Source organism: Nerophis lumbriciformis, linkage group LG01, assembly GCF_033978685.3.
Source record: "Nerophis lumbriciformis linkage group LG01, RoL_Nlum_v2.1, whole genome shotgun sequence".
Lineage (NCBI taxonomy): Eukaryota > Metazoa > Chordata > Actinopteri > Syngnathiformes > Syngnathidae > Nerophis > Nerophis lumbriciformis.
Genome location: NC_084548.2, coordinates 43209134 through 43353312, shown reverse-complemented (window position 1 = coordinate 43353312; position 144179 = coordinate 43209134). Strand labels below are relative to the sequence as shown.

The window sequence follows — 144179 nt, the reverse complement described above, 5'->3', positions numbered from 1 at the left end:
TCGGATTTCAGCGGCTTAAGCGATTCAACAGATTACGCATGTTTTGAAACGGATGGTTGTAGTGTGGAGGCAGGTAGAGAAAACGAAATTGAAGAAGAAACTGAAGCTATTGAGCCATATCGGTTTGAACCGTATGAAAGCGAAACCGACGAAAACGACACGACAGCCAGCGACACGGGAGAAAGCGAAGACGAATTCGGCGATCGCCTTCTAACCAACGATTGGTATGTGTTTGTTTGGCATTAAAGGAAACTAACAACTATGAACTAGGTTTACAGCATATGAAATACATTTGGCAACAACATGCACTTTGAGAGTGCACACAGCCCAATTTTCATCAATTAATATATTCTGTAGACATACCCTCATCCGCTCTCTTTTCCTGAAAGCTGATCTGTCCAGTTTTGGAGTTGATGTCAGCAGGCCAGGGAAGCTAGGGTCGATATTCTTCTCTTGATCATCTTTGGTGGCATAATGGACGGTGTGAGCCAAGACATCCAGGGGGTTTAGCTCGCTTGTCTGCGGGAACAAACTGCCGCCATTGCTTGCCGTGTTACCGAGGTCCTTTGTCCCTGAATTGCTCAAACACTCCGGCAGATTCAATGGAGGTCTGGCGGCAGATTTCTTTGACTTTATCGTTGGAAATGCATCTGCTTTGAGTGTCGCAGGATATCCACACATTCTTGCCATCTCTGTCGTAGCATAGCATTCGTCGGTAAAGTGTGCGGAACAAACGTCCAATTTCTTGCCACTTTCGCATCTTTGGGCCACTGGTGCAACTTGAATCCGTCCCTGTTCGTGTTGTTACACCCTCCGACAACACACCGACGAGGCATGATGTCTCCAAGGTACGAAAAACAGTCGAAAAAACGGAAAATAACAGAGCTGATTTGACTCGGTGTTTGAGAAAATGGCGGATTGCTTCCTGATGTGACGTCACAACGCTCTGAGAACGAATATTAGAAAGGCGTTTAATTCGCCAAAATTCACCCATTTAGAGTTCGGAAATCGGTTAAAAAAATATATGGTCTTTTTTCTGCAACATCAAGGTATATATTGACGCTTACATAGGTCTGGTGATAATGTTCCCCTTTAATATATGCTTACTTTGTTTTAACATGTTCTGTCTACACTTCTGTTAATATGTAATAAGCACTTATTTTTATTCTGTTTGGATACTTTACGTTAGTTTTAGATTATACTACTCATTTTGGTATCATTCCAATACCAAGTAGTTACAGGGTCATAAATTAGTCATAATTAAAGTTCTACTCTGTCCATGGACGTATTTCCTAAGTTTATAAACAATATTGCCCCAGGTGTGCAGGTTGACCGGGCTTGGGAGAACATCGTACACCGATTGAAATAGGAACTTTGTGCGCAGAGGTTCAGCTTTCCAGAAGTTCTGCATGCTTCGACCTTGTCCACGCCCCTTGCTTGGACATGCTGACCATGTTGCTGCGACGTTCTTCTTCCAACTCTGCTCGGAGCCTGTCTGGGACCAGTTGGCGCTTCTCCTTGCAGCAGGCCCGGTCGTATCGTGGCTTAGGAAAGCTACCAAGGCCTGCCCTACCTATTCCCACAGTACCCACCAAAGTCTTGTGCATTAGCCGTGCCCCCGCTCTACTTACGGCTTCTTGTGCCTGCCAATTCTTACCAGTCTTAACAACAATTCCTGCTGAGGTAACCTTGACATCTGCGCAGTCCGTGTACATTAACACCTTGCTGGCGTGGGTGATTTTGAATTGCTCCGAGAGGCCACTGAGAGGGTGATGCAGCTTGGTGGATTGGCCATATAGGGAAATGCTGCTCAAGGACCTGACTGAGGAACTGGCTGATGGTCCTCTCTAGTGCCTCTACCATTTTCAATGGTACCTAATAGATTACCACAGGCTACAGTATTCTGGGCAGGATTCCATACTGGTAGATCCAGGCCTTGGAACTTTCCAGGGAGTTCAGATTTGTCGACGACTGTAAGCCAAGACGAAAGGTTGCTCTTGGTCTGCTACAAAGCCGCTGCATCCTTCAGGGAGCGGTCAAACATTTTGCCCAGGCTCTTAACGGGCCTTTCGGTTACCGTTGGAATCTTAGTCCCTCCAATTGTAAAGCAAAAGTGATCGGCCACTTTACCTTTTTTCAAGACTAAAGACCTGGACTTAGCTGGCTTGAAGCTCATCCTTGCCCATGTGACGAGCCGTTCAAGCCCCTGAAGGACCCACCTGCACCCAGGCACGGATGTGGTCATCACTGTCAAGTCATCCATAAAGGCTCTTATGGGGGGCTGTCAGGTCCCAGATCTTGATTTTGGCCTTCTGCATTCAACCTCTGCCGAGTTGACTATCATGTTCATGGCCAAAGAGAATTGTGACACCGAGATTGTACAGCCGGTGATTATGCCCCTCTCCAGGCGATGCCAGGCAGATGTTACTTGGCTTGAGGAGACTCTTGCGCTAAAATCATTGTAATAGTCCATGCTGAGGTTGTAGATCTTCATAAGAACGTGGTGTCTTGTCAGTGCTGTTTTTACAAGTTTGTGCGGAATCAAACCATAAGCGTTGGTTAGGTCAAGCCAGAGAGTTGCCAAATCTCCTTTGCTTTCCCTTGCCTCCTAGATCAATTACGTCACCACTCCTGTATGCTTCAGGCACCCAGGCACTCCAGGAATTCCCCCCTTCTGGGCAGAGGTGTCTATGTAAGCGTTCTTCAAGAGGAACTCAGTTAGCCTTTAGGACACAATCTTAAAGAAAATCTTGCCCTCAACGCTAAACAGGGAAATTATGCGGAACTGCTCGCTACTGGTGTTCTCTTTCTTTGGGATCCAAACGCCTTCAGCATGTCTACACTGACTTGCGACTCTTCCTCTCCGCTATACCGCCTCCAGAATCTTCCACAGACGTTTGAGGAGCCGTGGACACTGCTTTTAGACCTCGAAGGGTACACCACTGTGGCCGGTAACCAAACAAGATCTTGCAGCTTTTACACCTTCCTTTACTTCTGCCAGGGTGGGCTCATCACTGTTGAATTGGGAGACCGGTCCTGGAGGTGTCACCAGTGCCTTGCAAGGGCCAAGCTTCTGGTCTCTTGCAGTGTCACTGAAGGTGGCATTGAGATGATGGTCGATCTCTTCAAGCAAGCAAGGCGGCCACTTCGCTTTTGGTCCAGTAGCCTCTTAGTGAAGGTGAAGGAGTTGCCAATGAAGGGGCATTGCTTCAAGCCCTTACCTTTAGTGGTGTTCAAAGTGTTGTCAAACGACAAAAGAGTATCGCTTAGCTGTGTTTTCTCAGCGCTTAAAGAAGTGATCAAGTTTGGGTTGCACGCTTCTGGTGGTTTTCTGCACGCTGTAGTAATGCACACTCCCTGGTTTTTTCACTTTTATTATGTACCTCTACTTGCTAAATATAGCGTCAAAGTCTCTAAAGTGCCACATAGATCATTTCTGCTACATCTTAGTGTCTGGCAAACCAGGCATGTGTAATGTGTGTTGTGAAGCAAAATTACTGTACGCCGCACCTACCGTTATGCTACTTTGTCACAGTTCCCTAGTAAATTGTTATTGAGTGAAGGAGAACCAGAAGCGCACAAATCAGCATTTGTTACAGGCTTCGACAAATAAGTCAATATATGGAAACACTGCTTAATTTATTTAAGACAGCAGGCGTTCGTATGCTCATTCACTCAAAATTGACTTGGCTCGCCGGGGGGAAAAGTATTATTTCAGTATTAGGTAGGGGTGTAACGGTACACACAAATTTCGGTTCGGTACGTACCTCGGTTTAGAGGTCACGGTTCGGTTCATTTTCGGTACAGTAAGAAAACAACAAAATATACATTTTTTGGTTATTTATTTACCAAATTTGTAAACAATGGCTTTATCCTTTTAACATTGGGAACACTATAATAATTCTGCCCACGTTAATCAACATTAAACTGTCTCTAGTTGTTGCTCAGATTAAATAAAATGACAAAACTTTTCTTCTACATATATAAAGTGCAACATTAAACAGTTTCAACTCAACTCATCATGCTTAATTTATTACAGCATTTGGGAAGCCTGTAGTTGATTTTTATTATGTAAATGTTATTTTTATCAACATGTGATAGCAGGGACCCTGCCATTCAGAACTAGGCTGCTCCATTGCTAATAAAATGACAAAACTTTTCTTGTACATATAAAAAGTGCAACATTAAACACTTTTAAGTCAACTCATCATGCTTAATTTATTACAGCATTTGGGAAGCCTGTAGTTGATTTTTATTATGTAAATGTTATTTTTATCAACATGTGATAGCAGGGACCCTGCCATTCAAAACTAGGCTGCTCCATTGCTAATGATTAATGTAACTATAGCTGAAAAAAATAGTACAATAGCAATAGGAGAGACTATTCATCCCTAAACACCATGGAGTTCATGTAGGCTTTTTGATGCAGTTACATTATTATATCAACTATCAGAGACAGAAACTCTTCATTTAACATAATGTCCTTTTTTGCTGCTTCAACACAGCTCAATCAACACAGAAAAAGGTAAAGTGAAATAACAGACAGACAGGGCTTTGCTGTCCATAACACACACACACATACACCGCAAAGTGAGCTAAGGTTACGCTAAAAGCGAATTAGCCTTCACCTCAAGCCAGGACTGCGAGCGAGCTGAGCTGCAGTTTATATTTCCAGAACGTCAACGGGCTCATAGTGATGTTACTAGTAGTTGACTGGGAGGTGTTTATTATAATTTGGGGAGAGTCCGCTGCCTGATGCTTACCTGCTAAACGCTAAGCACTGACTACATGCGCTCTGAATACGCACTGCTGATTGGCTGTTACCACTCTGAATAAGCACTGCTGATTGGCTGTACCGCTCTGTATGTAACCGATCAGATGGTTGTGTGGGTGGGACAATGCTGGGTGCTGTGTAGAGTACTGACAGAGACAGGCAGAAGGAAGCGGAGCAGCTTGTTAAGACTTTCGCTTAGCTTAATATGTTTGTGTGGAAACTCGTTTGGTACACCTCCGAAACCCCATACCGAAACGGTTCAATACAAATACACGTACCGTTACACCCCTAGTATTAGGTACTGACGATACTGAAAACAATTGGTACAAAGTATCAATACTTTTGACAACCCTAGTTCCCATGCAGGAACAAAATAAACAAGTAAAATCATGTTTTTGTGTTGAAGACATAACCCCTTGTTTATGATCAGCTTGTTTTAATCCTTTGGAGTTTGAACACATTTTTGCATGGCTAATTGGAAGAAATAGGCCTGACTTGTTGGAGTGTGTTGCCAGCAGTTACACAACCCACACACAACTGGGCAGGAGAGGTATAATGGCAGTTCTGTTCATTTTTTTCACCTACTGTGAATGAAGTCATAATGTGTGTAGCTTCTAGGTTCTTGTATTAGTCTTTACACTTTAGGGGCAGTTGTTTGGCGTTCGTTATATTGACCTGTATTAACTGCATCAGTTTTTTCTTGTCACAGACTATAGCCACCTTAACGGCACAGAGATTTTCCTGGAGATTGCGTAACAACATTTAAGTTTCTTTTAATATTTGTATTTCAATAAAGGGTGAAATGGGAAGGTTTGAAAATGTCATAAAAACGCAAACGCTATTTATTACATTTAATTGTCAGGATGCTTACAACAAAGGATGAGAGGTCATCCTGAAGTTTAGGATGTAAACTTCCCCAAAATGACCACTAAGGTTGTATAACTTTGTTTCCACCCCTCCTAGCACATAGTGAAGTGTCACGGTAGCACCCTGCTGCCACAGTTCTTGGGAATGTACCGGGTCAGCGTGGAGAGTGAGGAGACCTACCTGATTGTCATGAGGAACATGTTCAGCCACAGACTGGTGGTACACAGGAAATATGACCTGAAGGTGAGGGAAACTCTGCTGCTGCTGACATATCTTTTTTAGTCTAAAACAATGTGGAAATAAATTGTGGTCTTTTTTTGTTTTCTCTGCAGGGTTCTATGGTGGATCGTGAAGCAAGCGACAAAGAACGGGTAAAATATGCTACTCATCTTTTGAACTTTTTATTTTACAGTTACTGTGTTGCACGTGTTGTTTTGTAAATCGTTACACACATTACTTTTCCCCACTGTGTCTCTTATTGAACATTTCAAAGCAGTTTTAACTAAACCAGTGGCAAACAGCCTACCATTTCAATTATAGATGCAGTGATTTGTGAACAAATATAAACAACAAAAGTTGTCGTCAAAGAGGTTATCACTCGTGTTTTTCCAGACAGAAACATGTCAGCATAGCTACATACTTGCAACAACATCGCAGGTGAAAACTTGTTAAGTGTGGCAACAGTTTCTAACATTCATGATACTTATTCTTGGTAAAGAAATGCCTTTGGGGATGATAATTAACAAGTAATGGGTAAAATAAGTACAAATATACCGTATTTTTCCGATTATAAATCGCAGTTTTTTTCATAGTTTGGGGTGCGACGTATACTCCGGAGCGACTTATGTGTGAAATTATTAACACATTACCGTAAAATATCAAATAATATTATTTATCTAATTCACGGAAGAGACGAAGCAAATGTCAGCAATCGTCACACACACGTCAGCAATCGTCACACACAACTCAACCAATAAGATTTTGGCGGGGGAGGATCATGGCAGAAGTGCATTGTGGGTCATGGGATGCTAACTGCTTTATGCTACTACCGTAGCTATTAAAATGGATCATTTCAACATTAGCGGTAACTTATAAAAACTGAGAAGGGCTGAACAAAAATGGCACCGAAAAGGAAATCATATACTGCAGATTACAAGCTGGACGTAGTGAAATATGCAGCAGAAAACGGCGATCGAGCAGCAGAAAGAAAGGACGCTAGCGGCGCATACCAGGAGCGACAACGAGGAAGAAGAGTTCATCGGATTTAGCGATCAGGAGTGACAGATTGTTTGGTAAACGTATAGCATGTTATATACTGTATGTCAGTGGTTCTCAACCTTTTTTCAGTGATGTACCCCCTGTGAACATTTTTTTAATTCAAGTACCCCCTAATCAGAGCAAAGCATTTTTGGTTGAAAAAAAGAGATAAGGAAGTAAAATACAACACTATGTCATCAGTTTCTGATTTATTAAATTGTATAACAGTGCAAAATATTGCTCATTTGTAGTGGTCTTTCTTGAACTATTTGGAAAAAAAGATATAAAAATAACTAAAAAGTTGTTGAAAAATAAACAAGTGATTCAATTATAAATAAAGATTTCTACACATAGAAGTAATCATCAACTTAAAGTGCCCTCTTTGGGGATTGTAATAGAGATCCATCTGGATTGATGAACTTAATTCTAAACATTTATTCACAAAAAAAGAAATCTTTAACATCAATATTTATGGAACATGTCCACAAAAAATCTAGCTGTCAACACTGAATATTGCATTGTTGCATTGTAATGAATGGAATAGCCTACTTGATTTGATGTTCAGTTTATGAACTTACATTCATATTTTGTTGAAGTATTATTCAATAAATATAATTATAAAGGATTTTTGAATTGTTGCTATTTTTAGAATATTTAAAAAAAAATCTCACGTACCCCTTGGCATACCTTCAAGTACCCCAAGGGGTACGCGTACCCCCATTTGAGAACCACTGCTGTATGTTATAGTTATTTGAATGACTCTTACCATAATATGTTTCGTTAACATACCAGGCACGTTCTCAGTTGGTTTTTTATGCGTCATATAACGTACACTTATTTAGCCTGTTGTTCACTATTCTTTATTTATTTTAAATTGCCTTTCAAACGTCTATTCTTGGTGTTGGATTTTATCAAATAAATTTCCCCCAAAAATGCGATTTATACTCGAGTGCGACGTATATGTTTTTTTCCTTCTTTATTATGCATTTTCGGCCGGTGCGACGTATACTCCGGAACGACTTATAATCCGAAAAATACGGTGAGTAAAATATGTATGTTCCCACAAGCATGTTTTGTCATGTTTATTAATCATTATTTTTGTTATATTTTTTTATTATTATTTTTGTATTGTTTATTCATTTATAGATGGGGTGTAGTTATTCCACTTTTTTTCTTTTTTTGAGTTTGGATACCTGTATTTTTGTTTTTGGTCAAGTCTATGTATATTTGTGTGTGCGCGAGCGTGCGTATAATGTCGCAAACCTGTCTTTCTTTGCGTGTTAGCTTGAAAAATTACTAATCTAATCTATGGGCGGCATGGCGTAGTGGGTAGAGCGGCCCTGCCAGAAACCTGAGGGTTGCAGGTTCGCTCTCCGCCTCTTGACATCCAAATCGCTGTCGTTGTGTCCTTGGGCAGGACACTTCACCCTTGCCCCCGGTGCTGCTCACACTGGTGAATGAATGATGAATAAACGATAGATGGTGGTCGGAGCGGCCGTAGGCGCAAACTGGCAGCCTCGCTTCCGTCAGTCTACCCCAGGGCAGCTGTGGCTACAAATGTAGCTTACCACCACCAGGTGTGAATGAATGATGGGTTTCCACTTCTCTGTGAGCGCTTTGAGTATCTAACAATAGAAAAGCGCGATATAAAATCTAATCTATTATTATTATTATTTTAATCTGGTCTTTTGGGTTGTCAAGTGGTGCAATTACTGAACAGCGTGCCGAGGACATTGAATTCGCACTGTATGGGTATTTTAGTTTATTTACAGGCAATGTCGCCCATGGGGTACAACAACAATTGTAGTAGAGTAAGTGGCCTTGCTTCTGCTATACTGTCTTTAAAAGTAACAACAATTCAGTAAAGTGATTTCGAGATATTAGCTTTAGCCTACTTACTGTTGCGTAGATGTCTGGATGGTTAGCCTGCAGACTGCGCTTAAAAGAGAACTGCACTTTTTTGGAATTTTGCCTATCGTTCACAATTGTTTTTTTGCATTCTAAATATTAAATTAATGCGATCAAAAGTTTGCTTACCGGTACATTGGAGCCTATTGGAGCTGCGCAAATCCACCTACTTAGCCCTTGAAAAAACATTCCAACACCTCCATCAAGGTTTTATATACATGATGTACGGTAAGTATATATGTAATGTTGTATCGGGCACATTTTTAATATTTACGATTTTTTTATTATTTTAGGCATACGTGGCGCATTATTTAAAAAAAAAACCAAAAAAACACCAAGAGTGTTTTCGTGTTGTTCTGGCCATTTCCGAGTCCTAAATGGCTGTCAAAATGTACCAACTTGTCGTAATACCTAATCAGACTTCTTCTGTCCAGGTGAGATGCATGATTTATGATTTAGAACACAGATGTCAAACTCAAGGCCCGGGGCCCAGATCTGGCCCGCCACATAATTTTATGTGGCCCGCGAAAGCCTGGAAGTAATATGCTTAAGTAAAGTACTTTTATCTTTTTTATTAGATGTAATTATTCTTTCCGCTGTGACATAAAAAAATACATGTACTGCATGCAAATGCATACATTTATATCTAATATTAGATAATAATGTAACAAATATTATATTATCATAAATTATTTTTTTTCTTTGAATGAAAATGAACACTCAAATCTGATGAATCTGTAATAATGTTGTTCATGTTAATATTGTAATAGTAGTTGCATTTGTATGAATTTAGGTTGTAAAGTAGTTATAATCTGTTGCAATAATGAACTATTAGTTTCGGGTTTCCTAATAAACCTTCTATCTATTTTATACCTAGCGGGGTTGCGGGGGGGCTGAAGCCTATCACAGCTGCACAGAAGGCAGGGTAGACCCTAGACATGTAGCCACCTCATCGCAGGCCAACACAGTTGTAACAAATATAATATACATTACAACCTTCTTTTATTAAAATAAACAAAAAAATATCTGATTGACTTTTTTATAATTTCAGAGCAAGTTATCCATTAAATTGTACTTTGTAAAAATTACAATACATTTTACGGGGGGAAAAACTGCTCAGTCGCCAGAATTTTACAGTTAAAAAAACATGGTTCTGTTCTTCCATTTATAATACACCATCAAAACAACAAGCGTATGTTTTACGTAAAAAAAAAACTGGCCGCATATTGCCAGAATTTTGCCATAAAAAACAGTGGTACCATTTTGCCATTTACAGTAATATGCTGTAAAAACACAGTCAATTTAATGATGAAACTCTGGCGACTGAGCTGCCAGTGTAAAGATTTTTTTATTTTTTTTTATACAGAGTACAGGTATGTAAAAATATATAATGATCAACTGCATATGCAATTGTATAATAATATCATGAGGCGAATCCTGATACATCTATATTCATTTATTACTCACTGTTGCAAGCAACCCTCAATAGACAGCCATAACTGCGATGTGGCCCTCAGTGAAAATGAGTTTGACACTCCTGATCTAGAATAAACTTCCAGGGAGCAAGGAAGCAGCAGACCACTCTATGTAAACATAGGAACATACGGTAGTGATCACGGCGCCACTAATATAGTTTATCTGCATTTTCGCTTATAATAAAAATATCATTAATACTTGGTTAATATTGAAATCATGAAATGTAAATTGAGTATTGTTGCCAGTTTTTGAATGGTTATTAATTGGATTTTATGGGTGAAATAGAGGAGCTCCCATTGGCTGCGCTGTAAGGTGACTTTTATTTACGTTTATTTGCTATTTCGAATGCATTTTAAAAAAATCCATCCGTCATCATGTCTTTCATAATGATTGTGAACGGTACGCAAAATTCCCCCAAAAATGCAGTTCCCCTTTAAAGTTGGTTGTATTTTACCGGAGAAAATTTAACCACAAGGTTTATGTATCTTGATGTCTATTGCGGCAAAAATAAACTATTATTGTTGTAAATATTAGTTTCTACTGAAGCACTTTAAAGATTTACTTAAATGAGAAGTGTGTAACAAATAAAATCTATGATTAATATGCATTACTTCTGGCGCGCGCTATGTCCTACTCTGTTCTGCAGAGGTGGGACCAAGTCATTGCTTTGCAAGTCACAAGTAAGTCTCAAGTCTTTACCCTCAAGTCTCGAGTCAAGTCCCGAGTCAAGACAGGGCAAGTCCGAGTCAAGTCCAAAGTCAAGACTGGAAAGTCTCAAGTCAAGTCCCAAGTCCTGCATTTTGAGTTTCGAGTCCTTTCAAGTCATTTAACCACAGACTAATATATTTACACAGATTGTGTATGCTTTTAAAACGCTGTATTTATTTATTAAAACAAGTGCATTTGAAATTGCAGGGAAAAAGATAGTGCTGACATTGCACTTCAAAATAGCACTATTAACCAGTCATTTTAAACATGTAACTCATTCCTTTACAGAATAAACACATTTGAAAAAAAAAACAAGTGCAACTGTACTTATTTGCACAAAAGTGTTAACATTGTATTTCCATGGCATATTGCATTGTAACTAGTTCCACAGCAGTTTCTATCCTGTTCTTACCTTATCTCATTGATCTCATCTCATACTGTATGTGTGTTTATGTGTGCGTACACATGAAAAACATAACAAATATATGAACATAACAATGAACAGAGTTGTACTTTTTAGATGTCAGGACCCTATGCAATATGTACACATATTCTTAATATAGTATACATTTTAACTGACCTTTATTTGACTATGTTTGTCTTTTTGTAGGTGGCTAAAATATGCGGTGCTGCTGACTGCCGTCTAACGTTACGTTACTGTGTGTGATACATTGACTAACGTAATGTTACTGTGTGTGATACATTGACTAACGTTACGTTACTGTGTGTGCTACATTGACTAACGTAACGTTATGTATAGGTACCTCATGAAACCCTGCTTAAAAAAAAATCACTTGACAAAAAGTATGAATAAGGTAGCAAACTGCAGTGGATGCAACAGATTGCCGTGTTTGCAATGACGTTATAACCATAGACATCTTATAAGTAGACGCACCATTGGTTGCTGTGACGTGAGCAATTTGGCCGCCATCTTGAAGTGGTGATGAGGAGCCGGCGAGCAGCCGAAACTGACAGATGACAGGTAGAAAACAAAGATGGTGGTGTTCACCGTTTTCCTGCTCAAATGAGCGGACTGTTGAAAATAGGAATCGGGGGATTACTTTTCACAAGTGAGATTTAACATTAACGTACTATTGGTTGTATTTTATGAAAATAATATTACCACAGAGTTGAGAAGGATCAAAGATCTTCAATATTTGTATGTGAAAATCACAAAGAAATCTTCTGGGGGAGGATGACGCCCCTACAGGGGTTTGGTTTACAAACTTTCAGCCCCACCTAAAACAAAATTCACCAGCCGCCACTGATTATGATGCATTCTCATTTTAGGCAAAGTATAAGACAATACTTTCTTAACAGTATAATTGTAACCAGGAATCAGTCTTCAAGTAACAATATTCAAATACTAACATTGTTGGGTTGAACAGAATTTGGTTTTATTCTGAATCCAGTGAAACAGATTGGTGGTTTTAGCTGATATGAAGACTTTCAGGTGTTTATATATGTTTAAGTATTTGGCAGACGCTTTTATCCAAAGCGACTTACCGGTACATAAAATAATACATATAAAACAATCACTGCAAACATTATCATTTAAGGGAAGAATGTAATAGAAAATATCAATACAAAGTGTCAAGACAGAATAAACTCTCTGCTGCTGAAGCAACAGAGATACAGTCTATAGGTCCCTAAGATATATAGATATCTAATGTATTCATACATTGTTTATGTAGGATACACACATATGTATATATAACCTAATCATATTGTTTCTTCAATTTAAAAATAGATTACCGTTTTTTTCCCCCTTCTCTGGGATTATATTCCCAGTTTTGATCTCGGACGTCTGGTCATTTATAGTGTATAAGAATATTATATTACTGTTAAGCAAACTATGAATAATAAAACACGCCAAAACATGTGTCTGTTATCATGGCTACACGTATGACAAAAAAGGGGGTGAAAATCAGTCGTATTCAGTGAGGTAAAATGAATTAAATGCGCTGACAGTTCATTGCTTCTGCCAAATTAATTGCACTGAGTGGAGCGGATCACCACTCCAAGATGGCGGCCACGCGCCTCGTCTGCGCCAGTAGGCAGTAGCGCTCGATGCTGCGTCTACTTATAAGATGTCTATGGTTATAACGTTAGCAGTGAGTTTGCAGCCTCACTGATTTAACTACACAGCAAATAAAAGTCACGTTACTTAGCCAATAAACGTTATCTTACATTCAAAACTTACCCTTCTTTGTGCAACTTCAAATGTCGAACGAAGTTGGAAGTTGTTGCGTCTCCGTCTGTAATATTCGAACTGCGTGATTTGCATACCGCAATTCGTTTTTTGTTGACCAAGTCGTAGTTTTTATACCCGAACGAAACCAACTTTAACATAATTGTTTATCACTGGCACGTTGTTGGACAACTCTTCCTCATTGGTTGTCCTGCAATTTGATTGGATGAATGTTGTGTGATGAAAACAACGTATATCTAATTTGATTGGCTGTTGTACTGACAGCACACCAGCTGACAGGAATAACACGCTGATAGACAGACGAAGAAAATGAAAAATACGGAGCGCTCCCAAATAACTTTTTAAGCTTTGGATTTTGGGGAAAGTGGCAAGTCATGTCAAGTCATGTCAAGTCAAAAGGCTCAAGTCCAAGTGAAGTCACAAGTCATTGATGTTAAAGTCTAAGTCGAGTTGCAAGTCTCTTCACATTTTGTCAAGTCGAGTCTAAAGTCATCAAATTCATGACTCGAGTCTGACTCGAGTCCAAGTCATGTGACTCGAGTCCACACCTCTGCTGTTCTGCGATACTTGAGCGCTCCATAAAAACTAGGCATGTAATAGTTTTGTTGGTATTGCGGTTTAAAAGTCTTCACAATAATGCTGTGACTTGTGATAGTATCAAACAAAAACTTGATGTGTAGTTTTTTTCTGGCACTTTAGCGTCGGCCGGGTCTGAAAATAAACTACATCTTCCGAAATCCTCTGCGCACCGCGGGGCCATCAAGGTGGCAGGCGTGGAATGCCTTAAGCAAGAAGTGAAGTGTGGTCGTAGTAAATGAGAAGAATAGTTTTTCTCTATAACCGTTTCAGTTATGTTGCTAACAAACAAATCCTGGCGAAAACGTATCCTCTGTGGTGGAGGTAAAAAAGTCTGCGTTCTGCAAAGCAAGGCGCACTACTTTCATCTCAAGCATTTCCAAGGCGACAGAGTGGATGGATTCCATCCAGCTACACTCAGGCAAAAGGCAGTGTACACCCTGGACAAATTGCCACCTCTTAAATCATCACCAAGAAAATATATTTGAAGCCAAACCTCAGTTTTTGAGGTATTTACATTATTAAAAGTTAAATTGTTTATGAACTTTTCTGAGAAACAGCATTTTTCCAACTGATATAAACATGTCCACAGTGGAGGGCACTGCTTCTCAGAAAGTAAAAGTTGAAAGACACTAAACTGAACATTATTGTTTTACACAATGTTATACACATTGTCATTTTAAAAACATCAACTGTAAGTTTTTTTTCAATATTTCCTTGAAACAGTGGATGTCCCTGCACAATTCTTTGCACTTAGAAATACATGTTTTGAAGTATGATTAGAGCATTTTAACATTATGTTTGTGTTCGATTACAGTAAGTGTGTTTATCCTAAACATTCCTGGCACTTCATTTTACACACTAACATTTTCAAATCTTTTTTTTTTGACATATTCCATAATAACATCGTACCGTGGTCTTTATACCATGAGATTTTGATACCATTACTCTATTTTTCTCTGAGGAAGGATCCATCATCTTTAGATTCAATGTGCAAATTTGAATGTCATAGTTGCTCAGATTGTAATGTGTTTATATAAGTTTAGATTGGGGTATGTTGTTTTTTAACTGGGAAAGACATTTGTCTCCTGTTTTCATGTTAGCATTTAAAGTACCAATAGAGTGGAAAAACAAGTTGACTTTATATGCTTATTTGTGTCTCATACATTCATATCCAATTGTATTTGCAATCCACAAAGTATGTGAAAACACTGTTTAAACATCACAAAATGTCAGCCATTTTGAATATTTTGCTCCGATTACCTTCGTTAAGTTCCGTAGATTGTTTAGATCAGTCATACTGGAAATATGCAAACATTTGAAAGAGATGTACTGTTTATCATTCACAATCCTTATGTAAGACAACAACACATATGCTTGGCTTTTTTTATACTTTTGAAATCGTAAATAAGTAGCTAGCAATTGAGTCAACAGATCGAGGGTCTTCTGTTGCGCTCATTATACTCACTAAAAACATCCAGAAAGCGCTAACAATACTCCATTTACATGTCATGACCTGAATTTGCTAAAAGTAAATTCTAGATCATAATTCATGCATCTCTCACCTGGTAGTAGACAAATGTGGCCATGGATGTACTGGCTGGTCGACTTTCAAGTATGGCGATATAGACCCCAAAAAACACTCCCTGCAAAAACTTTTTTTGTAACCCTTCATGAGGACTGTGATTGATTATTCATCTAAACGGAATTATGTAAGTGTCCTGTCTGTCTGTGAAATATTAGTGTTTGTTTTATTTTGGATTGTTATGGTTAGTTTGTATATTTAGCACCTGGCAATGCTGCGGATGCGAGAGTGCCACAATGAAACTGCATCCATCACTCGGCTTCTAAAACCTATTGCTCATCCTCTTTGTGTTTGTGCTCAGAAATATATAAGGTCCTGGATCATAATTTTTCCATACGTTATCGTTTATGGCTCAAACAAAGTCTACTTTATTAGCTTTGTTGTTGATGGGGAAGGGCTATGTGGTTCCTCACTTTCTTGTTGAGGTAGTTAAATAGCTTTGGTGTTTGTTTTTAATTGCTGCTATTTTAGCTGTCCTTTGTTTTTATAAAAAATAAAAAAAAATAGACTTTGTTTTGTTAGCACTGGGCATGTCCTTACTTTTAAATGGACACAAGTTTAATAGTAATAAAAATAAAAATAAAAGTTTTTGTAATAGCCTAATGAGCAGCACAGTTACAGTTTAAGCAAATACTGTATGTCTGAATGAATTGCTCATGCCTAAGAATATCTTAAACTAAATTTAAAAGCAGATTGCTAAATTAAAGGTCCATGTGTCATAGTGTGAATGTGAGTGTGAATGTTGTCTGTCTATCTGTGTTGGCCCTGCGATGAGGTGGCGACTTGTCCAGGGTGTACCCCGCCTTCCGCCCGAATGCAGCTGAGATAGGCTACAGCACCCCCCACGACCCCGAAAGGGACAAGCGGTAGAAGATGGATGGATGGGCTTCATAATCCGATTAGTCAACCTCGTTAAAGATAATCTATGACTAGTCAAATATCAATATCCGTTAGTTGCAACCCTAATTTCAATATTGCACTTCAATTTTGGCAGATCTCATCACTGACAAATTCCTTGGGGTGTCCTGATCAGATATTGGTATCAGATATCGGTCCAATACCAGCAAAAATAACAAGGATTGGATAGTTGCATTTAAAATGACTGGTGCAAGCAGTCCTGCAGCGTGTTTACTAGCTAGTCATTTACATTAGATAAACATGGTAGGCTATATGTTACGGAGGCCAGCCAGTGTGGCTGGGCCTTGTATATGTTTGTAAATCTTACTCCTTGACGACTTCAAGAGTGTGCTGGCTACCGAGTTAGCCAACCGGGCTTTTGGCTCGGTGATCAGCACACCCGCTTCTCATGCGGACGACCAGGGATAGCATCCCCGTGTGGAATGGGGTAAAGGCATTAGGCCGGATTACATATTGGGTATTACAGGGCTACAATATACGCTTAGCTTTTTCACAAGTATCACAGAAAAAAATTAGGAGCAACACGGAATGCCCTAAATAACACAATTTTACTATTATCACTTAAACAACATACACAATAACACACGTGCACTCCTGCATATAAACACAGTGCTATCATAAGTTCTAATGCAACCCTCAATTAAACATCCCTGTCCCACAGCTTTTTGTAGCCAAGTCATACTATGTCATGCCCTATACAATCGTACTAAGCTACAAATACAGTCACATGGCATGACTGACATCACATCACATGCAATTACATTACTGATTGTATCGTAATGGTACTTACAGACATGCCAGAATGGCCAGTGATGTTAATAGGTTTTCAATGTAGTGAGTCCTTAGAACCCACAAATAATGATTGTGGGCGCTAACTTTCCAAAGTATTTTAAGCATTATATCCCGACCACTTACGACTCTTAGCATGTAATGATGTAATTGCGTATGTACGTAACGCATTTGCTTTGTGTTTTTACTCGTTAATGATAGCAATCTGGATAGCTAACTTTAGCTATCATTGAATATATACTGTATTTTATAACAAAAACATGGCTGCAAATTGTTAGTTGATTCTCTTGGAATGTATTTTATAGGGGACGGTGTGGCGAAGTTGGGAGAGTGACCGTGCCAGCAATCTGAGGGTTGCTGGTTCAATCCCCACCTTCTACCATCCTAGTCACGCTCGTTGTGTCCTTGAGCAAGACACTTCACCCTTGCTCCTGATGGGCCCGGTTAGCGCCGTGCATGGCAGCTCCCGCCATCAGTGTGTGAATGTGTGTGTGTGAATGGGTGAATGTGGAAAATAGTGTCAAAGCGCTTTGAGTTCCTTAAAAAGGTAGAAAAGCGCTATACAAGTACGACCCATTTACCATTTACCGTACCATTGTATGTGCATGCGCTTTCTGTTTGTACGTGTGTACAAGACAGGGGTAAGTGACGAGCATAAATGCCCAAAAAATTCCTCAGACCAATGAGCAATTTTTATTCAAATAATTAGTACCGGGTAATTGTAAAAGAATATAGACACTTAAAATATATGTTCTGTTAAAGCATTAATGGTAACATAAGCTAGTTGGTGGTGTTCTTGTGATATGTTTGTTTGAAAAATTTAACTAAGAGCAAGTTGCAAACAACAGAGAACCTTTAAAATGTATATTTATTTCTGGTTATTATATTATTTTCTATTCATTTAGAGTTGATATGGTATGGTTATAATAAACAGATGAATTAATTTGTTGAAAATGGATCTGAAATAAAACAAAATTGTCACAAGGTCATGACACGCACAATTCTGATAATATAGCATTTTGTAACAACATAAATAACACCTAAATAAATGAGTAAAATTCAAATGAAAACAAGTAGTACCAAAAACATCAATAGAAGTGCTGATTTTAACAAAAACAAAACATTGTTAACCGCAAATGTTATGCCTGGTTTGTTCAGAGTAGTGTAAATGTTAAAGTACACCATATTGTCATGGGAAAAGTGCAAACATTTGTTTGTGGTGATAATGAGCCACACCTCGAGAAAAGAAGAGACAGAGACTGAAGTTTGTACAGGCGATGTTGAAATGCTCTGATCACATAAACTGCAATAGTCTGCTGACCAGCAATAATATCATTTATCTTTTTCTTTCGTGGCATGTTTACGTTCTCTTTTCTTGCTTCCCATCTCGTCAGAAGCAGTATGTATGCGCAGACCCCGTTTAGCAAAACAAAAAAGTGACCACCATTCAAAATATTTTTCATCACCCCCAACGGGCTGTTTATTTCATTACAGCATGTCCCCTGAATGTTAGAACACCATCAATATGAATGAGCACAACATCGAACAGTGGAAATGTGAATTTATTTTACGATCAAGTTTATATCTTTAGTTGTTAAATGAAATCTCCGGTGGTTGGCTAGTTCAGGGGTCTGCAACCCGCGGCTCTGGAGCCGCATGCGGCTCTTTCATGCCTCCGCCGTGGCTCCCTTTGGCTTTGAAACCGAATGTCAACAAATAATGGTTACTTGATCTATTATATTTCATTTTATTTAGTTAGTTTATTTTAATTTAACAGTTGTTATTTTAAAGAGTTCTGGGATCTTATATGAAAATAAAACACATTTTAATATATTGTCGATGGAAATGTATGTCACAGCCCTTATGCGACACCTCTTGCTGCCATGCAATTGTATTGTTTTTAGCGGTCAACTCCTAGCAATGGACAGATCAAAAAAGAGAAAGATTTTATTTATTTACATTTTTATTAATTTGCTGTTTTTATTGATGACCAGGTTGTTGTTTTAAATTGTTTGTCAAATCAATATACCACAGTCGAATGCCTTCAGAATATTGTAATGAGTGGATTTTTATTTTTTTATTCATTAATAAGGGAATGAACAGTGTATTTTGTTTCTAATGTTCAAAATAATTTGATGGTTTGCTTTGTTATACCCAGAAATAAATCAAATAAGTGTTTGATGTCATAAGTCCTATAGCACAGGTGTAACAAAACTATAAGTGGTGTTATCGTCATTTTAGGAATCTAACAGTGTTTTATTTGGGGGGAAATGGGCTCCAATGGCTCTTTGTATGCTGAAGGTTGCCGACCCCTGGGCTAGTTGATTTGGTAGCAGCTAAGTAAGCATGTTGCGATAGCGGCGATGCTGTGTACATGTGATCACGTCTGTGGTGATCAGATGCGCAGAAGGTTGAAATGGTGTCTATGGTCTGTTGACAACAATGTTTATTTTCCCCAAATATTACTCTTATTTGATCCACTTATTATGAAATTATTTCAGGAACTAAATGAGAATGAAAGGGTTGAAATCCATAATTGCACGAGTGCTACGGTTTTATTTTTTCTAGTCGCATGTAGGGTTGGGAGATATGGACCCGGTATTTTTAGGTCGAATCGCAATATACAATAAACGTACACTGAACAAAAATATAAACGCAATACTTTTGTTTTTGCTCCCATTTTTCATGAGTTGAACTCAAAGATGTAAAACTTTTACTATATACATATATATATATATAATATATATATATATATATATATATATATATATATAAAAAAGACATTCCTCTCAAATATTGTTCACAAATCTGTCTAAATCTGTGTTAGTGAGCATTTATTCTCGGCCAAGATAATCCATCCCACCTTACAGGCATATTAAGATGCTGATTAAACAGCATGATTATTGCACAGATGTGCCTTAGGCGGCCCACAATAAAAGGCCACTCTGAAATGTACAGTTTTATCACACAGCACAATGCCACAGATGTCGCAAGTTTTGAGGGAACGTGCAGTTGGCATTCTGACTGCAGGAATGTCCACCAGAGCTATTGCCCGTGAACTGAATGTGCAATGTTCTCTACCATAAACTGTCTCCAAAGGCGTTTCAGAGAATTTGGCAGTACATCCAACCGGTCCTTACAACCGCAGATCATGTGTAACCACACCAGCCCAGAACCTCCACATCCAGTAGGTGCACCTCCATGATCGTCTGAAACCAGCCATCTTGACCGCTGTTGCAACGTTTGATTTGCATAACCAAATAATTTCTGCACAAACCGTGAGACATCGTCTCTGGGAAGCTCATCTGCATGCTCGTTGTCCTCAACGGGGTCTTGACCAGAATGCAGTTCGTCGTCGCAACCAACTTGTGTAGGCTAATGTTCACATTCGATGGCATCTGGTACGTTGGACAGGTGTTCTCTTCACGAATGAATCTCGGTTTTCACTGTTCAGGGCGTGTGTGGCGCCGGTGGGAGAGCGTTTTTCTGATGTCAACGTTGTGAATCGAGTGGCCCATGGTGGGGATGGGGTTATGGTATGGCAGGCATATGTTATATGGACAACGAACGCAAGTGCATTTTATTGATGGTATTTTGAATGCACAGAGATACCGTGACGAGATCGTGAGGCCCATTGTTGTGCCATTCACCCATGACCATCACCTCATGTTGCAACATGACAATGCATGCCCCTATGTTGCAAGGATCTGTACACATATCCTGGAAGCTGAAAACATCCCAGTTCTTGCATGGCCAGCATGCTCACCGCACATGTCAGCCATTGAGCATTTTTGGGATGCTGTGGATCGGCGTATACAACAGCGTGTTCCAATTCTTGCCAATATCCAGCAACTTCGCACAGCCATTGAAGAGTAGTACACCAATATTCCACAGGCCACAATCAACAACCTGATCAACTCTATGCAAAGAAGACGTGTTGCACTGCATGTGGCAAATGGTGTTCACACCAGACACTGACTGCTTTTCTGACCCCCCCAGACCCCTAATAGAGCAAAACTGCATATTTCAGATTGTCCTTTTATTGTGGGCAGCCTAAGGCACACCTGTGCAATAATAATGCTGTTTAATCAGCATCTTGATATGCCACACCTGTGAGGTGGGATGGATTATCTTGGCAAAGAAGAAGTGCTCACTAACACAGATTTGTGAACAATATTTGAGAGGAAAAGGTCCTATGTATATAGTCAAAGTTTTAGATTTTTGAGTTCAACTCATGAAAAATGGGAGCAAAGTTGCATTTATATTTTTGTTCAGTATGTATCGGTATTTTAACAAAGTGTGCATAGTGTTTAGTTTAAACTCAACACCACATTACTGTTAATACCAATGTTCTGAAAACTACTTTTAAAAAGTAATAATTATATATACCTGTTACTTAACCAATAAAGTAATGTAATTACTAATTTAATTACTCATTAATAAATGTAATTAATAACTAGGGAAAGTAATTTAATGCATTATTTATTTTTTTTAACTGTCATATGTATATGGGAGAAGTATGGCAGCAGTGTGCGTGTGAATGTGTGTGCCTTTTAAAAGGCGGTGTCTGTTAAAGTTAAAAGTCCCAATGATTGTCACACACACACACTGGGTGTGGTGAAATGTGTCCTCTGCACTTGACCCATCCCCATGTTCACCCCCTGGGAGGTGAGCGGAGCAGTGAGCAGCAGCGTGCGCTGCGCTTGGGAATCATTTGGTGATTTAACCCGCAATTCCAACCCTTGATGCTGAGTGCCAAGCAGGGAGGCAATGGATCCCATTTTTTGTAGTCTTTGGTATGACTCGGCCAGGGTTTGAACTCACGACCTCCCAGTCTCAGGGCGGACACTCTAACCGTTGCCAAGCGACGTGGGATTTCACCGAGGGTTTCAGCTGAACTGTATAGATGGATGTATTTGTTAGCAGCTGCAGTTTGTCGGCTTTGACGACTGTTCTGTTGAATCTTTTCACCGGCTTGTGTTAATAAAGAGGAGCCGCCCTCGCCTGCCGCCAAAGCTACGGTGCGGGCACGTCGGCTGTGCGCGAAGGCGAATGTGGTAAGGGGTCAGTGTCGGCAACGCGCGGTAGTGACTCCGGACACGCGCCGGATCCTTCCTCCGCTAAGGTGCCTGCCGGGCCCCCCGGCAGCGGCGCATACGTCTCTAATAATAAAGGCACATCAAAAGATACAGGTATGGCGGTATTTTCTCACATGTATATCTCTTTCTAAAATATACCGGTATTAACTGTAATACCAGTAAATCGCCCAGCCCTATTTGCACAACCTATTTTTAGTCGCAAATGCGAGTGAATTGGTCGCCCTGTACAGCCCTGTAACAGGAGCTAGTAGCTATAAAACAGCTAAGTACACGATAGCAGACAAGTTAAACATACGTAATAACTTGACATGACAGGTTTGGACTTTGTTTTTTTTTGTTTATGTTCTTGTGTTTTGTAGTTTACAGTGCTCTTATTTGACTTCCAATTTGTCTCCGTTTGTTACCAATTGTCCAGTCCGGGAGCTGGCATTCTCACCTGTCCCATATTGGCAGTCAGGACATACCTGTTCCTTGTTGCCAATCAAGATGCTTTATATGCCAGCTTTGTCCACTAAATGGGGCAGGATTCTTGGTTACAATTCTGCTTTACTTCATGTTGTGGCTATGCTGTCTAGAAGTATTAGCTTTTTGTACACTCCCTAGCTGCGCTAGCGTTTGTATTCTCTGCACTCCCTAACTGCACCAGTTTTTGTTTCATGCTAATACACGTCACCTCCTATCCCTGCACCTCAGGGTTCCAGACTAACAAAGATTTTACAATAACTGTCAATAATTGAACACTGTTGCAGTCTAAAACAGGACATTTTTAATATAAACAAGTATAGAATACATATAGTTGTATATTGATTGGACATACAAAGTCTCGAAGTCAGAAGCAAATTACAAAATATCCACTAAGAAACGGTCTGGATAATTTACTGTAACTGGGTCATGAACAGTTATGCATTAAACCTAATAAATTATTGTGACCACTAGGTGTCTCTAAAAAAAATTGCCACTTAACTTCAATTTAGTTAAAGAAAGCATAAATCCATACTAGTTAATGCATTGGTTAGTGGTTTTTCATACGTCTTCACTGAGATTGTTCTCTGCTTGTGTTATTTCATTTGAAAGAGTATATATGTCAAGTATGTATGAAATCGTGCAGTCCTGTTGGCTCCCATATCGGTATCATATCATATAAGTGAAAAAGTTGTATTGGGATATACCTCATTTTTACTGATGTATTTGAACTGTTCTAACAGGGTAAAGAACTTCCCACCTTTAAGGACATGGACTTCAGGAACAACATGCAGAAAGTGTACGTCACTGAGGAGCAGAAAGAAAAGTTAATGGAGAAACTAAACCGGGATGTGGAGGTGCTTACCGTGCTCTTTCTTACCTCTACCAGGAGCCTCTTGTGACGCTATAAGAGGAATGATTTTTGTGGTTTAATTTAATCACATTTACAAATATATGTTCGTATTAAAGAGAATGACATTTAGAATTTTTGTCACAAAAAGCACTAGAGATTATTTAAAGATGAATGGATATTATCATATCAGTTAGTTTAAGCAGTGTTCTTTGCATTCCTGCAAATTCCAATGTTCCTTTCTTATTGTCCCTTTTTAGTTCCTGGTAAAGCTGAAGATCATGGACTACAGCTTGCTGCTCGGTATCCATGATATCGGCCGAGCTGAGAGGGAGGAGGAGGAAGGAGAGGAGGTTTCCAATGAGGAAGACCAGGAGGCAGAGAATGGCTTGACGTCAGGCCCTGCTGTGGGATCTTTTGGCACCTCTCCAGAGGGAATAGCTGGTTACATGTCTTCCTGCAAACCTCTTGGACCCGGAGAGTTTGACCCGTATGTGGATGTATACGCTCTCAGCAGCTGCACAGGTAATCATGTTTGGAGAAACTGTAGCAAAATAGTAAGGTATCGCCGGCACATAAGCATATTGATTGCAGGTGAAGTTGCAGTTCTTTGCTTGGATTTAATGACTCTACCCTCATGTTTGTGCTGCTCACTCACATTAGCCACGTATACATGGGAAAAATGTATTTAATCTGATCATAATTCAGATTAGAATGTTATTATGTACATGTACCCTGAAAAAATGTATGCGATTATGACATGCATTTTAATTCCATCACACTTTAAAGCACCACTAAGTAACTTTTCAACCTTTTATACAATATTTTTATAATTTTTGGGATGATACATCGAATTACAACTATTTGAATGACACCTCTGTCATGGCCTGAGCGGGTCTGTATCGCTTTCACTGGCATTAAGCAATTTTGAGGAGGGTGGCAGGAACCCTGCCACACAGAAAACTACAAATATGCTGACTTGCTTAACGGCATACGTCACTTACCTTTTTTCCCCAGTTGCTAAAAAGACGGAAGTCGTTGCGAACACCTACGTGTAATTACTGCTATGATGTCAGAAGCTGCAAAACAACAACAAAAACCTAAACGTTTTGTCTGAAGAGACAAAAAGTACATAAAGGGAGCTTACCCGGATAAAAGGACAGTCATCATTGGCCAGGCTTTCACTCTCTGGCATGAGCTCAAAAACGAGGAGGTATTTTAGACCGATGCTGCCTTGGCCCTGTTCCTGCTTTACTAGTAAGTAATTTTCAATGCTCAAAATCAAAATGATAATGTTAATGTTAGCTGTCAGAAATTAGCGTGGTAGCAATAAATAGCCACTAACTTTTTAGCCACCAAATATGTAGGTTCCTACTGTGGAAAGATCAGTAGTACTGAATCATTTGGGGGAAAGGTCAGCGTTTATATGATCGTGATCGATGATCGCGATTAATTGGAGTTCGATCACGGTGTTTGTGAATGTGTGTTTGTGTACGGTTTCGTGTCTTTTTGTGAAAGTGTTTGTGTCCGTGTGTGCGCGACCTCCTGTTCCACTATCGTAAAAGTCAGGCTCCTCACGTCGTAATTAATGTCCAATCAGCGTTGTGCCTCTTTCCCCACACACAACTAGAAGTGCAGCCTATCCGAACAAAAAAAAGAAATATGGCTAACACTAGCATAAAAGTTGAAACATAGCACTTAGAAGGAACAGCGACTTTAGTGACAGACTTTAGTTCACTATATGCTGCAGCTCGCCATTAATCTTACCCTGAATGCGGACTTTTAGGCACTCACAAAATGTCTTTGTGAATTAATTATTGTATTGGTCCCAATTGGGAGAATAAACACACCCAGTAATTTAATCAGAAAAATTAATTTTTATATCTAAATATTTAATTTCAAACTTTTTGTTTGTGTGTTTGCAGATATTCAACTCCTCTAAAATAACATGTACTACTAAACTCTGCAGACAGACACTTTTGCGTTTCCTACCCACGCCTTCAGTGATGTATGACTTCAATGATTACCTCTCAAAATACCATAATTTATGTCACCACATGACCATTGCTGGAGAAATACTATACAGAAACATACTTGCGCACTACTGGGCATATAATCCACCTCAACAGTGTACAAAACCAGTTACTTTCTAGCACATTTAAAAATCAATAAACCCACATCAGAAATTAAAACATATCTTATGTAGTACTGTCAAAATAAAAATTGTGAAAAACATATGAAATGTGAAAAAAAATAAAAATAAAAAATTCCCTATTTCATGCTGAGCTAGCTTCCGGGGTTGGCCGACATCGTCTCACAAGATGTAGTTTCTCTTTAAATATTCATCTTGAAAATGGCCTTGCAAATATATATCTGCCACCTAATCAACGTTTTGTTCTCCTTCTTTGTGGGTTAAAAATGTGATTTCTCTGCTGGCCCGGTATGGCTACGGCGCAACACTTCCTGCTTTTAGTAAATTGCAACTTGTGATTGAATACTCACTTTGGAATGACAGGTGAGTATCCAATCACAGTGTCGTTAACATCAGGCTGCCTAGATTGGCTATTGTTAACAACGTGTGATCTGATTGGCTATTGCAACTGCCTATCAACTGTATGTGTTCTCAAATTCATCCGCTAACGGTTGCAGATCAGCAGATAGTAATATAGAAATTTGTTATTAAAAATTATGGAATTTGAAATAAGAATCAATTTTGAATTGAATCATTACCCTCAAGAAACTAAACGAATCGTGCGGTGCCCAAAGTTTCACAGCCCTAATAAATAATACATAATAAAGTGTACCATAAATAGTTAAAAAAGTAGAGGTGGAGGATTGAAAAGCTAACGTGTAAATGGCATGCAGTAGTTGTGTCTATTAAATAGAAACTATATGAAAAATTAAGTGCTGATTGTGTGCCTTGCCATTCCAGGAGCCCCTCAGAGAGAGGTCTATTTTATGGGCCTGATTGATGTATTGACTCAGTACGACACGAAGAAGAAAGCAGCTCACGCAGCCAAATTTGTCAAACATGGGGTGAGTACGGAGACCGCTTTGGATGGCTTATTTGCACTTATTGCTTGGTGCTGACATTGTCTCTTTCTGTGTCACAGGCGGGTGCTGAAATCTCCACTGTACACCCCGAGCAATATGCCAAACGATTCCGCGACTTCATCGCTAAAATATTTGCATAAAATTCAGCTGCAAACACGCAGAGCTTCTGACCATTGACCAAAAATAGTGTGTGCACAGGACATATTTTTAACTTGTTAATTTGAGGAAAGACTACTTCCAATGTGTGGATATGTAGTAAACTTCATATTCATATATTTATTTTCAAAATTTCTTCTAGATATTAAGCACTGTTCAAAAAGTATATCATCAGCTATAATGATGTTGAATAATGTTCAATGTATTAGAACAGATCAGAACATACTTTTTCTTTTGCTGTTCTTGGAATCACCTTACTCCCTTACTGACACTAGGAAGAAAATATAATAATTTTACAATTTAAAGTAGCCACTTGGCAAATGTCTTCATTGAGAATGCTCAGAAGGCAGTCCTTCCTCACATATCCATTTGCAACACTAGAGGACAGTATTGCTTAGTTTAGTTAAAATTAACTTTGCATTTAACACATGAATGGGGCAACTGCCCCCTTCTAATTATATCATACACATTCACAACTCTTACATCTCAATCATGAAGGCAAATCTTAGCTTGAACAAAAGTCAGCATTTGTAAACCAACCTACTGCAGATTTAACATTATTATTTTTAGATCTTTCTTTTGTAGTACACAGAGTAGACATGAAGGCATTAATTTTCTTATTTAATTCTCAGTGAGAAAGCTAATTAAATTACTTTGTAGTCTTAAATGGAGATTAGATATTGTTGAAAAAAGTTTGGCCCAACTATCAGTGAGTGCAAACTACGAGCAAAATTTCCACTTGATGTACAACAATCGTGAGCAAATGCGAAAGAAAAATATTATTTGGGAGGACTACATGGCAAATTATTTAAAGGCACAGAAGAGCATGATTGAATTGAATATTTATTGAATGAATGAAAAACATATCAGTAGATATCGTTTCTATCTCTTGGCTGCTATAAGCCTGGACAGTAGAGCAAACCTTCACCATTCATTTAATCATAGCGTAATGCAAGTAGTCATATGAGAAGACAGCCTGGATATTATTAACTTGGACTAATTCAAGATGCTATAATGTTTTTGTGCATTGTAGGTATAAAATCTAGTTATAGAACTGTTGTTTGTGAATTGTAACTTTTTCCGATGTAGTGACAAATGTTTCTACAGTGCAGTAGTGTAAAGAAGTGAGCCTTAACACAATGCAGCATTCCAAAAACTGGCATGGCAGTGTTCATTACACTCTATGTGAGGCCTCATTCTCAATGATTGATTGCACATGTTGTATTTTTGCAAATCAGCATTTTGACCAAAATATATTTTACAAAAAAAATGCCTGGAAAGTGTTTATTTTATTCTAGTTTTTAATCGAAATTGTCTTTTGAAATAAAAGGTAATCGGGTCAGGTGTGCTGTAGGTATTATGTGAAGTTTGAGATCATACTTTGGAGGTCAGGGACTGTTATTTTTTTGACTTGTGTCAGAAGATACAATTGTGCTGACTGGTTCCTTCCTGTCAAAGGAGAGAAGACAGAACATGCTGACTGCTAGATCTCTCTCATCACTGGCCCACACATTAGGTTGGAGGCAGGATGAGTGGGCTGGTTGAAGGGTCAACAAGTCAAAAAATGCTGACAATTTCGGAGACGCACTAGGAACACTGTCCATTAATCAGTGCAAGTTCTAGCCAACATAAATGTTCCTGTGTTTTTGCTTTATGACTCATGACCTTTACTGACTACAGTGGGTATAGAAAGTCAACAGGTGACAAAATGGAAACTTTTCCTAAAAATCATCCAAAATTCAACGGCAAAAAGGTTCAAAATAAAAAAATGACAATCTTGTGTGCAATAGGTACCGTATTTTTCGGACTATAAGTCGTTCCGGAGTATACGCCGCACCGGCCGAAAATGCACAATAAAGAAGGAAAAAAACATACGTCGCACTGGATTATAAGTCGCATTTTTGGGGGAAATTCATTTGATAAAATCCAACGCCAAGAATAGACATTTGAAAGGCAATTTAAAATAGATAAAGAATAGGCTGAAAAAATGTACGTTATATGACGCACAAATAACCAACTGAGAACGTGCCTGGTATGTTAACGCAACACATCATGGCAAGAGTCATTCAAATAACTATAACATAGAATTACAGACAACCTATATATATATATATATATATATATATATATATATATATATATATATATATACATACATACAGTACAGGCCAAACGTTTGGCACACCTCATTCAATGTGTTTTCTTTATTTTCATGACTATTTGCATTGTAGATTGTCACTGAAGGCATCAAATCTGTGAATGAACACGTGGAGTTATGTACTAAACAAAAAAAGGTTAAATAACTGAAAATATGTTTTATATTCTAATTTCCTCAAAATAGCCACCCTTTGCTCTGATTACTGCTTTGCACACTCTTGGCATTCTCTCGATGAGCTTCAAGAGGTAGTCACCTGAAATGGTTTTCACTTCACAGGTGTGTCTTATCAGGGTTGATTAGTCGAATTTCTTGCTTTATCAATGGGGTTGGGACCATCAGTTGTGTTGTGCAGAAGTCAGGTTATTACACAGCCAAAGCCCTATTGGACAACTGTTAACATTCATATTATGGCAAAAAAACAATCAGCTAACTAAAGAAAAACGAGTGGCCATCATTACTTTAAGAAATGAAGGTGAGTCATCCCGGAAAATTGCAAAAACTTCGAATGTGTCCCAAAGGGGAGTCGCAAAAACCATCAAGCTCTACAACCCAACTGGCACACATGAGGACCGACCCAGGAAAGGAAGACCAAGAGTCACCCCTGCTTCTGAGGACAAGTTCATCCGAGTCACTAGCCTCAGAAATCACAGGTTAACAGCAGCTCAGATCAGAGGCCAGATGAATGCCACAAAGAGTTGTAGCAGCAGACCCATCTCTAGAACAGCTGTTAAGAGGAGACTGCGCGAATCAGGCCTTCATGGTCCAATATCTGCTAAGAAACCACTGCTATGGAGAGGCAACAAGCAGAAGAGATTTTTTTGGGCCAAGAAACACAAGGAATGGACGTTAGACCAGTGGAAAGCTTTGGTCTGATGAGTTCAAATTTGAGATCTTTGGTTCCAACCGCCGTGTCTTTGTGAGAGGCGTTTAGTTGGACAAGCATTTATTTTTCCACAGGACAATGACCCCAAACACACCTCCAGGCTGTGTAAGGGAATTGACTAAGAAGGAGAGTGATGGAGCGCTGCGGCAGATGACCTGGCCTCCACAGTCACCGAACATGAACCCAATCGAGATGGTTTAGGGTGAGCTGGACTGCAGAGTGAAGGCAAAGGAGCCAACAAGTGCTAAACACCTCTGGGAAGTCCTTCAAAACTGTTGGAAATTTATTTCAGATGACTACCTCTTGAAGCTCATTGAGAGAATGCCAAGAGTGCAAAGCAGTAATCAAAGCAAAGGGTGGCTATTTTGATGAAACTAGATTATAAAATATGTTTTCAGTTATTTCACCTTTTTTTGTTACGTACATAACTCCACAATGTAAATAGTCATGAAAATAAAGAAAACATATTGAATGTTTTGAATTTATGTATATATGTGTGAATATATATATATGTGTGTTTGTACGGTGGAAGAGGGGTTAGTGCTGAGTTCAATCCCGGGCTCGGGATCTTTCTGTGTGGAGTTTGCATGTTCTCCCTGTGACTGCGTGGGTTCCCTCCGGGTACTCCGGCTTCCTCCCACCTCCAAAGACATGCACCTGGGGATAGGTTGATTGGCAACACTAAATTGGCCCCAGTGTGTGAATGTGAGTGTGAATGTTGTCTGTCTATCTGTGTTGGCTCTGTGATGAGGTGGCGACTTGTCCAGGGTGTATCCCGCCTTCCGCCCGATTGTAGCTGAGATAGGCTCCAGCAACCCCGAAGGGAATAAGCGATTGAAAATGGATGGATGGATGTATCTACATATACATATATGTGTGTGTCTATGTATATACTGTATACGTATGCATGTATGCTGTATATGTACAGTATGTGTATATAAGTACATATGTACAGTCGTGGTCAAAAGTTTACATACACTTGTAGGAGTGGTCAAAAATTCAACCAGAAGCTTGTGGATGGCTACCAAAAGTGCCTTATTGCAGTGAAACTTGCCAAGGGACATGTAACCAAATATTAACATTGCTGTATGTATACTTTTGACCCAACAGATTTGGGCACATTTTCAGTAGACCCATAATAAATTCATAAAAGAACCAAACATCATGAATGTTTTTTGTGACAAACAAGTATGTGCTCCAATCACTCTATCACAAAAAAATAAGAGTGGTAGAAATTATTGGAAACTCAAGACAGCCATGACATTATGTTCTTTACAAGTGTATGTCAACTTTTGACCACGACTGTATATATACATATTTATATGAATATATATGTATATATACATATATGTGTGTTAATATATATATATATATATATATATTTCTATATATATATATATATATATATATGTATATATGTGTGTGTGTGTATATATGTATATACATATGTGTGTGTGTGTGTGTTAAATTAGTTTTTCTTTTTTAAAAGACAAAACTTTGTGTCTTTGTTATTGACTGATGTCAAAATTTTGGCTTTTTCTCATTGTGTTTCTTGCTGTTTTCATATTTTTTGTATTTTTTTTGTAATGTGCATAGGGTCAATGACAATCAAATCACAGGCCACAGATGGCCCCTATGCAGTACTTTGGGCACCCTGTGGTGGAAGTTAACTGTTCATGGCCACTACAGTCTTAGTGCCATAGCATATTTGTTCTGGTCACATATGGGACGCGAGTCACATGGTTTTTACGTCAGCACCGAAATTAGTCAAATCAGTTGTTCAACTGGCGGGTTTTTCCTGTGTGATAAAAGAGGGGATTGATGGGGAAGTCCTTTAGCTGCCGCCTTGTTTTATCATATGTTACTCCCTTTGCGCATGTCAATGTTTAGTTTTGTATGCACTATAAATCAACACAAAATCCGTACTTGGACGCAATGTTTACGGAGTCTCGTATGCGTCCCGTCTCAGGTGAGCAATAATGGTCATGTACTTGTGGCTGAGGGAAAAGTTGAAAATACCCAAATTTCCCAGAATTCCCATTGTTCCGGTAAATTTTTCCCATTCAAAATTAATGGGCCATTTTCAGCACTCCCACAATTCCCACATTTTTGAACCGATTCAAACCATTCCACAATCCTGCAAATTTAAACTACCAATCTTCCAGGTTTCAAAAAATTCCTGAAATTCACGGTTTTCCAAAGCAACTATTTCCACTCTTTAATATTTTGGCTTATCCTTCCACATTTTTCAAACCATTCAAAACATTCCACCATCAAATCACTTAGTCGGGACATCAAAGTTCCTCTTTTTTTCCTATAAAACGTCCCGATTTTGACAAAATTCTAGGAATTCCGGAATACCAATTATCAATTACAACAGGTTAGTTACTATGTCAATATTTCTTGACTGAAAAATTCCAAACATCAACCCATTCATCTCATTTAGGGCAATTGTGATATTTTCTGTTAAAAAATTCCCAGTTTTCCCGAAATTCAGGAAATTCCTATTCAAATGAATTGACAATCCTACATTCCATAATTCCCACATTTCTAAATTGATTCAAAAAATTCCAAAACCAAAATGCTCAGCTCATGATTATGTTACATGGCGCCATCTTGGAAGTATGCAAACATTAACACGCTAACGTTTTATACTGGCATAGCTACATTTGTACGTTTTAACTTAATAATCATGGATTTTGTTACTTGGCACTATCTTAAAAGTGTGCTAGTTTCCCGTTAGCATTCTAACATTAACATGCTAATATTAGCATGTTAACTTTTTTATGCTAGCATTTTAGCTAATGTTGTACTCATTGATTTGTTATTTGGCGCATAGGAGTATGTTAGCTATTCCCCTGTTAGCATGTTAACGTTTTATGCTAGCATTTTAGCTAATTGTGTATATTTAGCGCATTTAATTCATTTAAGGTAAAACAAAAAACAATCAACATAACATTTAAAATAAATAATGAACAAAAAGGAGCAGAAAGAAGTAAAACGTATATCTTCCTCCTATTGATACAGTTACATTTGTTGTTCAATTCAGAAGACTATATATATATATATATATATATATATATATATATATATATATATATATATATATATATATATATATATATATATATATTCATAACATACATATTTCATAACATGTAACAAAATAACTAAACGTGAAAACAATTTACTCCAAGTCATATATTTTCATCATGATTTCTAATTGTTTTTTAAATACAGTAGGAGACTTAGATTGTTTTATTTCACTGTCATGATAGTTCAATAAACTAACACCTTTAATTGAAATACTTATTTCTTTTATCCTGTTCTAAATCTCAATTTAGTAAAGATCTCAGTTCCTTTTAGATTATAATCACTTTCTCTTTTAACAAATCTGTTTTGAATGTTGTTTGGAATAATTTGTGTATGTGCTTTGTACATGATTTTCAAGATATTGTACGCTACCAATTCATGAAATTTCAATAACTTTAACTGTTTGAATATTGAATTTGTGGATTCCCTGTATGCAATTCCAGTAATGACTCTTATGGCTCTTTTCTGCAGAAGGAAGATTGGATTTAAATATGTTTTGCAGGCACTACCCCACACTTCAATACAGTATGTTAGCTATGGAACGATCAGTGAATTATACTAAATATACATTGCTTTTTGATTTAGAAAATCCTTCACTTTGTGTAAAATAGAAATACGTTTAGATACTTTAGCCTTTGTATCATTAATATGTGATTTTCTTGACAAATGTTCATCAATCTTAACACCCAAAAACCTGATCTCCTTTGTTCTTTGAATCTCAACTCCTTCGACATATGAGGCATCCACGCTTTTCTTACTACTACTAAAAGTCATACATTTAGTTTTACAAGTATTCAAGGATAATCTATTTACTTCAAACCATCTTTTAATTTTGATTAATTCGTTTTCAGCCACCTCTAACACATCCTTTATATTTTGTCCTGAATAAAAAAGGGTTGTAGCGTCCGTAAATAAAACACATTTAAACAGTTTGGAAACTATGATAATATCATCGACGTGCATGAGAAATAGTATTGGTCCAAGGACCAATCTTTGTGGTACTCTACAGCTGACGTAATGTAAGGCAGATTTCCAATTGTTAACTTCCACAAACTGTTTTCTGTCCTTCAGGTAACTTTTGACCCTCCCATGAGCCACTCCTCGTATTCCAAATTTGTACAATTTGTCCAATAATATTTCATGATAAAGTGTGTTACTTTGCACCCTCTTGAAAGTATGCCAACTCTTGACTATACCAATATTTAGCATTTCAAGATTCATACTACATTTCAGTACATCATCCACTCTTGAAATTTCAAACCCTTTTAACGTTTAAACTGTTTTAACCTTTAAACCATGTCTACATTCCACTTGCATTTCAGTTTGTTGACAGCTCTTCAACATTCAAATCATTTCAACTTTCAAACCATTCCTGCAATCAAAGTATTTCTACATTCAAACCATGTCTACATTCATTGTACCTTCCATCAGCATTTCAATTTAGCTTCAGCATTGGATCATTTACCGGTACACACATTTTCTTCAGAAATTCCTTTATCTAGTTATCTGTGTTGGCCCTGTGATGAGGTGGCGACTTGTCCAGGGTGTATGCAGCTGGGATAGGCCCCAGCCACACCCCGCGACCCTGAGAGGGACAAGCAGTAGAAAATGGATGGATAGTCTATAAGACACTCCCACATAGTGACAACCAACCCTATCACAGGAATGGCTGTCACACATTATGGGGGTTGGTTGGCACTGTTATTTAATGGGAACAATCTTTTAAAGAAGACAGGACTAAAATAGAAAGTCAAGAGACAAGTTCATAAATACATAACCTAAAAGGCAGAAAAGTTACACATAAAATTACATTCACATTACACATTAAAATGACAGGATGGACATCAAGTAAAACCGTTACAGATAACTTAGGCTCCTTCAAATGTTCTGATTTAAAAGCATTTCAGGATAAGAATTCAGTCAGCCTCCAATCTCTTTGTAACATGTTCCAAGCACAAGGAGCTGTAAAGACAAAAGTTTTTTTCCCCAGCTCAGAGCTGGCAAAACGGAGAGAGAGAGCAACAGCTGATCATTGGATCTCAGTGCACAAGAGTCCGTACATCTGTGTGTAATCAGTGTACAAATGTAATCGGGAAATGGTCCCAGAAGAGCCTTGTAAATAAAAATGTACGAATGACACCGTCTCCTAGTGGAGAGAGAAGGCCATCCCACCCGAGAGTACAAGTCACACTCGTGTGTCATGGTTCTACAGTTTGTGATGAACCTCGAAGAAGCATGGTAAACAAAGTCCACTATCTGAAAACAGGAATGAGTAGCATTCATATAAAAAGATCACCATAATCTAGCACAGCTCAATTTAAGTTTTAGTTTCTGCCCCAGTTTATCAATAAAAGGTTTAAAAGTGAGGGAGTCATCAATTAAAACACCAAGATATTTATATTCATGCACCACTTCTATGATATTCTATTCAAGAGTGGACACTATTGGGGGAGTCTGGGTTAACTTTTTATGTTTGGAAAACAGCATAAGTTTTGTCTTGTCAGCATTGAGAACCATCCATTTTCTACCGCTTGTCCTTTTTGGGGTCACGGGGGGTGCTGGAGCCTATCTCAGCTGCATTCGGGCGGAAGGCGGTGTACACCCTGGACAAGTCGCCACCTCATCACAGGCATTGAGAACCAGTTTTAAGTAAATAAGTGAATTCTGCACAGCAACAGAAGCTTTATGCAGGGAATTAACAGCCTGTTCAAGAGACGATCCAAAGCAAAAAACAATTGTATCATCAGCATATAAATTTCGCAAATTCTCAGCATCAGAGAAATGTTGTTCGAGATCATTGATGTACAAGACAATTAAGAGGGGCCCCAAAACAGATTTTTGAGGCACTCCTTTATGAACAGTGACAAATTCAGAGCAAAGGCCCTCGTATTTAATACACTGGGTCCTGTTTTCTAAATAATTTGAAAACCAAGCGACCGTATGTTCTGACAGTCCAATGAGAAACAGCCTGTGTTTTAAAATAGTGTGGTCTACTGTGTCAAACGCTTTGGAGAGATCAATAAAAAGTGAAGCACATTACTGTTTTTATCAATGATGTCATTTACCACCTTCATTTAGGCAGTGATAGTGATGTGCTTTTTTCTGAAGCCTGATTGAAATTTAGAAATAATTGTATTTGAATAGAGGAACTCTTTCAACTGATCACAAACAAGAGATTTCTGAATGTTTGATAAGACACATACATTTGATATTGGCCTATAATTACAAAGAACTGCTGCATCTCCTCCCTTTAATAAAGGGAGGACAAAACCAGATTTCCAAACTGATGGAATGTCTTTGTTTTTAATTGACGGATTAAAAATAATTGAAATTGGCATCTGCTATAAAATCAACTGCCAGCTTTAAAAAAAATAAAGCTTGATCAAGTCAGGTCAAACTTTCTTTCTGTGGTCTAATGTTTTTAGAGCTTTATGCACTTTAAGACAAGTAAACGAAGCAAAATTAAAACGATCTCCAGAAAACGTGGGACATTCTACAAGGAGTCCCTATAGTTGTCCCTATTGAGTCAAATAGAGATCCCGACAATAAAAAATATTTGTTAAAACAATTCAAGACTTCAGTTCGATCATAAACTGGCACTGATTCTTTGAGTACAAATGTGGGAAGAGTAGCTGTGTTTTTAGTCACACAGAGATTTGTTCACTTTCCAAAATTTCTGTGGGTTGTTGAGGTTCTCAGTGGTGACGGACCAAAAATATCCCAATTTGGACTTTTTGATAAGCAAAGTGCATTGATTCCGGAGCTGTCTAAAAAAGGACCAATCAATGGCAGAATTTCTTTGTCTTGCCTTTCCATATAGTTGCACAAAAGAGTGAACAACAAGCTCAAAATAAAAGTTACTGAAATCATTATTGAAATCTTCAATGCCAGTTGTAGATTGATGGAAAGATGCAGAGTTGGGTTTATTTTACACCTCAGTTGTGTTATTTCAACATGTGATGTGATCTCACTGATCTTTAGGAAGTGTTTGTGATCTGTGTGACCTCGCCACATACTTTTCTTTCCACTTCGTTCCGTTTCCATTTCCTGGCATTGTTCCACTAGATAACTGTTTGTATCCATTCATCATTCTCATTCCTTGTGTAATTCACGAAAAAATACTAACCAAGTAAACACATGCAAGTTGTTGATAACAGTATTGATAGTACTAAACACATTTAGTGTCCAACTGAGTCAAGGTCTCTGTCCTTTGCTGCAGAACCAACAGAGGATGTCCTGTTAGATCGGCGTGTGTGTGTGTGTGTGTGTGTGTGTGTGTGTGTGTGTGTGTGTGTGTGTGTGTGTGTGTGTGTGTGTGTGTGTGTGTGTGTGTGTGTGTAATGGGAGGGTAGGCTGCTTGATAGCTCAGTTATCTGCTAACATTGGAGCAGAGAGGGGTCACCTTGTGTCTGTCTGCAGTCTGAACACACAACTCTTGGTTTTGAAGACCACAAGACAAGAAGGCATCAGGGGGGATTTATTTGTGCTCTTCATAAATCGTCCTAATAAGGTATGTTTAACCTGGTCCATGTTGTGTGTAAAGTCGATGAAGAATGTCAATGTGTTCTCAGGGCATTCAATCCATCACAACCGGACGATTCAGTTTGTCTTAGAAGACGTTAAGTCTCTCTTCAGAGATGGCTTCAGCGGTTCATGCTGGACTTAGATCAGTCAGATCTAGTCTTGGGACTTGTGGACTTAGACTGGTCAGATCTAGTCTTGGGACTCATGGACTTATATTGGTCAGATCTAGTCTTTGGGCTCATGGTCTTAGATTGGTCAGATTTAGTCTTGGGACTCATAGACATAGATTGGTCAGATCTAGTCTTGTGACTTATGGATTTAGATTGGTCAGATCTTGCCTAGGGACTTGTGGACTTAGGTTGGACTTAGGTTGGTCGGATCTAGTCTTGGGACTCATAGACTTATATTGGTCAGATCTAGTCTTTGGACTTATGGACTTAGATTGGTCAGCCCTAGTTTTGGAACTCATGGACATAGATTGGTCAAATGTAGTCTTGGGACTCATAGACTTAGATTGGTCAGATGTAGTCTTGGGACTCATGGACTTAGATTGGTCATATCTAGTCTTGGGACTTATGGACTTAGATTGGTCAGATCTTGTCTTGGGACTTGTGGACTTAGGTTGGTCAGATCTAGTCGAGGGACTTGTGGACTTAGGTTGGTCAGACCTAGTCTTGGGACTCATTAACTTTGGTCAGAACTAGTGTTGGTCTTCATGATTGGTCAGATCTAGTCTAAATGCTGGTGCCACAGCCCCAACAATGTATGCTCTAACTTTCACATCACAATAGGTCAAAACCATCTTTGCCTCTGCACACCCTTCTTTTGTTTGAGGGTGAATAGTTGGGGCTTTGGTACCGCATTTAGACTCGATCTGACCAATCTTAAGTTTGTGAGTCCTTAGACTAGATCTGACCAATCTTAAGTCTGTGAGTCCTAAGACTAAATCTGACCAATCTGAGTCTATGAGCATGAACTGATAAAGTCTGCTCGGATGAGAGGCGAAACATCTTTTAAGACAAACTGAACAGTCCAGTTTAGATGGATTGAATGCCCTGAACACACTGACTTGATGAATGAGAATATCCATTACAAAGTCAGTGTGTGTTTTGTGTGTAAAGCTAAGCAATATTGTCCTCAGCTTCTCCTTGTAGACGATGGGCGACGACGAATACAATCATTCGCTGTTTGTGAACGGCACACCGTGGTTCATCCACGAGTGCACCCTGGAGCTGGACGCAGAGTACCGTCGCATCTGCCTCTTCCTGCTCTACCTCTTCATCTTCGTGGTGGGCCTGCTGGAGAACACATTGGTGGTCTGGGTCAACTGGCGACGACGCCACTCCGCCAACGGCGTCCTCTTTTGCATCCTCAACGTGAGCCTGTCGGACTTGATGGTGATCGCGGTCCTGCCTTTCTTTATGATGGAGGTGACCGTCAACAGGGTTTGGCTGTGGGGACGCTTGCTCTGCAAGCTCACCAATCTCATCTACGAGATCAATTTCTACAGCAGCTCCTTTTTTCTGGCCCTCATGACTTTGGAGCGATACTTGTCTCTAACCAGGCCTTCCTTTCCGGCGTTGTTCCCAGTGGTGGGCCGGCGCCGGTGGGCTGTCTGCGGTGGCGTGTGGCTACTCTCCCTATTCCTGGCAGTGCTGGAAAACATCCATGTGGATCTTCTGGAGTGGGACGAGCCAGGCTGCTACATGCTGCCTCAAAACAACTACACCGAGTGGTATGTGTCTGTGACCTTCCTGTGTCTAATCTTCCAGTTCCTGGGCCCTGCCTCTGTTATCATCACCTGCAACGTGCTGATCGCTCGGGCCATTCAAACGGCACCGGACGTGCAGGGTCGGCGGGAGGTGTGGCTGGTGCATGTCTACTCTCTGGTGTTTGTGGTGTGCTGGCTGCCATACCACCTGGTCATGTCGCTTATGATCATAGACGACCTGCACCCCATCCTCTTCAGCTGCAACGTGGTGGAGGTCATCTACTTTTCCTTCAGTGTGGTGCAAACCCTCTCGCTCTTTCACTGCGTGGCCAATCCTATCCTCTACAACTTCCTCAGCAAGAGTTTCCGTGACAACCTCATCAACACTGTGGTCAGCCACATACCCAGAGAGAGCGCCACAGACAAGGGGGGCGCACAGCCCAACGCTGCAAATGGAGGGGGGGGCGATAAAGGGAAGCAGTGCAAGCTGAGTAACGCCAGCACCAGCCAGTCTGATGTGGGATCATGATCCCCACCCCAAAAAAAGAGCATTTCAGAAGAAAATTGCATCAAAGGTGGCGACTGAAATCTCTACTGACTGTTGAAAGAAGTTTACTTTCAAATTGATTTATTTCCTTCTGCATGGCTCAAGGTTCAATTTTTGTGAATCAATTTAGTTATTGAATTAAGAGGTGACTTGTGATATGTTTGTGGTGACTTCAATTGTCAACAACATTCGAACATGTTCTGCAAAATTGTTCACACAATTTGTTTGTTGGTCTAGTGGAGGCGCATCCTAGTGGCTGATTAAAATAATGCACTTCCGGTTTTAAAGTATGGGCAAAAATATCCGGTTTGTTATACCGTGATACCAATTTTAAGTGTGGGCATTTTTTTTTTTTAGCAAATTAGTGACAGCCGTGATAATTTTGCCCACAATGTGTAAAAATGTCCTACTTTTCATTGTTTCTGTTTGACCCGTCCAGTGTTACTATATGGCAAATGATCGTATTTTAAGGAAAAAATATTGAATAAAACCAAACTGATGTTACTTAGGACCATCAGCTACAATAAGAAATTACTACAAATCGTATATGATGTGGCGTGATTTACCTTTAATAAACTATAACAGCACTGTTGGAAAGTACACGTACTTGGCTTTAAAGAGTCACGTGATGCAATTAACACCAGGCACAGTGCATGATATCTGTTTTCTAATAACCATGTTCCAAGAAGTGAAATTATCGTACATGATTGCCATTTTTACAAATACGTTAATTAGATTACGTCTGGCAACGCTGTCCTCCTCTCTAGCCCCGCCCTCTCTTCCAAATATGGTCATCAAGGATACTCACGAAGCGATTTAAAACCCATATATATATATTTTTTTATATATAAGAGTACCTAATATTGCTAAACAGATGAATGCAGGAAATCTATATCCAACTCTATAAATATGAATTTATTGCAAAATTACCAAAACCTTAACAGTACTGTAAACAAACTGCTCCGATTGACTAAAAAGTACATCTTCTATCTAACCAGATAAACGTTCCGCAGTCACGTGACTCATTTCTTGCCGAATATATCCTCCTCTTTAAGACTGATGCTTTGTATAATGTAAAAATAAAACTCCAGATGTTGGAAAACTTGAGTGAGATTCTTTGCTGTTTTGTTGTCTGCATTCATTTTACTTCCTGTTGTTCTTTGTTTACTTCCCAAAGGGGAATGTGCCACCATGGACAGTTTGGATGATTGGAAGGTAGAGCGAGAGGAAGAGGTGGTGTGTGTACAATAGCAGGAAGAGGCTGCAGGGCTTTAAGAGGGCAAAGGTCAGCAGCCCCGCTGGAGGCAGAGGGGTCCATGATAGTGGGGCAGAAATGTGCTGAGTCGTCATTGGCCTTCTGATGATGGAAGCCATTTTTGTGCAGGATCGGGCGTGAGCACAGTGGGAATCATTTGATACAGCTTCTTTCATTACTTTTTTTTAATAAAGGCAGTCAGACCACTTTACAAAGAGAATGACATGTATAAAGACAAACAAATCCTAAATAACTGTTACAGTACCGTGATTATGGGGTCAGGCTACAATACAGAGTCAATCATTTCATTTTGAAGACACACATGATTTCCTTTAACTGTGCAAAATAGTGAGTGTGGGAAAAGAATTGCTACGCTACGATGAAGACATTAGAATCAATCCTGATAATGCTAAATGCGACTCTGCCTTCTTTCTTAGATCTAGATCAAGTGTCCATGGAGGACAGCGGTTCTTTCGAGTGGTCGTTGTACATGAAGGTCTGTTCGATGTTAAAGTCGGCCGGCAGTTGGTCCTTGTGGAGCTCCAAGTGAGACGACATCATCTTCAGCGTGGAGAAGTAGAGGCCACACACGGTACAGCGGTACATGAGTGCGCCGGCGTGGGTCTTGAGGTGGCAGATCATGGTGGAGCGTCCTCTGAAGAAGCGCAGACACACCTTGCACTGGTAGGGTTTCTCCCCGGTATGGATACGCAGATGATAGGTGAACTCCCCCGAGTGTGCAAAGCGTTTACCGCAGTAGCGACACCGGTACCATTTCCCACGGATACCGGTGCCCCCGTCCTGTGCGGGGCTCCCATTGGTCAGGGGCGCGGAGGTCAGCCCTTGAAAATACTTGTCTGGTAAGTTGAGACTCAGGTTGCTCATTTTTACAAGCCCTGCGACCTCTCGTGGAGAGGAGGAGGAGCAAGAAGATTGTGGACACTCTAAAGGCTGCTCAGCTTTACGCTTGCCTAACCATCCGTGACCTCCGGCGTCTCCTCCTCCGCTCTCTGGGACCTCAGAAGTGTGCTGGCTGAGGTGGCACAGAAAGGCGGTGGAGGTAGGGAATGTCTGAGGGCACAGGAAGCAGTTTAGCTCCTCCCCTCCTGAAACACTTTCTCCACCGCCGCCTACTGTTACTACTCTGTAGCCCTCCTGCTCCAAGGCAGCTGCATCCTCAGCGTGCGCGGCCATATGTGCTTCCAGCAGGGGGCGTTCCACGAAGCATCGGGCGCAGTGCGGGCAGGTGAAGACGGGCAGCGCCAGGTGGGTGAGGGCGTGCCACAGCAGCGAGCACAGGGAGTGCTGAGGAAGGTGGCAAACGCCACAGCTCAAGCTTTGGGGACACACGTGGCTCCGTATGTGGTCCCTCACCGTCTGAGGAGAGATGCACAATATTAATCAGGAGTGGTGGTAATTTCATTCATAATTCTAGCAAGAATTTGTCAGCAATATGAGAGGCTTCTACTCATGTATTTACTCAAACATTAGACATTTACAGAATGGGTTCATCTTTGGGGTGGTATAGCTCGATTGGTACAGTGGCCGTGCCAGCAACTTGAGGGTTCCAGGTTCGATCCCCGCTTCTGCCATCCTAGTCACTGCCGCTGTGTCCTTGGGCAAGACACTTAACCCACCTTCTCCCAGTGCCACCCACACTGGTTTAAATGTAACTTAGATATTGGGTTTCACAATGTAAAGCGCTTTGAGTCACTAGAGAAAAGCGCTATATAAATATAATTCACTTCACTTCATCTTTAGGAGCTTCAATGCAATGATGCCAATGATGTAATGTAAAGTACCGAATAAAATGATTCATTGCTGAACTAAGGCAATGTCCACGTCAATATGGATGTTTTTATTTGTTCAATCATTTTTAAAGAAAATATTCAATAATATAAAATTATATTTTCTTTATGAGTTTTGGCCTTTCACCCACAAGCAAACAGTGTTTTGGCTTGGAGTTTTTAGAGAGAACAAATACAGAGACTTGATTAAAAAATTAAGACATCTTAGTTAAACCAGTGCAAAACTTAAAAGAATCACAATTGTATTTTGTTCCCAAAATTTTGGGGAAATATATAAAAGCAAAAATAATAATAAATAAACAAAACAAAATACACTTGTGGGAGAGTACATAATAAAACATTAAAAAAAAGTTTCACCCTTCCATATGTGAAACCTGTTTTACCTCTACTCGCTCACAATTATGGAGGGTGTTTAAATTACACCTAAGACTCAAAGTAAAAGATTATTAATACCTGAACCATATTAAACTCACAACCTACACATATTTTTGAAGATCTGCAAAGCTGAAATCATTTTGGAAAGAAGTACACTCGGTCATGTCTTAAGTGCTGGGATATAATATTCCAATGCATGTGTGATTATGAATATATGGGACACATAATGTCATCTGTATGGACACAGGATCATTATTTGGTTAAGGTTATTTTTACAACTTGTAGGAAAGCCATCACAAGACACTGTTACAAACTCAATCCTCCTACTCATAATACATTATAAAGGAAATTTGGACATGGGAGAAAATGACTCATATATTACATCTGAAGGAAGACCTGGTCAACAAAATTAGTGGATCATTAATTTTGAAAAAAGTACGATACTTATGTTTGGTAAAGAAGCACTTAGTAGACAATAAGTAGCCGAATGGAAGGGTGCAAACAGGTTTTTATGTTTACAAAGGGAGCTTTTGGAAAACAACGGCTTAAAGGAAAGATTTTCCAAAACGTTGACATGTTTTTGCTTAAACAGGAAAAACTAAGCTTTTTGATTTGTGTCATACATAAAGTTAGAGATTTACGGGCGTTGGTGTTTAGTGTGGCGGCACATGCACGTAGATGTGCTTTGCAGCACCAACAAGCTGTTTAAAAAGGTAATTGTTTCCTGAACTGATTTCAAAGATAGGTACACCACATTGTACATCTATCACTACAGGTGGTCCTCGCTTTACAACATTTCCTGTTGCGACTTTTTGTGGGTACAAATGCATTCCTATAAATTATGAAAAACTTCACTTTGGTACTTAAACACTAGATTGGCTTCAGAACTAGTTAGAGCAGTGCATAAAAGGATACCGCATCCTGTGTGTGTGTGTGTGTGTGTGTGTGTGTGTGTGTGTGTGTGTGTGTGTGTGTGTGGGGGGGGGGGGGGAGACTGGTTCTGTGAAACCACGACAGCACCTCAGAGGAAGAATAACAGCACTTATTATTTCACTTTTGACACTGTAATGTCTCCCAGGTGTGAGCAAGACTCTTTAGGCGGCAAAAGGAAAGCGAAAGTAAAAGGTACAGTGTGACACGATGAAGCCTTCATTGGAGAAATCAACATTGTTTGCAAGTCGGGTCCAAGCCAAGCAAACGCTGCCATCATCTACAATTAATTGCCAAGTCCAGCCTGTGCTCATGCAAAAGATGTTTGCTTGACGGTGGACATTTTCAACAACCAATCTTGCCCAAATGTGCTTGTCTGGTCCCTAAAGGTATGAACCAAATAATGTGGTAACATTTCAAATCAATCCTCTGCGGCACACGTGTCAAACTCAAGGCCCGGGGGCCAAATCTGCCCGGCCACATCATTTAAAATGTGGTTTGCCTATCATTTTATTGTGGACCGCCACATCATTTTATTGTAAACCGCCACATCATTTTATTGTAAACCGCCACATCATTTAAATGTGGCCCATCCCATAACTTTAATGTACTTTATATGGTGGGTCCGTCACGCCATTTACTGTGTCCTGCTACATCATTTATTTGGTCAGCCAGATCTTTTTGTTGCGGGCCCGCCAAAACATTTATGCGGCCCACCCGGTGCATTATGTGGCCTGCAAAAGACTGAAAATAAAAAAGCACTTTCTGGCTGTGTTCTTTCAATTTTGACAGAAAATGTTGAACATGCAATAGGAGGGTTGCATGACGTCACATTTCGCGGCTTAATTCACACGATGGCCAAGCCGCTTCAGCGTAGCATTAAAAGAAGTAAGAGTGAGTATAAAGTTTGATCACAAAATGCTTTTTTGCTATTGTGCTCTTGGGTGTTCCAGTCGTTCAAAAAAGACAGATAGGATAGAGTTTTCATAGGATCCCAAAATAAGTGGTAATGAAGTCAAGGAAAAGCGAAAGTGCGTCGAAGGAAATGGCTCTTAAAAATATTACTTTCATCATCTTGTGGAATACAATCGGACCATGCTCGTGTCTGCAGTGATCACTTTGTAAAATGTTTGTTTGAACATTTGATTTGTTTGAGAAACTTTCTGTGACGCAATTGAGTTTATGTTCTACTATATTAGCTGTATTTAAGAGCCAAACTAAACGTAAACAAAGGACAAAAGATTGTATTAGTTTGTTATTTTGTGGTTGCTATGCTTAAATATAAGTACAAGGACCTGCTTGTCCAAATAAACTAATGTCATGTTAATTCCCAGTAATAAATATTGTGATTGTTAGTCCAATCCACTGTATTTTCTTTGGCCATTTTCATAACAGAAACTAAAAAGCTTAGATGTTTTTGTTGTGCAGGAAAGCCAAGTACTTTATTCCACACGGATCAAGAACATATCCTTAGTAGTATTAGTAAAGTAGATGAATACATCTCTCGTAGGCTCAACAGCACTGAATCTTGATATCTCTAGCATGAGCAAACATTGCTGAACAATAGGCACATTTATAGCTAAATAATGAGACACAATGTAAACTTCACACCATAAAAACAACTGCTGACATTAATTGTAGATCAGACTAATATTCGTAGCAGTAAATCAACTTATCCTTTCTCTCATTAGCGTCACCATCACAGCAGCACGGCACTCCTTATGTCAATCAAATACGTTACTTACCGGGGCACGAATAAATCCAACTTTGTCTTTCACAGATTATTGTTTCATTTGTGGACATAATGTACCTCCAATATTTTCTTCTCTAAATACTGTGAGTGTCGAATGAATTGATTGTGTTGGAGCGAGCAGTAACTGGTGATGATAAATGATTTTAATCATTGAACATTTGTTTTCCTTAAGAGTGTATGAATCCACTTCATCCCCTTTTAAATATTTTTTTCAGGATCGCTTATATATTTGCCACTAAATCGTTCAAAATACGCCCAAATCTACACTGGTTCAGGTAAATAAACAGCAGCCTAATGCGGCTCTAGAGTCTAGACCAGTGGTCTGCTACCCGCGGCTCTGAAGCCGCATGCGGTTCTTTCATGCCGCCTCCTTGGCTCCCTTTGGCTTTGAAACAAAATGTCAACAAATAATGGCTACTTAATTGATATTATTTTATTTAGTTAGTTTATTTTAATTTAACAGTTATTATATTGGAGAGTTCTGGGATCTTGTCATATGAAAATAAAACATTTTAATATATATCGTCGATCGAAATGTATGTCACAGCCCCTATGCGTCATCTCTTGCTGCCATGCAATTGTATTGATTTAGCGGGCAACATCCGGTAAGCTAGCAATGGACGGATCAAAAAAGAGAAACATTTCTGATGAAAATAGAAATTAAATGCTTCATGGACAGATTAATTTGCTTTCACTGATGACGAGGTTGTTGTTTTCCCTTTTTAGTCAAATGAAATATGCTGCAGTTGTATGCCTTCAGAATATTGGAGCGAGTTGATTTAAAAAAATAAAATAAAATAATAGGGGAAGGACCACTGTATTTTATTCTAGTTTTCAAAATAATTTGGTGATTTGCTTAAACACAGAAATAAAATGTGAATCATAAATTCTATAGCAAAAGTGTAAAGAAACTATAAGTGGTGTTATCGTCATTTTAGGAATCGGACAGAGTTTGTGGCTCTAGGTGGATTTTATTTTGGGGGAAATTGGCTCAAATGGCTCTTTGTATGTTGAAGGTTGCCGACCCTTGGTCTAGACCATCGCCCGAAACCCAGAAGGTCACTTGACTATAACCCAGCTATTGCATATGTTCTACACTTTAACATTATCTGATAATATTATCAGCCATAATTGTAATGTGGCCCTCAATAAAAATTAGTTTGACATCCCTGCTCTACTGCTTTAGGGTTTAATACCAGCTTGGTGTTATTAAGAAAAAAGTAGCACAGCAAACATGATAGTGAGGCATGTTTTCATAATCTTTTCACTCTTTGTGTGTAGCGATGGAAGATAGAAGCGTTACACATTGAGGTGTCTTCACCAACCTGGAAGTCGTTGCTGAGGTTCTTTGTGCACACACCACACCGCCACTCAGAGCCTTGGCTGTCGGCGGTCAGGGCCCGTTGTGGTAACGTGTAACTGGACCCGCTCTGGCGCTGGTGCCGCAACAGTTTATTTTGGCTGCGGAACTCTAGGTGACACATGTCGCAGGTGAAAAGCTGCACGCCAACGTGAGTGAGGGAGTGGGATACCGCGGCAGCGTGGTCGGAAAACAAGACACCACACAGCCTGCATTGGCCCATCTCGGTCACATGGCTCTCGGCATGGCGCCTGATGGCAGCCGGATCTGCGAGGAAGGAAGCTTCACAGGCTTTACACGACAGTGTGTCTGCTGGGCCCTGCAGAGGACAAACATGTCATGTTTAATGCTTTAATGTAGATACAGTATCAAACTCAACATACAGCAATAGATGATATTTGTCTATTACCTGACCACTTCTGTTAGATACCTCTCTTCGTTTATAATGTATATTTTCTGCTGGATCTACTCTTTTTTTATGCTGCCCTTTTTTTTTGCTGCAGCTGTTACATATACTGTAATATTGCAGTGTTTCCCACACATTCATTTATTTGTGGCGGCCCGCCACGAAAGAATTACGTCCGCCACAAATGGATTTTTCGGCTTTTGACTCGCTCGACCGCTCATAAAAGCAATGGGACTGTCTGTGAATGTTGCTTGTAGTTACAACTCCGGTGCAGTAGGTGGCGGTAGCATTGTAACTCCGCCAATAGCACTTAATTCACCTGGTGGGCCAGAAGAAGAAGAAGAAGAAGAAGAAGAAGAAGAAGAGGGACGGACGGACGGACGGGATCAAAATACGAGGGTAATATAGGTTATAAGTATATAGGTTATAGCTGCATCGCTCGCGGCTCGTCATATATTTAACGTTAATCCGCGATTTCACCGAGCGTTTCACTGACGGTGGCAGCAGGGGCGCCGAAAAGGGGGGGTAAAGGAGACGGATTCTAGGGGCCCATGATGGAGGGGGGCCCTAATGATGATGAAATTATAATACAGAAAAATAATGACACTAAGTTATTAACTAACATATAATCACATATGTTTTATTTTCCATGTCCTGGTAACAATACCTTTATTTGTTTTGGAAGCATCAACCCCTGCAGGGCCCTCCCTCCCCCCCTCTATTTACGTAAAATGGTTCAGTCCGACTGGATCAGCTGCAGGTAGCGCACCGGCGATTTGTCACAGACAGCGGCAAAGCAGAGGAGACAGCAGTATGCCTCAAAAATCAGGCAGCCAAAAAAGAAAGGAAAAGAAAATAAGAGAGGAGAAGGAGTTGAAGGGTCACCCAATATTTCCAAAAAAAAAAGGTGGGTTTGTTAGTTGTGGTGGAAAGTTATGCATATTAACTTTGTCCCTGTCTGTGGTAATAAGCTAGCTCAAGAAAACTCTGGATTTTTACATTTTACTGCTATATTAGTTAAATAATCAATCCAGTCAAACATTTATCAAGCTGTTCTTATTCAATAAGAGTTTATTTCCAATTTAAGAATTAGTGGTGCAGCAAATAAATGACTCAAAATGAATTCCATTGTATTCAGAGTGCTCAGTTCTTCCCCTGCTGTACATGTCAACTGTGATGCTGTTCTTCTTTTAAAAATATGGTAATGATAGTCAAAAATACCATTAAAATGCATAATTGTATGTAAAATAGCATCAAAAAATGTTGCCGCTGTGTTGGGGGCCCTGTAAAGATTATTTTCATGGGGCCCAAAATCCCTAGCGGCGCCCCTGATAAAAACACATGGACTGAAGCTAAATTGTCCACTGTCCACTGCAGCATGTGAATGCAATGAAAATAATAAAATCTGAGCCAACCAGCTGTTAAAATGTTGTCCAGGTTAATGTTTTGGCCATTAAAGGCCGTTCATTTCAAGATTTCAACTGTGATCGGGCTTTAAACAGGTGGCTGACCTGTTCAGATGAGTGTAACTGCTACTGGTCAAATAATGTGAAATAGCATTTAATTTTACATGTATGCAATGCCATTTAAATGTAATTATAGATAATAATAATAATAATAATAAATACTGTGTAGTGTTGTAAATAGTCAACAGGAAGGATTTTAGTAAGATATAAGCCATGAGCACTACACAGCCAGAAAAAAACCTAGGCAGGACAAGTAAAAATATTGGGGCAAGTAGATTTGAGAAGTCGGGCAAGTAGAAAAAAACCTTAACGTTGAACCCTGCATGTGTTGAGCTGCTGCCGCTTAAGGTTAGACGGCACTGTACATAGAGCGGTTCTGCTCGTTAGTAATAAATTCTAATGTTGGATGTTCACTCCTTCACACAGATGAGTATAGAAAAATATTTTCAACGGCCGAAAAGGGCTCGACTTGGAGAGGAGGTAGGCCTACAGTCCGGACCACAGGTGCGACCTGTTCAGCAGCAGCAGGAGGAGGAGGAGGAGGAGGTTGACTGACTGTGGCAGGACACCTCTGCCTCTGTTTCACTTCATGTTGCTGGTAAATAATATGGTTGTAGTAGTAGGCTAAAGTTAAATTATTTAGTATTCACTAATTAGAGGGGCAGAGCTTTAAGAGACATTTTAGCTTTTATATTTTATAAGATATATTTTTTGTAAGAACCACAATTAATAAATATATTTCAGTGAATCACTAATTGTTCAAATCTGTATATAAATATGTACATAAAATGTTGTAATTATATTCCAACTCCGCGTTCTTCTTGGTCATCGCCGCTGCCGCCGCCACCCCCCACCCCCCGACCACACCACCACAAATAGATGCCTGTCCTGTGGGAAACACTGTATTGTACATGGTAATTGGGGTTTGTTATATATTGTATACCGGTATATTATAGAAAAATATAATATAATAATATAATCAGTATTAATATATACTGTTTATATAATACGTAAATATTACATATATGTTATATTTTATATTGCTACTATAGTACATTTTTAGTCTACTTTATACCTTTTGTTTTCGCCCTCTTTTGTATTCCTTTCCATCCTTTGTAACTGAGCTACTGTGTGGAACAATTTCCCTTGTGTATCAATAAGGTTTCCTAAGTCTAAACACTCTTTCTTCTTCACTAACATAAATAATACCTGCTGGCTTGACTTGCTTCTCTCGCCGTTTTCCAAACACACAAGGTCATCTTCATCATCCTCCATAAAGGTCTCATCATCACTTAGTTCGATGATATCGCCTGCAAAAAAGGGCAATTAGGAAAATTCAGAATGCCAAAAAGAACGCACACTTACCCTCTTAAACTAGTGCACTTCATTTCACATATTGTTATTTTGTGTTGTGTTAGCTGAATAATTCAGCTTCACAACATTTTTTTTTTTAAAGAAGATTGGAGATTATATTTGACTTTACTTATATTATTTTCAAGGCTTTCTCTTTTTTAAGTTGGGATTCTGCAATGCAAAACCTACTTTTCTTACTTGCTGGTACCTGTCCTGAAAATATTAAAATCAGGGCATGGTGGAGATATCTAGTTTTGTCAACGGATATTTCCATTTATGGGTTAGTTTATAGGCCAAACTATATCGGGAAATGAGTTTTGATCCATATCGTCCAGCCCTACACTCGTGTTAGTGACTGTGCTAGCAGCTATAGTTACATTAATCATTAGTAATGGAGCAGTCTAGTTTTGAATGGCAGGGTCCCTGTTATCACATGTTGATAAAAATATAACATTTACATAATAAAAATCAACTACAGGCTTCCCAAATGCTGTAATAAATTAAGCATGATGAGTTGACTTGAAACTGTTTAATGTTGCCCTGTCTCAGTGCAGCATTTCAGAAGCTCTGGCTGACTCCTAGGCCACTTTAAACACTCACCACTAGCTTGCAGCACATTTGTGTTACTCATACAAATACGTTAGAGCAGGGCAGATTGAGCACAGTTTATAATTTCCTGTTATACAGTATACCAGGCAGTCTTGCACTAAAGGAGGACTATGTTATTGATTACTTTATTACTTTAGTATACTCTGGACTGAAGCTGTGTGCCTTCATAGTTTTTGTAGCTGTTGTTTTGAGGTATGTTTAAAAAAAATAAAAAATAATGCACTTTGTGAAAGTCAAAGTATCGTATTTTCCATAGTTGTAGTGGGTATCAGGATTATCTCAGTGATAGCATGTCCCAAATTTCAAGCTGCTGTTTTGAGGCATGTTAAAAAAAATAATGCACTTTTTGACTTCAATAATAAATATGGCAGTGCCATGTTGGCACTTTTTTCCATAACTTGAGTTGAAGTTGTTCTCTTATTTTGGAAAACCCTGTTACATTGTTTAATGCATCCAGCGGGGCATCACAACAAAATTAGGCATAATAATGTGTTAATTCCACGACCGTATATATCGGTATCGGTTGATATCGGAATCGGTAATTAAGAGTTGGACAATATCGGAATATAGGATATCGGCAAAAAAGCCATTATCGGACATCTCTAATGATTAGGCACTGCTATAAATAGTTTGTCTGCGTTAGCGCTTATAATAAAAATACTACGAATACTTTGGTAATATTCAAGTCACAAAATGTAAATTAAGTATAGTTGGCGCTTTTTGGATAGTTTTTCATTGGATTTTATGGTCGGAATAGAGGCTCCCATTGGCTTTTATTTATGTTTATTTACGAGTTAAAATGCATTAAAAAAAACAAACATCCGTTGTCATATCTTTCATAATGATTGTGAATAATAGGCGAAATTCCAAAAAAAAAGTGCAGTGCTTTTTTCCCTATATTCAAACAAAGTGTTACTATTGAAACTGTGTGTAATGCTGCAGTGGCCAAAAATTTTAAATATACTTGTTAAATTAAACCTCTGCTGTGTTTTTAATGAATACTTAGCCCTACCATGTTACTGTAGTTTAGTTTTGGTCATTATGGTGGTACTTGGAAAGCCAAGTGTTTTCCCAAAAAGAATTTTAGAAATCTACAATTATCACAAAAAAAGCTGCACACGTGCTGACGAGGAAGCAGACGGCGGGAGCACATTACACCAGTTTTAAAAGTCGCTACATTGGCTACTTGTCTGCTTCAGCGTCGATTTTAAAGTGCCATTATTAGTTCTTAAATGTCTTTATGGCCTTCTGCCTTCTTATCTAGCTGACCTCGTTTTATCATATCAACTGTGGCGGATCCTGAGGTTCTCTGGCACCAAACTGTTATCTTCATTAAATACCCAGAACACATTTTTTATTTTAATTGTTCTCTAGTCTGGACACCTCAAAAGGTGGCGGTCAGTGCCATGTCAGGTTTTGTTATTATCAATAGTGCTGTGCGTGCGTGCATTCTTCTCTTATTTTTTTTTAACTTGTGTAGAGCACTGTTGCAACTTGCCTGTGCAAGAGGAGTGCTATATATATATATATAACGTTTGATTGATTGATTAAATCATTACCTGCCAATTGCCTCCAGTGTTCCACCTCTTCATTTGTGCTGTTGCTTTGCATAGTCTGCGTTTCCTCCTCGTTTCCTGGTTCATAGGACAACTCACTGTCCCTCCGAGCGTCAGCCACGCCCCTCCCCTCCAGCCCTTCTTGCAGGTTGCCAATGGGCACCCCTGAGGAAGATGTCTGCACCAAAGAGTCCGGGAAGGAGGACGAAGCGGACGGCACCAAATCTGTCGTCACCTCCTCAGTCGTCACCTCCTCACTTCTGTTGCCTTCAACTTTCTCCACTTCCTCCAGTCTCTGCTCCCCCTTCAGTACAGACTCCAAGGGTGGCATGTTACTGCCACCGATGGCTGAAGGGCATCGTGTTGGAACCTCTGCAGACATTTGCCCGTAGCCTACATGAGACTGGATGTCTTCTACCTTCAAATCCAAAGCCCCAGCAGTGGATTCTTGGCCCACCCTTGCTCCCCTAGCTTGAATGTGAGGTGAAGAGGCAGCGGCAAGAGTTTGGGCAGATGGCGATGACAAAGACGAGCAGGAGGCAGCAGAGGAACCCACAGGGGATGCAGAAACAGAGGCCGTATTAATGGCAGCCCCTGAAGAGCTAGCAGCAACTACAGTGGCTTCAGGGAGGTCTCCAGAATTATTTGCTCTGGTGCTTGACAACATGGAGCCCTGCAAGTCTGGGAAAGTAGCGTGACATGTCCTCACAAGCTCACTAACACCCAACCTTTCAGCCAGCTCATAAATAACTCCAACAGATATTAGATCCATCAAGATCTCTCCAGTGTACATGAAAGTCAGCAGCTTCTCAAAGTTGGCCGGGGAAATAAGCTCCAAAGAGATGGCAGTGGTGGACGTGGACAAAGTGCGGGCGAACAGGTTGTGGAAGTACGTCCCGGCACAGGCCAGCACAGCACGGTGCGCCGCAAAAGTGCGGTTGCCCACTTGTATGAAGACATCGCAGTAACGGCGGGATTGGCGGCAGCGGTTCAGCTCAGCAAGGAGGCCGGCAGCATGGCCTGGACCCTGAAGCTGGATCCTCATTCCTGCCGCTGTGCTACAGCCCTACTGAAGGAGCATGTGTCAGTCATCAAAGCAGAAATAGTTTGTAATTGATTTTTGGATATTCACGTCATTTCACTAGAGAAACAATTATTCACATTAGCCCAATTTTTAGGCCACCACTCTATTTGGAATATTTTGAGAGTTGTTTTATTCAGTACATTTACGTGTTTCAAGTGTTTATAACGAGGAATATAGCAGCTCCGCACTGCGTTTAGCTCCCCCTAATGCACACAGTGTTGTATGTTCATGTTCCACCCAACATGAAGTAACAATATAAAGGCTTTTAGTGCTATCTAAATTATACTAACAATATTACAGTACCAGGCTGTATTTTTTTTTTCAGGAAAAGAGCACATAACGATTACATTACATCAGTGGTTTGACGCTAATGAGTCACTTTGAATGTGAGTAATCTCAAACAGGGACCAAACAGAGCTATGACTGGTACTCTTGTCTAGTAGTTCATATACAATTGCGTTAAGTTTAATGATGACAAACTCGTTGCCAAAAAATCAATAACAAAATCTTGTTCGTCGTTCGAATGTGGCGATGGTGCCATTATACAACCTTACCCATTAAGTTGGTGCTGGTTTAGGCTGCTTCTTTATGATGTTTACAGGGGACTCAAGTGGCCATTACAAAGGGGGAGAACAAATTGCAACATTTGTCGCATGATGATGACGTCATCAAGCAAATCCCGACAAGTTGTTTTAACGCCCTCCTCAGGCAGAATTTAGAATGCAACACAAATACAAACTGATTAATACGGATTAGAAATGCAGGATGCAGTAATAAAATGTGGACTTCTAAAGGTACACATATACATGATATATGAATAATATTTTAATATTTTAAATGCCACAATCAAAGTTCTTGAATGGTGCTAAAGAAGAGCAAGTGGTGTCACAGTAGGCCAAATTAATGATACTGGAAATAAATACAGGACCAATATTAAAAATACTAAGCAGTCATATTACCAGTGTACTTTAGTTTAATTGTACCATAAATTATGTAAGAACATCATAAAAACAATAATTGTAATACATGTACTTTCTGTACAGCCTGTCCTCATTCAAGTCACATGTGAGCTGGAGCCTATCCCAGCTGACATTGTAGTAGTGGTGTGCAGATTGATACTGAAATATCGATACCGCCGACACATTATGCTCTAATATCAATCCTCAAATCAAAATGTCGATACTTTTGATAATTAAGTTCAGGGGTGTCCAAACCTTTTCCACCAAGGGCCGCAAAAGGGGCCATATTGATATATATATTTTTTTGTATTTATTTACAAAATGCTAAAAAACAAACAAGATACTGTGTCAGCTTTGTATTATAGGTGACTAAGTATATTATTATTAATTATTAGAACATTTCAGCTTTTCTTATTACATACCGACTGTTTTTTTTCTCATGTAAGAATAGAATAAAAAATATATCATTAATACAATTGTGTACATACATTACCTAGTGTGCCAAACATTCTGCCTGTACGGAAATATTAATGTTCAGTTACACATTTAACAGTGTTGATTATGGTTGTTGTGTTTTTTCCAAATCATTCCTATATTAGTATTTTTTTAAATGGTTTTTATTAACCACCTAAACTTGGTTTATTTTTTGATAATATAACATTTTTATTTTGAGAGCTTCTAATATTTTAGATCAGGTGTGTTTAAACTTTTTCCACCAAAAGACGCTGACTAAAAAAGTCCAAAATAATAAAAACAAATATATATATTTAAAGACAAAACTTTGTAATATAGGTGACTAAGTAAATTGTTATTAAATATTAGTTGAACGATTTCAGCTTTTTCTAATTACATCCTAAGTTTTTTTTCTTTTTACTGTTGGTTTTTAGATAGATGTGATATTATTTGAAAATACACAACTTTGGAGGAGGCATTCGACCGTGTCCCTCCGGAAGTCCTTTGGGGAGTGTTCAGAGAGTATGGGGAGTCTATGGGGAGAGTATGGACTGTCTGTATCAATCCAATCCAATCCACTTTATTTATATAGCACATTTAAACAACAAAATGTTTCCAAAGTGCTGCACATAGGGCCGACCACAGAGAAGGCCCTGTCTCCCCTGGTTTTAAGTCTTGTCTTGGCATACTTGCCAACCCTCCCGGATTTTCCGGGAGACTCCCGAAATTCAGCGCCTCTCCCGAAAACCTCCCGGGACAAATTTTCTCCCGAAAATCTCCTGAAATTCAGGCGGAGCTGGAGGCCACGCCCCCTCCAGTTCCATGCGGACCTGAGTGACGTGTTGACAGCCTGTTCACACGTCCACTTTCTCACAATATAAACAGCTAATGATGGAGGGCGAGTTCTTGGTTTCTTATGTGGGTTTATTGTTAGGCAGTTTCATTAACGTCCTCCCAGCGCGGTAACAACACACAACAGCAGTCATGTTTTTGTCTACCGTAAAGCAGTTTGTCTGCCGTAAACAGCAATGTTGTGACACTCTTAAACAGGACAATACTGCCATCTACTGTACATGCATATGTGACCCACCCATAATGTGTCACATTTTTGTGTTGATTTATTTATTTTATTTTGTGGTTTGAATTCGTTTTTGGAGCTGTCATAACACATTTATCAGTATTCACATTGGTCAGTAAGGGGCAGTAGGGCGTTTCTTCCCAATTGAATGCTATCACCTGCAGACCGGAAGTGTCTTGTCATTCTGATAAGAGCGACCAGTCTGTGAACAATTGAAACGTCCTGTGTGCTTTTTCCTCCTGTATAACAGGTTAGTTTTGGTGAATCAACTCACTGAATAATATCCATGTGATCTTTATAAGTTTAAGTACACATTCTGATGGTGGAGTCTAACTCTAAAGTGTTTGTGAGTTGTAGTTTGTATTTGGGAATGAATCCAGTGCACAGCTGCAGTAATCAATACAAAAAGGCGACGTGAGTGCGCAATGTTTATATAGGAACTTCTGATCCTAACTCAGACTCCCAAATTAGAGCTCCCGTTTTCTTATTGATTTTATAATGTATATTTGTATAATGTGTGTGTTCTGAAATAGTGACAGAGAATAGAACAAGGATGGACAATTCAACCCTTAACTATATATATATATGTAATAAAATATATATATAGCTAGAATTCACTGAAAGTCAAGTATTTCCTATATATATATATATCTTAACCACGCCCCCAGCCACGCCCCCACCCCACCCCCGACCACGCCCCCACCTCCCGAAATCGGAGGTCTCAAGGTTGGCAAGTATGTGTCTTGGGCACCACGAGCTGGAGCTGGCTCTCGGACCTCAGACCGCGCGCAGGATGGAGGTTTGAATGAGGTCCGAGATAAAATGAGGTGCCAGTCCATATAAAGTTTTGAAAACAAACAGCAAGGTTTTAAAATCAATTCTAAGATGAACAGGGAGCCAGTGCCAGTGTATGATCAGTGTCAGAGCTTGGTCCGCATTGGCCGGCAGTAAGTCGAACCCGTTTCCAGTGAGGGTTGGACTCCGCCAAGGCTGCCCTTTGTCACCGATTCTGTTCATAACTTTTATGGACAGAATTTCTAGGCGCAGTCAAGGCGTTGAGGAGATCCGGTTTGGTGGCTGCAGGTCTCTGCTTTTTGCAGATGATGTTGTCCTGATGGCTTCATCTGGCCAGGATCTTCAACACTCACTGGATCGGTGAAGCGACTGGGATGAGTATCAGCACCTCCAAGTCCGAGTCAATGGTTCTCACCCGGAAAAGGGTGGAGTGCTATCTCCTTCAAATACCTCGGAGTCTTGTTCATGAGTGAGGGAAGGGTGGATGGTGAGATCGACACGCGGATCGGTGCAGCATTTGCAGTAATGCGGACGCTGTATCGATCTGTTGTGGTAAAGAAGGAGCTGAGCTACGTTCCTATCCTCACCCATGGTCATGAGCTTTGGGTTATGACTGAAAGGACAAGATCACGGGTACAAGCGGCCGAAATGTGTTTCCTCCGTCGGGTGGTGGGGCTCTCCCTTAGAGATAGGGTAAGAAGTTTTGTCATTTGTGAGGAGTTCAAAGTAAAGCCGCTGTTCCTCCACATCAAGAGAAGCCAGATGAGGTGGTTCGTTGGGGAGGTGTTTAGGGCACGTCTGTCCGGTAGGGAAGACCCAGGACATGTTGGGGAGATTATGTTACCTCGCTGGCTTGGGAATGCCTCGGGATCCCCCGGGAAGAGCTGGACAAAGTGGCTGGGGAGAGGGAAGTCTGGGCTTCTCTGCTTAGGCTGCTGCCCCCGCGACCCGAACTCAGATGAGCGGAAGAAAAGGGATGGATGGAAAATTGAACTACACATACATCAATAAATGATAAATCATACTTATAATGTATATTCATTAAGGATGTAAGGACATGAAAATTTCATATCACAGTTATTGTGACCTAAATTATCGCAGTTCTCATTATCATCGTGGTATTGATGACTTTGCTCAAAAAGTACTTGTTCTAAGAGAGCATGGCTTGTAGGTTAAATATGCACAATTCAATAATTAATGTTTTCACGTAAGTTTAGATTGGGGTATGTAATTTCTTAATGGGGAAGTACGTTAATGTCATTTGTACTAATGTTAGCATTTATGTTAGCGAACTAGCGCTATCAATCACAGTTTTTTTGGTAGTTTGAATTTAAAACGGTAATACTAACCGTCGGAAGTTCGGAGATCATTAATTGGAGATCATTAATTCTCTTATATATATACTTATAATATACAGCTTGATATTTTTGAATTTGCTGACAACATGAATAATTATTCATTTATTTTTCTAAATATAAAATGTCATGTTGCTGCTGTGTTATTTTTGAGTGTGGTAAAAACAATTTTCCAATCCCAGATCTTTTTTTTAGCAATCCTTTTGTTTTGTAATGTTGTTGTCAAATGTTCACGACTTTACTCCATTAGAATCTTTTCTGTGTTGTGCCTTTTGGCTTCTTTCTTGTCACAATGAGGTAATCTTTAATATGTGTTCAGGTCAAAGATATAACAATGTATTGTAACAACAAAGACAAACTCAAATAATTTGTCAAAACAGTATTAATTTAAAAAAAAAAAGTTTATTTAATACTGTTAACCATTTGTTGAAGCTCACGAAGGATCTCACAACCCATAAAGTGTCCGAAATAACAATTCTTCATTCATCACAGTAAACTCATGGAACAGACCTTTACACAACAGTAATAGGATATCAATCATGAAATATAGTTTCCTCATCTTCAGTCATTTTGGTTATCCCAAAGGACAAACTGACACAGTTGATTACATAACAGCATCTGTTATGTAATCAACATGTGTTATCATGACATGTTGGAGAATAAGAAAATGATAAAAAGACAATGAAAAAACAAACTTAAAAGGCAATTTTTTTTAAACAGCCTTTTAAGAAATCATTTACAAAACTGATTTTTTTTTTCACTGTGTCTTGGTTACAGAGTTGATTATATCGGTTCATTTACAGGATATTAACGCGCCATGTAAGAGAAACCAGCATCGACATAATATTTCATGTTCCAAACTTTGCCATCTTCTCGCCTTGTGACAATGACTTTTGCTGGCTGACTCTTGGAACAAAAACAGACCTTTGAAGTGAGGCAACAGGCACACACAAGAAGACTTGTTGTAGCTCTGTGACTTATTTGTCAAGTTGGTCGGATTTCAACAAATGCCAACAGAAGTCTCGGTTGGCTAATTTCGCTCTCTCACACAGCCCGCCGTTTTATTGCACTTGTTCTGGAGGAAGTCAAACACAAGCAGATCAACGGCTACAAAGATTCTACTTAAGTCGTTTGGGAATGAGGTCAACGACTACACAATATTTCAGCAATATATGCCATCAACGAATGGAATGAATATTGCTTTAAGTGCTTTGATATGTTGCTTAGTCTTCTTGAAACACATTTTATAGTCAATTTATTGTTTAACCATTTTCTCCTACAGCCCACTCCAAAAGGTGCCTCCTTTGGAAGCTTTTGGAACTACTTCATCACCGTGATGTAAATAGGTGTCTTTGTCCCAGGCTACGACACGGGCTTCCTTGAGTTGGTACGGCCCAAGCTGTCGGTGCTGGAACGGCGGGAGAGCACCGGTGTGGCAGTGGCAGGAGAGGTCTCAGAGCAGCCATGTTGGAGTAAAATATCAATGCAGCCTTTACTGCCGCTTTTTCTGGCCAGCATTATGGCCGTCTGGCCCTGGGTGTCCCTCGCTTTCACGTCGATTCCGTACTGCAGGGGGACAAAGTGGTCACTGATCAACAAGGAGGAAACTTTCAAAGAAACCTGATCTGACCCTTAACCTTAGTCAGCTTGCATCTACATTTCTTTATGTGACAAAAATGTATCATTTTGTTTGAATTTAAGAACGATTATTTAAGTAGTTCTCTGACGTCAGATAGCTGAGCCATTTTGGATAAAATATCAAGGCCCTGATCTATTAAAGGTTTGCGTGTATCAAAACAAGTGTAAACTTGATAGTGACACGTCTGTCTTCGTGTATATGGACATCTACACCTCCCGCTGCCTCAACAGAGCCAGTGCCATCATCAAGGACATCACCCACCCTGGCTCTGACCTGTTCCACTTGCTGCCCTCTGGGAAGCGCTACAGGTGCATTAAAGCCAAGACAAACAGGCTAAAGAACAGCTTCTTCCCCAGGGCCACAACCACCCTGAACGGACTGCCCCATTGTCCCTCATAACTGCCTTGTCTTCGGTGCAATAACCCATTCCACCAACCACCCTGTTTTTTTTCATGTGGATATTCATGTATATATTCATTTCACCCACTGTATAGAGTGTACAGGGTCACATTTGTGGGCCACAACTTTCTTTGCACTTCTATATTTTTTATATTTTTATATATTTACACATTGTTTTCTTGCATGCACACATCGCACTGTATGGAAAGGCCTCAATCTCGTTAACCTGCGTAATGACAATAAAGCTGATTCTGATTCTGATTCTGATTCTGATTCTGTCTTCGTGTATATGAAATATAGTAGTAGGAGGAGATATAAACATAATCATTTAGCCCTCTCAATGTAATTTATTAGGACTAAAACTGTTCTGCGGCCACTGTTTTGCGTCTGTACTTAGAACGAGGTTATTCGGACATCTACCTCATTAATGAGTTTTAAATCAAATTTTAAGACATATGTTTACTTATTGGCTTTTAAACCAGCATGAGAGTTGTGTGATCTTAGTCTATCTTAGTTTATTTTCGTTTCTTTTTTAGTTAAATGTTTCCTATACTAGATTGTCCTGAGTCTATCCTAATTTTAAATGTGTAAGTGTGTGGGCAGCACTTTGTGAAACTTCTATTGTTTTTTTAAATGTTCGATATAAATAAAATGGATTGGACTGGATTGGATTGGAATGTGCTTGCAAACTGGCACAGTTATGCACAAATGGCTGTAACGCGGGAAACGATCACGCCACAAAGACAGACGATGGCTAGAGAGGATATTCCATCTGTGTGCGTGTTTATTCAGCAAAATCATTTTATAATTTTATAGCTGCTGGATAATTTAAGGGTTAAGGTCCATCCATCCATCCATTTCCTACCGCTTATTCCCTTCGGGGTCACGGGGGGCGCTGGAGCCTATCTCAGCTACAATCGGGCGAAAGGCGGGGTACACCCTGGACAAGTCGCCACCTCATCGCAGGGCCAACACAGATAGACAGACAACATTCACACTCACATTCACACACTAGGGCCAATTTAGTGTTTCCAATCAACTTATCCCCAGGTGCATGTCTTTGGAAGTGGGAGGAAGCCGGAGTACCCGGAGGGAACCCACGCAGTCACGGGGAGGACATGCAAACTCCACACAGAAAGATCTGAAGAACTGTCACTTTGTAAAAGTAGTGTAATGTAGTGTTTAAATCTGTGTCAACATATTTACTGTATCTCACATTTCAGAAATTATTTATACTGCATTTGGACAATATTATATATGGTGAATAAAAGGTATGTATAACTGAGTAGTCAGTGTAAAGCTAATAGCTCAGGGGTGTGCAAACTTTTTCCACAGTTTCCATAAAATAATGCAGGAGGCCACTTTGATACATTTTGATATATATCAAATATAAACAAATTTGATGCAGTACATGCTAAGCTATTTGAAAAAAAAAAAACAATTGTTATCTTAGCTTTTGTGTATGAGTGATAAAGCATATAGTTGTCCATCCATTCATTTTGTACCGCGTGTCCATCTCGGGGTAACGGGGGGTGCTGGAGCCTATCTCAGCTGCATTCAGGCGGAAGGCGGGGTACACCCTGGACAAGTCGCCACCTCATCGCAGAGCATATAGTTGTGTTATATCTAATAATGGGATAGGCTCCAGCCACCCCCGCGACCCCGAGATGGACAAGCGGTAGAAAATGGATGGATGGACAGTGCTAGCTTCACTTAAGAATGCTCCACCTTAATGCTTTGAGACAAGAGCTGTCTCAGTTAATTGTTATGCTTTAAGTTACAAGCAAACATTTGAGTTACAAGCTTCCTTACCATTAGTTGGCATACCCAATGTCACAGTGAACCCTGTAAGATCCGTCCAAAACATCTGGTCTTACTCTCTAGATTTAGCTTTTTAGCAAGAGATCGACATAACTTTGTTTTTCGAAGCATGGAAAGGAAGAAAGTTAGTGTGAAGGACAGTGCTGGGAAGATGAAGTGGATGATATTCATTGAATTATAGAAATAAATCATCAAAGACATGACCGAGCGTGTAGTCAACCTGGTGAAGCAGTTGGAGTGTATTATTGCTATTCTGCACCACAGTGAAGCAGAATGAGTCCAACACCAGCCAAGAATATAATAATATAACATTGAAATAGTATCTAAACGGCAGACACGTATCCATGAAAATATGGAGAAGCTGCTGATGGTGTGTTTGACGGCAAAGCAGCTGACAGAAGTCCACTCTCCAAGCTAAATGCTGCACATTTTCATTGCATTACTTCATAAAACTAAAGTAGTTGTTTGGAGTATATTATACATACTAAACAGTATATGGATTTTTCTTTTTCTTTTGAAAAGACATGTTAGTATTTGAGCTGTTTTCAATGGATTTCAATTGGGTTCAATCGGCGATGTTGATTTGAGATACAAATGTTTTGAGTTAGGAGCTCTGTCATATAATCAAATAAGCTCGTATGTTAAGGTACTACTGGACAGTAAAACCTCATTATTAACAAATTTAATACATTTTCAGAACATGTTGAGGGCCAATTAAATATTAGCTGCAGGCCACAATTAGCCCACGGGCAGTACTTAGATCGCCTTGTTTTAGCTTCTAGCAATATAGATCTACTAATCACTCAACACATAGTCATTATTGTCCAAATAACTGGCAGCACAAGTGAGTACAAAGATAATCGCCTTCCTTACAGTCAAGCATGGTGGTGGTCGCGTCATTTGTCTGGGATTATAGGAGTGCTGATGGCACTGGGGAGCTGTGGTTTATTGCGGAAAACACTAATTCCAACATGTATTGTGACATTGTGAAGCAGACGATGATCCCCTCGCTTTGGAAACTGGGCTGCATGACAGTTTGATAACATGAGGAGTGGAAGAGGATTTCAGTAACAACACAGGCAGCTCTGGAGAAGTCCATGGTCAAGAGGGTTAAGGCAGTGCTTAAGACACAATTTAGACATGTTCACTGTGAGGTGTACTCACTTGTGTTTCCAGCTATTTAGACAATAATGCCTATGCGTTGACTTATTTTTAGAGGACAGTAAATATAGACTCCTATAAAAACTGGACATACACTGACTACTCTAAGTTGTGTTTGAAATTCTATAGTATTCCATGGAAAGACAGCTGAGAAAGAGCAGTGAGATGAGGAAACCCACCCAGATGAGCAGTTGGGTCATCACTGCGTCACCCAGCTGACAGGCTGAGTGCAGGGCCGTGCCAGATGAGGCGGGCTGAGCGTTGATTAGCTCCTTGGTGCTGTGGGCGAGCAGGAGCAGGAGCCTGGGCAGGTCCCTCTCGGTCACAGCGGACAGCAGCCGTGCAGGCATGCCGTCGTCTGTCGTCGGGATCCCTGGCCCTGGTTTTAGAGCTGTCACAAACGCCCGTTGTTCATACTTGGCACGAATCCAGGACTCTCTCTCTTCCCTTTTTTAAACAGACAGTGGATAATTGTCAGGCACACACTAAGAATACAATGGTACACTCTGTAAGAAAGATTGAAGTTTATTTGTTTGCTGTCAAATGACTAAAATGTCTCGGCACATTTTGCTGTAAGCTTCATTATGTTTCATTTGTTGGTTTTGTTGCATTTCTGAAGTTTTATGGATACGAGAGCTGCACGATTTTGAGAAAAAAACAAACTGCGATTTTATTTGCGTTTTTTAGATTGTAGCTGAGATAGGCTCCAGCGCCCCCCGCGACCCCAAAAGGGAATAAGCGGTAGAAAATGGATGGATGGAATTGTATACATATAAATACTTAAAACTGCAAAAGTAATGAGTAAAGGAAGACATGTTACAAGACACCTGAGCCTATAGCACCTACTCCAGGATTTGAGCTCCGGATTTGCAGGTGTGGCTGGACCAAGGTAACATCCTATGCAGGCCTAAGAAGACACCAAGGCTTGAAAAAGTGCTTGATGTCATAGCAACAGGAACTTCGCATTGGCCGCTACTTCTTACGAAGCAAGTTGAGTAATTCGAATGAAGTCCAGCAGCAGGACCAAAACCAAAGTCTGCAGGACATCAATCTCCTTGCTCAGGCTGGGAATGAGGAACCAAGCATAGCGGTGCCCGACCTGTCACAGCCCGCAACCGAGAGTAAGATGCAAGGACGAAAGCCACAAATCAGGTGGCCAAAATCCTGTTAGAAAAGAGAGTGGGAGACAATTGACACAGACATCAGCAAACTCCTCGGACAACTGAAGGGAACTGCAATCAGAAAGCTCGAGAGAATGGGAGACCTAATTTACAGGTATGGTGCAAAGCGATATGGAACAGCAGAGAGAAGGAAACAGACAGTTACACCGACAAAGTCCAGGAGACAGCAGGAGATTGAACGGTTAGTTAGGGAAAGAAGGCAGCTGAAAAAACAATGGAGAAGATCTCCAAAAGAGGAAAAGGAGGGAATTAACGGGCAGAAATTAAGAACCGACTGTCAACCTTGAGGAGAGCTGAGAATCTGAGAAGGAGGTGTAAAATGAAGGAGAAAACTAGATCAAACTTCTTCAAAGACCCCTTCAAGTTTGCAAAAAGCCTTTTTACAAAGGACAAAAGTGGCAAACTCAAAACATCAAAGAAAAAATTTGAAGCTTACCTCAAACAGAAACACACTGACAGCCAGCGGAGCGGACCAAAAGCTCTACCACCTGATATGCCACCAATAGAGTCCCCAGAACACCACCTCGACATTAACCCTCCCAAGTGGAGTGAGGTGGAGAGAATTGTGCAACGAGCAAGAGCTGCATCTTCTCCTGGGCCCACGGAATTCCATACCGGTTCTATAAGAACACTCCGGGGGTTTTACACTATCTTTGGAGGCTGATGAAGGTAGTGTGGCAGAAACAAGCAATTTCAACTGCATGGCGGAGGGCAGAAGGCATCCTGATCCCCAAGAATAAGGACTCTGTGGACATCAGCCAGTTTCGACAAACAGCCTTCTTAATATTGAAGACAAAATGTTCTTCAGTGTAGTGGCTCAGGCTGGCTACCTACCTGAAAAGGAACCAATCGACTGATACTTCGATGCAAAGAGCAGGGATTCCAGGCTTCTCGGGGTGCCTGGAGCACACGAACATGATATGGAGTCAAATTCAAGCTGACAAAAAGGGTGGTAGGTCCAGGAACAAAACATGGAGATAAGAGATCTCCATGTTTTGTCCAGGAACAAAACATGGAGATCTCTTATCTCCATGTTTTGTTCCTGGACCTAGCAAATGCCTTTGGGTCAGTTCCTCATGATCTCCTCTGGGCGGAATTCCACTATTTCAGTGTCCCCGCTTCCATAACTGGCCTCGTCAAAGCCTATTTCCAGGACCTACAGCTATGCCTGACAACTGGTGAGTGTACCACAGCATGGCAGCGACTTAAAATAGGAATAATGGCAGGGTGTACCATCTCACCTCTTTCGTTCACAATGGCTACGGAGTTCAACATCCGAGCCTCTAGGTGGGTGGTAGGAGGTCAGAAGAGTAAATGAGGTCTTCGTCTCCCGCCTATCAAAGCCTATACGGATGATATGACCATCCTCACCACAATCAAGGCGTGTGCTAGGCGGCTGCTGAACAAGCTGCAAGAAAACATCCAGTGGGCCTGGATGGAAAGAAAGCCAAGCAAGTCCAGAAGCATCTCTGTTGTGAGGGGGAAGCTGATGGAACATCAATTCTGTGTGGGTGAAGAGGCTATCCAACAGTTACTGAGAAGTCTGTCAAGAGTCTTGGATGTTGATATCATGCCACCCTCAAAGACACAGAGCAGGTGGACCAGCTCAAAGGGATACTATAACTGGCCTTGAAAACATTGAAAAGACCATGCTCACTGGCCGGTTGAAGCTGTGGTACCTCCAATTTGGGTTGCTACCCAGGCTAATGTGGCCTCTTACAATCTATGGCGTACCAACCACAAAGGTAGAAAAGTTGGAGAGGGTGGTTAGCTCATTTGCTAGGAAATGGCTGGGTCTTCCCAAATGCTTCAGTAACATCGGACTGTATGGAAGAGGTGTTCTGGAGCTTCCTGTTTTCAGTCTAGTTTAAGTGTGCAAAGGTAAGGCTCGAAATGACGCTAACAGAGTCTCGTGACCCATGCGTTGCCCAAATAGCTCCTACCTTGGTGACCGGAAGGAAATGGACTGTAGCGGCAGCTACTCTGCAAGCAAAGGAGTATCTTAGGCACAGAGACATCATCATCAACCAGCTCAGCGGCGCCGGCTGGTTGTGGAGGAGGTATGTTGGCATGAGTAGGCGGAAAGATGTGCAAAGGCTGTCTCACAAGTCAAGCAAGGACTGTGGATGAGCTGGAAAGGAGTTAAGAGGAGAAAGGTCTCATGGAGATAGCTCTTGGGCATGGAGGCATCTTCATCTTACACTCCACTTATGATGTCCTTCCCTCCCCTTCCAACCTCAAACAGTGGTACGTAGAGGACCCCACATGTCCCCCTCTGTCAATCTCCAGCTAACCTCAAACACATTCTCGTTGGCTGCAAGACAAGTCTGTCACAAGGGCGCTACACCTGGCGGCACAACCACGTCCTGAAGTGCCTAGCAGCCACGTTAGAGGCCAGACGGGTGACGATCAATGCCCTGCCCCTGCCAAAATTACATACAAGAGAGTTCATCCAAGAAGGTGCAGAGTCAGACAAAGGCCATATACCAGACATAGGCCAGCTCGGAGGGGCTCGTGACAGGAAAATGGTGGTGGATCTCAATCAAAAGCTCTGCTTTCTTTCAGAGACAGCCATCAAACCTCAGACCAGACCTTGTGCTATGGTCCTCCTCACTGCACATCGTGTACATAATAAAACTCACGGTTCCCTGGGAGGCTGCTGTGGAGGAGGGATTTGAACGCAAAAGCCTTAAGTACATCGAGCTGATGCTGAGCAGAATGGATGGAAAGCCAAGGTCTGCCCAGTGGAAGTTGGCTGCAGAGGGTTTGTGGGCCGAACAACCATCAGGCTGCTCAAAGACATTGGAGTTCGAGGCCAAACCCTGCAAAATACCATCAAAGCCTTCTCGGGGGCAGCAGAGACAGGCAGTCGGTGGCTGTGGGTGAAGAGGAGAAACACCATCTGGAGCTCAAGTAACACCTACAGCACAAAATGGTTGAAAGCAGAAGGGGGGTCACCTGGGATGCCAGGTGTTGCCAATGAGCCCTCTGGAGGTGTTGTGGGCCTATCATTGAAACACCAGTGAAGGAGGGTGCCCACCTGATGACTCCAATGAAGCTGTCAACCATCCCCCTCCTCCTCTCCGTGCCTCATTTTGCAATCCCACCCAACCAGGTCCAACACTATAACATCACTGAAGTAGCTCCGATGAATGTAGCCTTCTATTGCCCCTCTACTCAGGTGTTTTGTATCATGGGATTGTTCCATCTAGTCCTAAAATTGAACTTTTAGACTGTCCATCAACAGTAAAAAGACAAAAGGAAAAAAAAGTGTGTTGTACTGTACAGGTTTGAAATAAATAATTAAATCAATCAATCACATATTCTAGTATCAAGGTGCCATATATTAGAACAATATGCAAAAACTTACTTTAAAACATGTTTGGCTTTGTGCAGACACGCTCAGAACTTTTGTCTACATCATGCTCTTAAACTGAAGGATATAAACTTCCATTCATCATTAGTGTAGAAGTGTTTACTATTGTAGTTTAATTGGTAGGTTAATACCTTGTTATCCTAAATAAATATGCAAACAAAATGTTTTAAATGTAACTTAAATAAATATTGAGCATCTTAAAGTGCATTTTTTCCAAGTTGGAAAATCAAGGTTGCATTGTGTTTTTTTTTTGTTGCCATCACGGCATTCTCGCTCATTTGTCCGTGTTGATGGGCTCATATTGCCCCATCTGATTTGAAGCTGTAATATTCCCACAACAGGACATTTGGCTTTGTAATCATATTTACTTTCTCAAATCGTTGTTACTATGTGGGACTTCTCACGAGCGAGTCACAAGGCTCTTTGTTCGTGTTTCTTGTGTTTGTAAAGCTGATTATTGATGATTATTTGCAACAAAAAAAATGTTTTATGAGTTTGAACATCAAATATGTTGTCTTTGTAGCATATTCAACTGAATATGGGTTGAAAATGATTTGCAAATCATTGTATTCCGTTTATATTTACATCTTACACAATATATATATATATATATATATATATATATATATATATATATATGTCTTAATAAGGTTATCCAAAAAATAGTGCTCGATACCGTAGGGAAAAAATCACAAGACTACTTCATCTCTACAGGCCTGTTTCATGAGGGGGTTCCCTCAATCATCAGGAGATTTTAATGGGAGCATTCACATACCATGGTTTATATAGGGCACAGAGTGGGTGGGTACAGGCTGGCGTAGGGGCGTGGTGATTGGCTCATGTGTTACCTAGGAGGTGTTTCCGTCTGTGGCGGCATGCTGTTACAATTTCGCTGCGCTTGTTGAGGGATGACAGGTCTGGACGGTAAATAATAAACAGTTTCTCTTTCAAGCATAGGTTGCATCTTTTATTACCACTATTGTAAGGTGTGCTGGATGCAAGAATTTGCCATGTTATTGAATATTCAACATTATTGTCTTTGAGGTCCCAAATGTGTTTGCTGAGTTCTGTGGTATTCCGCAGGTTTTGGTTCCTGAAAGAAGCCTTGTGATTGTTCCATATGGTTTTAAACTCTCCCTCGGTTATTCCTACATATGTGTCGGATGTGTTAATGTCCTTGCGTGTTACCTTAGATTGGTAGACAACTGATGTTTGTAAGCACCCCCCGTTGAGAGGGCAATCAGGTTTCTTTCGGCAGTTGCAGCCTTTGTTGGTTTTGGAGTCGCTCTGTCCGGGGGCCGACGGCTCATTTGCAATTGTTTTGTTGTGGTTTGAGATAATTTGACGGAGCAGAAACGTGTGAACTCGTTGGGAGTTTCCTCCTCTCCCAGCTCGCTAGCCTCAACCTGAACCTTGGTATTTACCGTGATGACGGACTGGCAGTGTGTCGCGCCTCGCCAAGGAGCAGCGAGAATACCAAGAAGCGCATATGCCAAATTTTCAAAGAGAACGGCCTACGGATCACGATTGAAGCCAACAAGCAAACCGTCAACTTCCTCGACGTCACTTTCAACCTGAGAAATAACAGCTACCAACCATTCACGAAACCCAACACAACACTCCAATACGTGCACCATGACAGCAACCACCCACCCACCACCACGAAAAGAATACCTACCGGAATTAATAAAAGGCTATCGATGCTGTCATCTAGCAAAGCTGAATTTGACCAAGCAACCCCCCTGTACCAAAAAGCCCTTGATGAAAGCGGATACAATTTCACCCCCACCTATGAACCCACGCCAGGAAACCAACCAAAAAAGAACAGAAAACGAAACGACATCATCTGGTACAACCCCCCATACAGCAAAAACGTCTCAACTAACATTGGACACAAATTCCTCACTCTGATTGACAAACACTTTCCCAAAGACAACACCCTAAGAAAAGTATTCAACAAGAACAACATTAAATTGAGCTACAGCTGTATGAACAATATACGACAAATTATCTCAAACCACAACAAAACAATTGCAAATGAGCCGTCGGCCCCCGGACAGAGCGACTCCAAAACCAACAAAGGCTGCAACTGCCGAAAGAAACCTGATTGCCCTCTCAACGGGGGGTGCTTACAAACATCAGTTGTCTACCAATCTAAGGTAACACGCAAGGACATTAACACATCCGACACATATGTAGGATTAACCGAGGGAGAGTTTAAAACCAGATGGAACAATCACAAGGCTTCTTTCAGGAACCAAAACCTGCGGAATACCACAGAACTCAGCAAACACATTTGGGACCTCAAAGACAATAATGTTGAATATTCAATAACATGGCAAATTCTTGCATCCAGCACACCTTACAATAGTGGTAATAAAAGATGCAACCTATGCTTGAAAGAGAAACTGTTTATTATTTACCGTCCAGACCTGTCATCCCTCAACAAGCGCAGCGAAATTGTAACAGCATGCCGCCACAGACGGAAACACCTCCTAGGTAACACATGAGCCAATCACCACGCCCCTACGCCAGCCTGTACCCACCCACTCTGTGCCCTATATAAACCATGGTATGTGAATGCTCCCATTAAAATCTCCTGATGATTGAGGGAACCCCCTCATGAAACAGGCCTGTAGAGATGAAGTAGTCTTGTGATTTTTTTCCCACACATACATATATATATATATATATATATATATATATATACTGTGTATATATATATATATATATATACTGTGTATGTATATATATATATATATATATATATATATATATATGATCGCAATGAATGAATTTCCCCTAAGTAGGAATCATTAATTTGAAATAAAATATTTTCATAGCTGGGGCATAAAAAACCTGGTTGCTATCTTCTAAATACATTTTTAACATAATGATAGCCCTCTAGACATGAAATAACACCTTTTAGTCACCTTTACTCTCTTTTAATCCAACACCTGCCTGAGGCTGAGCCATTTAGTGGCCACAATACTGAACAGCGTGCTCTGATTGGTATGGTCTCATCCAGTGGCCAATAACACTATTGATATTTTTAGTCCATTAAGCCGTTTTTATGCGTGAACATGTTTAATTTAGGGCAATAATGCTGTAGAATATGCTTTAAAAAATCTGCATCGTTGTTAAGCCGCAAATTTGAAACACGATGTGGCAAAGGACGACTGTGTACATTGATTATTTTTCTTTGATTTTATATATTTATACATGTTATTCTTATTTGTGTACTTTCTTGTCAACATGGTCTTGTGCTCCAATTAAATAAAAACAATCTGAATAGTGATGTCACCGTCAAAGCATGGTGATATGGCATCACCTTATGGAATGTTTACCATGAAAATCCAACAAAAATCAAATTATAGTTAATATTTCAGAATAAATAGCCAAATAATTGGTGTACTTTTAAATATTTCTGATCCATGTCTTCTTTTATAACCTGTGATTGTTTCCTTGATTAAAAAATAAAAGTGGAAAAAAAAGTAATATCAAGCCAGTCTTTTGAACAGCTAAAGATCATTAATTTGACTGAGTAAGAAACATAGATTGTGTTTTTTGGTGATCATGCTGATCAGGATGACATGTCTTCACAATTCCATCCTACATGTCAGCTGATGAGATTGCACCCACCGTGACGCATTGGGTGAGGGCTTGACCCGCCCCTGAGTGCGACCCTCCCAGATGCTGTTGGCCATGTGGTTTCCGATGGCAGACAGGACTTGCGTGAGCTCTCCGGGCCAGTCGTCCAGGTCCAGTGAGCGTACTCGAGACAGGTGAGTGCCCAGGTTTCTGTGGATACCCGAGCACTCGATACATATCAGTGCACCCAGGTTGAGGCTGGCCCAGGTGGGGTCTTGAGGGAGATAGAAGGAAGGCTTTAGTGGATGAATGGACTTGCTTGATAGAAATAAACCAAAGCCAATAGAGTGAGACTGGAGTCATCCTTCACAATAAAGCTGCAGCTACAGAGGAAAGAACTTACTTTGAGCTTCACAGTCCACACACAGATTGTTGCCTTTGGTGTTACGGATGCCCTGCAGTGCCACAGCCTCGCTTTGGCTGCTCCGTCGTGCCTACGTACAGATTGCAGGTTTAAAAAAACACTTTCATTTCGCATTATTTCCAATTGAATCATTCCAATGTGGGGCCGACACCATCTCTAATAAATTGATGCATGTACAGATTTGACAAGACAAATAGATATAACAATGATTCTATACACAAAGAAAAATAACTTAGATTCAATAGAAATTTGAAAGAAATTAACTCCAATCTACTGACTGAACTCAACACTATGACCAGCACAATCTAGTGAGATTCATTATAAGAGTTGAATCAAAACTACCTTTTTAAAAATGATAAAACTCAATTTTGATTGACAAGGTAAGAGGAGTGCCAATGTAAATATGTACATTTTGGGGCTTGAAGTTTGCTGTGATGTACGACTGTATTGCATGTGTACTAAGAGCGGATTTGGTTAACAAATGCAGACAGAATAATAACATATTGTATACTTTTCTGACAGTGTTGGTCATAACTAAACATTATTTTTTTGTCAGGGCAGGAGACATTTTTGTTATTACTCTCATGTGGAGTCTCATTTGGCTGTACATCTTCACCTATTTATAAGTGTGCGTTACCCTATATAACAATATTCAATGTACTGTATATTAACAGGATATGTGTCATATATAATTACATTTTCAAAATATTTTGGGGGTTGCAAATCTTTTTTATGGTTGCAAATCTTTTTTGTTAGCAAACTTCATAATTTGTTGTTTGCAAATCCTTTTTTCCATTTTTTTGGTTGCAAATATTGTTTGGGGTAGTCAAAAATCGTTGGTTTGAAAACCCATTTTTGGTTGCAAATAGTTTTCTGGGCTTAAAATCTTTTTGTTGTTGTTGCAAATATATCTTTGGGTTACAACTTCACTTCAATCTTGTGGGCAATATATTAGAAGCCTTTCAATTGGTCAGTATTGCCTACCACTAGTTTTGGGTATTTTGTTGAGTCATTAGTAATGCCCATATGGTCACACCATCATCTGAGACCAATAAAAATGTTCTATTTGGGATATCACCTCAGTCATCTACCCTTAGCAAATCCAAAAATTATTTTGTAGCATTCACTACTTTGTTGGCTAGAAGACTCATTGCGCTAAATTGTAAGGCCACAGCGCCACCTTGCCACACTCGCTGATTAGAGATGTTCTGTATTTTTTCAAACTGGAGAAAATTAGGCTGACATTGAACGGTTGTTCTGGGAAGTTCCAGGAAGTATGGGGTGGTTTCCTAAAAGATGTAAAAGAGACTGATCTCAAATGTAACCCTGATTGATAAGTAATTGAAAGGTAGATAATTGATAAGCTTTGTCTACTTTAGTGTATTGCTGCACCGTGTTTGGGACACTCAGGAGTGCAGTTGTCTGCGGCATCATGTCAATATTTGCCTGTACTTATTTGACTGATTTTTCCTAGTTTATTATTTTTAGTTTATTGTATGTATAACTTTTGTAGGTAACTTGTGTGGGGGAGAAAAAAAAGAACATTTGACATGTGCTTAATTGTATTTCTGGACTGTATATGTCAAAACAAATGTTTTTTTTTTTTGTTTTGTTTTTTCATATTTAGAAAATAACAGTTGAATAAATAATGGTAATAAAAAAAAGAAGTTGACGAAACAAAAATGATTTGCAACCAAAAATGTTACATATTTTAACTTTCAAATACATTTTATTTTTTGAAAACATTTTTTTCCTTCGCAAATTCATTATTTTTGTCTGCAAATATTTTTTTGGGTTGCGGATCCATTTTTTGATGTTTGCATAAAAAGACATATCCCTTCAGAAAGATCTTGATTTGTCATTTTTGAGATTATAGAATGTTTAATAATATTTTTTTTAAACATATTACGAGTGGCTACCGGAAGAGTGGTTAATGGCAACACAGAAGAAATCTGTGCAGGTTAATATTAGAATGTTCTGTGTTGCCAGTATTCGCTGATTAGTTAGTTAGTTAGTTAGTTAGTTAGTTAGTTAGTTAGTTAATTAGCAGCATTAGTTAGCAACATATCTAAAAAAGTTATGGACAGATTTATATGACATTTTCAGGACATGTCCGAAATGGGAATAGGAACAAGTGATTACATTTTGGGGTTAGGGTTGGATGAGAGCAAAAGCAGCGTTGTTAACTTTTAGACACAGCAGATTTAAATGTACCTTATTTCTGCCGCTCTCACAGGACTGCAGGCTCGCCAAAATCTGACTCTCAATAGCCGATACCCAAGAGTCCCTGTCCTCCAGACTCTGAGCTTCGAAGTGCCATGTCTGGCCCGTAAACGACACAATGATAAAGTCTGCATTTTCTTCATCTGAAAGTAACAAACAAGGACCAATCATTTCAGCTGTACTCACTGTACTGTTGGTTAACATCATGGCCATCAAACTCATGCACTATAATAAAACACACATCTATTCAAATGAAGATGAGAACCCAAAATAGTTGCAATGCAAACAAGACAAATGAAGAAATCAGGCTCAGGTATGATGTCAGTCAGGCAGAATGCAAATGTGAGACACTCCATCACTGCATAAATGTTACCTGTCTTATTAATGTTTCTCAAGCTACCAAAGCTCTTTAACTTCCACATTTTGCGTTTGGCTGCAGAGCAAGAGGTGAGCAGAGAGAGAAAAAAGAGAGCCAAAGAAAGAAAGACAGCTGTTAAAAATAGACTGAGTAAACATGATCAGAGAAAGATCTTTGCCATAACATATTTAAAGAGATTGAAAAAAAGAATATTGTGCAAGGGTATTTTTAGTCATCTGAAAATTCAGCCTAGGATCCTTCACATTTATAGACTCATAAATTCCAAATTTCAAATCAGATTTGTGTATGCTGGATATCAGATGTATATCTAAAGATCTATCATCTTCCATATCGTCCATAAGATGTATCATCACCATCATCATCATCATCATCATCATCATCATCACCCTCATCATCATGTTCTGTTTCAGCCCAATTGAGGCTCTGTTCTTCCTGTTGGGTTTGTTTTAAGTGCTTGCTTATGTTGCGATCTTTTGGATTTTTAAAACGTATACTATGGGCCTGATTTACTAAAGGTTTGCGTGTACTAAAACATGTGCAAACTTGATAGCACACGCAAAGCTAATAAATGTATGAAAAGTGGATTGTGTCTGTTAAGTGAGCAGAATAAGGCATGTAACCCCGTTTGCGTCTCTGTCTTTATTAGTATGCAGAATGTATGCTGATCATTAAAACGTCCACAATACTGGGAGGAGAATATGCAAATATACTATACATCATGTGCAATGTGATTTATCAACACTCTTAACCGTTTTCGGAGCTCTATTTCCCATTTAGCACATTTGGAAAAGAAATGCGCAAACTGACACAGTTACACACACAGCTGTGAGAGATAAGGGCTCGCGCTGCAAAGACACATGATGCACAGAGAATCCGCCATCCCACATGTACGTTTCAACATATTTTCATGGTCTATCAGAAATAAAAATATTAGACACATCTTCTATTTAGCAACATTCTTTTATAATGTTATAGATGCGGGATGACTTAAAGGGGAACTGCACTTTTTTTGGGAATTTTGTCTATCGTTCACAATCAATATGAAAGACATGATGATAGCCGTTATATTTTTTAAGCGCTTTTCGTGTTTTTTCTCTCCAGTTCCAGGTCCTAAATAGCTGTCAAAGTGTACCAACTTGTTGGATTACCTCCTCAGCCATCTACATTCCAGGTGAGAGGCATGATTTATGATCTACAATAACTTACAGGGAGCAAGGAAGCGATGAAACAGCAGACCACTCGATGATGTAAACATAGGGACACAACTTGTGATCACGTCGCCGCTATAAATACAAACCCTGTTTCCATATGAGTTGGTAAATTGTGTTAGATGTAAATATAAATGGAATACAATGATTTGCAAATAATTTTCAACCCATATTCAGTTGAATATGCTACAAAGACAACATATTTGATGTTCAAACATTTTTTTTTGACTTTAGAATTTGATGCCAGCAACACGTGACAAAGAAGTTGGGAAAGGTGGCAATAAATACTGATAAAGTTGAGGAATGCTCATCAAACACGTATTTAGAACATCCCACAGGTGAACAGGCAAATTGGGAACAGGTGGGTGCCATAATTGGGTATAAAAGTAGATTCCATGAAATGCTCAGTCATTCACAAACAAGGATGGGGGGAGGGTCACCACTTTGTCAACAAATGTGTGAGCAAATTGTTGAACAGTTTAAGAAAAACCTTTCTCAACCAGCTATTGCAAGGAATTTAGGGATTTCACCATCTACGGTCCGTAATATCATCAAAGGGTTCAGAGAATCTGGAGAAATCACTTCACGTAAGCAGCTAAGCCTGTGACCTTCGATCCCTCAGGCTGTACTGCATCAACAAGTGACATCAATGTGTAAAGGATATCACCACATGGGCTCAGGAACACTTCAGAAACCCACTGTCAGTAACTACAGTTGGTCGCTACATCTGTAAGTGCAAGATAAAACTCTCCTATGCAAGGCGAAAACCGTTTATCAACAACACCCAGAAACGCCGTCGGCTTCGCTGGGCCTGAGCTCATCTAAGATAAACTGATACAAAGTAGAAAAGTGTTCTGTGGTCTGACGAGTCCACATTTCAAATTGTTTTTGGAAACTGTGGACGCCGTGTCCTCCGGACCAAAGAGGAAAAGAACCATCCGGATTGTTATAGGCGCAAAGTTGAAAAGCCAGCATCTGTGATGGTATGGGGGTGTATTAGTGCCCAAGACATGGGTAACCTACACATCTGTGAAGGCGCCATTAATGCTGAAAGGTACATACAGGTTTTGGAGCAACATATGTTGCCATCCAAGCAACGTTACCATGGACGCCCCTGCTTATTTCAGCAAGACAATGCCAAGCCACGTGTTACATCAACGTGGCTTCATAGTAAAAGAGTGCGGGTACTAGACTGGCCTGCCTGTAGTCCAGACCTGTCTTCCATTGAAAATGTGTGGCGCATTATGAAGCCTAAAATACCACAACGGAGACACCCGGACTGTTGAACAACTTAAGCTGCACATCAAGCAAGAATGGGAAAGAATTCCACCTGAGAAGCTTAAAAATTGTGTCTCCTCAGTTCCCAAACGTTTACTGAGTGTTGTTAAAAGGAAAGGCCATGTAACACAGTGGTGAACATGCCCTTTCCCAACTACTTTGGCACGTGGTGCAGCTATGAAATTATAAGTTAATTATTATTTGCAAAAAAATGAATAAAGTTTATGAGTTTGAACATCAAATATCTTGTCTTTGTAGTGCATTCAATTGAATATGGGTTGAAAAGGATTTGCAAATCATTGTATTCCGTTTATATTTACATCTAACACAATTTCCCAACTTATATGGAAACAGGGTTTGTAGTTTGTCTGCGTTAACGCTTATAATAACAATATCACTAATACTTGGTTAATATTCAAGTAACAAAATGTAAATGGAGTATTGTTGGCGCTTTTTGAATAGTTATTAATCGGATTTTATGTGCGAAATAGTGGATCTCCCATTGGCTCTACTGTAAGCGGAGTTATATTTAAGTTTTTTTAATATTTAAAATGCAGTATAAAACAATCTATCTGTTGTCATGTCTTTCATAATGATTGTAAACGATAGGCAAAACTCCAAAATAAGTACAGTTCCCCTTTAAGGGACTGATTAAAACGAATTCAATTGATGTGTTTATATATCTTTCCGTATTTGTTTAATGACATTCGTATTTTCACATAATATATAATACTAGCATATATCCTATATAATAAAAAAAAATTTGAAATACGCATTTTTGTATCTTGAGCATAGTGGTGCAGCATCCTTCCCATACACCTTCAGCAGTAAAAAAAAAAAAGAGATAAAAAAATGCAGATGCCCTACATACACGACTGCTTCTAAAATGCCCATAAAAAGTGGAACATGTGTCCAGCTTGTTTGAAAACCTAGCAAAACACCACAGGTAGGAGCATAATCAAATGAATGTGAGGAAAATGAGAGTGTCTCCGTGGTGATGCCCCATATAGTACATGCAAAATCCTCTTTTAAATAAGGCGGTCTGCACCACTTTTCAATTGTACACACAGTCTCAGTACATGACACGCAAAATGCCCACTAAGACTCTAGTACAGCGGTGTCCAAACTTTTTGACTTGGGGGCCGCATATATATAGCCCATACATATAAATCTGTACATATTGTATTAACATAATGTATACATAATAATTAATATAATTGAATAATAAACGCATGTGAAAGTTCGACTTCTACCTTGTTTACTTCCGTGTCAACCTCCGTAAAGTTTTGTAATCAATCAGAAATATCAAACACACGTGGATAAGAGTGGAGAGTGTTTTGCATTTTTCCCACCATGCTTTGTAATGGATTTAAATGGGTGTAATTTAGATTTTTTTGTGTGGTGCATGGACTTTTTTTTAATAATGTCCACAATGTTCAGTGAGCAGGCTGTGTTATGTGTGACCATGTCTATTGACATTTTGTGTTAGTTGAGATTTAAAAAATAAAAATTTTTTTGCACCATGACAAAAAAGGTTGTTTGCTTTGGGTCAAAAAAGTACATGCTGTGCATACATAAGTTCAGAGTATAATTAAAGATAATTTGCCTATATTACCCACGTTGTCCAGTAGGAGGTGGCAAACTGACAACATTGAGTTAGTTGGTTTATATCAAGATTAATGAAATCTCCCTTTGGGTAAGATTCCAGAATCTATCTATATATATATATATATATATATCCATCCATCCATCTTCTTTTGCTTATCCGAGGTCGGGTCGCGGGGGCAGCAGCCTAAGCAGGGAGGCCCAGACTTCCCTCTCCCCAGCCACTTCGTCCAGCTCTTCCTGTGGGACCCCGAGGCGTTCCCAGGCCAGCCGGGAGACATAGTCTTCCCAACGTGTCCTGGGTCTTCCCCGCGGCCTCCTACCGGTCGGACGTGCCCTAAACACCTCCCTAGGGAGGCGTTCGGGTGGCATCCTGACCAGATGCCCGAACCACCTCATCTGGCTCCTCTCGATGTGGAGGAGCAGCGGCTTTACTTTGAGCTCCTCCCGGATGGCAGAGCTTCTCACCCTATCTCTAAGGGAGAGCCCCGCCACCCGGCGGAGGAAACTCATTTCGGCCGCTTGTACCCGTGATCTTGTCCTTTCGGTCATAACCCAAAGCTCATGACCATAGGTGAGGATGGGAACGTAGATCGACCGGTAAATTGAGAGCTTTGCCTTCCGGCTCAGCTCCTTCTTCACCACAACGGATCGATACAGCGTCCGCATTACTGAAGACGCCGCACCGATCCGCCTGTCGATCTCACGATCCACTCTTCCCTCACTCGTGAACAAGACTCCGAGGTACTTGAACTCCTCCACTTGGGGCAAGATCTCCTCCCCAACCCGGAGATGGCACTCCACCCTTTTCCGGGCGAGAACCATGGACTCGGACTTGGAGGTGCTGATTCTCATCCCAGTCGCTTCACACTCAGCTGCGAACCGATCCAGTGAGAGCTGAAGATCCTGGCCAGATGAAGCCATCAGGACCACATCATCTGCAAAAAGCAGAGACCTAATCCTGCAGCCACCGAACCAGATCCCCTCAACGCCATGACTGCGCCTAGAAATTCTGTCCATAAAAGTTATGAACAGAATCGGTGACAAAGGGCAGCCTTGGCGGAGTCCAACCCTCACTGGAAACGTGTCCGACTTACTACCGGCAATGCGGACCAAGCTCTGGCACTGATCATACAGGGAGCGGACTGCCACAATCAGACAGTCCGATACCCCGTACTCTCTGAGCACTCCCCACAGGACTTCCCGAGGGACACGGTCGAATGCCTTCTCCAAGTCCACAAAACACATGTAGACTGGTTGGGCAAACTCCCATGCACCCTCAAGGACCCTGCCGAGAGTATAGAGCTGGTCCACAGTTCCACGACCAGGACGAAAACCACACTGTTCCTCCTGAATCCGAGGTTCGACTATCCGGCGTAGCCTCCTCTCCAGTACACCTGAATAGACCTTACCGGGAAGGCTGAGGAGTGTGATCCCACGATAGTTAGAACACACCCTCCGGTTCCCCTTCTTAAAGAGAGGAACCACCACCCCGGTCTGCCAATCCAGTGGTACCGCCCCCGATGTCCACGCGATGCTGCAGAGTCTTGTCAACCAAGACAGCCCCACAGCATCCAGAGCCTTAAGGAACTCCGGGCGGATCTCATCTACCCCCGGGGCCTTGCCACCGAGGAGTTTTTTAACTACCTCAGCAACCTCAGCCCCAGAAATAGGAGAGCCCACCACAGACTCCCCAGGCACTGCTTCCTCATAAGAAGACGTGTTGGTGGGATTGAGGAGGTCTTCGAAGTATTCCCTCCACCTATCCACAACATCCGCAGTCGAGGTCAGCAGAACACCATCCTCGCCATACACGGTGTTGATAGTGCACTGCTTTCCCTTCCTGAGGCGGCGGATGGTGGTCCAGAATTGCTTCGAAGCCGTCCGGAAGGCGTTTTCCATGGCCTCACCGAACTCCTCCCATGTCCGAGTTTTTGCCTCTGCGACCGCTGAAGCCGCACACCGCTTGGCCTGTCGGTACTTGTCCGCTGCCTCAGGAGTCCTATGAGCCAAAAGAACCCGATAGGACTACTTCTTCAGCTTGACGGCATCCCTCACTGCCGGTGTCCACCAACGGGTTCTAGGATTACCGCCACGACAAGCACCAACTACCTTGCGGCCACAGCTCCAATCAGCCGCCTCGACAATAGAGGCGCGGAACATGGTCCATTCGGACTCAATGTCCAGCACCTCCCTCGTGACATGTTCAAAGTTCTTCCGGAGGTGGGAATTGAAACTCTCTCTGACAGGAGACTCTGCCAGACGTTCCCAGCAAACCCTCACAATGCGTTTGGGCCTGCCAGGTCTGTCCGGCATCCTCCCCCACCATCGCAGCCAACTCGCCACCAGGTGGTGATCGGTAGAAAGCTCCGCCCCTCTCTTCACCCGAATGTCCAAAACATGAGGCCGCAAATCCGATGACACAACTACAAAGTCGATCATGGAACTGCGGCCTAGGGTGTCCTGGTGCCAAGTGCACATATGGACACCCTTATGTTTGAACATGGTGTTCGTTATGGACAATCTGTGACGGGCACAAAAGTCCAATAACATAACACCGCTCGGGTTCAGATCCGGGCAGCCATTCTTCCCAATCACGCCTCTCCAGGTTTCACTGTCGCTGCCAACATGAGCATTGAAGTCCCCCAGTAGAACGAGGGAATCACCCGGGGGAGCACTCTCAAGTACTCCCTCGAGTGAATCCAAAAAGGGTGGGTACTCTGAGCTGCGGTTTGGCGCGTAAGCGCAAACCACAGTCAGGACCCGTTCCCCCACCCGAAGGCGGAGGGAAGCTACCCTCTCGTCCACCGGGTTGAACTCCAACGTACAGGCTCTGAGCCGGGGGTAAACAAGAATTGCCACCCCAGCCCGTCGCCTCTCACTGCCGGCAACGCCAGAGTGGAAGAGAGTCCAGCCCCTCTCGAGAGAACTGGTTCCAGAGCCCTTGCTGTGCGTCGAAGTGAGTCCGACTATATCTAGCCGGAACTTCTCCACCTCGCGCACTAGCTCAGGCTCCTTCCCCCCCAGCGAGGTGACGTTCCACGTCCCAAGAGCTAGCTTCTGTAGCCGAGGATCGGACCGCCAAGTGCCCTGCCCTCGGCTGCCGCCCAGCTCACATCGCACCCGACCTCTATGACCTATACTATATATATATATATATATATATATATATATGTATATATATATATATATATATATATATATATATATATATATATATATATATATATATATATGTATGTAAGAATCATGACACCTCGCGAGCCAAATTGAAGATGTTGGCAGGCTGCAATTGGCCCGCAGGCTGAACTCTGGACCCCCCTGCTCTAGTACACGCCACTTTATAGAATGCACACGCATGTTTAGCGCAAGGTATTTGGATCTTAGTAAATCAGGCCCTAAGAGTATTATCAGAGATCAACCTATGTGCATGCTTGCGATTTATATGTGTACTGCATTCACTGTCTGTACAGAGCTACACGTTACCTTCAGCCTGCCCGACAGCTGCATCCGCTTTTTGATTCATGCTCTTCTTCCTCCTGTTCTTCTTGCGGTCTGCCATAGGAGAAGACTGGCTGGCGTCTTTTCCAGAAAACTGACTGGATGCCCCCTCTAGGGCATCTGACATTTTGGACAAAGATACACACTCTTTAATCATTGTCATAAACTTTGTTTATAACCTTAGTGGAGCTCCAGGATCAGTTCGTACCGACACTTTGCGCTTTTGCGGACAAAGACGAGGAGCAGTGCTGAAGGCCTCGGTCTCCTCCTTGAGGCGATAAACCACCATCAACCACAGAGAGGGTGGATGGACACAACTGAGGGACTGCCAAAGACACAGGAAGTGTTTTACATGTTATACACGTTTGTACAATACATATTCATGTTATGATCAACTAACACTCTTTCAAGGGAAACTGAGTCCTGATATGGGCCACTCAAGTAACTTTGCTCACAATTATAGACGACTGTAAAGTATGCACTGAATACCATAGCACAATTAAGCAAAATAAATTTTTTAGATCTACAATACAAAACAATGATATCGAAAAATACTGTCTTCCAAATAGGTCAAACTATCTATCTGTGTTGGCCCTGCGATGAGGTGGCGACTTGTCCAGGGTGTACTCCGCCTTCCCCCCGAATGCAGCTAAGATAGGCTCCAGCACCCCCCGCGACCCCAAAAGGGACAAGCGGTAGGAAATGGATGGATGGATAATATTTATATTAAGTTTTCGAAAAGGTTATGTGAAAATGTTCAGTAATAATAATTAGTATTAGCTGGTCTAACCTAACATTGATATTTGGCAGTGAAGTATTTATCTTATAAAAATATCATAGTTAATACTGTAGGTCCAATTTGTAAGAAGTACCTGTACTGGTGTTTTCGGCAGCTGTTAGCTCCCTACCAAGCCCATTGACTCCAGAACCAGTGGGCACAGGTGAAGGGCCTGCAGGTGCAACTGCTCTTGGAGGACGTTTGCCAGGAACCTTCACCGTCACACGCAGCAGGTCGATTTCCTTCCCATGGATGTTCTGCATGTAGTCCTGCAAGGCATAAAAGAGTGTGTCACTCATCCAGTGCTTATATGGAGCTTCATAAAATGAGACAATATTTTTAAATTTTAGCAATAAACACCCTCAAATGCACAAACCTTATGATTTGGTGCTTTGGTTTTGTTTAACACGAGTATCCAATATTGTTGTTCCACTGATTCTGCATTAAGGTGATTTTATTTTGATGTGATAATACCGCAGTAATTGGTATGATATGTACAAACTGTAAGAGTATTTACCCCTTTATTCATCTTATATTATTATGTCACTGTCCCATCTTGCCAACTGTGTTAAATTGTAGAACATGGAGTACACAAATATATTCTGGCCACCTTTTCTTATCCAGTGCAATCTCCAACGAAACCAATTTGTTGGCATACCAAAGGTGCGCTCTGGGAGACGTCTGCACTAAAGAATGCAATGTTGCAAGAAGTTATTTCTGTAGCACATGGGTCTGCAACCTTTACTATCATAAGAGACATTTTGCCCCCTTATCCACCAAAGAAAAATAGTACAGACCTGCAAAACGTGACACAGCTTATGAACCTTTAAAAGCTTTCATCTATTTGTTTTTTTATTTTACAGGAAAAGCAATCTGTCCTTGTGAAAATAAACTATTTTTCCTTTTCACTTTTATATTCATGGTGAGCTTAACCAAGGCGTCGCACACTCGAGAAGCTAAACTGAACACACAGGCTTCCAGTCTCTTTTACTTGCCTTCTTTGCGCCTCAGGACTCGTAACAGTCGTAATTATAGAACTCTTTTTAAAAGTGCTAACTTTTCACTCTGGGATTAAAACAAATCTGAGGGCGCCACAAAAAGGAGAATGAATAGCCATATTTGGCCCCAGAGCATACCCCTGATATAGGAGATATAGTAATTTGTTTTGCTATCTATTGGCTCCAAATCAGCTCTTGAATCATCCAGCAGTTCGTAAAATGGAATTGCTAGAAGGACGATATGTTTACTATTTTCGAGGTCTGGCTTGGGCCGCCCTGCGCTGTGGCCGTGCGGGCCTGTCTGGTGTCGGGTTGAGGGGGCCGAATGCCCCCCTTGTTGGGGCCCCTGCGATAGTTCCTGTATTTTGTTTTGTATGTATATAGGTATGTATATGTGTATGGGTATGTATGCATGTGTGTGTATGTGTGACTGTGGATATCCATCCATCCATCCATCCATTCATCTTCTTCCGCTTATCCGAGGTCGGGTCGCGGGGGCAGCAGCCTAAGCAGGGAAGCCCAGACTTCCCTCTCCCCAGCCACTTCGTCCAGCTCCTCCCGGGGGACCCCGAAGCGTTCCCAGGCCAGCCGGGAGACATAGTCTTCCCAACGTGTCCTGGGTCTTCCCCGCGGCCTCCTACCGGTCGGACGTGCCCTAAACACCTCCCTAGGGAGGCGTTCGGGTGGCATCCTGACCAGATGCCCGAACCACCTCATCTGGCTCCTCTCGATGTGGAGGAGCAGCGGCTTTACTTTGAGCTCCTCCCGGATGGCAGAGCTTCTCACCCTATCTCTAAGGGAGAGCTCCGCCACCCGGCGGAGGAAACTCATTTCGGCCGTTTGTACCCGTGATCTTGTCCTTTCGGTCATAAACCAAAGCTCATGACCATAGGTGAGGATGGGAACGTAGATCGACCGGTAAATTGAGAGCTTTGCCTTCCGGCTCAGCTCCTTCTTCACCACAACGGATCGATACAGCGTCCGCATTACTGAAGACGCCGCACCGATCCGCCTGTCGATCTCACGATCCATTCTTCCCCCACTCGTGAACAAGACTCCGAGGTACTTGAACTCCTCCACTTGGGGCAAAATCTCCTCCCCAACCCGGAGATGGCACTCCACCCTTTTCCGGGCGAGAACCATGGACTCGGACTTGGAGGTGCTGATTCTCATCCCAGTCGCTTCACACTCGGCTGCGAACCGATCCAGTGAGAGCTGAAGATCCTGGCCAGATGAAGCCATCAGGACCACATCATCTGCAAAAAGCAGAGACCTAATCCTGCAGTCACCAAACCAGATCCCCTCAACGCCTTGACTGCGCCTAGAAATTCTGTCCATAAAAGTTATGAACAGAATCGGTGACAAAGGGCAGCCTTGGCGGAGTCCAACCCTCACTGGAAACGTGTCCGACTTACTGCCGGCAATGCGGACCAAGCTCTGGCACTGACTGTGGATATGTATGTATATATATATATATATATATATATATATATATATATATATATATATATATATATATATATATATATATGCATAGTCATACAGTATATCAATAGTTTTTTTTGTAAATGTTGGTCCTAAGTTGGCTGTTAATATCCCAGACAACGGAGTTACAAAATCAACTATTGAACAGAATTATTTGTCATTCTTCCTCTTAGCTACAAATGAGCAGGAAGTGACAAACATTGTGCGGAAGTGTAAAAGTAAGCTCTCCACTGACTGCCATGATATCAACATGATATTGGTTCAAAAGGTTATACTGAATATTGTAAAACCCTTAACTTATATATGTAACCTATCATTCCAGACTGGCCGCTTTCCAAGTCAAATGAAAATCGCTAAGGTAACTTCGCTCTTCAAAAGTGACAGCAAACACACTTTCACCAATTACAGACCAATCTCTCTTTTGCCTCAGTTCTCAAAAATCTTAAAGAAACTATTTAACTCTCAACTTGAATCTTTTCTTGCAAAGCATCATATAATCAAGGACGGTCTGTATGGCTTTAGGTCCAAATGAACAACCTCAATGGCAATAATTGAAGCTATTGAAGAAATTATAAAATATATGCAGTTGGTATCTTTATTGATCTAAAGAAAGCCTTTGATACCATTAATCATTCAATTCTACTAGATAAAATGGAAAGATATGGAATTAGGGGGCTGGCTGGAGACTGGTTAAAAAGTTATTTAACAGGGAGGGTACAGTTTGTAAAAATGGGTCAATTTTTATCTGATACTCTTGGCATTCCTTGTGGTGTCCCCCAAGGGTCCGTGTTGGGGCCAAAACTGTTTAATGTATATATTAATGATATGTTTAATACATCCAAAGTACTGAAATTTATACTATTTGCAGACGACACAAATATATTCTACAGCAGTGATGACTATAATGAGCTCATAAATACAGTAAACACAGAACTAAACATAGTAAAAAAAAAAATGGATGGACACAAATAAATTATCTTTGAATATACTGTAAATAAAACTAAGATAGTGATGTTTGGAAATCGCAACATAACGTCTGAACAGAAAATAAGTATTGATGGTACCCAAATTGAAATTGTATATGAGAATACATTTTTGGGAGTAACAATTGATAGTAAACTATCATGGAAACCTCATGTCAGACATATTAAAACTAAAATCTCCAAAAGCCTCTCAATTATAAACAAAGCAAAACCATACCTCAATGAAAATGCACTCTGTACTCTATACTGCACCTTGGTACTCCCATACCTTACATACTGTGTTGAAGTATGGGGGAATACTTACCACAACACAATTCATCCTCTGATCACATTACAGAAAAGAGCAGTGCGGATCATTCACAACGTTGGTTATTTAGAACATACTCATAATCTGTTTATGCAATCAAAGTTGCTCAAATTTGATGACCTTGTTAAAACTATAATACATTAATAATCTTATATAAAGCATTTACAAATTATTGCTGCCTAATCTACAACGTTTTTTTATAAGACGGGTGCAGGCTCATAACTTGAGAGGCTTTGGATATTTCTCATTGCCGAGAGTTCAAACCACTCGTAAACGTTTTTGTGTGTCTGTATGTGGAGTAAAACTATGGAACAAACTGGATTCACAACACAAGCAATGCCAAACTATTAATCGATTTAAACTATTATACAAACATCGGGTCTGGTTCAAATATAGAGATGAGAGTCTTTAATTTGACCTGCTGTTGTACTCTGTCTCAAAGTGTTATCTTGTGCTCAATGTTTCCTTATCATTATTACTATGTTGTCTATTACCATTGTTGGTATTTTGTCTAATACCATTTTTGGTATATTCATTCTTCCTACATTATTGATACAAATTATTGTTACAGTGTAATAATTATTGTTACCTGTGGTAATGCCACTATGATACAACATCTGTATTATAATCCTTAAACAAAGTAACAGTGAAACTCATGGGAATAATCACTGAATGGAGAACTGGGGGTGAGATTAAATAAATTATCTTCTTCCCACTCCCTTTCAGGCAAAACTGGATCATCATGCATTACATACTATACATTACCTTTTGCACTATATTAATTTATATTATGTGTTGTCAACTTTGTCCTTTTTTTTTATGTCATTGCCTGAAATAAATAATTAAATAAATAAAAAATATATATACAAAAGTATATATATATATATATATATATATATATATATATATATATATATATATATATATATATATATACTATATATATATATATATATATATATGTTTGCGTATGTACTGTATATATAAACATATTTCTTTTTTTTGGGTGGGGGGGGGGCGCTCTCGGGGCCTGCTTATCCGTTGGGAGTCGGCGCCTCAGGCTACTGCAGCCAGGCTGCGTATCTGGGGCCCCCGGGTCCCGCCGTCCACCATTTTTGGATGCCCGTCTTAGTTGGGGCCTGCTGTGTCTAGTCACCATGGCTATCGTGGCAGCTCGGTGTACTGCAGGGTATTCTGCAGTGCTGCAAGGTGGCCAGCTGCTGGGATAGTGACCTTGTGTGTCAGCGTGTCTGTGATCTCTTTTTTTTTCTCTTTCTCTTCCCTCAGGAGAGGCATCGCTAGGGCAGTTGCTGGATGTTCCATCTCCATCGTCGGGGTCCCTGTAGGTGGGATGGGTGGTTCCCTTGGCCCCGTGCTGGACGGTCCTGCGGAGGCCGACTTGGGTGGGGTGGCCTGGGCCGGGCCCCGCCGTTCTCTCCTGCGGGGGGGTTGGGCTCATGGGGTCCCGGTTGCTGGTGGGGTGGGGCGGTCTTACCATCCGGCTGCGGGGAGTCTTTGGGCCCCTCAGGGAAGGGTGTCCCATCTTTCTGCCTGTGTGGGGTTTGGTCTCTCGCTGGCTTGGGGGTTGGCCTTCCCCTGCTTCTCCCATGCCTTGTCTTTCTGCTTGGCGCGTCTGTCTATGGCCTGCCGCTGGCCCTTCAACCGGTTCAACCAGCCCGTGTCCTCTCCACCCCTCACTCCCCATCGCAGCCACCCCCTCTTCTTTTCTCCTCAACGCACATCCCCCCCAGTCATGGCAACACCCCCCTCAACCACCTCTATGCAGATATTAGTCATCTCTGCGGACCAGGTCAGAGGTCAACTGAGGAAGCTACAGCCTAGGAAAGCAGCAGGCCCAGACAAGGTGTGTCCCCGACTCCTGAAGACCTGTGCTGCAGAAGTGGGTGAACCACTCCAGCGGATCTTCAACCTCAGCCTGCAGCTGGTGAGAGTCCCCACCCTCTGGAAGACGTCATGCATCGTTCCAGTTCCCAAAAAGAACTTCCCCAGTGAGCTGAACGACTGCAGACCAGTGGCGCTCACCTCTCATATAATGAAGACAATGGAGCGGCTCTTTCTCAGCCTCCTCAGACCACAGGTGCAACATGCCCAGGACAGCCTACAGTTTGCGTACCAGGCAGGCGTTGGTGTGGAGGATGCTATCCTTTACCTGTTGCACCGAGCCCACTCATACTTGGATAAGGGAAATGGCGCTGTGAGGATCCTGTTCCTGGACTTCTCGAGTGCCTTTAATACTATCCAGCCCCGCCTTCTCTAGGACAAGCTGGACAGAATGCGAGTGGACCCCTGCCTGGTTGCCTGGATTTCAGACTACCTCACTGATAGGCCACAGTACGTCAGACTGAAGGACATCACATCTGACACTGTGATCAGCAGCACCGGAGCACCGCAGGGAACGGTGCTGGCCCCTCTTCTCTTCACCCTGTACACCGCTGACTTCTGCTACAACTCAGAGCTGTGTTACATCCAGAAGTACGCGGATGACACAGCCATCGTCGGGTGCATCAGGGACGGCAGAGAGGAAGAGTTTTGGAGGCTAGTGAGGGACTTTGTTGTCTGGTGCCACAGGAACCTTTTGAAGCTCAATCCGTCAAAGACCAAGGAGCTGGTCATTGACTTTGGGAGGTCGAGTCCAAGGTCACAACCTATTGTGATCGAGGGAGTCGGGTACAGACAGTGGACTCATTCAAGTACCTCGGGGTGTGGGTGGACAATAAGCTGGACTGGACTGTTAACACGGACCACTTGTACAGGAAAGAACAGAGCAGGCTGTACTTCCTGAGGAGGCTGCACTCCTTCAACATCTGTAAAACACTCTTGTGGATGTACTACCAGTCTGTGGTTGCCAGTGTTCTGTACTACATCATAGTGTGCTGGGGGGCAGTACATCTAAGAAGGACAGCTCCAGACTGGAGAAACTGATCAGGCGGGCCGGTTCTACGATCGGAATAAAACTGGACTCACTGGTGACGGTGGCAGAGAAGAGGACTGTGGAAAAACTAGTGAGCATCCTGGATGATGCCAGTCATCCTCTGCGTAGCGTTATCAGTAGCCAGAGGAGCCTGTTCAGTGCTAGACTGCTTCATCCCAAGTGCAGGACTAATAGACTAAAAAACTCCTTTGTTCCACACGCCATTAGACTGTACAACTCCTCTCTGGGGGCCAGGGGGGTACTAGGATGACAGGGTATGCAAAACAATAACAGTGCAATACTTTTTCATAGCATGGTCACTACTGCCTAGTTTCTCTTGTTATGTTCTTATTTTACTGTTATATTTTTATTCTCATTGTTGCTTTTTATTTTTATTCTATTGTAATATTTTTCTATTTTGTTTCCATTTATACCCCCATTATTTACTTTTTACTTTTTAAATTCGATCTCAATTTTATACGCTGCTGCTGGAATTTGAATTTTCCTGAGGGAACTCTCCCGAAGGAATCTATAAAGTACTATCTATCTATCCATCCACACACACTTTCACTGTACAAACATACATATACACATACTGTACATATACAAGCACATATGCATGCATATAATCACGTTTCATCAAACATATATTAACTGTTCACCTAGGAGAAACTAGGTAAAACACGGCACACTGACAAACCTTAACCTATTGTTACTATAACAATCTAAAAGGTCAATACAGTTCCCTTCTCTTTCTTCCCCTCCATTTATCTGCTTTCTTTTGTAATTCAAGTTATCAATACATGTATGTATTGTTGCATTTGAAACAATTGTATTGTTGATTATAGAGGTAACTATTGTTATTATTCATTATCAATAGTGCTATTGCTATTTGTATTTGTATTGCTCCATTTGGAGTGCAATAATGTTCATTGTCATTTCTGTGTTATTAATATTTACTTACGCACTGCTTTCTTGCTATCACTTTTCATATCATATTTGTACATATCATATTTGCTGATGCTGTTCTGTTGTTGTTGTGGTTATTATTGTTGTTATTATCGTTGTTGTTGTCTCTCTGTCTTATCCCCCTCTTGTCCTCGCAATTTCCCCCTCTGTCTTCCTTTTTTCTCTCTTTCTATTCCCTCATGCTCGAGTCCGGCTGCGCCAAACAATAACATAAGTCCATTTAAAAAAGTAAAATACAAATAAGGCAACAAGAGAAGTATCCCACACTTCTCTTTTTTAAAGTAAATCTGTACAGCAAATGTGGGCATCTACATCTACAATATGATTTGCCTGAGTAACTGGACAGTAGAAAAAAAAGAAGAAGTTGGAAGTAGACATTGTGGGCACAAATGATTATGTATACTGCTCTTCTGATAACCAGCATATTTTCTGCATATACATGAACGCAAAACATGCAAAATGGATTGAGTGAGCTCATTTAAGAGCTGCAATTCCCGGTGCATGAGCTTCGTAGATCAGCTTTGCATGCGCTATCAAGTTACTAGACACTGCACAACTGACAATAGTTACTACACGGTCAAATGAGAAGGAAATCTGCATTCTTTAATTGTAAAATTCTAAACCAGTATTATTGGATTAGGTAAAATTAGTTTGTTATTTCATTAATAGTATTTGGTCTTTTAAACTGCCTTTTTCTACATTACGCGGAATGTAATGTGGTGTACTTTCTAGGGGAGAGGCTTTCTAGGGTCTTTCAGGAGCTGTTACCTGCTAAGTAATTAAAATAATCAGAAATATGATTCAAATTAGAGACATTTCTGTGATACACTTATATTTGGTTATAGAATTGGCTTGTGCTTCCTTGCATAAGAAGTAAGTTATTTTTTAACAATCAACTTTAGCTGCTTATGGTGGCATATATAACTCGCAACATGACGGCAAATAATTGTTTGCAGTATGGTAAAACTACTGAAAGTAAAAAGAATCATGATTGTGTATGTGGATGCATCATTGTGTTATGTATTGATCAGTGCTGCGGTGTCGTCTTACACTGGAGCTGGAGTGGTAGGACAGTGAGCCATTTTTGGACAGGGTGACATATTTCTTCTTCCACTCCTTGTTCAGAGAGCTTCCACTTCTCTTCCACAGAATGCTCTGTGGAAACAACAACCACGGTCACCACGCACACTCAACTAGGCAATTTGTTCAGTGTGGATGTCCCAGAGCAACAGCACAAAGCACACTATTAATAGAAAAACACAGCAAACACTTGAAGAGGATCAAACAGCCGATATTTTTTGCGCTGTCTCTGTGTGTCTGGATGACAGCGCTTCTTTTGAAGTGAGTTGTCACTGAAGAGGAAATAAATAATGCTAAAGCATGTAAATATACACTTATTTCTCTATTTGGGATTAGAAGCAGTTTTGTAGACAGGTGATCATCAGAGTATAAGTACACTATATCAACTATAGAGATAAATTGATTCATAAAAGTGATTGCTGCATGTTCCCTATACTGTAGGCTACGGTGTGTTGACAAGCCAGGAAGTAGTCTTTGCCATGAAGCTGAATGTACCTGAATCTAGCCTTAGAGTGAGTCCTATAAGGTGGGTCAAAAGTATAGTAATTATTAGGGCTGTGAATCTTTGGGTGTCCCACGATTCGATTCAATATCGATTCTTGGGGTCACGATTCGATTCAAAATCGATTTTTTTTTTTTCAATTCAACACGATTCTCGATTCAAAAAAGTTTTTTTCCCGATTCAAAACGATTCTCTATTCATTCAATAGATAGGATTTCAGCAGGATCTACCCCAGTCTGCTGACATGCGAGCAGAGTAGTAGATTTTTGTAAAAAGCTTTTATAACTGTAAAGGAGAATGTTTTATCAACTGATTGCAATAATGTAAATTTGTTTTAACTATTAAATGAACCAAAAATAACACTTATTTTATCTTTGTGAAAATATTGGACACAGTGTGTTGTCAAGCTTATGAGATGCGATGCAAGTGTAAGCCACTGTGACACTACTGTTCTTTTATTTTTATTTTTATAAATGTCTAATGATAATGTCAATGAGGGATTTTTAATCACTGCTATGTTGAAATTGTAACTAATATTGATTTTGTTGTTGATAATATTCATTTTTGTTTCACTACTTTTGGTTTGTTCTGTGTCGTGTTTGTGTCTCCTCTCAATTGCTCTGTTTATTGCAGTTCTGAGTGTTGCTGGGTCGGGTTTGGTTTTGGAATTGGATTGCATTGTTATGGTATTGCTGTGTATTGTTTTATTGGATTAATTAATTTAAAAAATAAAAATAAAATAAATAAATGAAAAATCAAAATCAAAATTTATTTTTTTTTCAAATCGATTTTAAAAAAATGAGAATCGATTCTGAACCGCACAACGTGAGAATCGCGATTCGAATTCGAATCGATTTTTTCCCACACCCCTAGTTATTATCACACACCGCTGTTTAATTGTAACATGCATCTTAGTAGTAGCTTTCATTTTCAAAGTAAAATTGCTAATGCTAATCAGCATGTAAATTAACATCGAACTAGCACATTTGAAAAAGTGGAACCTTACTTTCCATTGAGCGTTTTCTATCACTTGCTTTGTGAAAATTGCAACATTACATATAGAAGCAGTTTGGCTGGGTCTGCTTTGAGGGCCACTTGAGTGATAATTTCTCTGTCTAGTGTTTGAGCCGGTGTTGAGTCTGCAACCGGATGTGACGTCACGTGTAACAAACATATTGAAATGTGGCACTGTTTGATTTTATGTGAATCGATACCTAGTAGTACGGATGGAGTTTAGTCTGTGCCTCTAAAAGTACCAAATTTGATGCCCATCCCTAATATACACTATCACACTATCTTTTAGGCAATAAGGTTGAATTTGGCACAAACCTGTTTGATTGGAATACCCCTCATGTTGCTTGAGTCTCCTTTGGGATCATTGCCTCTTTTATCAGTATCTCGGTTCTGAAAGAAACCCAACAGCTGAAGTCAGCATAAGAAGACGAGCAAAACTGTTGGAGTCTGGGTTCAGAGTCTGGAGATGATGTTGAGCAATGACGGGTGAGATGGCAGCAGGTTCAATGACTGACCTTGAAGAGGGAGGGTCTTCGGGGGATGCTCTTGAGGGAGCGTGAGCTGCCTCCTCCTTCCCCATGAGCCCCCCTCAGCTCTCTGTGACTGACCACGGGGGTAGAAGGGAGGGAGCAGGCATAGCCGCCACCCAGACCATTACTGACCTGAGATTAGGGTCAGGAGGTTCGGATGCAGCCGGAGATGAGAATGGATGGAAAGCATGAAGAGACGGTGAGAATGTGTTGTAAAATGAAATGACAACTGAAACAAATCTTCATAAGGTGGCCGTCGATCATGAAGAAGGAAAATGGGATGCTGTTGGATGAATGACCGTCAGTTTGGCACCCTCAGCTAAATGCTCATATACTAATAACTACGCAGCCAACAATGATTTTATGACATCACTTATTAAGCACTGGTTCGTACAGTTGACTTAAGTGCAGCCAGCCTGGGTTCAGTTCATAGTGATGGTGCAAATGTGAGTGTAAATAGTTGTCTCTCTGTCTGATTGACAGATGAGCAGTCTACGATGCACCCTGCCTCTCACTCTAAATCAGCTGGGATAGGCTCCAGCTTCCCATCCAGAACAGGATTAGTTGTAGGGAAAATGAATGGGTGAAATGGATTTAATAACAATACTGTATGATAAAGAGCTCATTTGGCAGAAGTTTAACATGAATAGGTTTGGGTTCAGATCAGATTTTTATTTTGTTATTTCCTATCTGAGATGATAAAAAAAAACATACTGCACTACATTGATCAGCTACATATAACATTATAGTGGATTAAAACATATTCACCATCCATTGTTGCTACACTGCATGTGAAAACTAAACTGTGAAGAAGATTTAAAGATTTATCTGAAATTAGGGTCAAAAACACTTATTTTATTACATATACGGTATGTTGTTTGTCAAATATATACAGTATTTTGACCTTGATTTCACATATTGTATTTAATCTTCCTTAGATTTTGTTTTTTGTATGTATATAGATGCTTCTGCACAATGAGTGTTTACTGCATACTGCAGTGAGTGGTCCTACCTGGCCCGGGAATGAGGCCGATCCAGGTGTGGAACCCCCAGAGTGACTGGGTGAGTTAGGAAGGGACTTGCAAGCCTGGAGCGCAGCCTGCTTCTTTTGGGCTACAATTTTTTGGGCAGCTGGAAAACAGCACCGTGTAACTAAACAGGCACATTTTGTTATGATGACTCAGGCTGCTCATGCAGGCTGTTCTGTGCACCAGCAACATTCTGTGAGGCGACTCACCCTCTGCGAACACTCGATCAATGTTGAAGCCATAGGTGGCACAGGTCTCGTAGAAGAGCGAGTGACGCACATCAATACACAGCTGTCGGGCTCTTTGATCCTCAATCACGCGTGGGTTGGTGCTGCTGATTTTGTCTAAATAAGGAGACGTTGAGGTAGATAAAAATAATTTTTCAAAAGCCTCAGCTTGTAATTTCCTTCCATGGCTTGATCATGTAAAATAAATAAAAATGTGTTCAATGCAAGTAGCCATATAGATAATAACATAATGATTCAAACAAATACAATTCACAAATGTGACAGAAAAAAATATTACTTAAAGCGAGGGCTATCAAAGTGAAGACATTAATGTGGATTAATCAATTTAATGATGTACTGATTTTGATTAATCACCATTAAACATAATCAACTTTTAATATATATGAGTTGTTTTGTATTTTGAACAAAGAGACTGAAGAAAAAAAGGAATATATGTACATTAATGACATTCAATCGATCGAAACAGGACTGATCTGTTTGTCTTAGAAGACTTTTTGCCTCTCATCCAAGTAGGCTTTATCAGTTCATGGTCATGGACTAAGGCTAGATACGACCAATCTCAGTCTATGAGCATAAACTAATGAAGCCTACTTGGATGAAACGTCTTCTAAGAAAAAAAAAACAGTCCAGTTGCGATCGATTGAATGCCCTGAGAATACAATGACCTAGATGAATGAGAACATCCATAAAAGGGATCTGCACTTTTTAAAAAAATGTTGTCCATACTTCACAATCCTTATGTGAACACATATGTCTTTCGGTTTTCTGCGCATTCTAAATATAAAAACACTGCTGTGCATGGGGAGTCATCTATTTAGCAACCTATGCCGCTTTTCTAATAACCATCCCCGATTAAGGTAAAGGAGCTCATGTGGTCAAAATTGTGAGATTAATCTGTGTTCATATATGATGAATGCAATATTTTTGTGTTATTAATCACATGTGTTAACTTGTTAAATTTGACAGCCCTGATTTTAATATTTATGGTATCATTATTAGGCTCTGCCTCCCCTGATTGCACATCGCCTGTACATGTAGAAAAAAAAGCTAAAATGCAGAGCCATTAACTCTTTACGACACAAAATGAGCCTTTGAGTGATCATGCTTTCGAACAGAAAACCTGCTTCAGAGGTCATAGCAGTAAAAACCTCTGTAGGACACCCCTATGGGACAATAAATGTAGAATTGGATCAGCAGGGGATAATGCCACCTGATTGGGTTGGCGTGACAGTTCAAGCATTCACCGGCCAATCAGGAAACACTCCCCTCATGAATAAAGACACTCATCCTGCTGAGCCAATCTAGCCCCAATAGACAAAACATGATAAACATGTTTCGCTTGTATGTGTAGAGCTAAACGGCTGTGATTTTTTTTTGCTGTTCTGACCTTGAGTGCCAACGACTATGATGGGGACAACAGTGCGGTGCGAGTCCAGCTGGCTGTACAGCTGGTAGAGCTCCTGAAAGCTACCTTCATTTTCCAGACTGAACACCAGAATCACCGCATCCACCCAGCTGCTGAACTGAAGGAGGGAAAACGAGGAGGGGGCAGATGACGAATACTGCAGGTATCACAACTCATGCATACCAGTGTGTTTCTTTTTTCACACACACACCTGTGCATCAGGTTGCCCAGTTTCCTCTCGGATCAGTAATAAATAACTCTGTCCATCCACGAGCACTTCCTTTTTATACCTGCCACCTGTCAAGAACAATGACAGCCATGTTATTAAGCAGCACACCGCAAACGCTCATTTCACACTGCAATGACTCATTAGCTTTACACTTACAAGAGACAGTTACACCCTTCTTGTGAGCACATCTGAATGAGTGCTAATGAACTGCAGGCAACATCGCAACTGTTGTCACCGAATGTTTGTTTGTGGGAGGAGCGGAGTCATACAAAGGTAATGTTGCCAATATAATGTTTAGTAACTGTGTTTTTTTCTGTGTTATTGTCACAATGCCTTTCTGAAAGATGCCCACTTAATCTAAGCCCATTTTCTCCTAGATAAGTCAAAAAGATAAACAATAATACATTTCATTTGAATTAAATAGTAATTTTCAGTGGTTTCTGCACACTGCAATGAAGATGCATTGTCTCTTACCATCAGGCTTCTCAAGCGCAACATAACTGCCTGTGATGTATTTGGTCACCAGGGCTGACTTGCCGCTTTTAAGGTTTCCCAGAATGCCCTGAGAGTAAGAAGAAGATCATTCTACATGTACTAATGCATTGCTATTCACTTTTAAAACATTTTGGAATTGTCATCTCTGTTATTTAAATTCACCTAAATTGTCAACTTTATACACATAGGCCTACTGTATGTTCTTAGCAACAAAAATACAACAATAAAAAACATCGAAAATGCTATTTTTATTCCCATATTTATAGAAGAAATGGGAACCCCCTCGGTGGTCACCGACGCCTCTGAGAATGGCGCCGATAAAAACACCCCAAAATATCAATACATCCTAGACAACCAGGAGCCAGGCCAGAGGACAGAGAAGAAAAACACTGGGAGCAAGCAGCCAGTCACACGGCTGAAAGCATACAAGATGGCAGTTTGGCAGCAGCTGGTCAAAGAAAGATCTTCTACTCAATTTTAGCCATGAGGTTGACCAGATTCCTCAAGATAAATGGGTACATCGACACTAGCTATGAGAGAGCGCGCTGCATGGAACACTCTGCAATCATATGGGAGCAGACCCAGAGAGCAAAAAGAGAGAAAGGTGACATACTGTACATGTGCTGTGGCTGGATCTTGCCAACCACCAATTGATTGAGTATGTACTGGACTTCTTCATATGCCTGTCTGCATTAGAGTCCCAGACGCCAAGTACTTTAAAGACCTCCAGATGGGCTGCACATACCAGGAGTTCATCACAGGCTGGCAACAAATGGAAATAAAAGTTAAAGTTAAAGTACCAATGATTGCCACACACACACTAGGTGTGGCGAAATTATTCTCTGCATTTGACCCATCACCCTTGATCACCCCCTGGGAGGTGAGGGGAGCAGTGGGCAGCAGCGGTGGCCGCGCCCGGGAATCATTTTGTGGTGATTTAACCCCCAATTGCAACCCTTGATGCTGAGTGCCAAGCAGGGAGGTAATGGGTCCCATTTTTATAGTCTTTGGTATGACTCGGCCGGGGTTTGAACTCACAACCTACCGATCTCAGGGCGGACACTCTAACCACTAGGCCACTGAGTAGGTGGCCATGGGATACTCAATCTCTCCCATTCTGTTTGTTGCTGCCTTTGAGACCGTACTCATACGGGCAAGGAAGATGGTTGGAAGAGTGAAGCTTCCATTAAGCTGAAGGCTTCCACTAGTGAGAAGCTCTATGGCTGATATCGCCACCATTTTTTAGACAGCAACATGTACAGCAAGACTGCTGAAGAGGATCGGAATTGCTGTTGGGGTCGGCAAGGGTGAGGATAAAACCAGCCTGTCCCTCAGAAAAGGGGTCAGAAGCGAACAAACCATCTTTATCACAGACGCTGAGGTGATCCATTACTGGAAAGTAAACCTGTCAATAGCCTGGGCCTTACCTACACATCAGATCTCTCTGATAAGCAGATGGGGGAAACAATAAGGATGTAGCCCATAGATGACCTGGCCAGGGTCAATCAATTTCAGCTCCCTGGCAATTATAACATAAGGAGCTACCAGTTCATAAACCTACTGTATACCCAAGGGTGATGTGACCTCTGAAACTGTGCGGTGTAACCTCCTCAGTGGCAGATAGTGGCAGTGGACAGGCTAGCAAAGTCAGTCATTGTGAAGCAGCTGGGACTGGCAATAGTTCTCTTCGGCAGAAACATGCTGCATCTACCATTGCGACCCATCAGCCTGAGGTATAAGCAGGAGAAGGCTTGAATAGTGTTAGAGTTGAGAGATTCCACTGACTAGCTGGTGAGAGCAGCTGGACACGAGATACGAACAGGGAGGAAGTGGAAAGCACAGTAAAAGATGGACAGGATGATCAGCAGGCTGCAACATCGCGATGTCGTCTGCAGAGTCCAATAGGGTTTCGCGGGCTTTGGGGAGAGTTGGTCAAAGGCCTCCAAAGAAGAGCTCAGAGCCATATTGGTTGCAGCAGTGACCAGGACAGAGCAAGAACGCCCCAATATTAAAGCAGTGTCTCAGACCCGATAAGGAAGCTGGATGTCATGGGACGGTGTCACAGGCATGGTCACATCTGTAAAAGACCCCCTAAAACCAGGTTCAGTTTCCTGATCAGATCGACCAAGGACACCCTACCTCAGGTGTCGCGATAGACCAGTTGATCTTTGGGACATAACTGGTAGATCATGAAAATATAATAAATAATTAATGCATTATGACATCAGTGCCCTCCACTTCCGGAGCGTGACCAACAGACCTGCCAACAGGCATGCCTTTCAACCTCTGTTTGTTTCTCTGAACCACAGGGGTGTTCAGAGGAACATATTTGCACAAAGGTGAGGTGTATCAGGCAGCAAAGCCCAGCAGGTTGACCATCAACCCGTATCTTCATAAGATTTGACATAAACTAATTCTAACTAATGATTTATGATAATATTTCCATTTGGTCTAGTTTCTTTATGTTTGTCCACCAGATACAGCTATTGTTTTCTTATGTAAAGCTTACAGCATTTTTTTCTAAAAGTTTATTGTTTTTGCTACTGTAGTGACAGGTGCATATCTGTATCGATGTTTGATTATCGTGTTTATGTAAAAAAATACAAATAAAAACGTGTTTCAAGGATTAAAACAGTTAGACACCCCAAGCTGTCCATGACTCAAGCTCTGCCCAGAGTGACTTCCCAGCTTCCCAAAGCTGAAACCACGGCTATACCAGCAATAACCTTCTTTCAGACCCCCCTCCTTCCCACCGTGATTGTTGCTCCCACAGTGGGTGACAGCGTCTGGTATCCGCTTCCAAAGGGAGAGGCTAGTGCTGGTAGCTGTGCGACTGGTGACGCACAGCTTCGTCCACCATGGCCACCGCCACCAGTTCTACGTCCAGCGAGGCCAACGCCCTCTGCACAGTTGGCGCCACCAGTTCTACGTTCACCAAGGCTGCCACCTCTTGCACGGCTGCTTCTGCCAGTCCTACATTAAGCCAAGTCGCCACCTCCTGCATGTCCGCCGCCACCAGTCCTACGTCCAGTTAAGCTACCACCTCCTATACGCCCGCCCTGCCAGTCATACATCCAGCCAGGCTGTTACCTCCTGCTCGGCCGCTGACACTACCTCCTGTACTTCTTCCAGTGGTTCCTCCGCAGACGCCACCTGCTGCTCCAGTGGCTCCTTCGCAAACGCCGCCTGCTGCTACAGTGGATCTTCCATAGACACCATCTGCTGCTCCAGTCCTGCAGCCTCCGCGACCTTCTGTCCTGTAGCCTCCGCAACCTCCAGTCCTCCAGCTTGCCTGTTGCACAAGCGCCCGTCTGACGCTCTCGTCATCCTTGCTTGCTGCAGGAGCAACCCGTCTGGCGCCCACATGCCGCCACCTTGTAGGCCAAGAATGTGGCCATTTCATGGTGACTCTGGGCATAGACCTTCACGGCTGCTGAAACGCTGTCCTCGCTCAGGTCAGCCCCCTAAGCAGCCATGAACATGACCTTTTCATAAACGCCTCCCACGGCAACAGCAGCAATGCCCATGACCCAGGCATGGACTGTTACGGATGCCCATGCGCTGCTGCCACTCACGTCCGCCTCCTCGTCGGCCACGGATGTGACCGTTCCGTGGGTGCCCGCCTCGCCAGCCCTAGCGGCCTTCTACACACTGCCACCATCTGACTCTTCCTCACTGGCTGCAAAGTTACGTAATTCTTTGCTGTTGTCCAGCATTCTGTTTTTCATTTACTTTGTAGCCTGCATAGCTTCCCCTATGCTTTCAGAGCACTTTCCAGTTATTGTCATATTTTAGTTTTTTAATTATTTAATACCTTTTCACCTGAAAATGCCTCCTCTGCTTTTTGCATTCTGAAATCACTGCAAACCATTGTCGTCTCAATTGACATGTACCCAATACAAATGTTATCATTTTAAATACATTCAGTGCATGCAGGTGTGTGTTTGTAGTCTTACTAGTCTCAGTTCAGGGATGGATCTGCTCAGGCTCCACTCCTGGCTGTTGGCAATGTTTACTGTAAAGAGACAGAGAGAGAGAGAGTCAGTAAGGCAGCAACACAACGAGCGCTTCATTATTTTTTTTAAATGTGTAATAAGAAAGGCAGTAACCATGACAGCCTGTAGAGAGCAATACGCCATAAAACCCTGACTGGTCGCCATAAGCACATGTGTGTCCTGGTCTATTCCATTAATGAATATAACCTTTCTGTCACAACAGGGGCTCCTCCATGATTCAGCCACACCAATTATTATCCACTTTGCTCCCCTCATACTGTGAATGACTGTGGAGCCATTGACAGACTCAAGCCTGGGCAGGAATTGTGTTTTGTGAAAGCTAGGTAGCTTATACTACACTCTGCAAATGCGTGAAAACCAAATATGAACTCAAACTGCCCCCAGTAGAATCAATTAACAAACATTTACCTTCTGGTGCAATATAAAATTAAAACAATTCAAGTTGAAGGTGGAATGCGTCCATTGTGACTCAATGGACCATAACAATGCATGTATGGTGGTATTTAGCATCTGTGATGGATTTTCGGTCAACCGTTTAATTTTAAAACGTATTAAATTATAATATTTTTTCCCCATCTGATTCATCTTAAGTCTGTAGTAATTCATAAATATATACGTGATATGTGAAATATATGTGATAATACAGTGTAAAATGTACAATGTGCAATGTCTGTCAAACATGTATCACGTAAGGACAGGATGTCAATGCAAGATGGTGGCGGCCTGTTTGTTTGGTTACGAAAGTCCTAGCTTCGACACTAAATGAGGCCTCAAAAAATGTCAACAGTAAAATAAACACAAGTCAATAGATGATTGCAAGTTGATACTGGAATTCAGTTATGTGCGTTCAGGGGAAATGTTTATTAGTTTTATGTCTTGGTATTTTTATCCCTTACTGTACCAAAATACGTGCCAAACAATGACCCAAATACTGAGGTGCTAGGGGTGGTTTGCAGTCTTAACAGTGGGCACAGTGTGACATCACATTGTAGTGGAAATATGAATGTGGTCATTTATCGTACATGCTTTCAGCCAGGCCCCTCCTTCCTGCTCAACTGCCTGGACTTTCCAATGTTATTATTTCTCGTTCATGCTTTCACGCCTGCTCTGATGTCTATAAAATAAATACTTTGGTGTTCGATTGTCCACAACATTTTACACGGGGCTTTTTTGACAATATGGACCAGTACAAAGTTAGATTAGCTGCTAAACTCAGACAAAAAAGACAGCACCATTGCCATTGCGACATTACAACTTGGTTTAAGAAAACACAAGGGAGAAAGTAGGATGATGTATTTTCATTTAATCATGAAATGCGCACAATATCACCAACATGCAACATGCAGTGACATAAATGCTGGCTTTTTTTATACAGCTCTGTATCAATCCGAGCTTGGGTAGGTATACCTAATGTGACCAGTGAATCTGTAAATCGTTAAAGAAATGTATATTTAAGCGTGTGGGAAAAATAAAATAGCGATGACGTTCGCCTTTAAGATATATATCAAGTTCAAGTTCAAGTTCAAGTTCAAGTTCAAGTTCAAGTCAAATTTATTGTCAATCAGACCATGCAATAGTACATTACACAGCAGACTGAAATTGAGTTTCTCCCATACTCCAATGTGCGATATTAAAAAAAGATCGAAACAATATTTGACACACATTAAGCATAAACTAAACATTAGACTAAACATAGGAGAGATATTTAACAGAAAACCAAATGACAGACAGTGAGCTTGCAGCTACCAACCTATCATACTGTTCAAGAGTATAGTCAGGATGAGGTATTTACTGTAGTGCAATACAACATGCAATATTGCAAAGGTGCAAAGTGCAAAGTGCAGAGTATATGTGTAACAGTGTACATTTTAATAAGATAAATTCTGATACTTTTGGAGCGGGTGGTCCATGGAGGGTTTCATTTTCAATCTAGAGGGAATGCCTCCACAAACGAACAATTTGTAAACAGACTCACAAAAGGGTTATAAACGTGAGTGTGATGCAAAACACAAAATTTACACCAAAGCATATCCGATATATATTGCTCAACCACAAGTGTGGTAAATATAGATTAGAACCATCATATGTCGCCTTTAAGATGAACGGTAAACTTGATAAACTTGTTGAAATATGTAAAGACTGTAATACAACACTGAAGTACAGCAGTAGCATGACTACATGAATATTATCTACAGTACGCATCTGGTAAGAAGACATAGAGAAACAGGCGATTAGAAGACTATTAACCCTGGCAAAATGGAATCACCAGAATTTGAGGATGTTCATTCAGTGTACATTTGTAGAAGAAAAATCAGATAAAAAACATGAAAAAACACTGTAGTCATTTCAAATGTCAACTTTCTGGCTTTAAGGAACATTAAAAGAAATCAAGAAAATAAATTAAGGTAGTCAGTAATAGTTTCATTTTTAGATCAAGCGGTGTGAAATAATTAGAAAATCACACAATTTAATTGAAATGATGGAACCATGAAAAACAATAGAAAACAAACCCTACAACATAGCACTGGTACTTTGTTCCACTACCTCTGGCTTTTATAACTGCTTGCAGTCTCTGAGGCATGGACTTGACCAGTGACAAACAGTACTCTTCAACAATCTTGCTCCAACTTTCTTTGCCTGCTTTTTGTCAAATTAGCTCTGCAGGTTAGAGTCTTATTATGGATCATTTTCTTCTTTCCCACCACAGATTTTCAATTAGATTGAGATTCGGATTATTTGCAGCAGGCCTGCTTCTAGGCAGTCCAGGGTTTCCCCTACATGTAAACGACCATGGCGCAACGCCACGGCAAGATTACTTCCGCCAATGTTTTCCTTGGTCTACCTGTGTGCTTTTACGACTTTCCCATGTTGTTTGTACTTGGTCCAGATTTTAGACCCAGCTGACTGTGAACAATCAACATCTTTTGCAACAATGGATGATGATTTACCTTCTTGAATAAGTTTGATAATCCTCTCCTGTGTTTCAATTGAAATACCTTGTATTGGAGCCATGATGCATGTCCAATCCACCTAGTACAACAGCTCTCCAAGATGTGAACACTCCTTTTTATTGAACACATTTAATATGATGCAGGTGTTAGCTTTGGAAATGAAAAATGTACAGGGTGATTCCATAATATTGTTTTCAAAATTGGGTAATTCCATATTTTTTTTATTTCACTTGATCTAAAAATTAAACTGTTACTGACTACCACAATTTATTTGAGCGTTTCTTAAAGCCAGGAATTTGCCATTTGAAATGACTGTCGTTTTGTGTCATGTCTGTTATCTGTATCTAGTTCCCCCTACTAAATTAAACAACTGAAAGAACCTCCTCCAAGTCTGTTTTTGTCTTAACTTTTGTCCGGGGTGTTATTTCTGCTAGCTCAAAGAAACAAAACAAGACAAAGATACGGATATTCACGGCTTCTTTCAAGCAAACCTTGGCCATAACGCCGCTTGAGCCAAAATATTGAAGTCCTAAATAGCCTGTTTCATTCTTCAAGACTTAAGACCGTACAGTCTTGTGGAGAATGAGTGCATAATAATACACATTGGAGCCTTAGTACCAGACACCAAGTCGACAGCATTCTATCAACATATACATGCCAGAGCTGTTTAATTAAGAAAATAAGTCAATTCGTGTCGATAGCGAACACTGAATATTAAATCTGTTTTCATTATAAGGCAAACTTTCCAAAGTGCTTTAAATGTAATGTGTTACAGTAATATACACAATGACACAGTCATGTCAAAACTTCATAGCCGCACAAATACATTGTTGGTCTTTTGTAAATTATATTTACCTGAATATAAACAGGGCCATATTTTTAGAACTGACCTAAGATTATTTATATTATCAAATAAAATTCTACTTAAAACTAGGAACTGTACCAGATTACATCATCTTGCTTCGAATCGGATCAGATCACATCTAATCCTACCGAATAGAATCATTACATTTTAAAATGTATTTATTTGGAATTGTATTGTTCTCTACGTTGTTTTGAGTTGTCTCATATTGGAAGTATGCACACCTCTACGAGGTATGTACCAGACTGTGAGGTAACCGTACTGTTGCATCCCTTGTATATACAAAATATTGGATGCTTTGTTTTGTAACTAACGACTGTAACACACAGAAAAATCTACAAATGTCCAGCGATTATTTCTTAGCACGTTTGTGCACAGAACTGACCATAAAACACATTATCATGTATCAGTCGTCCTTCATGACATAGATGTGATGGGACACAAGCAGGGGATTTAATTGTTTTATGTTTCATTGCCAGGCATGTCTTAGAGTGTTTTATTGTTGTGGATTTTAATTGCATGTTTACATTTTGTGGAATTTGATTGTATTTTTAATTGCATGTTTTTACACTTTGTGGAATTTGATTGTGTTTTTAATTGCATGTTTTTACTCCCTGTGGACTTTGCTGGTATTTTAAGACGTTGCCCCTTTTAGGTTGTTGCCCCTGACAAACAAAGTGCCCAATCAAACGGCACCTGAGATCAGACGCACCTGTGGAGCATTAGGACTGCACACCTTTTAAAAAGGAAGGTTCGACAGGCTTTCAGGAGCGACCAGGAGGATCGACAGGCTTAACAAGGAGCGTCCGGGTGGACGCATGCAGGCTGGGAAGGAATCCAGGACTACACAGCAGACCCCGCAGGCTACCAGAGTGAACCCATACTTGCCAACCTTGAGACCTCCGAATTCGGGAGATTGGGGGGTTGGGGGGGGCTAAGGGGGAGGAGTATATTTATAGCTAGAATTCACTGAAATGAAAGTATTTCTTATATATATATATAGTATATATATATATATATATATATATATATATATATATATATATATATATATATATATATATATATATATATATGTATGTGTGGGAAAAAAATCACAAGACTATTTCATCTCTACAGGCCTGTTTCATGAGGGGGGGTACCCTCAATCATCAGGAGATTTTAATGGGAGCATTCGCATACCATGGTTTATATAGGGCACAGAGTGGGTGGGTACAGGCTGGCGTAGGGGCGTGGTGATTGGCTCATGTGTTACCTAGGAGGTGTTTCCGTCTATGGCGGCATGCTGTTACAATTTCGCTGCGCTTGTTGAGGGATGACAGGTCTGGACGGTAAATAATAAACAGTTTCTCTTTCAAGCATAGGTTGCATCTTTTATTACCACTATTGTAAGGTGTGCTGGATGCAAGAATTTGCCATGTTATTGAATATTCAACATTATTGTCTTTGAGGTCCCAAATGTGTTTGCTGAGTTCTGTGGTATTTCGCAGGTTTTTGTTCCTGAAAGAAGCCTTGTGATTGTTCCATCTGGTTTTGAATTCTCCCTCGGTTAATCCTACATATGTGTCGGATGTGTTAATGTATATATATATATATATATATATATATATATATATTGTATATATATATATATATATATATATATATATATATATATACTAGTACAGTAATGAAAACACAGTTGTTCTACTAACTGTACTGTACTTGCTGCTTACTTAAAAAAAACCAAAAAAACCTTACCTTTCACTATTTGAGTAGCTTTTGTTCTGCCATTTGAGTACTGGCGAGCGATCTCTGAATCCGGGAACATATCCTTTACGGATTTGTTGAAAACATCCGCAAATGAGAACGGGATGTTGCTTGCAAGGTGGCCCATAATACTGCGTTGCCGCCCACTTGTGCTTCTCTGACCGTTCATGAGTGACTATATGCATTCGGCCACCGGTTATAGATAAACCTATGGATAACGGAGACATATATAATAGTCTCCTTTTCAGGTGAGAGGACGCTAAAGGCAGTGCCTTTAAAGCATGGCCCCAATATTGTTTGTCCGGCTGGAAATTTTGGATATTACAACTTGCCGTAGTTTTGAAGCAATGCATGATGGGAATCCGGATGTTGTGTGTCAGTGTATTAACATGCCGGCTGGAATAAACACACGCTGAGAAATAGCTCCGTGCCTGCCTACTTTATGGGTTATAGATAAACCTATGTGTAATATTCTTAGGTAATACGATCTCCGAGCGGTCCCTGAAATACACACGAATATGATTGGCCCAAGGAACGAGGAACTTCCTGTTTTAGTGTTGCCCGAAATGTGATGTGTTATTCCCAGGAGTCGTGAATAAAAGTACAGTTAGCAGCACGTCGTGTGTTGGCTCAACTTATTTCCACAATACGGAACAAGACACTATGGATAACGGAGACATATATAATAGTCTCCTTTTCAGGTGAGAGAGGATGCTAAAGGCAGTGCCTTTAAGGTACGCCCCCAATATAGTTGTCCGGCTGGAAATCAGGAGATTTTCGGGAGAATGGTTGTCCCGGGAGATTTTCGGGAGAGGCACTGAAATTCGGGAGTCTCCCGGAAAATTCGGGAGGGTTGGCAAGTATGAGTGAACCCCAAGAAGCCCACAACACGCAGGGGCAGAGGAAACTCTGCCTTCGGAGTAAGTCTCGTGGATTGTGGATCTGTGGGGGTGATCAACTGCCTTGGGCTGTGGGCTTGCGGGCTCAGGCGTTGTGCGCTGGCTGTGTGGTCCTGTGGGTAGGAGCGATCGGCACCCAGAGACCTGCGGTGACTCCCAGGAGCGACCAAGAGGCGGAGCGAGACAGGACGAGTACGGCCACGTATGTCCCACCGGAGACTGGTGAGGAGAGTGGGCGTACCCAATACTTCTACGCGGAACTACAGCAGAGGCCTTGCCTGTAAGTGTGACGTCAGCCCTGAGAGCTTTAAATGATTTTATCCCCGTGGCCTGCCTCCGTTTTAATTCTGTGTGCAGGAGGACGCCGTGGAAGTGGGCGGAGCCAGGACACTGACCCACTACGCCTGTCGTGACTGTACCCTAATTCGGATTATAAATTGTGAACAAGTATAATTATCTTTCCTTATTTTGGACGTCTGCTCTCACTACATTGGGTTCTTAATATTTATATTAGTTTTTAGCAACATTTTATTAGATTTTAAATTTCCACCACTCGGGTCCATTACATGAACACAGCCTTTTGCCCTGCTATTAACATGAAAACAACCTATAGGTGCTTTTTGCCACTTGCTAATTTCAGCATCTGAAATGGCATCTTCGGGCAAAGCTCTAAAAACACGTCATCTTGTGTAAAAAAGAATGTAAGCAGTTGTGCTTGAAACGCAACCTGTTAAGGAACCGGTTTCACATAACATATGCAACCAGAGCACTGCATTTTTACTGGATATGTGTTTTGCTGTCACAAGGAATGTAGCTAACAAATTAAGACCAAGCAAATATGACAAGGGGTGACACATGGTATTTAGACCTACCTAAGGATAACAGGTCTAAAACATTGAAAAATACATCTTCGACCAAACTTTTTAGTAAAGGAAAGAGAATGAATCCAATTTGATGTGTTCATACCCTTTGTTTTGCTATACTGCTAATCGTGTACATCATGACTTTGTGATCATGGGTAGCTGGCATCTATCTGCACTGACTTAGAGGTTGAATAATCTCTGGACTGATCACCTGTCAATCACAGGGCATAGACACACTCCCATTCACACTCACAAGAAAGTATTCAATAATGCTGATAATATACATGCTCTTGGACTGTTGGATGAAGCTGGAGTCCATGGAAAGAATATAGAACAACCACACCAAATGACCAGAACCTAACATAGAACCTTCATGCTATGAAGCAGCTGTGATAACCATTGACTGTGCTTCCCCAAATGTTCACATCAAGATTTTTGTTCACTGCACTGTCGGTCCTACTTGCAACTCTGTCAAAATCCAAAAAACCCAGTTGTGTTAAAAAAGCGGAGTATAGTCACAGTAGACACAATCCCAGTGATGATTTGCTTCAGATAAAAGTAAACAGTTCCATGGACTAGCTTTGTCTGTTTGTGAGAGCCAAAACTGATCAGACATTTTGATCCTTCAGCTGCTCCGGCACCCAGCTTTCCACAAAAATCCAAGTATCCACGCTCCATAGTTCAAAACAGTCACACGGGAGCCACTTAACCCCGACACATAGCGTTTAAAAGCTACCAATCCTATCATTTCATCGGTTTTGATGGGGAATTTTGTCAGAAATCTTTTTTACACAGATAAACACATTCTCCTCCTCCGCCCTTCTGTTTCATCAGGGTCTGCCTCTGTAGCAGCAGCAGTAGTCCTGCCGGTTGCCATGGCAACACTTCCTCCTGCCATGGGTGAGTGTGTGTGTGCGTGTGTGTGCGTGTGTGTGCGTGCGTGTGTTTGTGAGTTAGTGTGCGTAGTCGTCGGTGCTAGTCTGAGTGAATCCACGATGCACTTGAGTAACAGTGTGAATACACAATGAGTGAATGAAAAGATAAAAGACACACAATTGTGGAAATGCTCTGTTGCAGGCAGCCGACGCTCAATCTGAAAATGCCTTTGCAAAAATTGACATGAGTGATTTAATGCGTACATGTGGCAGAGGGAGGAAAATATATTTACAGCACATTAGGTGGGTGGACTACCAAAGGCGGTGGATTTGACGTGGGAAGGTATATCGCCCCAACCATTTCAGTTTTATAAGCTAAAAATCACCCCGAGCAGTACGACCCATCTGTGCCACCAGTGACTACCCCCCAGATTCATTATACGATTTAAAGCCATGCTGGGAATGATGGTGATGTGTGTGAGTGTATGTGTAGATTATCCCTCCGGCGGCGTGAAATCAGCCCTCGCTCTGAGGGGAATTAGATTAAGACTGTCCAAGACGGTTGTATTGTGCACTCTCAGACGAAAGAACTTCATCTGTTATCAGTTTGAATTTGCACATGTCTTCAAGAGCATGTTTTCAAGACCCCATTATGGCTGTGCGGGGTCTCCTTTAAACAGATCAACCCCACCCTAATAAAGGGTTGCCTCTGTGCAGAGGAAGGCTCTATGCTATCGCGACAAGAGTACCCTTCAACATGAAAGGTGGATTTGGAGTGACGTGTGAATGTGTTTGTGTGTGACCTCCTACCTTCCTCCTCACTGGAGTCTCTCTGTATAAAGATAGGAGCAGCCGAAGATGATGACCCAGCTACCCCTGAACTGCTCTTTGTGAAAATGCCACTGATGAATTTCAGCATCTTCCTGTCTTTAGAGGCACCTCGTTGGCCCTGCTGGGCCTCCCTGGTCAACGCCAGGTCTTCAGAGAGGCTGTTCAGGTCGCTGTTATCCAGTGTGCGGCTTTTACCCTTGCGTGGTGGTTTGGTCACCTGGGTTGCTGGTGCAGGTAGGGAGGTAGAACCAGATTTAAATCTGTCTTTCCGAGGCATGTCTCTCAACATAGCAGCTGTTCCACCTCCAATGTCCATTTTCATCTCAGCTTTCGCATCGTCTCGTAGGTCCCGCCAAACTTCCGTCCTGCTTGTCTCGGCCCACGAGGCCCTGCAGGGACCTGGTGAGCGTGTGGGCATTCGGCAGTCCTTGCGATCTAGACTCTGGGCTGAGGTCGGGCTGCGCTCTCTACTCTCCCTCGAGTCGCGACCACGGGTAGCCACGCTGCTGTGAGACTTGAGCAGACTCACAGGCTGCTGTCCAACAGGGCGAATAGGGAGGCTGGTTCTAGTGGGGGTACGAACAGGTTCTGCCACCTCTGTTTGGGGTATAGTGGTCAACAAGGGAGACTTGGTTTGTTTTGCCTCAGAGGTACAAAGTGACTTCTCTGCCTGAGTTAAGTCTGTCCCTGGTGACTTCGGAGTCATGGCCTTCTCTGACCCTAAGGGAATAGAAAGTTTACACTGTGGTTTACCACTGCTTGTTCTTGGTGCATTAACAGTGCAGCACGGTTTGTCTTTCAAGGGGCTTCTTCTTTTATCCTGGAATTCAATTGATTTTTCCCTTTTCACAAAAAGAGAACCCTCATCCCCGAGTTGTTGGGCCCCAAATGCTCCAGCATCACCCTCTGTTTCAGTCTCCCCCTTCACCCTGGCTTCTTCTGCTCCCACGCTATCTCCTGACTGGGTCCCCAATCCTGTTGGGGCCTCCCTTTTTGCAATGATGCTCTCTGTGTCCCCTCCATTCTCCTCCACTGCCTCTACCTTAACCAAGGTTAGGGAGATGAGGTAGGTGGTGCGTTGCTGTAGGGAGCCGTCTCCACTCATGGGGTCAGGCTTCAGTAGACACACAGTAGATGAATAAAAGCAGACACCGTGACGAGAACTACTGCCAGTGATGTGGAAGAATCTGTCAGTAAAATTGAGACAAAAAACTCACATAGAGGGAGATCAAGTTTCTCCTTGGAAGATACATCAGCAGAGGGACTATTGGCTTCATCCATCCCCAAACATATTGTTCCTATGATTGTTGTTCTGCAAGTGACATTGCTTTAGCACACCGTCACTGCAACCCAAGCGTCTCTTTTGTTCCTGGAAAACCCGCAATTAGAACATATCCGCTGCAATCGTATGCAGCCACTGAGGCTAATAAATCTTCATTATTGTGTGCGATGTCCAATTTCTGTTGGACTTTGATTGACCTTATTTGTAGCATCCTTCATTTGATATGTTGCTTGTCCTCTTGGCTCTTCTTGTTCAAAAAAAGATTTTGTTCATAAAAACAACTGCCCCGCATCATGTACATCACCAAACATGGGCTCCGTGGCAGCTATAAAGTGAAAATATAAAGTCTCCAAATGGAGGAGTCACCTCAGCGCAGCATGGTGGAGCAAGGGATCCGGAGCACTCATTAGCATTCCTCAAGCCTCACATGTGTGTTGACAGCAGCGTCTATTCAGAGAGCACAGCAGCAGGAAGGCGCACAGGAAGGACATTGATGAGGACTGAGGTGGATCAGCAGGAGAAGCCAACAGAATCTCTGGTGGATATCTGGGGGTGTACGATGGAGCCAGGGCAAATCCAGCCATCACGCCCCTCTTACCGTCTCCCAGGTCGGCCAAATCCTCAGAGCACATGAGGCATTCAGCATGACAACACGTAGAAGGCGAGTCACCGCTCAAAGCAACAGACGCTGTCGCACAGGTTCAACGAGTCCACGGCACGTCACACAGTCAGAGCTTGTCTCTCAGGCACATTGCTGAAAGTCTCCCATGTCCCTCACTCTGTATGCCCCTCCTTGTTGCAATCAGCAGTCCACACAATCCTGCTTCTCTCTTCTTCCACTCTCAAGCCATGCATGCTCTCTGCTCTTTATTGCTCATCACTCCCATCCCCTCCTCCCCTGCATCTTTCTCCCAGCGTGCTGCTGAAGCGGGGGTGGGGTATCTATGAGGCGCGGGGTTCACAACGGCTGGCGGTAAAGCGACAGTGCTGAATGGGTGGAGACAGCGGAAAATATCAGTGGCGGTGTGTTGAAAAGGTGAAAGAGGAGGAGGAGGCGTTGTCAGCCAACAATACAAATAAAAGGTGGTGGGGGGGTAAAATGGCACTGGCTTTTTTTTTTTCCGGTAAATTATTTTATCAGAATCATCCATCTGTCCTCAGCTGTCGTTTTGTGCTTGTGTGTGTGTGTGTGTGTGTGTGTGTGTGTGTGTGTGTGTGTGTGTGTGTGTGTGTGTGTGCGTGTGTGTGCGTGGCTCCACGTAGCTCCTCCTCAATGGGAGGCTTGGCTTTTTGTTGCTAAGGTGTTACAATCTTCCTGGCGTTGGTGGCACAATCATCCCCTCCATGTCCTTCCTCCTCTATTGGTACATATTGTTGCCTGGTTCTCAAAATATATTTTACGTGTGTGCACGTGTTTTCCTCTGAGTATATTGATTTGTAGCTTATTGCCTGCTATGTATACGTGTTCATTAGCAGAAGTGGGAAAGCTCAAGTCTCAGCAGGAGGACGGGAACAAATTGGACATCAATAGCTGGGCCACAGACGACTGTCTGCCATCACACATTTACTGTACTTAGTTTTTGTGTGTAGGTCATTGAAAACAGAAGAGGTGTGCCGATTCATTTTAAAATGACTTATAAAGGGGATGTGGAATAATGAAGAATAAACCTGCATTGATATTGCACTTCCTTTTAAGGCTTCTTAACTGATCAAAAACACCACACTATTGCATGGTACTTTTATAATAGAAGATAACTATTTATGTGTCTGTCTGTTAGCAGATATATGCCAAAAATAGAACTTAGTTTTTTGTTGTTGCTGAAATCGGTGGAAGGGTGTGGCCCGTGCTTCAAAAGGATTCATTACACTGGATCAATCTGTAATATGAACATTTATGCAGTGAAATATTCCAAAATATATAAAACATTCATTTTATTGTTCATGGTTAATTAAATAGGCATATATTATATATCGTTATCAATCAATCACAGGCCTCTGAACAATACAAAAACACCGACTTTGTGACTGTGAGATGTTGAACTGTTGCCTTAGCAGTAAAGCAATGTCATAACGTGACGAGGTCTGGCTGTATTTGTAAACACATAATTTTCACAACTTATGTATGTGGTTAACCCAGAACTGCAGTGAAACACATCTTCAATTATTGAGTTTGAAAATGAATTAGAAACAAAAACAGTGAAAATTATGATAATGAGGACAAGTAGCTGCTGCATAAGTGTGTGTAAGTGTGTATGTGTGTGTGTGCAAAAAAACAAACACTGCAGCAAACATGATTACATATGCACCTTTCAGATTGCCCCTGCAGATAATTATATTATCTTGTGGAGTGAAGCCAGAGAATATGTTTCCCCTTACAGAGCATACTCCCACCAACATCTCACAACCCACAATCAGACTGTCCACCTGCTCAGCCATCGTGCCGCTCCCTCCCTTCTGCAGTCCTACCAATAACGACTAACACTGAATACAAAAGACCTGACAACTGCCTTTGGCTCAAGGCAAGAGACGCGACATTTCGAAGAATGGCAGCCGTGACAGAGGAATAATATCCAAATATTTCATTATTAGCCATCTCATTAGGTTGGTGCAGTATTCAATTCAGAAACAGAAACCTATAACGCCCAATAAAAGGTTGTCATTGGTTTGTAGAAATCTAATCTGTCACAAATCCAGAGCACGCTGACAGTCATGCACTGGTGCTGTCAAATATATGAATAGTGGCGAAATGCAGTGGTCGCGCAGGGTGAACTCTCATTTCTTCCTCACTGTCCTCTCTCACTTTCATTTTTCTACTACCAGTCGCATTCCCATTTAAATGTCTTCATTTCACTCCCTGGAGCAAACTCATCTTCCTCTCCATGTTACTCAGCCAAAAGGAGAGGTGGCTCTCTTTTTAGCACCAGTGAACTCTAAACTCACACATTCAGTCCCCTCTGAGGATACACAAGCTTTGATCCTCACTCCAGAGTAGACGCTTCAGCCTAATTATACAAGATTTGCTTGAATGTTGTTATACGCAGGGATATTGTTTCAAGATGTGCCAAACCCTAAAAAGACCTCAAAGCTTGGTAAAACCCACAAGGGAGCTAATTGGCATTCGAACAAATACAGAAATGTCTTATGATGAATCAAGAACAGAAAGTTTCTGAGTTTGGCCTTGAAAAGGATAAAAAAAACAGCTACATTTTGAAACGTGAGCTTACATTTGACAACATCTTTTGCAGCAAAACTTTTTTTGTCACTTACAATGTGACTAGGTGGTACAAGAATTGTCTTATTGGTAGATTAGTGTAGGTCAGGGCTTTTTAACTGATGGCCCGTGACCAAATCCAGACAGATAATGACACCATACTGGCCCCTAAATTCAGTTTAAAACTTGGGAGACGAACATTTTTGCAACACCAGAGTGCTCCAGTTGTATAGACTAACGCACTGCAGTGGTTCTTAACCTTTTTGACCTTGGAGCCCAACTTTTCCTCAAGGGGCCCGGGCCCACTCAAATATTAACACTGAATTGGAAACCTTACTCTTAATTTTTATTGTATCCTATAAGTATAACTAATCTACTTACTGTTTACAACTTTGTCAAATGTAATGAAACCATGTGTTAATCACAAATATTATCATTATTTAACACTTAAAATTAGGTCAGGCTGATTAGAAAAATAAGTATTAAACAAATATACTGCATAAGAAGGGACTCATAAATAATTGATGGAAAATATATTTACATACAGATTTTGTTGTGCAAAAATACATAAACTCAATTAGGAATAAAAATGTTTAACTAAACTGTCAATAAAATTCAAGTGCAAAAAAAATACAGCTTTAGGTAAATTAGCACCCCAGAAACCAGAAGTAAACAAAAAAGGGAAGCGCTGAAACAGCAAATGACTATTTTAACATAGGAAAATAACCAAACAAAAACATAACATGACCTATCATGAACAGACCATAACAGGTAACTTGTTTACATCAAATGCAGTCAGTAGTCATTTGATCAACTTCTTTAGTTATACATTTTAGATCCTACCTTTTTTTCATTATTTGAGCTATTCAACTGGTGGCCCTTAAGTTCAGTAAAAAACAACAACTTGTGAACCGTTTTGCAGAAGGTCCTTAAAGGGGAATTGCACTTTTTTGGAATTGTGCCTATCGTTAACAATCATTATGAAAGACATGATGACAGATATTATTAAAAAACATTTATCCATTCTAAATATTAAATAAACGTAAACGAAAGTCCGCTTATAGAGCCAATGGGAGCTCTTCTATTTCACCTATAAAATCTAATCATTCAAAAACCGCCAACAATACTCCATTTATATTTGTGATGTATTTTTTAAATTAATGCGCCGCGTATGTTTAAAATGATCAAACTATGTAAATATGAAATGTTATTATAAATGTGCCTGTTACTACATTACATATATACTTACAGTACATCATGTATATACAACCATAATGGAGGTGTTTGGATGTTTTTTAAGACTCCATTGTAAGCAGACTTTTGATCACATTTATTTAATACTTAGAATGCAAAAAAAAAACATCCATCATCATGTCTCTCATAATGATTGTGAACGATAGGCAAAATTCCCAAAATAATGCAGTTCCCCTTTAAAAACTGCAGAGCATTGCTGTAACTCTGAAAAAATAAATAGACCAGTGGTTCTTAACACGGGTTCGATCGAACCCTAAGGGTTCGGTGAGTCGGGCTCAGGGGTTCGGCGGAGGTCAAGACACACCCGACTCATCGTGTAAATATCGGCGTATTACGGATACGGCAACAGCTGACTGATTTGCAGGTGTTTAATTTGTTGTGAGTTTATGCACTGTGTTGATTTTTTTCTTTGAACAAGGTGATGTTCATGCATGGTTCATTTTGTGCACCAGTTATAAAAAACAAGGTAACACTTTAGTATGGGGAACATATTCACCATTAATTATTTGCTTATTAACATGCAAATTAGTAACATATTGGCTCAACTAGTCATTATTAAGTACTTATTAATGCCATATTTGGCATGACCTTATTATAACCCTAACCCTCTAACCCTGACCCTAACCCTAACCAAATAACTCTAAATGAAGTCTTTATTACTTAGAATATGTTTCCCTAGTGTCCAAATAACTCTAAATTAAGTCTTTGTTACTTAGAATATGTTCCCCATACTAAGGTGTTACCAAAAACATATAACTTTGTCTTGAATTTGAAAAAAAAAAATGAATTCACATATGAAACTGGTGGGGTTCGGTTCCTCCAACAAGGTTAAGAACCACTGAAATAGATCAAACTTAAATGTCTACTGTAGAGGACACTGGTTTTCCAAAATATACCAATATATCACAGCATCAAGCAAACAATCGGAAAATTCCCGTCATATCAATTCCTAGATATGGTCGTAATTATTTAAATTGCACTACACATAATAAACACAACATTATTAATATTGCTACTACGGATAATTTCAACAAAAACTCCTCAAAACAGCCCACTACCTATAATATGGGCTTCTTAAACATAAGATCATTATCTTCCAAAACGTTATTAGTTAATGAGGTCATTAGAGACAATAATCTTGACGTTATTGGTCTCGCCGAGACCTGGCTCAAACCAGACGATTTCTTTGCGCTGGGTGAGGCGTCTCCTCCTGGCTATGCGGGAGCGCATATTGCCCGTCCCATTAAAAGGGGTGGGGGAGTTGCACTCATCCACAATAAAAACTTTAATCTTACCCCGAACCTAAATAATAAATATAACTCGTTTGAGATGCTTACTATGAGGTTTGTCACACCACTGCCTCTCCACCTGGCTGTTATCTACCGCCCCCCAGGACCCAATTCGGACTTCATCAGTGAATTTTCAGAGTTCGTTGCTGATTTAGTGACGCACGCCGACAATATAATCATAATGGGGGACTTTAATATCCATATGAATAACCCATCGGACCCTCAGTGCATGGCGCTCCAGACTATAATTGATAGCTGTGGTCTTACACAAATAATAAATGAACCTACGCATCGCAACGGAAATACGATAGATCTAGTGCTGGTCAGGGGTGTCACCACCTCCAAAGTTACGATACTCCCGTATACTAAAGTAATGTCCGATCATTACCTTATAAAATTCGAAGTTCTGACTCATTGTCAACAAACTAATAATAATAACTACTATAGCAGCCGCAACATTAATGCTGCCACAACGATGACTCTTGCTGGCCTACTGCCTTCGGTAATGGCACCATTCCCAAACTATGTCGGCTCTATTGATAACCTCACTAACAACTTTAACGACGCCCTGCGCGACACCATTGATAGTATAGCACCGCTAAAGCTTAAAAGAGCCCCTAAAAGGCGCACCCCATGGTTTACAGAAGAAACTAGAGCCCATAAATTATCATGTAGAAAGCTGGAACGCAAATGGCGCGCTACTAAACTTGAGGTTTTCCATCAAGCATGGAGTGATAGTTTAACAACTTATAAACACATGCTTACCCTAGCTAAAGCTAAATATTACTCAAATCTCATCCACCTCAACAAAAATGATCCGAAATTTTTGTTTAGTACAGTAGCATCGCTAACCCAACAAGGGACTCCTCCCAGTAGCTCCACCCACTCAGCAGATGATTTTATGAATTTCTTTAATAAGAAAATTGAACTCATTAGAAAGGAGATTAAAGACAATGCATCGCAGCTACAACTGGGTTCTATTAACACAGATACGACTGTATCTACGAAGGATACCGCCCTCCAAAATAGTTTCTCTCTCTTTGATGAAATAACATTAGAGGAATTGTTAAGATGTGTCAATGGGACAAAACAAACAACATGTTTACTTGACCCATTTCCTGGGAAACTTATTAAGGAGCTTTTTGTATTATTAGGTCCATCAGTGCTAAATATTATAAACTTATCACTCTCCTCTGGCACTGTTCCACTAGCATTCAAAAAAGCGGTTATTCATCCTTTGCTCAAAAGACCTAACCTCGATCCTGACCTCATGGTAAACTACCGGCCGGTGTCCCACCTTCCGTTTATCTCGAAAATCCTCGAAAAAATTGTCGCACAGCAGCTAAATGAACACTTGGTGTCTAACAATCTCTGTGAACCTTTTCAATCCGGTTTCAGGGCAAATCACTCTACGGAGACAGCCCTCGCAAAAATGACTAATGATCTACTGCTAACGATGGATTCTGATGCGTCATCTATGTTGCTGCTTCTTGATCTTAGCGCTGCTTTCGATACCGTCGATCATAATATTTTATTAGAGCGTATCAAAACACGTATTGGCATGTCAGACTTAGCCTTGTCGTGGTTTAACTCCTATCTTACTGACAGGATGCAATGCGTCTCCCATAACAATGTGACCTCGGACTATGTTAAGGTAACGTGCGGAGTCCCCCAAGGTTCGGTTCTTGGCCCTGCACTCTTTAGTATTTACATGCTGCCGCTAGGCGACATCATACGCAAATACGGTGTTAGCTTTCATTGCTATGCTGATGACACCCAACTCTACATGCCCCTAAAGCTGACCAACACGCCGGATTGTAGTCAGCTGGAGGCGTGTCTTAATGAAATTAAACAATGGATGTCTGCTAACTTCTTGCAACTCAACACTAAGAAAACGGAAATGCTGATTATCGGTCCTGCTAAACACCGACATTTATTTGATAATACCACCTTAACATTTGACAACCAAACAATTACACAAAGCGACTCAGTAAAGAATCTGGGTATTATCTTCGACCCAACTCTCTCCTTTGAGTCACACATTAAGAGTGTTACTAAAACGGCCTTCTTTCATCTCCGTAATATCGCTAAAATTCGTTCCATTTTGTCCACTAGCGACGCTGAGATCATTATTCATGCGTTCGTTACGTCTCGTCTCGATTACTGTAACGTATTATTTTCGGGTCTCCCTATGTCTAGCATTAAAAAATTACAGTTGGTACAAAATGCGGCTGCTAGACTTTTGACAAGAACAAGAAAGTTTGATCATATTACGCCTATACTGGCTCACCTGCACTGGCTTCCTGTGCACTTAAGATGCGACTTTAAGGTTTTACTACTTACGTATAAAATACTACACGGTCTAGCTCCAGCCTATCTTACCGATTGTATTGTACCATATGTCCCGGCAAGAAATCTACGTTCAAAGAACTCCGGCTTATTAGTGATTCCCAGAGCCCAAAAAAAGTCTGCGGGCTGTAGAGCGTTTTCTATTCGGGCTCCAGCACTATGGAATGCCCTCCCGGTAACAATTAGAGATGCTACCTCAGTAGAAACATTTAAGTCCCATCTTAAAACTCATTTGTATACTCTAGCCTTTGAATAGCCCCCCTTTTTTTAGACCAGTTGATCTGCCGTTTCTTTTCTTTTCTCCTCTGCTGCCCCCTATCCCTTGTGGAGGGGAAGACACACAGATCCGGTGGCCATGGATGGGGTGCTGGCTGTCCGGGGTCGGGACCCGGGGTGGACCGCTCGCCTGTATATTGGTTGGGAACATCTCTGCGCTGCTGACCCGTCTCCGCTCGGGATGGTTTCCTGCTGACCCCACTGTGGACTGGACTCTTACTGTTATGCTGGATCCACTATGGACTGGACTCTCACAATATTATGTTAGACCCACTCGACATCCATTGCATTCGGTCTCCCTAGAGGGGGGGGGTTACCCACATATGCGGTCCTCTCCAAGGTTTCTCATAGTCATTCACATCGACGTCCCACTGGGGTGAGTTTTTCCTTGCCCTTATGTGGGCTATACCGAGGATGTCGTTGTGGCTTGTGCAGCCCTTTGAGACACTTGTGATTTAGGGCTATATAAATAAACATTGATTGATTGATTGAAATACAAATAATAGGGAAAGGAGAAGTCTGGCCCTTCAATCCTTAGCATTTTGGAAATGTGGCCCCTAAAACAGTTTAGCTGAATATCCTTGGTGTAAGGTAGTCTGTAGTGAAGGATACATTTTGGCATTCAACGGTTTCCAAAAAATGTATTGATTAATTGATAACATAAATAACAATTAATCAATAGATGCATATGTTGTGAAGTATATTGTTTGACAGTTCATTTGAATTCTCTGTTTAAATAATTAATGCTGCGCTTTTATTATTCATTGGTGTTAATGTGTACTCATTTATGAGACTGTAGAGGACGAATGTAGAAGGGTTATTGTTTTGGGCCAAAATAACTACATTTCTCATAGTCCTGCAGGAACGGAAGCCAGAAGTCGACGGAAGAAAAAAGGGCTATTATTGTTGTTCATGATACACAGAAGCCGTTGAATGAAACTAGAACTTGCTAACACCTTTGAAATATAAAGAACTTTTCAATCTACATCCTGTCTCTTCCTTGAAGTGCGATCAACTGTAGAATTACTAAATGTGTGTAAAAGAAAAAATGCATGTGTCAATTTTGTTATTGAATATGGAGAGTTCTGAATGTTCAGAACCCTTGTTTCCATGTCTGCATTGCACTGAGCAGTTAATGGTGCCATTGTGGAAGTACTGCATGGATGGAGCTCAATAACCCACAGCTGTCATGTTGTTGCTCAAACTCAATCAACAGCACCTGGTTGTAGCCACATAGTGCACACACAGTCTACAGAATTTGGAATCATACAAGAGATCATTATGCCCATTCCGAGAGAAAACCATGCAGTCCACATCTAGGATTTGAACTGAAGGCGCGCAATGTCCATGCAGTACCATTCAATTTGTACATAGATAAGACAACAACAGTTAAAACACAAAGCATGTTTTTTTAAGGAAAACAATAGAGGATTTTTTTGTAAACAAACACATTCAACCAAACACTACTTCAGTTAAATGCACTTTACAGTATTGATTCTTTTGCAGCTTTTCAAAAGACTGGCTGTTTGTTGTATTTCTCCTTCAGAATGTTTTCAGAATGTATTCGTTTTTATAAAGGAAATAATCAAAAATAAGATTTGAATCGGAATGTCTCAAGTTTTCACCAACTTATACTGTATTTGTAGGAAATATTGTAAAATATGAATTATAATTTCATCTGGATGGTGCTTTTATTGTAAACACTTCATAAAGTTGTACAATGCTTTGACAGTGAGGTGATTATTTGGAATTTTCTCGCACCTAAGAAAATTTGTGGCACAATAAAAACTACACAGGCTACAGATAACCTCCATGCAAATCAATATTATTTGAAAACTTTCCACACGAGCATTTTCACAATACAGGAAAAAAACAGCTGAAAAATAAAATATCCATCCATCCATTTTCTACCGCTTATTCCCTTTGGGGTCGCGGGGGGCGCTGGAGCCTATCTCAGCTACAATCGGGCGGAAGGCAGGGTACACCCTGGACAAGTCGCCACCTCATCGCAGAAATAAAATAAAAAATACTAAAATAAAAACAAAACTAATTTAAAAATGAGCAAAATTGTACACTCCTTGTGTGTGAACACCTAAACTAGGCTACTTAACAAATAACTATAACAAAACAATGAATCAGAAAAGTGCATCCAAATGTCGCCGTTTCCTTTGACTTTGGCTCATTCTGTGTTTTTTTTCAGTCGGTGTGACGTCAGTCCAGTCCGGTGGCACGAATATAGAAGCAGCATGGGCATTTACTAATGGTTCCCATTCCCACATGAAAGGCTCACAACTGCAAATGGGTTCTGGTCAGTCACTTCAAGTAGCCATTCAAAAGACTTGACTCGTTCACAAACGTCACATCTCTACTACACATGGCCCCTGAGGCGAACCTTATACTGAAGTCAGTATATTATTATTCACTATTGACCCTGGAAGTCAAATTTGAAGTGCCGACTCCTTACTGACTCTTTTGCAAGTTTAACTTTTACATTGGAGAAATTCTCCAAAGGTTTTTTGTCCCTTAGTGCCTGGTCGAAGAAGCTAATAACTGTGAGAAATCTAGAAATAAAAATTAGAGACAAATAAACATGCTAAAGTGTTTTAAATCTGAAAATGCCCCAGTAATTATTTGTGTTATAGAGGTAGTATTATGACACAAATTACAGGGGCATTTTGCAGATTAACCTTAACCTTTATTACAACTTGATACATGAGTGTGTGTGAGTCTGTATACTGACAACACAGGTGTGAGTCTGTACTGACAACACAAGAATTAAACAACACTTGCGGTCCAAATAAAAATGTATCATGCTTTGTCTGCTTTCTTTATCAATATTGTACAAGCTATCAATCTATTTCTTTTGCCATGAATTGATTAACGTGGACCCCGACTTAAACAAGTTGAAAAACTTATTCGGGTGTTACCATTTAGTGGTCAATTGTACGGAATATGTACTGTACTGTACAATATACTAATAAAAGTTTAAATCAATCAATCAATTGCTACACATTCCTGATTTGTTCTTCCACTAATTAGATTATTATAAGTGTCAATATCGTAACCATGCACATGGTGTCAATGAATTGTCAGTAATAAATATGGAGAAGGGGTACGATCAGAAAAAAACTAAACTCATTTTTTTGGATATGTATAATTGTGCAAGTGTAAACATGTTAGCTTCTTCACTGTTCTTCAATTTCTTAAGCATGTCCAAAAGAAATAAACTATTACCATGGTCAAAAAAAATGTTGAAGAAAATGGCAATAAATTGCATCATAATATTTTTTAAGGGTAATAATTATCATCTTAATGCTTTAAAGTTGCAGCCCTAAAAAGGGTCTACTGTAAGTGAGCCCATGATGTGATTATATTTTGTTATTGCAGTCATAGGTTTTAGCTCCTCTATTATTGTTTTGTTGACATTTTCAGACGTAGGTTTTACATTGAACGCAACAGTTGGAAAAAATGCAACGAGACTCATAAACATTGTGTGATAATAGCAAGACGTAATGAGAAATGAAGGAAGTGGGGAAATGAGGTGTAACTAATCAAGTTCGAATGAAAAGGCTTTGTTTTTGTGAAAGGAAGTGGCTTTGAGGACAGTTGCAGATTGGCAGACAGGAAGTAGGACGCACGGCAGGTCTTCTTTTACCTGCCGTGGCGGTGGCTGTTGTGGGATGTTTCAGTTGCCATGTATATCAGATGCCATGTATATCAGCTGATTGAAACATAAATGCCACAAGATAGTTTTACTGTAGATTAAGGTAATAGCAAATGAACATCAGGGTGGAAACTTCCTGAGAAGACACAGTGGTCGATATAGGAAATGTAGAAACTAGTCATCATATCTGCTGTCATGTTCACACACCTCTCGAATGTTGATGAAAGTCCCTCAAACCGACTGCAAACAAATGGTATTTAGCATTCTATCTGGACATGATTCAACATTGAAATGAGCCTCCAAAAGGACATGCACACTACAGAGTGTAAAGAGTGTTCTTACCTTCTATATTGCGCACGTAAACTTTAAGGCCCGAGCGTAGTTGTGGATCTGCAACCCTTTCCAATTGCTTGGAAAGTCTGTTGAGGCCACTAGAGAGCGATTCAAACCTCTTGATCTCTGCTTTTATCGCCACTGAGTTTGGCGATTTGCTCTTGCTGCTCATGGTGACACGTGGTGCAAATTGATGCAACGTACACCCTTTCTTCAGCCCATCTGAACACTTACCTCCACATGAGCACAGAGGCAGCAAAGAAGAAGCGGTAGATTAGTGTCTAGTTCTCTCTCCAAACCGCAAACGTGAGCTCACGGCGGTGCTTGTCGAATCGTCCTGCACATTTGAGCTTTAGTAAACTCACTTCCTTTTCCTCAAGCCTACTCTAGTTGTGGTTCACAATCTTGACTTCCTTCAAACTTTATGTTCTAGTACAAACTTAATAGCTGCAGAATTTCTTTTTTTTTTTTTTACCAATAAGCCTACTTTTTAAGGCTTGATATATTTATGCTAAATATATAATAGGCCACCTGTATTCAGTAGTGTCTGGTACATACAGCTAATAATTCAAATAATAATCACATACACAGACAGTTCATATACTTGGTACAAGCTTATTTGCATATGTCAGCTGCGATAGGCTCCAGTTCTCCTGTGGCCCTGTGGCATCCTTAACTCGGATGGATGAATCTCTGGAGCCAGAACGGATCAATAAAGCATCTATTTATATCAAATTCTAAAATGTAGTTGTGTCTAGCGCTACAGTATTTATTAGGGATGTAACGATTTGTTTTAACAACGATTCGATTCGATTCAGAATTAGTGGTTGCTGATACGATTCAGGGACAATATTATGTTTTAGAACGATACGATTTGAAACGGTTCAGTGAATTGCAATCAATTCAGTAACTTTTAAGCAAACACAATTCAACCTGTGTGACTGTGGTATAAATACTGGATGCTGGACACTGCAGATAAAACGTCCTATATTCCTGTTATTCCTTGTAAGGTAATTAAGTATGAATTAATTATGGATACAAACAAGCAAGCAAACAATAATTAATAGCCGATGCATTCATATCTTATTTGAATAAAGTGCAAACAACACTTGAGGTTGAATTAACAAGAGGAAACCTTTTCTGCTCACATTTTCAACAATCGAGCAATTTTCAATAAAAGTACAGTAACCAACATTTTAAGAGTAGATGTATCTGCTAAATAAAGTTACCAAACCCGGCCATACAGTATCTGTTCTCCGTCCTGGCGTCGCCGAGGAAGGACATCGTCCCAGGTGTGCGGAGGCATGTATGCTCCCTGTTGATAATGTTGGTACCTCGCTTCCTAATTTCCATAGCCTCCTTGATCCATACTATGTATTTATTTGTTTCTGATTAAATTACTTTTCCATGGCTGCCAGTTACATGTTGTGTTACAAAAGTCGGTGTGTCGCAATAACTTGCTCTGCTGTCACTTCTGTTGTGTCGGTTGAATCTTTTGTAGCTTTAAGTTGCATTGCTGCTTTATATTATTGTGTTGTGTTGTTTGTCTTTGTTGTGGCTTTTCCAACCATGCTGTAGCTGAAAGTGATAATGTTATTGTCATGTTCTGTTTGCAATTTTTATGACCTTTCTCGACCACTGTGGCTTGCTCGTCTCTGGCATGTTTTGATGATGCTGGAGACGAGCAAACAGACTTAAGGTTTAATGTCCTTATCACTAAAAGTGCTAAACTTCATATAAAGTCTGCCCTTCTTAAAGAGGAACTGCACTTTTTTTGTTGGGGTTTTTTGCATTCCAAATGTTAAATAAATGCGATCAAAAGTTTGCCTAGAATGGAGCTTATGGGAGCCGTGCAATTTCCCTTCTAAAGCCCTTAAAAAAACTCCAAACACCTCTATTGAGATGTTATATACATAATTTAAGTATATATGTAACGTAGCAATGGGCACCTTTATAATAACATTTAATATTTACGTATTTTGCTCATTTTAAGCATCACGTTTGCTTTTTTATTTCTTCATCACTGATTATTACTCAGTGCAGACTTCATGAGAGCCAACAAACATAATAATTATAAATCATGCCTTTCACCTGAAAAGTAGATGGCTGAGAATATATTCCGACAAGTTTGGACACTTTGACAGCCATTTAGGACCTGGAACTAGCGAGGACGACACAAAAAGCACTTGTTACCCCCCCACTCCCCACCCCGTTTCTTTGCAAGGATTATGAGATATTCCTCACCTAAATGTGAATATATGAACATCTCAGCAGTCGGCATCCAAATGACAGCAGACCTTGTACAGTAAGTGATGTTTTATTATGTTTGTTGGTTCTCATAAAGTCTGCAGTGAGTCATAATCAGAGATGAAGAAAAAAAAGACAACCTTATGATGCGTTTTTCAAATTAATGTGCCGCGTTTGCTTAAAATTACCAAAATACGTAAATATTAAATGTTATTATAAATGTGCTCGTTACTACATCAAATATATACTTACATCATGTATATGTCATCATGTATGTGGAACCATTGGCGAGTAACCCTATATGCTGGACATTGAATATTGTGGAGTGGGGTTTTTTTAATGCAAGTTTTTATTTATTGTATTTCTCCTTGCAATTATTTTATTTGTGTTTTATCGTTGTATGTTTTTTCTTCTGAAATAAAATGACTATTAACTATTATATAAAACCTTAATTTAGGTATATTTAGGTGTTTTAGGGGCTATATAGGCAGAATTGAACGGCTCCAATTTTAAGCAGACGTTTGATCGCATTTATTCAATATTTAGAATGCATTAAAAAAAAATCCATCTGTCATCATGTCTATTGTCTATTGTGAACAATAGGCAAAATTCCAGAAAAAGTGTGGTCAGGGGCGCCGCTAGGGATTTTGGGCCCCATGAAAAGAATCTTTACAGGGCCCCCAACACAGTGTCATTATTTTTTCTGTATTATAATTTCATCATCTTTAGGGGCCTCTCTGGGCCACCCTCCATCATGGGCCCCTAGAATCCGTCTCCTTTACCCCCCCTTTTCGGCGCCCCTGAGTGTGGTTCCCCTTTAATAAAACGATCTTGAATGGATATCTATTTTCCGGAAGGCAAACTTGCCGAGCAGAGATCAATATACATGAAATGTATTCAATTTATAAATCGATCTACCCATATATCGATCAATCGTTACACCCCTAGTATTCATCAATAAAGTAGCTATAAAATTGAGCTATACATTTTAGTTTATTCCAAAATAGTATTAATACTATTGTCAAAATTTGTAATGAATGACCATGAATTGATTTACTACCATGAATTGATTTACGTGGACCCCGACTAAAACAAGTTGAAAAACGTATTCGGGTGTTACCATCCATCCATCCATCCATCCATTTCCTACCGCTTATTCCCTTTGGGGTCGCGGGGGGCGCTGGAGCCTATCTCAGCTACAATCGGGCGGAAGGCGGCGTACACCCTGGACAAGTCGCCATCTCATCGCAGGGCCAACACAGATAGACAGACAACATTCACACTCACATCCACACACTAGGGCCCATTTAGTGTTGGGGTGTTACCATTTAGTGGTCAATTGTACGGAATATGTACTGTACTGTGCAATCTACTAATAAAAGTTTCAATCAATCAATCAATCAATGACGTAACTAAGCTAACTCTTAGCTAAAGCTAACTGAGCTAAAAAATATGTATTATTCTGTATAAAAAGTGTCATTTGTAATGATCAAATATTAAAACCTTTTAACATTGTGTCCAAAAGCTAAGCTTTTCGAATCCGAATATTGTACTGTTTACATTTTTTTGTAACCATTTACCTGAACAGGAAAGGGAAGTTTGCAAAAGGAAGTTTGCGTAAGGCTATACGTTGACGTCACGGGAGGCCTACGTCATCAGTCACGCCCACTGCGCGGACCAAAAACATTTGTCACCAATACGCCAGAGATTCGGCTAGCAGCATTCATTCCTAACCTGGACCAGCAAAGAGAGCCGTCAGCAAATATGGTCTGCGGGGGGTTCACTTGTTCGAAAAATGCTCTGTGTTCCTTGAACGTGGTGTACATGGTGAGTTTGTTTTCCAATGAATTACCTTGTAGCTTACATGACCAGATTTAGCCTAGCTTCTAAATGAAGTAGCCTAGCCTTAGCAACCAGTTTAGTCACAACGCAGAACAATAGTGGTTGACTATGCTTTTTGTTTTTTTACATGACTCCGTTTCTCAGGTCAATACGGGTATGTGTGTAATTCCGATATTATACCCCCTAAGTAGATATGTTTGCATAATGTCTGAAATGTAGTAGTCCAGCTTTGCCTTGTAGCCCTTAGCTTGCTAGCCATCGCCATTATACTGGGATGTGATGACACTGCCCTAGCTATGGAGGCCACTTGACCGTGTGCTAGTCATTTTCCCCACCAATGCTATTTTAAGCAGCTGTGTCAAGATTTATCACAATATTCTTAGAATATGTTATCTTATTTAAAACATGACTTCCGTATATGTTATGATATTCAAGTTCACAACACTAATGTAACACAATATACCTTAAATTAAATGACCACCATAATCACAACACCAGGGGGAGCTCCACAAACCACGTTAAACCCAGATTCCGATCTAACAAAGGTCTTAACTCATTCTCCTTCTATGCCACATCAATATGGAATGCACTCCCAACAGGTGTAAAAGAAAGTGCATCTCTATCCTCCTTCAAAACCGCACTAAAAGAACACCTCCAGGCAACTTCAACCCTCCCCCTTCCACATCCCACCTCCCCGGATTGTAAATAATCAAATGTAAATCATCAAATGTATATACTTGTTCTTATGCTTTCTAAACTCACTATGTTCACTGCTCGCTGTACATATCCTACGAAGTCAGACCTACACTGTTTCAATGTCCATTTCTCAGATGATGCAATTGTTGATGACTGAAGTGCTAATATCAACCAAACTTAACCCCCTGCCCCCCGGATTGTAAATAATGTAAATAATTCAATGTACCATATTAGGGCTGGGCAATATGGCCTTTTTTAAATATCTTGATATTTTTAGGCCATATCGCGATACACAATATATATCTCAATATTTTGCCTTAGCCTTGAATTAACACTTGATGCATATAATCACAGCAGTATGATGATTTTATGTGTCTACATTAAAACATTCTTCCTCTTACTGCATTAACATATGCTACTTTTAAACTTTCAGGCAGAGAAGGAAATCAAAACTAAGTCAATTTACCAAAACTGTATTTATTAAACAGTTATTAAGCAGTGGTACAAACATTCATGTCATTTCCAAAACAGAAAGTGCAAGATTGTCAGAGACATTTTAAGTCCTGTGGGGAGTGCTCAGAGAGTATGGGGTAACGGGCTGTCTTATTGTGGCAGTTCGCTCCCTGTATAATCAGTGTCAGAGCTTGGTCCGCATTGCCGGCAGTAAGTCGGACATGTTTCCAGTGAGGGTTGGACTCCGCCAAGGCTGCCCTTTGTCACCGATTCTGTTCATAACCTTTATGGACAGAATTTCTAGGCGCAGTCAGGGCGTTGAGGGGATCTGGTTTGGTGGCTGCAGGATTAGGTCTCTGCTATTTGCAGATGATGTAGTCCTGATGGCTTCCTCCGGCCTAGATCTTCAGCTCTCACTGGATCGGTTTGCAGCCGAGTGTGAAGCGACTGGGATGGGGATCAGCACCTCCAAGTCCGAGTCCATGGTTCTCTCCCGGAAAAGGGTGGAGTGCCATCTCCGGGTTGGGGAGGAGATCTTGCCCCAAGTGGAGGAGTTCAAGTACCTCGGAGTCTTGTTCACGAGTGGGAGAAGAGTGGATCGTGAGATCGACAGGCGGATCGGTGCGGCGTCTTCAGTAATGCGGACGCTGTATCGATCCGTTGTGGTGAAGAAGGAGCTGAGCCGGAAGGCAAAGCTCTCGATTTACCGGTCGATCTACGTTCCCATCCTCACCTATGGTCATGAGCTTTGGGTCATGACCAAAAGGACAAGATCACGGGTACAAGCGGCCGAAATGAGTTTCCTCCGCCGAGTGGCGGGGCTCTCCCTTAGAGATAGGGTGAGAAGCTCTGTTATTCGGGGGGAGCTCAAAGTAAAGCCGCTGCTCCTCCACATCGAGAGGAGCCAGATGAGGTGGTTCAGGCATCTGGTCAGGATGCCACCCGAACGCCTCCCTAGGAAGGTGTTTCGGGCACGTCCGACCGGTAGGAGGCCACGAGGAAGACCCAGGACACGCTGGGAAGACTATCTCGCCCGGCTGTCCTGGGAACGCCTCGGGATCCCCCGGGAGGAGCTGGACGAAGTGGCTGGGGAGAGGGAAGTCTGGGCTTCCCTGCTTAAGCTGCTGCCCCTGCGACCCGACCTCGGATAAGCGGAAGAAGATGGATGGATGGATGGATGGATTTTAAAACAAGCGATTAGTTTAAAACATGATGTCACACAAGATATTTCAATAAGTGTCAAATAAAAATGAGCTGCATAATAGGAAATCAAATAGTGTTCATCCTTCGCTATGTGGTAGGTTCCTGCGGACGTCATCTCCTTCTGTTGACTCTTTTTTTCATACATTGTTGATGTCGATATGTTTGCCTCGGCATTTTGATGGTGTGGCACCGAACGGAGATGTTGACATGCGGAGTTTCAAGCACTCTTCGGGTGACTTTTCAAATGATGCTACATATTAGCAGTAATGCTACTTTTTGTAGAAACGCTTTTGCCCCAGACTTGACAAATTACGGTTGTCTGTTCGACATTCCCACTTGAAGCCAAACCACCGCCAGACGATGGACCCCCTGCTGTTTTTTGGGGGAATTAATTATTCCTTCATTTGTTACCAGATTCACACCTGCTTTCTCTCGTCTTCCCACTCGCATCACAGCTAACTTTAGCCATGCTGCTACCTCTCTGCTCAAGGAGGGCGTATACGTATGTGACGTGTGTAAGAAGGTGCGCTTGCTGTCTGTGAGAAGGAGCGACAAGACTGAGTGAGAAGAACGTGTAGTGTAATGCTCGCAGCTAAAAGCAACTGCGTGAGAACGTATACTCGAATATCACAATATAGTCATTTTCTGTATCGCACAGAGACAAACCCGCGATATATCACGCATATCAATATATCGCCCAGCCCTATACCGTATATATTCTGATGATTAACTTGTGTGATGACTGTATTATGCTGATAGTATGTATTTGTACCATGAATTGATTTACGTGGACCCCGACTTAAACAAGTTGAAAAACTTATTCGAGTGTTACCATTTAGTGGTCAATTGTACGGAATATGTACTGTACTGTGCAATCTACTAATAAAAGTTTCAATCAATCAATCAAAGTGTAATGTAACTCAAGTGTGTTTGCTACCACTGCACACCTCTTTCCTTTACCTTTAATTACATGAAATAAATGATAATTGAAACCTAGCTTGTTTTTGTTACATTGTCTTCCATCACATTTCATATTTTTGTGTTGTTCTATACAATATTGGGATTTGTCTAAAAATAGTATTGTCCTAAATGTTATTGTTGTTAACTTGAGAGAGTTTGATATAGGCTATCCCTTATAGTGCAGAGTTAAACAGATTATTTTCTGTTTCAAACCATAGACCAGTTAGTTACAAAATGAAACAAACAGTCAATCATTAATCTTTGTTTTTTCAATGGGGTTCTCAAATTCAAACTCAAATTAGAAATTTTTGCTCATTAGTGGATATATTACACACACAAAATCCCATCATTTGCCATTTCATTACCTTTTTTCCTGGGAGATAGACATCTTAAACAGGCAAATTATGTCATCATGCAATATCGTTTTTTATATTGTTGATATTTCTTGTGGCTTTGCATAATTCAACCTTCAAAGCAAAAGAAAAATAATTTGGATGTTAGAGCTCAGTGCTCATCAAGTGATGTAGTGAGCGACCTTTGACCACAGATACATGTCAAAATGCTACCTTTGTCTGACTGTCCTAGCTATGGAGGCCACTTGACCGTGTGCTAGTCACCAATGCTATTTTAAGCAGCTGTGTCAAGATTTCTCACGATATTCTTAGAATATGTTATCTTATTTAAATAATGACTTGTTAATTTGAGAGCGTTTGATATAGTCTATTCCTTATAGTGAAGAGTTAAACAGATTCAGTTAGTTACAAAATGAAACAAAAACAGTCAATCATTAATCTTTGTTTTTTCAATGGCGGTCTCAAATTCAAACTCGTATGACATACTTCTACGCATGAGAGGATAAATTACACATATACAAATCCCATCATTTGCCATTTCATTGGGAGATGGAAATCTTACACAGACAAATTATGTCATCATGCAACATGTTTTTTATATTGATATTGCTTGTGGCTTTGCATAATTCAACTTTCAAAGCAAAAGAAAAATAATTTGGATGTTAGAGCTCAGTGCTCATCCAGCCATGTAGCGAGCGACCTTTGACCACAGATACATGTCAAAATGCTACCTTTGTCTGACTGTCAAAACCTATATAATCTTGATTTCTGCCTACCTGGTCCTCCTCTTTGCCCCATGCTACACCTTTTAGGTATACACCTAATCACTGTGACCCATAAAGACCAAAATAATGTTTATAAGCAAGAGGTGATTAGAAGCTGTCACTAACTTCTCACCCTCCTGCTCCCCAGCTAGTCGGCCTGCTGCTGATTGGTGTGGCAGCATGGGGGAAAGGCTTCGGTCTGGTGTCGAGCATTCACATCATCGGTGGTGTGATCGCAGTGGGCGTCTTCCTTCTGCTCATCGCCATTGTGGGCCTCATCGGAGCAATACACCACCACCAAGTCATGCTTTTCTTTGTATCCTTTTTACACATTGATCAAATTCAAATGAACGCAAACATTCTTGGACACTTTTCTTTAACTTTTTACTTCGCAGTACATGGTCATTCTTTTCATTGTCTTCCTCTTTCAATTTGGAGTCTCTTGTTCTTGTTTAGCAATGAACCGTGGTCAGCAGGTGGGTAATTTTTTTTTTAAATTCAACCCATCTTGATGTCACCACAAATTCATTATTTTGAAACATGGTTTTATGAGATTACATTTAGGTAACTAGTCTTCCTTAAAATTGATGTATTCAAGCGGAATGGTTTGGAATTCCCATCCCTCATAAAAAAATGTTGAGTGATACCTTTATTCTTACAAACATAATTCTTTGTTGACAAAGGTGGAGTGCAATTTGACTGCTGAGTAGGCCTGGGCCATATGGCCTGAAAAGAAAGTCTTTTTTTCACAAAAAAAATGAATTTCCGATTTTTTTTTTCTGATTTTCTTCTCCTACCGGTACTTTTTAAAGAAACCAATTAATACAAATGACAGTGATAATTCAAAACACGTTTTTCTTTTATTTGATCAAAACTAGTAGTTTGAAATAAACCTCCTTACATTACATCTTACTCTTAGCAACGTTCTAACTTGTACAGGTAAAAGCCAGTAAATTAGAATATTTTGAAAAACTTGATTTATTTCAGTAATTGCATTCAAAAGGTGTAACTTGTACATTATATTTATTCATTGCACACAGACTGATGCATTCAAATGTTTATTTCATTTAATTTTGATGATTTGAAGTGGCAACAAATGAAAATCCAAAATTCCGTGTGTCACAAAATTAGAATATTACTTAAGGCTAATACAAAAAGGGATTTTTAGAAATGTTGGCCAACTGAAAAGTATGAAAAATATGAGCATGTACAATACTCAATACTTGGTTGGAGCTCCTTTTGCCTCAATTACTGCGTTAATGCGGCGTGGCATGGAGTCGATGAGTTTCTGGCACTGCTCAGGTGTTATGAGAGCCCAGGTTGCTCTGATAGTGGCCTTCAACTCTTCTGCGTTTTTGGGTCTGGCATTCTGCATCTTCCTTTTCACAATACCCCACAGATTTTCTATGGGGCTAAGGTCAGGGGAGTTGGCGGGCCAATTTAGAACAGAAATACCATGGTCCGTAAACCAGGCACGGGTAGATTTTGCGCTGTGTGCAGGCGCCAAGTCCTGTTGGAACTTGAAATCTCCATCTCCATAGAGCAGGTCAGCAGCAGGAAGCATGAAGTGCTCTAAAACTTGCTGGTAGACGGCTGCGTTGACCCTGGATCTCAGGAAACAGAGTGGACCGACACCAGCAGATGACATGGCACCCCAAACCATCACCCAACCATGCAAATTTTGCATTTCCTTTGGAAATCGAGGTCCCAGAGTCTGGAGGAAGACAGGAGAGGCACAGGATCCACGTTGCCTGAAGTCTAGTGTAAAGTTTCCACCATCAGTGATGGTTTGGGGTGCCATGTCATCTGCTGGTGTCGGTCCACTCTGTTTCCTGAGATCCAGGGTCAACGCAGCCGTCTACCAGCAAGTTTTAGAGCACTTCATGCTTCCTGCTGCTGACCTGCTCTATGGAGTTGGAGATTTCAAGTTCCAACAGGACTTGGCGCCTGCACACAGCGCAAAATCTACCCGTGCCTGGTTTACGGACCATGGTATTTCTGTTCTAAATTGGCCCGCCAACTCCCCTGACCTTAGCCCCATAGAAAATCTGTGGGGTATTGTGAAAAGGAAGATGCAGAATGCCAGACCCAAAAACGCAGAAGAGTTGAAGGCCACTATCAGAGCAACCTGGGCTCTCATAACACCTGAGCAGTGCCAGAAACTCATCGACTCCATGCCACGCCGCATTAACGCAGTAATTGAGGCAAAAGGAGCTCCAACCAAGTATTGAGTATTGTACATGCTCATATTTTTCATTTTCATACTTTTCAGTTGGCCAACATTTCTAAAAATCCCTTTTTTGTATTAGCCTTAAGTAATATTCTAATTTTGTGACACACGGAATTTTGGATTTTCATTTGTTGCCACTTCAAATCATCAAAATTAAATGAAATAAACATTTGAATGCATCAGTCTGTGTGCAATGAATAAATATAATGTACAAGTTACACCTTTTGAATGCAATTACTGAAATAAATCAAGTTTTTCAAAATATTCTAATTTACTGGCTTTTACCTGTATAATGTTGTTCCTTTTAGACGAGCTATAAACCATCACTTTTTGTGGTATAATTTTCAAATAACTAATTCAAGAGCTTCCTCTACGAAGCAATACTTCTGTCTTTAATATACTACTTCTGTTAACAAAATTGTAGCATTGCACATTGCATGCAAATAACGGTAATCTCCGACATTGAGATTAATAAAGTTTAAACTTAAAACTTCTGTCTTGAATAAAATACTTATGTTAATAAGAATGTAGTATTTTATATATATATATATATATATATATATATATATATATATATATATATATATATATATATATACAGTATATATAATCAAATAAAATATTGACAGGAGTCGGACTATAGATTCAGTAAGTAGATAAACGTTGGCTTTTTCATTCACACGATAGTGATGTGTAGTGCAACTGCTTTAGTGATCGTTCGCCACTGTGCTTTTTTCTCATCATAGGTAGTATCATCATACATAGTATGTGTAAATGATTCCACCACAGTAAGCTGCTTTTTAGCTGGAGTTTGTTATTGTTGCGGTTTTGTTTTCCTCCTAAAGAGTTGGGTTTCCCGCACTCGCCTGGGGGATTTGGTTTCAGATGCTCCCCCCAGATGACACTAATTTTTTTTATTTTTTTTTGAACAAACATCTCGTTAGCGTTAGCATTAACCATGCTTTGCTCCTAGTCTAAATCTCCACAAAGGAATTATGGGGGAGGGCAGAAGCTACGGAAGCTCCTTAGGGCAAACACTGGGCCGGAACAAGAGTTGAAAAAAATCTATTTGTTTATGTTTTAAATCGGCCGCAACAAAAAACTTGAATTTATTAATCAAATCAATATGTTGCCCAGGCCTACTGTTAAGCAGAGATGTCCACGCATAAGGCAGAAACTCCATTTTGTGCTTATTTACTTTTACAGGAGGTATTTCTGAACTCGACTTGGGGAATGTTGGAAAATAAAACCAAAACCGACTTGGAGAGTCAGCTGAACTGCTGCGGGCTGCTAAATGTCACCAGCAGTCGAGTGCAGTTTGAGCAGGATCTACAAAACTGCCCCGCTGTAAGTGTCTGATGTCTCACTTTTCAAAGGTGAAAAACACAATTCTCCTTAAACACTGTGCTGTTTAATTGTGAATTACTTCAATCGATAAATATTCCTGTTAACAGAATAAAACAATCGCATAAAGACAATTTAGTCACAGTTCCAAGCTTTTAGTCACACAGTTTGTCCCAAAGGCTGTGGCAGAGTAAGTAGGCCACTTCCTAGCTCAGCTGACAGCCGTAGATTTGTACTGCAACAGACCAAATGCCTGAATTGCTATTTTTGTGCGTTTGACTGCAGTTATGCAAGAAGACTAGTTCTTGTTTCACCTGCGGCGATATGATGCTGAATCATGCCAGTGAAGCTCTCAAGATTCTCGGAGGTGTTGGACTCTTCTTCAGCTTCACAGAGGTGAGTAGCACGTGTCCACACCTACATATACTGCTAATCCCATGCTAATTGGCACGCATTCTGTCATCAAAATCCAGTCTGTGGTGTTGCATCTTATTGTCAAGTTTATAAACTATGGGTTTACTCGCATTTTGAATTTTGTATTGTGCTGGACTCCTACTCCTGGCCCCCTACTGTCCGGTTTACTTGTCCCATCATTTCTGTTTAGGGATGGGCGATACATATAGTCTCTTGCAATAGCAATATATATAATGATATGCTATTTGGCATATGACTAATAGAACCATATCAAAACGGTTAACAAAGTCTACTAATTTGTCTGCTGACATATGCGATAACATTTTGCATTTCCAGTTGTTTTATTTTCGCTATTATAAATCTACTTGCCTTTTTACTGTTAATAGTTGGTTTGTTTCTAATGTAACATTTGTTCTAGCTACACTTCCGTTAAAATATTAATAAGCACTTTTTCTTTTGTTTGTAGGAATGTAACAATCTCAACATCTCATGGTACGATATTGTCACGGTATTAAGGCTACGGTAGAATCCAGTGGTATTGTACCAAAAAAATAAAAACTTGATAAAAATACCATAGTATGTAAAATGAAGTGGCAGGACTGTTTAGGATAACCACATTAACTGTTGTTATTGTACAATGTAACACAAACTGTACACAAGTGGCAGCTGTTGGTCTTTCAAGTAGGGGAAGCTATATTTTAGTTACTCTTTAAATCTGAGTACAGTCTCCATTAACAGTAAAAAATATGTAAACATATCAACAGGAACGATGGAATGAAAGTTTAAAAATTATTTGGCAGTGTTTTTTATTTCAACATTGCTGATTCGCTCATTTTGCTGCCAATCAAAGAGGGATTCAGTCCAGACTGGTCATCCAATCATGCGGAAGCCCGCCGACCCCCTTTCAATCAGTGTTATTCATTGGCTCCCCGTCCATGTGCGGGACAAAGTCGAGTATTTATCCAATGATTGCCTAGTTTGGCTGCAACATTGCGACGCAACCGCATCAATGAAAAAAGTTGCACCAACTGTCGCCAAAGTAACTGATTCTAAACAAAAATCAAACACATTCTAACGCATTTAGTCAATGAAATGCGAACACAAAATAACATATTTGACCACTTTATTTAATTTTAGGAGAAGCAGCCGCACGGACGGCACTTTGTCTTAGCGCCGAGGCTCCATACACCTGTGTGCATCTTGCTTACGGTTGATCAACGTTTTTCAGTGGCCACATATTTTGTGCATCACTAGTCAATAGTGCATAAATAATTTTTTTTTTTTTTTATTTTTTTTATTTTTTTTATTATTATTTTAAACAACAAAAAACACAAGATACACTTACCATTAGTGCATCAACCCAAGAAAACCCTCCCTCCCCCATCCACACTCATCCGCACTCATTTACACAAAAGGGGCTGTCTCTTTAATAATATTAGTTTATATATCATTTATATAGTATGTCCTCAACAAACACACTTCTCCTGTAGGCTATCTCTTTTTTCCCCTTTACCGTGTTTCACGCCCCCACCTTGTAGGTCCGTGCTGCGAAGAGGATTCTGAGAGATGTGGTTTATTTTCAGACTGGCTAATGCGAATGTGCCAAAAAAAAACCACACTCACCAGTTTTTGTTTGATATCGTCACACATCACGTCATTATTGTGAGGATTTTGAAACCCCAATACCGCGGTATCTACAATACTGTTAAATCCCTAGTTGTTTGGCTACTTTTTTAATTAGTTTTTAATTAGTTTTGGGCAAAACTACAAATTTTGGTATCGATCCACTACCAAGTAGTTACAGAGGCAGTATTAGCCATACCAATGTTCATACTTAAAACATTTAATTCAAAGATTCAGTTTTTCAACTGTAATCTGTCAAAAACACAGGATAGAGGTGTAACGATATCAATATTAAAATTATTTTCTTATTCCCTTTTATTACATACAACATTTATGACAAAGTCAATAGTGCAAACTAGCGTTTTTTCAGACGATTAGGCACACTTAAAATTAGGGATGTCCGATAATGGCTTTTTGCCGATATCCGATATTCCGATATTGTCCAACTCTTTAATTACCGATACCGATATTAACCGATATATGCAGTCGTGGAATTAACACATTATTACGCCTAATTTGGACAACCAGGTATGGTGAAGATAAGGTACTTTTTAAACAAATTAATAAAATAAGATAAATAAATTAAACATTTTCTTGAAAAAAAAAAAAAAAGTAAAACAATATAAAAACCGGTTACATAGAAACTAGTAATTAATGAAAATTATTAAAAATCAACTGTTAAAGGTTAGTACTATTAGTGGACCAGCAGCACGCACAATCATGTGTGCTTACGGACTGTATCCCTTGCAGACTGTATTGATATATATTGATATAGAATGTAGGAACCAGAATATTAATAAGAGAAAGAAACAACCCTTTTGTGTGAATGAGTGTGAATGGGGGAGGGTTTTTTTGGGTTGGTGCACTAATTGTAAGTGTATCTTGTGTTTTGTATGTTGATTTAATAAAAAATAAAAAATAAACGATACCGATAATAAAAAAAACGATACCAATAATTTCCGATATTACATTTTAACGCATTTATCGGCCGATAATATCGGCAAGCCGATATTATCGGACGTCCCTACTTAAAATCCTTAAATTTAAAAAAAAATGTACAGTGTTTCTTATAACCTGCTACGTATTAATTCTGGTTGTGCTTACTGACCTCAAAACAATTTTATTTGGTACACGGTGTAATGATAAGTGTGACCAGTAGATGGCAGTCACACATATATACAAATAGACTGCAGGTAGACTGACACTCGTTCAATAAATGACGCTAGCAAGTTCCCCGTAAGCAAGCAACACCAAAACTTTGATGTTTCATTGAGAATATAGAACATTATACACGGTGCTCAAAAATCTGTCAATGTTTTAGTACGACGAAGCCGCACCGCTTGATAAAAACACGGAGCATTATGGCTACTGTAGTCAGACGTACTGCGCTTCAACATATGGGTATTATATGGTGTGTATAAGGAGACATTATCTGTTGTTTTGTTTCTCAATATTATGCAAAACCAACTTTTCTTACCTATTGGTACCTGCTCATGTGTATTTGGGATCTGCGTAATTCCCCAAAATATGCACATGTGCTCTGTGCCGTAGTCAATAAGCTCCTTCTTTTTCTTCATCCTCTTGTTGTGGGGCATTCATCATCCGCTGTTGCCATTTCTAACATACAGTAAAGTAGCGTAGAGTACTAACTTATTATATCTGTCAGTAGACTCGCTATGAAAGTGCTAAAAACTACCGGTACAACAAAGATGAGGGGTAGAAGACAATGTCGAAGTGGAGCCACGTAAGCAAGACCGGCCACTAAACGCTGCATCCTATAGAGACGGTCAGAAAGCGGCTTGATGATGGTCTGTAAATTATAATCTGTGCAACAATTTGACCAAAGAACCATCATTTTATGTTATGTAGAACACAAAGAAGTATTTGAAATGTAGAAATTATTTTTGAATATGACCCCTTAATGCGCTTTATTATAATAATAATAATAATAATAATGGATTAGATTTATATAGCACTTTTTTATACACTCAGCGCTTCACAGAGAAGTGAGAACGAGGGCTGCAACTAACAACTAATTTGATAGTCGATTATAACTTCGATTAATCGCTTAATAATCGGATAAAAGAGACAAACTACATTTCTATCCTTTCCAGTATTTTATTGGGGAAAAAAACAGCATACTGGCACCACGTTCTTTCAACTTGCCAAATAAAACAAGGAAAATGTTTTTTTTTATTAAGTACACCATTGTCATGCACAATAGCAAACATTTTGCTTGGGGGAATTTCAAACCTGGCTACTACCTATTCCAACCAATGTTGGATGCTGAATGTCTTTCCTCTAGTGCAGTGGTCCCCAACCACCGGGCCGCGGCCCGGTACCGGTCCGTGGATCGATTGGTAACGGGCCGCACAATTAAAAAAAAATATATATATATTTATATATTTTTTATTGAATCAACATAAAAAACACAAGATACACTTACAATTAGTGCACCAACCCAAAAAACCTCCCTCCCCATTTACACTCATTCACACTCATTCGCACAAAAGGGTTGTTTCTTTCTGTTATTAATATTTCTGGTTCCTACATTATATGTCAATATAGATCAATACAGTCTGCAGGGATACAATCCGTAAGCACACATGATTGTATTTTTTAATGCCAAAAAAAATATATATATATATACACACACACACACACACACACACACACACACACACACACACACACACACACACACACACACACACACACAACGGATCAATGTACCGGGACTATGGACTTAAAAAGTTACGTACTGTGAGTTCTTCCCTTCATCCATGGCTCCAACATGATTCCTCTTTAGATGCTCCTGAAGCAATGTTGTACTTCCGTGCCATTTTGCAGGAAACGGTCTTCTTTGAAATCTTTAAAGTAAAGCGTTACCACACTTTTGACGACTTAGGTCGTACACTTTTCTCCATTGAAGCAATAACCTCAACATGTTTCTCCGCTGAACTATCCGTACTGTTTTCCTCCGCCATTTTTCGAATGTTTCCAGGCAAAGTAGAAGGCGTCATCACGTGAGCTGCACATGACACATCATTGGCTGGCTTACTGCCACCTCATGAGACGTAGCCTCAGCGCCCCCTGGCACTGTTTTTTTACTGATTTTGTACTTATTTTGACTATTGTTTCTCATTTGTTTGTAAATGTTGCAGTTTATAAATAAAGGTATATTTAAAAAATATATATTTAAAAAAAAATATATATAAAAAAAACGTAGCCTTAGCGCATGCGCATAGCATAGATCCAACGAATCGATGACTAAATTAATCGCCAACTATTTTTATAATCAATTTTAATTGATTAGTTGTTGCAGCCCTAGTGAGAACCCATCATTCATTCACTCCACATTCACACCTGGTGGTGGTAAGCTACATTTGTAGCCACAACTGCCCTAGGGTAGACTGACTGAAGCGTGGCTGCCAGTTTGCACCTAAGGCCCCTACGACGACCACCCATCATTCATTCACCAGTGTGAGCGACACTGGGGGCAAGGGTGAAGTGTCCTGCCCAAGGACACAACGGCAGTGATTTGGATGGCAAGAGGCAGGAAGCAAACCACGCCATGCCACCCTTATAATCCCCTGTGCCTTTTGTATAAAAGTAGAGCTGAATAGACCCGCTCATCGGCAGTGCGCCCTATAATCCGTTGCGCCCTATGGTCCGAAAAATGGTGAACAAAAGCCAAAACTACTATTGGCTCTTTTTTCCTGAGTTTGTAAACGATAACAAAAACGATTTAGTAGTATTGACCTTATACCGATACTATACCTGGTATCGTTACTGTCGATGTTTGTGTCAATCCACCCAGCACTGTTTACATTGAAGAGCTCTAGCTTAGAATCAGAATCAGAATCAGCTTTATTGTCATTACGCAAGGTAACGAGATTGAGGCCATTCCATACAGATGTGTGCATGCTAGAAAAACAATGTGCAAATATATAAAAATATAAAAAATGTAGAAGTGCAATGAATATGGTGTGAAATGAATATATACATGAAAAAACAAAACAAAAACAGGGTGGTTGGTGGAATGGGTTATTGCACCGAAGAGAAGGCATTTATGAGGGACAATGGGGCAGTCCGTTCAGGATGGTTATGGCCCTGGGGAAGAAGCTGTTCTTTAGCCTGTTTGTTTTGGTTTTAATGCACCTGTAGCGCTTCCCAGAGGGCAGCAGGTGGAACAGGTCAGAGCCAGGGTGGGTGCTGTCCTTGATGATGGCACTGGCTCTGTTGAGGCAGCGGGAGGTGTAGATGTCCGTCAGAGAGGGGAGAGGGCGGCCGATGATCTTCTGAGCCGTCTTGACCACTCTTTGCAGCCTCTCCCTGTCTGCTGCAGTGCAGCTGCCGTACCATACCGTAATACAGTAGGTCAGCAGGCTCTCGATGGACGAGCGGTAGAAGGTCAGCAGCAGGTCAGGCTTCAGGTTGTACTTCCCGAGGACTCTAAGGAAGTGTAGCCGCTGCTGAGCCTTCTTGATGATTGATGTGGTGTTGACTGTCCAGGAGAAGTCATTAGAGATGTGGACTCCAAGGTACCTGAAGGTGTGGACCCTCTCTACACGCTCGCCGTTGATGTAGAGGGCGGCAGGGTTGGTGCTGCTCCTCCTGAAGTCGACGATGATCTCTCTGGTCTTGCTGGTGTTGAGAGCGAGGTTGTTCTCCGAAGACCAGGCCGTCAGCTTCAGGACCTCCTCTCTGTAGGCAGTCTCGTCACCCCTGGAGATGAGCCCGACCACTGTGGTATCGTCGGCGAACTTGACGGTAAGGTTGTCACTGTGGGCCGGACTGCAGTCATGGGTGTAAAGGCAGTAGAGGAGGGGACTCAGCACACAGCCCTGTGGGGAGCCGATGCTCAGCGTGCGGGAGGATGAGAGGTGCGGGCCAAGTCTCACATTCTGGGGTCGGTCCGTTAGGAAGTCCCTTATCCAGGCGTTTGTGAGAGGGGGGAGGCCAAGAGTGTCCAGTTTATTGCAGAGTCTGTCCGGGATTATTGTATTGAAGGCAGAGCTATAGTCCACAGAGAGCATCCGGACGTAGCTCTGCTGCTGCTCCAGGTGGTTCAGAGCAGAGTGGAGAGCAACAGCGATGGCGTCCTCTGTGGACCTGTTCGCCCGGTATGCGAACTGGTGGGGGTCGAAGTCTGGAGGGATATGGTCCTTGATGTGCTGGAGAACAAGTCGCTCGAAGCACTTCATGATTACCGGAGTGAGGGCCACTGGTCGGTAATCATTCAGGCTGGTGATGGGAGACTTCTTCGGCACCGGGATTATTGTAGATGACTTCAGGCAGGATGGGATGACTGCCTGAGCCAGGGAGAGGTTGAAGATCCTGGTGAGGGGGGGAGCGAGCTGGTGGGCGCACGTCCTGAGCACCTTTCCAGGTACTCCGTCTGGTCCGGTAGCCTTCCTGGGGTTCACAGCCAGGAGCACTCGTCTGACACTGTGCTCCTGTACAGTGAGTGGAGTGGCGCCGGAGCCCGGTGGGGGCGGGGGCAAGGCTGGAGCAGATGAGTGTCGCTGGGGGGTTTCGAAACGGGCAAAGAAACCGTTAAGCTCCTCTGCCAGTGTCGCACTCTGATCCGCAGTTGTCATATTGCAGCCTCTGAAGTTCGTGATGTCATGAATGCCCCGCCACACCTCCCGTGAGTTTTTGCTGGACAGATGGGACTCTATGCACCTCCTGTGGTCCGCCTTTGCTTTTTTAATCCCTCTCTTCAGGTCGGCTCTAGCAACACTGTACAGTGCCCTGTCCCCTGACCTGAAGGCTGCGTCGCGGGCCCTGAGGAGTGTGCGGACCTGGCTGGTCATCCAGGGTTTCTTGTTGGGGTAAACCCGGATGGTTTTTTCCACAGTCACATTCCCGATGCAGAACTTTATGTAGTCCAGCACCGTTCCTGTGGCTGTCTCCAGCTCCTGTTGTTGGAAGAGGTCCCAGTCTTGTGTGTTGGAAGCAGTCCTGAAGTTTGGGGAGTGCATCGTCAGGCCAGGTCATAACAGTCTTTGTGATAGGCCTGGCCTGGCGTCTGATGGGGGTGTAGGTAGGAGAGAGCAGGAGGGAAAGATGGTCTGACTGTCCAAGCTGGGGGAGGGGTGTAGCTCTGTACGCGTGCTTTATGTTGGTATACACGTGGTCCAGGGTGTTCTTGCCCCTTGTAGAACACTTCACGTGCTGGTAGAACTTAGGGAGTACAGTCTTCAGATTGGCCTTATTAAAATCCCCTGCTATAATATGAACACCGTCGGGGTGGGCCCGCTGCTGTTCGTTGACGGTGTTCAGCAGAAGAGAGAGCGCTGTGTTTACTTTGGCGTCCGGTGGAATATACACAGCCGTGATGATAACAACAGACAGCTCTCTCGGGAGAAA

General features: G+C 40.8%; 5 protein-coding genes across 9 annotated transcripts in view; 3 read left to right on the top strand and 2 right to left on the bottom strand.

The window, feature by feature from the left end:
* Positions 1-26916, top strand: part of pip4k2ca (phosphatidylinositol-5-phosphate 4-kinase, type II, gamma a) — a 36323-nt gene extending 9407 nt beyond the window's left edge. The window contains exons 5-10 of the mRNA XM_061982541.1: positions 5738-5884; positions 5974-6012; positions 23375-23488; positions 23742-24006; positions 26414-26517; positions 26595-26916. Coding sequence (XP_061838525.1) covers positions 5738-5884; positions 5974-6012; positions 23375-23488; positions 23742-24006; positions 26414-26517; positions 26595-26675 — 750 coding nt within the window. The 3' untranslated portion in view covers positions 26676-26916. The remainder of the gene's footprint in view (positions 1-5737; positions 5885-5973; positions 6013-23374; positions 23489-23741; positions 24007-26413; positions 26518-26594) is intronic.
* A 6291-nt stretch (positions 26917-33207) lies between these two features.
* On the top strand, positions 33208-40714 carry gpr182 (G protein-coupled receptor 182). The gene is made up of 2 exons (XM_061982529.1): positions 33208-37335; positions 38491-40714. Exon 2 carries the CDS (start codon positions 38507-38509, stop codon positions 39587-39589), a length of 1083 nt encoding a protein of 360 aa, XP_061838513.1. The 5' UTR covers positions 33208-37335; positions 38491-38506; the 3' UTR covers positions 39590-40714.
* Positions 40691-54217, bottom strand: zbtb39 (zinc finger and BTB domain containing 39). 2 transcript variants are annotated; one of them, XM_061982514.1, is made up of 5 exons: positions 54117-54217; positions 52482-53547; positions 50170-50270; positions 47054-47407; positions 40691-42239 (listed from the first exon to the last, which is right to left on the bottom strand). In XM_061982514.1, exons 2-5 carry the CDS (start codon positions 53521-53523, stop codon positions 41307-41309), a joined length of 2430 nt encoding a protein of 809 aa, XP_061838498.1. In that variant the 5' UTR covers positions 53524-53547; positions 54117-54217; the 3' UTR covers positions 40691-41306. The 2 variants fall into 2 exon arrangements, with proteins under 2 accessions (XP_061838498.1, XP_061838505.1); XM_061982521.1 differs by having other exon boundaries at positions 52482-53544; positions 54117-54200.
* A 4367-nt stretch (positions 54218-58584) lies between these two features.
* agap2 (ArfGAP with GTPase domain, ankyrin repeat and PH domain 2) lies at positions 58585-123903 on the bottom strand. Of its 4 annotated transcripts, XM_061982469.1 has the most exons (19): positions 109997-112196; positions 100928-100986; positions 96951-97038; positions 96459-96544; positions 96230-96365; positions 94804-94938; positions 94579-94697; positions 93552-93698; positions 93352-93426; positions 91491-91595; positions 82861-83035; positions 82197-82313; positions 81974-82108; positions 74391-74450; positions 74009-74160; positions 71774-71864; positions 71422-71644; positions 63402-63669; positions 58585-59768 (listed from the first exon to the last, which is right to left on the bottom strand). In XM_061982469.1, the coding sequence occupies exons 1-19, from the start codon at positions 111120-111122 to the stop codon at positions 59565-59567; spliced, it is 3501 nt and encodes a 1166-aa protein (XP_061838453.1). In that variant the 5' UTR covers positions 111123-112196; the 3' UTR covers positions 58585-59564. The 4 variants fall into 4 exon arrangements, with proteins under 4 accessions (XP_061838453.1, XP_061838476.1, XP_061838462.1 ...); XM_061982492.1 differs by lacking the exons at positions 74391-74450; positions 109997-112196 and adding an exon at positions 123685-123903; XM_061982478.1 differs by lacking the exon at positions 74391-74450.
* A 3674-nt stretch (positions 123904-127577) lies between these two features.
* Positions 127578-144179, top strand: part of tspan31 (tetraspanin 31) — a 20100-nt gene continuing 3498 nt past the window's right edge. Inside the window, exons 1-5 of the mRNA XM_061982456.1 lie at positions 127578-127749; positions 132342-132509; positions 132589-132669; positions 135630-135770; positions 136053-136163. Of these exons, the coding sequence (XP_061838440.1) occupies positions 127687-127749; positions 132342-132509; positions 132589-132669; positions 135630-135770; positions 136053-136163 (564 nt within the window). The 5' untranslated portion in view covers positions 127578-127686. The remainder of the gene's footprint in view (positions 127750-132341; positions 132510-132588; positions 132670-135629; positions 135771-136052; positions 136164-144179) is intronic.

Excerpts from the sequence above, each read along its gene's own strand:
- gpr182 (XM_061982529.1), top strand. The coding sequence starts at position 38,507 with ATGGGCGACGACGAATACAATCATTCGCTGTTTGTGAACGGCACACCG.
- zbtb39 (XM_061982514.1), bottom strand. The coding sequence starts at position 53,523 with ATGAGGATCCAGCTTCAGGGTCCAGGCCATGCTGCCGGCCTCCTTGCT. Across the intron at positions 47,408-50,169 it reads GAAGCAAGTCAAGCCAGCAG|GGCCCAGCAGACACACTGTC; the intron begins GTATTATTTATG and ends TGTCCTCTGCAG. Across the intron at positions 42,240-47,053 it reads ACCTCAGCAACGACTTCCAG|ACGGTGAGGGACCACATACG; the intron begins GTTGGTGAAGAC and ends ATCTCTCCTCAG.
- agap2 (XM_061982469.1), bottom strand. The coding sequence starts at position 111,122 with ATGAGTGGAGACGGCTCCCTACAGCAACGCACCACCTACCTCATCTCC. Across the intron at positions 82,314-82,860 it reads TGCCGAAAACACCAGTACAG|TCCCTCAGTTGTGTCCATCC; the intron begins GTACTTCTTACA and ends TGTCTTTGGCAG. Across the intron at positions 59,769-63,401 it reads TGACCCAACTGCTCATCTGG|TACGGAATCGACGTGAAAGC; the intron begins GTGGGTTTCCTC and ends GTCCCCCTGCAG.